Raw genomic sequence first — 121557 nt, 5'->3', positions numbered from 1 at the left:
GGGAACAGCGGGAACAGCGGGAACAGCGGGAATAACGGGGGCTGCCAGAAACACCGGGAACAGCAGGACATCAGGACTGCCGGTCCCGCGGAGCCGGGTAAGCGGGCGGAGGAAGCGGCGGAGCCCCGGGACCCGCAGGCACCGAGCGGCACCGGCTGGGGACCCTCGTGGGGGACGAACCGGCAGGGCCGTGCTGGAGGAGGGGGCCGGGCTGGGGTCGCCCAGCCCGGAGCGATGGGGAGCCCCGGGAGGAGCGGGGAGTCCCGGGGGTGGCCGAGCCGCTCCTCCCCCCCGGCCCGGCCGGGCTGCGAGGGGTCTCGGCAGCGGGACCGGGGCGGGACGTGATGGGGCACAGCGGGTACGGGGGTCCCAGCCCGGCTGGGGCTGGGGGTCCAGGGCACCCCAGAGACATCTCGCTGCCTCCTGTCCCTGCAGCCCCTTCCCGGGTCACCCAGGGGTGCCAGGCTGGGTGGCAGCGGTGGCACTGGGGCTGGCACGGTGGCGTTTGCTCCCCTCGGGGCTGGCAGCGGCGGGTGGAAGCTGAGCAGGCTCAGCCAAGACGTGAGATCCATCCACACCCTGGCTGCTCTGCCTGGTGCTCCCCGAGGCTTTGGCTCCATCGGGGAGGTGACCCGGGGCTGTGGCAGCCCAGGACATGCCCAGGACCTTCTCCCCTGCTGGCTTGGGAAGCACAGCCCCGCCGCCACCGGCTGCGGCTGGCTGGCAGAGCCGAGCCGTCCCCATTCCTCCGCCTCTCCCCAGCATCGGGGTCCCCGGCCCAGTTCGAGACGCAGCCCGGCACTGGGAGCACTGGTGAGGCTGGGAGCGGCCATGAGGGACGTGCTTGGCGCTGGATCCCTGCGGAGCCTTGTCCGGCTTGCCTGGCTGTGCCTGCTCTCCTCCGTGCCGGTGAGGGCCGGGCTGGGGCCGGGGGACAGCGGCGGTGGCACTGCCGGGCTCCGTGCTGGGCTGCGGCTGCAGCTCGAGGGGCAGTCAGGGCGCCGAGGCTGGAGGCTCTGAGCCAGCTCTGGGCTTGCAGCACGGCGGGGCCAAGGTGCTGGAGAAGACCTTCGAGGAGTGGCTGCGGTACCGTGACGAGTGCCTGAGGAGGATGGCGAGCGAGCCCTACCCAGCAGGTACCAGCTGTGCCCAGCTCGGGGGCACACAGAGCCAGGGCTGGGGTTTATCCCTCTCCAGCATCCTCTGCTCTGGTCACCCATGGAGAGTGAGCCAAGAGGCTGACAAAGACCTCCGCATCTCAGATGGGATACCCGGGGCTGGGATGCCCTGAGGGGCTGAGGCTGGTGTGGGGCACATGGGTCCATTTCAGGGTGGCACCAGCCCCTTCAGAGGTGCTGGGATAGCAGGGTTTAAATGTGTCTGTGCCACCAGCGTCTGAGCATTGGCTTTCCCTGTCCCCGGCCCTGGAAGGGCTGTTCTGTAACAGGACATTTGACATGTACGCCTGCTGGCCCGACGGGAGCCCCGGCACCGCCGTCAATGTCTCCTGCCCCTTCTACCTGCCCTGGTTTGAGAAAGGTGAGGATGCCCTCCTGCCATCCCGGAGCTGGCAGCCAGGGCTGAGCCGTTCTGGGGGTGGAGAGGCTCTCAGGGGTCCCCTCCCTTCCCCTGACAGGGGCAGAGGGACCCGTGAGCACCCCAGGGGTAAGGGGAGCCTGGGGCTCAGAGCAGAGCAGAGCCAGCCCGTGCCCTGCCCACGCCTGCCCTGGGCCGGGCACTGAGCAGGGTCAGATCCATCATCCCGGGAGAGGGGCTTGGGGGAGCCTGGGGGACCGTGCCGGTGCTTGGTGTCCGCAGTGAAGCACGGGCTGGTGAGCCGCAGGTGTGGCACCGACGGCCAGTGGGTGACAGTGAACGGCAGCCAGCCCTGGAGGGACTACTCCCAGTGCGAGGATGAGCTGGAGGTCACTGCTGAGGAGGTGCGACCCTGGCCGGGACCCAGGGACGGCCAGGGCAGCCTGGCCGGGGGTGGACGCGCACCCACCTGGGCTCCCTGCGCTGTGCTCACCTGCAGGAAGGCGCCCGCCGGCTCATGGTGAGCTTCAAGGTGCTCTACACCGTGGGCTACTCGCTGTCGCTGCTCACGCTCATCTCCGCCCTGCTCGTCCTCACCGCCTGCAGGTAGGACACGGCCCTGCCCCGCTCCCTCCCCGCCCTGCCGGCCCTGCCTGACGCGGCTCCCGCAGGAACCTGCGCTGCACCAGGAATTACATCCACGCCAACCTGTTCGCCTCCTTCGGGCTGCGGGCCACCTCGGTGATGGTGAAGGACGCGCTGCTGGAGCGGCGCTGGGGCGTGCAGCTGGTGCAGGTGGCTGACTGGGAGGCTCTGCTCAGCCACCAGGCAAGCGCTGGGCTGGTGGCAGCGTGGGGACCTTGCCCAGGCCGGGGCTGGGCGGGGGTTGATGCCCACCAGACACCCCGCTGGGCGAGCTCTGGGGGTGCCAGTGTCGCCCATGCACTTGATGGATGAGGTCTGCGTGTGGTCCCGGGGTGCCCATCCACCCGGTGGACGCACTTTTGGGGCGCCTGTGCTGCCCAGGAGCCGGTGGGTGAACTCTTGGGATACCTGTGCCCCTGCTGGGTGAGCTCTGGGTCTGCGTGGCACCTGAGGGATGAGCCCTTGGTGCCACCCATGCCTCTGATGGGTGAGGTCTGGGGGTGCAGCCTCTGGGCGAGCTCTCAGGGCACTGTGGTCCCACGGGGGAGCTCTCAGGGTTCTTGGGGCGCCTGTGCAGCACCGTACCCCCGGTGCACGAGCTCCTGGGGTGCCAGTGGGTGAGCTGTGGGGCACCCTGTGGGCACAGCCAGCCCCACGGCGGCTCTCCCGTGGCAGGCAGCGCTGGGGTGCCGCGCGGCGCAGGTGCTGATGCAGTACTGCATCCTGGCCAACCACTACTGGTTCCTGGTGGAAGCTGTCTACCTCTACAAGCTGCTCATTGGGGCCGTGTTCTCCGAGAAGAATTACTACAGGCTCTACCTCTACCTGGGCTGGGGTAGGAGCCAGCCGGGCGCGCCACAGGGATGGGGACAGTGCCCGGTGCCAGGGGCACCGCGGTCCCCACCATCCCTGGAGGGTGAGGGGTGGGGCTCTGCCACCCCGGGTGTCCCACCAGCACGGGGGTGGGTTCTCAGCTCAGGAGGGTGCTTGGTTTTACAGGGTTTGCTGTGTGACTTGCAGGGACCCCCGTGGTGTTCGTGGTGCCCTGGATGGCCGCCAAGTACCTGAAGGAGAACGTGGAGTGAGTGGGGATGGATGGAGGGAGGGGGGGATGGATGGATGGATGGATGGATGGATGGATGGATGGATGGATGGATGGATGGATGATGGATGGATGATGGATGGATGGATGGATGGATGATGGATGGATGATGGATGGATGATGGATGGATGGATGGATGATGGATGGATGGATGGATGGATGATGGATGGATGGATGATGGATGGATGAATGAATGGATGGATGAAGGGGGTCCTGCTGGGATGCTCAGAGGCTGCTGCAGGTCCCTGAGCCACCTGGCTGGGGCTGGAAAGCTCTTGGCTCCTGCTGCCCCCAGCCCAGGGTGACGGTGCTGTCTCGTGCCCCCGCGGCAGGTGCTGGGCGCTGAACGAGAACATGGCGTACTGGTGGATCATCCGCATCCCCATCCTGCTCGCCTCCCTGGTAGGGAACAGCTGCCAGCCCCAGGGCTGGCTGGACAGCAGCAGCTCAGCCCCTGGCTCCCAGCCCTGGGCGGGCTGTGATCCCCAGGGGAGCTGCCGGGAGAGGCCAGGAGGGACAGTTGGCCTGCAAAGACCAGCCAAATGCACAGGGGGTTCAGCAGTTTGCTGACCCCTGGTTCTGGGGGTTCATGAAGGAAGCTGGGGTGCTGAACCCCAGAGAAAGGGGCTGGGGGTGGCTCCTGCTGCTTTGTAGCTGGGATTTTGGGATGGCAGCAGAGGAGGAAGGGCAGCACGGGGGGTGCCATCTCCTGCTGGGTGGGTGTCACAGCCAGGGTGGGGGTGCTGGGCTCTGTGTGCCCCTGCCCTGTCTCCCCCTTCCAGATCAACCTGCTCATCTTCATGCGGATCCTCAAGGTGATCCTGGCCAAGCTCCGGGCCAACCAGAAGGGCTACGCCGACTACAAGCTGAGGTGGGCTGGGAGCAGGGCAGAGATGGGCTGGGCTAATGGGATAACACCACCTCCACACCCCCTCCCCACGCCTCTCCTCCACCTTTCACATCCTTAAATGACCGCCCTGGGATTAACTGGGAGTTTTACTGTCCCCCAGGCTGGCCAAAGCCACCCTGACCCTCATCCCCCTCTTTGGGATCCACGAGGTCGTTTTCATCTTCGCCACGGACGAGCAAACCACGGGCATCCTGCGCTACGTCAAGGTGTTCTTCACCCTCTTCCTCAACTCCTTCCAGGTGAGGTGGGAGTGAAACAAATCCTTGCTCTGAGCGCACCACGGAGCAGAGATCAGGGGGTGCCTCTCTGAGCTTGCTCTCCCTGTGCTGCTTCTGTGGGAAGGGCAGCACCGTCTCTGCCACCCTCTGCCCTTGGGAGCGTGCTGCCACCTCCTGTATCTCTGAGCAGAGGTGCCATGGGGACCCCAGCCCTAAAGGCACCCAGGAGTGGCCTGGGGGGAGCCTAAGCCCATCCCAGCCCCAGGAGAGGGATGGGGGTGGGCTCACTGCTGGCTCTCCCTGCAGGGCTTCCTGGTGGCTGTGCTGTACTGCTTTGCCAACAAGGAGGTAACGTCCCTGCCCTGTCCTTGTCCCTGCCATGGCACCTCCTGCCCGGCTTCCCCACCCCACCCTGTGCCTGCAGGGAGGGCACAGCCACGGATAAGCCCCTGCTCCTTCCCCTCCACGGCAGGTGAAGTCCGAGATGAAGAAGAAGTGGCAGCTCTGGAAGCTCGACCACCCGGTGCTCTGCTGTGCCCAGTGATGTGGTGACCAGCCAGGGCAGAGGGGCTGCTGGCCACAATGGCCACAAGGCCTGGCTGCAGGACAAGAGGCTGCAGGAAGCTGTGCTGGGCAGTGCCCACCCGGGATGGCCAGGCTGGGATGGGTGTCTGGCTGTGCCACACTGGAGCTGCTGGAAGGGACATCCCTACTGTGACCCGAGTGGGGCTGGCACCCCTGGCTCTTGCCAGGCACCGCTGTGTGGGCAGCCCTGCTGCTTCTCCCACTGCTGGAGCACCAGCAGAACCTGGCAGCCTCCCCCAGGACCCTTCCCACACAAGGAACCCCTGGGACACCACACCCACCTCTGGGATCTCAGCAGCAGCAACGCTGCCCACACCCTGCAGCCAGGGCTTCCCTGTCCTCCTGTGCCCCAGCTCAGGAGCATCTCACCAGCACCCCGAGAGCTCCCAGACATCCACAGCCACCGTGTAAAGCTCTGCACAGCGAGGGGCTGCTCCTCCTGCCACCCTCATCACCAACACAGAACAGCAGCTCCCATCCCCTCCTCACTGCTCTCCAGCTGCACAAAGCCCTGGTTCCCCCTGCCATGGGCAGAGCCAAGGATGGAGCCTCAAAAGTGCTTGGGAGTGAAGGATTTGAGCAGCAACTCACCGGGGCAGAGCCCAGCCTCCTCCAGGCCAGGTTCAGCATCCAGTCCAGCCTGCCCCTGCTTTCTGGAGGGAAAGCTGGATTTCCAGCCCGGCAGGAGCTCAGGAAACGTTTTGCTGGCCAAAGGCAAAAATCCTGCGAGTTTGCTTTCCAGTGGGGTGCCAAAGCATCATCCCCCCCACGTCAAGCAGCCTGTGGCTCCCAGGAAGCCCAGGAGCAAGGGAAGCAGTGGAGGTGGTCTGGTTTGAGCAGAGCTGCTCCTGTCCTGGTCCTGTGCTCTCCCAGAGGAGCCCAGAGCAGCTGGAGGCATCTCTGGTCCCAGCCCCTCACTCTGGCCCACAGGAGCAGCACGGACACGTGGCCAGAGCTTATTCCCACCACATTCCTTCCTTTGCAATGCTCGAGTCTTCTCCAGGCAGGAGGAAGCAGCTGGGACGCTCCAGGAGATGCCCATGGATGCAGGAGGTTTTCCAGGCCCTGCCCCTTCCCTGACAGGCTGGGGGAGCCTTTCCCAGGGCCTCAGGGAGGAGCTGCCTCCAACACACAAAGCAAAGAGGCTGCACCAGCCTGGAGTCACAGATCCTGGATCAATGGAAGCCCCACGAGACCAATTTACACATTAACTCTCTTTTCAGATGTAAATAAATATTTATTTTTCAACAAGCAGAGCCTGCTGCTTCTGTCTGCTCCAGGGGAGGGAAAGGGCTGGTGGGCACAGACAGCTGAATCTCAGACTGGACTGGGAGGGAAAAGAAACTTAAATCCCATTTCATCCCACCCCTGCCATATCCAGGGACACCTTCCACTGTCCCAGGCTGCTCCAAGCCCTGTCCAGCCTGGCCTTGGGCACTGCCAGGGATCCAGGGGCAGCCACAGCTGCTCTGGGCACCCTGTGCCAGGGCCTGCCCACCCTGCCAGGGAACAATTCCTTCCCAATATCCCATCCATCCCTGCCCTCTGGCAGTGGGAGCCATTCCCTGTGTCCTGTCCCTCCATCCCTTGTCCCCAGTCCCTCTCCAGCTCTCCTGGAGCCCCTTCAGGCCCTGGCAGGGCTCTGAGCTCTCCCTGAAGCCTTCTCCTCTGCAGGTGAACATAGGAGCCAGTTCTCTGAGCCTGGCTCCAGCAGCTCCCACTGCATTCCCACATCACCCCCCCAGGCAGTGCTGGGATCTCGGGGCTCAGGCAGTCCCAAGCCCCTGAGCCTGCAGCCTCCTGGCAGAGCGGGCTGAAAACCCTGTGTGCATTCCTGCAATAATAAATAGGGAACTTATTCACGAGGCCCCAGCTCCCTCCAGAGATACCCACACACCACACACAGGCTTCTCAGTTTTTATTCATTCATCCACATCAGCAAATGCTATTTTTCCTCAGACAGCTCACCTTAAAGTAGAACCAGACTCCTGCTCCCTGCACAGCCACCCTAGCTGCAAGGAATGCTGCTTCACATCCTGCACTAAAGGAATTACCTCCTCAGGGATACTCTGCTGTTGAAGATCCCCTCCCTGCTGGCCCCTTGGGTGCTCTCACACCCTTGAAGCCTTTACAGCTGCAGCACCCGTTTGGGGCCTTTTTCCTTCACACACACAGTGCCACCTCTCCCCCCTTTCCCCAGGCATCCTAATGTATTGGATAGATCCTGTTAATCCCCCAAGCCCCCTTGATTCCAGCCTCAGACTTAGCAAAGCAAGCCCCCAAATCCCTGTAATCACCTTCCAGTCACTGCTCTGCACAGCCCCCATTCTGAGGGCACTGCTCAGCCAGGGCTTTGCCCTTAGGAGTTTTTTGGGGGTTTGCCTTAACTTCAAGGGAAACACCACTAACAACCCCATATTACTGCAGCCAGAGGCACCAAGGCTAGGGAGAGACCTTGGGACTCCCCAGTGACAGGGAATGAGGGACAAAGCCCAAAACCCTCTGTGCCCCAGCACAGCCTCAGCCCTCTGAGGAGTTTCCAGGGGTGCTGCCCGAGGAGAATTCCCTCTGCCTCATCCAAACTCTTCAGGGTGAAGCTCCTGCAGCCTCACCCTGCAGCTGGCACTGGGTGCCCACATGCTCCATGGCATTGCTCAAGATGAAAAAACAGTGCCCTGTGCTGAGGGTGGGAGGTAAGCATGGGCAAGAAGCAGCACCCAGAGGGGGGGACACTGCCAGGCACAGCTGAGGGGGCCATACCTGCCTGGGGCAGGAAGCACAGACACTGCAGGAAGACCAGTTGTCACCCCTGCCTGAAGGGACTCAGAAGGGGTGACCAGCTGAAAAGATGGAGCTGGATGGGTTTTTATATTTGGGATGTGTGCCCAAAGTCCAAATACCAGAAGGAACACACAGTTCCATCCTCTTCCCAAAGGGACTTACCATGATTCATCAACATCATCACTCACTTCAAATTTTGAAAAATCACTTCAGATTTTGATTGTTGTGTTTTTCCCTCTTGCAGGATTCAGGAGTAAATGGGAACAGAGTCACTGGAAACCACTCTACACCAAGGTCCCTGGCACCCTCACCCACTCCCAGGGATAGGGCAGCCTCTTCCTGCACTGCCTGTCCTTGGCAATGCCCACCCACAAATGCCCTGGCAGAGCTCTTTCCCAGCACTAAAGCCTGCACATCCATCAAAGGCAGGCAGTAGTGAGGTAAAGCCACAGCTCCATCTGGGCTGTGGTTCCTTTGCCCATGTCCCATGGGGCACAGAGCTATCCCTCTTTCTGCTCTGCTGCCTTGGCACTCCCCTGCTTGCCAGAGGCATGGGAAGCTCAACAGTCCCAGCTCTTCCTTCTCTCTCTTCAGTCCTTCCAGGGGATCCCTGCCTTGCTGGGATCTTGGCCCTGGCAAACCAGGCCAGTGACCTCTGCCCTAGAGCACTGACCACAAAGCCAAGTTCTTGGGGATGGAGTAACAGTGATGTCCTGGTTCTGACCAGGGCAGGGTTCATTTCTGCAGGACCAGGACCTCTCCAGTACACAGCTGTTATTACTGTTGTCATTGTAGCTGTTCCTTATCTCACTGCTGTTTCCAGTAAAATGCTTTTATTTCTACCACTGATCTCCTTTTGTACCTCCAGTTCTCCTCTCCATCCCACCCCAGGGGAGAGGAGGTGAGGAGGGGGAGTGGGTGAGTTGGGAGTGTTTCAGTGAATGCCATTCCTAAGCCACCAACGTGATCACACCCAGCTCCTGAGGACAGCAAGAACCCAAAGTGAACCAGAGTGGGCTGGTTGGAGGAACAGGCTTTGAAGCACAGATCTGGGGTGGCAGTAGAGCAGACATTCCAATTAGGAACAGGGCTGCAGTTCGAGCTCCACTGCAGCTCAAAGAGCCAAACATCACAAACTCCACTCCTTTCAACCCTCCACAACAAACTACCTTTTTATGGCCTCAGATCCATTCTCTGGGCCAATCCCCATGGCACAGGAGGAGCCAGGAACACGTTTCAGAGGCCGTAGGGAACTTGGGATGCAGAAAAGGATAATGAATTGATTGCTGTGTGCAACTGTCACCTTTCTACCACCACTCAGACCTGAACAACAAGGGCTGCAGGAAGCTTAAGGCAGACAAAACTTCTAGGCTTGGAGCTTCTCCTCCAAACCTAAACCTTTCAAACAAAGATCCTGGGAGCCTTGACTCAGGCCCAAAGAGCAGCTGGTTGTTGTCCTCTGCTGTCCCTCATCCTCCCAGCTGTGTTCTCTGGTGGCCACGGCCTCCTCGGTGCCCTGCCAGCTGCAGTGGCCCTTGGCAGAGCCGTGGTGCTGCCGGCACGGCCCCGTGCTCCCTTTCCCAGGCACACTCAGCTTCCGGGTGGAACAGTCACCCGACGTCAGTATTCCTGCAGCCACCGGGAGAAAGGGGACAGTCACCCTCTGCTGGGACAAAGGGGCTACAGATTTCCCAAAGGAAGAACCAAGCAGAGGGCACACAGGGATGAGTGAGAGCCCAGCCCTGGTGTGTGGGCTCTGAGTGAGCTCTGGGCATGTGGCAGTGAGGATGGTGTCCCCTCAGTGCCACAGCCTGGGAGTGGCAGTGAGGGATGGTGTCCCCTCAGTGCCACAGCCTGGGAGTGGCAGTGAGGGATGGTGTCCCCTCAGTGCCACAGTCTGGGACTGGGCAGGGCGGTTGTTCCCACTCACCCTCCTGGCTTGGTTATGGCTTTGGCCAGCTCTGCCCGCTGTGCCCCAGGGCTTGGAGCTTTTGGAGGTTTTGAGTCACAGTCTGCAGAGTTTTTCCTGAGGACAAACCAAAGGGAAAAAGCAGCATTAGGAAGGGGCCAGGAAGCAGGAAAGAACAGGCTGCACTCAGCCACTGCTGTGCTGCCTTCCCTGCTCTGAGAACAGGGGTGTCTCTACTGTCTGCAAGGTGCTGGGACAATTTCCTGTCACCAGGATACAGATTAGGGAACCACTTCCCCAGCAGCTCTCATCACTGAGCAGGAGATGCAGGGACTACCCCCCACCTTTCAGCCTGGACCTGTCACCAGGGGATGATGCAGAGCCCAAGATCTGCAACAAGAACAGCACCGACTCCAGAGCCTGGAGACTTCCCTGAGTGAGCAGGGATTGTGGAGTCTCTCCCCAAAACCACTCCAAACCACCAAACCCCACCCAGCCAAGCCTCCCCCATCATAAGAGTCCTTCCACATGCCCAGAGTACTTCCCACCTTACCCATCTCTCCCACACACTCCTCCAGTACAGCTGACAGCTCAGGCAAGCTCAGGGACTTCAGGGAAGGTGGCCACCCTTCCAGAACTGCAAGGACAGGGACACAGTTAATCCATCAGCAGCTCTCTGGGACAGAGCACACAAGGCACTGGTGCTGCTGGGAAGCATCCCCAGCCAAAGGGATTCCAGTTAGGGCTTCTGAATCACACAGGAAGAGACCTGCCTGTGCCAAACGGAGGAGTTTTCTGGCAATTCTACCACTTCAGAACTACATTTTTAGAGACTGGCTGCATTGTTTATTAAGAGAATCTCAAAGGGATTAAGTGTAGTGGACAGAAATCAACAGGATCTCTGCTTGTCTCACTTCTAAGACACAAGCAGCAAAGAACAGGTCACTAGGAGCATATCACAGGTAGCAAGATCAGAGAGTCTCAGAATCATGGAATGGTTTAGGTTAGAAGGGACCTTAAAGCCCATCCCCTGCCATGGATAGGGACATCTTTCACTAGACCAGCTTGCTCCAAGTTCCCATCAATCTGGCCTTGAGCACTTCCAGGGATCATTTACCAACTCCTAGGGATAAGGAGCAGCTGGGTCAGGCCTGCTCAGCCACAGAGGTTTCTCCTATGGATCCAAGAGCAAAATCCCCAAACTGGGTTAGGGAAACAACCAACCCTCCTGCTTCAAGGCCTGCTCCAGGGTACAGGGTGGTAACAAACCCGAGTTGCAGGCACAGGTCCCTGAAGCAGAGCTGCCACTGGGGCCTGTGCTACAGCTCTGCATTTTTAGCCACAAATGCCTGCCAGACCCCAAAACTTAACTGAGAAACACTGCAAGTTCCACTCCAAATGCCCTAGCTTTAAATGCTTCTCCTGAGCAAGAATTCAACTCACTAAGAGTGTGGCTGCCCATCCATTCCCAAGTGTCTGACTTCCAGCAAGGGAAGCCAAGCAGGGGTTTGCCCAGGACTCTCCTGGTGCTCACCTGGGCGCTCCCCGGGCCGCCGGCTCTCCCCGGTGCCGCGCTGCTCCCGCGTGTCCGGCGCTCCATCGCCCGCCCGCTCCGGGGCCAGCCGGGATGACAGCTCTGCCTGGCAGCTCCTGCCAAACCACACCAAAGCCATCAGCAGGACCCAGGGACACGCTGGCAGTGACACTGCACACTCCTACAGCCTGCAGTACCTGCATGGGGTGCCCAGGCAGCGCCTCTAAGCCCTGGGGTACAACCTGCTCCTTGCTGCTTCCCGGGAGGAGGAAGTGGTGCCTCAGCCCAAGCCTGGGGTGCTGGCACTGCTCAGCTCCCAGCCACTGCTCCCCATCTGCAGCCACAGCCAGCTCTGCCCTGTGCACAGAGGAGCTGTGGGGGGACAAGATAAGGAAGGGCTGGGGTGAGCAGCAGGAAGCCCAAGCCAGGGGCTGTGTTGGTCTGTGGGAGAATCAGGCCCAATCCAAGGTTTCTAATGGGCAAAGGGAACGACCTCAGGACAGGCATGAGGGGCACCCAGGTTCTCGGACTGTCATCACCATCCCACCAACTCAAGCAGCGTACATTCAGAGCATGGCAGGGCCCTTTCTACAGCAGCCTCAGCTCCTCAGTCAGGGGGAAAAGCCAGGCTCTGGCCCTTGCAGTGGCAATATTGCTCTGCTAAGCTTCTGGAGCCAACTTCAGCTCTTCCTGGCTTGGCAGCTGGCAGACCCCACTCCCTTGGGCTAGGATCCGTAAGCAGCAGGATTTATGCCACTTTCAGGGCATAATGTATCACTGGACAGAACAAGGTCCATGACAGGAGTCCAACTGTGGCACAGAGAAAAGCACCACAAAGTCAGTAAAAGGAGTGTCAGGGGGTTATTCAGATTATTCTGCCAGCTGTTACAGAGTTGTAAGAAAAATATTCTTCACTTGCAAGTTACTGCACATCCTTTGGCAGGGTACGGGTTAAAAACTCCTTTTTCTATTCAAAAAGGTCCTGATCACCAAGTATTACCCTGGGTAGGCACAGCCTCAGCCTTTTTGTTACTTCTAGTTGAAACAGGAACACCCAGCACCCACAAAAAGGCCACTTCCAGCTCATGCATCTGACCGAAATTTCATGTGTGCTCCCATGGCTGTGGCTTTTCACTAGGGAAAGGCAGGCAGGATCCAGATGTGTTCATGTGCCAGGTGAGCTCTCCTGCCTTACCCTGAGCATCACCTGTAAGGCTGTCAATATAACCCCAAACCCCATTTCCCAGCAGTCTCAGTGTCACTTCCTGGGAATGACTTACTTGATCTGATCCAGCAGGACTCCAGCATCCTTGGTGATGGCCTGAGCCTCTCTGAGCTGGCAGTGGATGGCATTCCAGGTCTCATCCCGCTCCATCAAACAGCTCTCGGCCACTGCACGCAGCTTCTGCTCCTGGCACACCTGGCCCTTCATCACCTGCACCTCTTCACACCTCTGCAGCAGAGCACACTGGGGATCAGGCTGGGAGCACTGAACATCTCTCAAGTCCCTGCTATTTTAATGCCTTAAGCAGCCAGAATGTTCCTTTCCAGTGGAAAGGAAGCTGGATGAAGCTTGTACACTGAGTAAATATTCTCTCCAAAATAAACCCAACCCCACAGTTACAATTCCCTCTTGCTCTGTTTACAAAGTTACTTATGAGTCCAAATTTCCCAAAACAACACAAGTTTGTTCACTGATGGCTGCATCACTTCACCATAAACATGACACTGCTGGGAAGGAGTAGGGATTTGATCCCTGCTCCTGTTTCCTATAGCTCTCAGCTGGATGGGAAACAGACACAAAGGAGCACCAAGGATGAGGAGTGGCAAGTTGTACTTGTGCTGTTTGTACACCAAGTACATCCACTATAAGTTGTGGCTTTAGGTGAAGGAAAAACCATCAGAGGCACAACAAAAACACAGCACAGATCACTTCCTGCAGGGTGGAGGGCCCTGAGGAGCTGGCAGCAGCCTCACCTTGTGCAGCTGGATGGCCAATTCCTGCATCTCTGCCTCCAGTCGGTCGGCATAGGCCAACTCCAGCGCGTCGCTGGGCGGGCGGGCGCTGCTGTGCCAGCGTGCGATGGCCGAGGTCATCTTCCTCTTGGGGCCAAACAGCCTGGGGGGATGGAACCAACACGGGTCAAGCCCTGCACCACCCGGCCCTGAGCCCAACAGGATGCCACGAGGACCTCTGCAGTGTCCTGGTGTCTCCAAGGTACCTCTAGAAGCAGGAGCGTGTTACAGCCGAGGACATGGGGATATCCAATTGTGTGGGAGGCAGCCAGAAGAGAGCAGCACTCCCCAGCTAAACCTTCCTGACCAGGCTGGACATGGTTTGTAGGGGGAAGCTGGGATGGAAGGACAGACACTCACGTGATGCCTATTTCCTTCAGGTCACTCTCTGTCAGGGTCAGGAAGATCCGGAGGTCCACATCCTGCTCCTCAAATACCTGCAGGTACTTCAGGCACCCAATCTCCTCAAGGAATGTTGCCAGGTCCTGCAGCCCAGACAAAACAAACTTATTTACACCCTCTGAACAAAAGCATCACCAGTCCTCCTAATCATAAATATTTGCTTCCTCATGCTGTTGTAACACCTTTCTGGGTTCCAGCAGCAACCACAACCTCCCGTGGTGGCTCCCTGCCCTTCTCCAGTCACACACCAGGACTGGTCTCTGCTGCAGCCATGCCTCTTCTAACAAGTGCATAGCAGAATGACACAGAATCAGCTACCTCAGCCCACCCCACTGCCAGGTTTGATAGCCCACTCACAGGCCTGAAGGGTCTAGGAAACCCCTCCAAGCAACAGCAACATATCAGCAAACAGCTCCTCTACAAGGAATTACTGTTTCACAAGCATTTAAGTTTGGAATACAAGGTGTTTTGGTAACCTTGGAAAAGCCTCCCACACCTGGTACAGTGACAAACCTGCAGGACAAATCTGTGGTTACCTGGGGCCCTGTGTAGGCCGGGGGCTCAGGAAGGACCAGGTGCTGGCAGCAGCCCCCAGCCTTCCCCAGGCAGTGGCTCCACTGGCTGTCACTGTTGCTGTAGCGGGTCTTGCCCTTAAAGCTCTTGGCTTGTTTCCGACTCGGGGGGCTGTTGGCGTGGTCAGAGTCCTGGAAAAGAAAAAACCACCCACAGAATGGAAAGGATGATTGTGCAGAGATGTCAGATCAGGGGGCCTAACAAGTGCAGGCTCCTCTACGACCTAAAGGCCCTTTGTAGTGCAGCCCCAGAGCTGCCTTGACCCATGTGAACTGTGAGTAACCTCCAACCTCTTCCCCTTCCTTGGTCTTCCTGTCCCTGGAAGAACCTTTCCTCACCCAGCCTGGTCCTACAGGTTCCCATGGGAGTCAAGTCTCCCAAGGGTGAAAGCACTGTCCAAACTGAAGGCAGAAAAAAGAAAATCCACCTCATTGCTTTCCAAGGAGCCTTCACTGCTGACTCCTGGGATTCTAATTAGGCATTCACTGCTGCTGCTGCTGCTCCTGATGGTTCCCAAGCTGTTGCTGGACAAAGCACTATCCTCTGGAAAGGAATAGGAAAAAAATATTGAAGTACAACTTCATTACATTCTGGTTTTGTTACACCATTACCAGCAAAACCTCCTGGAGGTGTAAAGGAAGGCAAGATTCAGAGCAAGGCTTCATGTGCAGTACTCAGGATACAAGATGACCCTGAGGCAGATTTCACATCTGATCCCCAGCACTCATCTTTCCCAAGTCTGTTTACCACCAGAGACACTTCTGGAAACACCCATTTCTGCCTTGTTCCCACCCTCCTTCAGACTATTTGTACAAACTGATGAAATTACCACACTGGGCTGTATCTTCTATAGCTAAAGCTTCCCAGCCTTCCCTAAGGAAGCATCTTAGTGAGAAAGGAAGCCAAGGCCTGGACTCACACCCAGGTGTGCACTGCAGGCTGGACCATTTCTGAGGCAGTGACTTACCCCTGCTGCTGCTGCTGTCCACGTCCAGCTCGTTGATCGGGGAGGTGACGTCCCTGTTCCGGATGACACCTGACGCACAGCTGCCATCATTGCTGAAGGTGACATACCCCTGAGGGGGCACCTGCTCTGTGTGCAGCAGGAAGGGAGAACAGAGATTAGGATGCAAGTTAATCAGGGAGGCTCCTGCAGAAAATGTCAACACTTCTGGGTCTGAAAATAACCAAAATGAGAGACTCTGCTCGTAACTGACAAGTTTATTTCTAAAAAGCACAGAGAGCACCTGAGAAATGCAGGTTCCTGCAGTTCCCTCACATGACTCCACAGCACATCTACTTCATTTACATGCTTACACTGAAAATCAGAGAAAAATACTTTATAGCAGAGATGTACCTTAAACAGCAGCTTCCAGCACTCCCTCTCCTTATACTCAAATTATGAAAGGGGAGAAACAGCTTAGGAGAGTAGCGTGGCACACCCTGCAGAACCACCTCCCCCTGCAGCTGTGCTAAAACACCAGGAGAATTCCACTGGCATTTAAGAAGCTGACAGTATCATTCCAATACAGCCTGGGGGATAACACAGACTCGTGTTTAAGAGAATGAACTAAGCTTTGAACATGCTTTCGAGTCCATAATCTTGGGTTATTCCAGGCAACCAGTCTGAGAAATACCTATGACAGACAGTAAAACAAACCTCCTAGTGCTGCATCCAGGATGTCTAACTGGGATCATCTTTCTCTTGGCTTATTGCAAAGGTTTTGCAATTTCATTTTTAGAAGCATTTCAAGCATCAGGGAAGGCAAAACTCACAAGTTCACTCTTATGATCAATGATTTCTCAGCCGGTGTAAGCACCTCCCTGCCATCAGCTTTAGAAGGAATCTCAAACTTTTGAGCCTGCCTAAAAAGGGAAACTGAACTGTTCTCAAGAGTCACAAGAACAGTAGTTGAGGTCAGGATAGAAAAGTATCCCACTTATCAATATCCAGCCTTGAAAAAAAGAGTTCATGGGGTTTTTTCCTAACTCAGACACTGGATAGTGAACATCTTCATACAAAGTTATCTTTGTTCTGTACAAACCACACATGAATCCCAAGAAATTAATAACAGATAGCAGAAACAGCTGCAGTGCTGTTGAGGTCTCAGAGGACTGTCCCTCAGGCTCCCAACTCTCCTCACCATAGCAAGACTGCTTCCATCTCCCCATGCCAATTGCTGTGATCTTGGCCAAGGCCTGGGGCCCCTCATGGATGCTGGGACCCTTGGTCCTACGAGCAGGTCTCTGTCTCTGGGGAGCAGAATATGATTCATCTGAAGAACTCAGCTCCTCATAGTTGCCTGTAGTTCAAACACAGGTTGTTAGCAGCACAGGAAGTCATTTGCCTGTTTTACTTGTTACTGGTCCTGTAAGTGCAGTGGAAAGAAAAAGAGAAATGTTGAAGAGTAAGGGTGAAACAGCTAACCTAGGTCAGAAAGGGGCCAGCAGACAAGAGTTGTTGGATTCGTGCCTCTTCCATCCTCAGAAATACTGGAATTTCCAGGACAGACCAGGTAGCACTACCCCATCTACACAGTATAACATACTTTCAAACTATCAAACACCTCACTTCAGGTTCCATCTTAAAATGAAGCAGGTTGAACATCTGTTACCTGGACCTCTGCAGAAGACCTTGGGCACTGGGGCTGCATGCAAATCTATCAGCCCCACAATCTTGGTGTGGCCATACTTCATGGCCAGGGTCCGTGCCGTGGCTCCAGTGTTATCTCTGACATCTGCCTTCACTCCCTGCAGGAAAAATACCTGGTTAAGTGCACACATCAGAGAGCAGTGTAAAAAATATGTATGTATATTTAAAAAACCCCAGAAACGTCTTAGCTCCTCCATTAGCAATACAGGCTCATCTTTGACAGACAGTTCAAGCTGCACTAATACCCTGAATGCCTTTCTAGTTATCCCCAGTTTCTCCAATTCCTGAATGCCAAATAGCCCAGGGCTCTGCCACTGGGAACAGGTTTGTTTGATCTGAAGTGTTTTGCATTGCTGCCTCCTTCTGGCAGTAAGCTGGACCAGTCAAACGGGATTTAAACCAAACTGTGTAAGAGCCCTGCATACTCATGAGCTTTTGGATGCAGATGTCCAGTAGCCTGAGCATGCAAGCCTGTAAACACAATAGAAAAATTACAGCTTCGGTTGTTTTCTAATTCAGTCATATCTGGACAGTCAGACCTCACTTCTCTTCCTGCAAGGCCAGTGTAAAATCATGGTAACACCCTGCAGAAAGCAGATACTTTGAAAACAGTCCTGAAAGTCTGGGACTTCAGAGGTGACTGTCATCAAGGAGCAAACAACACTGCCAAAAAAAGCATGGTGTCAAATTTGTGCTAGTTCCTCTGAGGGCCGGAACCAGACTTTCAGCTACACAAACTGCCAGGACACTTACATGATTGAGAAGGTACTGAACAATTATCTCATGGCCAGAAGCAGCTGCTTCCATCAGAGGTGTGTATCCATACACTGGCTCCCTGGGGAGAGAACACACACGTGGACTGGTATAACCATAGCTGAAGTTTGGCCATTCCCTAACAGAGCATTTCCACCCCTCAACCTTTGCTGATCACAGACTATGATGTACAGGCTGTCCTGTTGTACAATTAATTCCCTGTAGAGATTCAGTGCTCCTAAACTGGCTGCACAGCAGCAGATTACTCTTCCAGCTGCAGATCTGCCTTTAAGAGCCCAAATCAGTTTTGCAGGAGCTAATAAAATAAGAACCTCTTGTTGCCCTCATGCAATTCCATGTGCATAAATGTGTGGTGGTCCTCAAGGCATGGGAATGCAGGGCACACTTCAAAAACCAACCTGAACTCTGAGTATATAAAAAAGTCAATAAAAAAGACCTATGAAGTGCACTTGAGTTCAGAAGGTGTCAGTGTTTAGCTGATAATTAAACAAGCAGTAAATCTAATTTCCCTTGATCTTAGCTTAATAAACAGTGACAGCATGGGCAGACTTCAACTCAGTTTGCAGGTCAACTGTCCCTGTATTAGCTGTGCCACACCCTGAAGTACAGGGGGAAGACAAAAGCAGCTGTTTGTTGGAGTGTGTTCATCTGCCACCTGTTGCCTTCATACTGAATGATAAATGACAACTAAAAGACAGTAAAATAACAGATTCTTCCTTACTTGCAGTTGGCATTTGCCCCATTCTCTAGTAAGAACTTGACCATCTGCTGGTGCCCGGCGCTGGTGCAGTGGAACAAGGCAGTCCAGCCATGGATGTCCTTCATCTCCAGCTCTGCCCCTTGCTGCAAGAGAACAGACAATATTCCTTACTGCATCTGCTCTGCTCAGGCTTTCAGCCACCGCCTCTTTATGCTGGGACACCGAGAGTTTAAATTAAATCCCACCACAAAGCAGACCTCACAACAGAACACAAAGTGGCAGCTTGTGGATTATCCCACCCTGAGCACTTAAACCACGTGCTGTGGCTTTACCTGTGTTTTATGGGCTACACACCTGTAGAAGGAAGTAAGCAACACTCTCATTGCCACAGCTGGAGGCCAGCATGAGGGGAGTCTGGCCTTCTGGGGTGGGGATGTTCACATTCACTCCTGCTTCCAGCAGCAGGTGCACAATGTTGTCGTGGCCGATGTAGGAAGCGTACATGAGTGGGGTCCAGCCCCCACAGTTCCTCTGGTTCAAATCCAGGTCTCCACTAAGAAACAGAAGAAAGAAGTCATTTGAACTACTGTGCTGGTGCTGTGGACCACAGCTGGCTTCTGCAGACTCTTGTTGTCATCTAGCACTGAAGCCTGCATGGGAATTTCTACCAGCTCCAGCACAACCTGCCCCAGATTGCAGAATCACAGAATGCTTTAGGAAAGAAGGAACCTTAGACCACCTCATTCCACCCCCCCCCCACCATGGCAGGGACATGCCTCCTACTAAAATACTAAAGAGCTCATCTTTATCAGCAGATTTGCCCCTGCAAGCTTTGTGCCAAGAACACTCTGGGAGTCCCAGTGACGTGTCCCTCTTGCCCCGACCAGTGTGGCACTGGTGACAGCCACACCTGCAGCAGGTGGCACCCAGCTGTGCCCCAGCCAGCCCCTCTCACCGCTGGATGCACTCCTGCACCACTTGGTACTGCCCGACAGAAGAGGCCGTGTGCAGGTCCAGGGGCACGTCCAGCTCCTCCCGGCACAGCACGGGCCCCACCCCGTGCCACATGGAGAGGCTGCGGCTCAGCAGCTCCGACTCGCTGGCCTCGTCACTCAGCTCCGACATCCTGCCCTGAGGAGCCAAAGCAGAGCACAGCACTCAGCTGCTGATCCCTGTTTTCCATACGATTACAGCTCCAAGCTGCCATTGGCTTGGAAGGTGAGGCCAGCTCAGATGTGTGGGGTTTCAAATTCTTACCTCAACTTTGATTGACTCCTCACCCCGAAAAACCAACTGCTGCTGAAAAGACTTTGCTGGAAGTTTTCTCTTGCTGTAGAGAACTCTGGGATTCCAATACACTGGAAAAATAAAAGTCAATAATGCTAAACCCCACATCTTTCAAATCTCATTTTAAGACTGCAGAAGCAGCAGCTTTATTTCCTCCCTGCCTAATCCAAATATGTCTAAGGCAGCTTTAAATAACCTCGGCAAGAGAAGACTAAACATCTATTTAAGAGCTGAAGGTAGGCTTAGTGTTTTACAAAAGGATGTAATTCTTGCTCTGCATGTTTTATAATGCAGGGAGAGAATTAAGAATTCATATGTCAGACATTGCTGGTCTTGTCCATCTGTCTTGCATTATAGGATGGTCCTGATTAAATTAAGACACAGTCATTAATAATGACAACTGCCCACTGCTCCCAAAACACTCTGTCACCTGAAGAGGGTGTACCCTCCACTGTCATCAGGTTGTAAGTAGATTGTTTCTACCACTTATTGTTTCAGCCCTTCAGAGGCAGCCCAGCCTCATCTCAGTGAATCCTGGAAAATGCTGAAACACTGGGGGCAGCAGTGCACCTACCCATGCATTATCCAAGCACACCCCCCCTCCTTAATTACACAGCTCCTCCAGCTCCAGGACTGCCTGAAAGGTTTATCCCAGTCCCAGCCTTGGGGAGCAACTGCAGACTGATCATTTGAACCTCCCACAGGAGTGTTCTTCTTCACTCCATGAAGAGCCCAGCACAGCTGTATCCAGCAGCTGAGGGCTTCAGCTGCAGCTCCAGGACACAGAATCCAGCCCCCAGCACAGAACCCCAGAGTGGTTCGGGTTGCAAGTGACCACTGGGTGTCACCTCACCCAACCTCCCTGCTCAAGCAGGGCCCTCTGAGCACCTGACACAGGGCTGTGTCCAGGTGGGCTCTGGATATATCCAGGGAAGGAGATCCACAGCCTCTCTGGGCAGCTTGTTCCAGGCAATCCCATGGGAATTGCTTTTCCCTCCCTGTAGTCTCACTGCCCACCATACAGCTCTCCTGGGGTTTGCCTGGTCCCTCTACATAAGGTAAGACAACATAAAGTCCTTCTTCTTCCTGGTAACTTCTCACCAATTTAACTCCTTGGATTCATGTTGGGGTCAGGCAAATGCCAAATGTGGCACTGGTGAGGAATAAAAGAGAGCAGGAACAGGTTTTTCAGCAGCAGCTGCTCCTCAGCTGTAACACTTCAAGACCATAGTCCTGTTTTCTGAGCAACTGGGAATATTTGCCTTGCAAGCACCATCCCCTTTTCTTATAAGAAAACACCTTTCATTCCTACCTCTTCACTCCCCACCTGGATCCTTTCTCTCCCACCTTCCTTTTCTTCCCCTCCTTCATTCTCAGCTTGTTAAGACTACAAAAGCACCATCTATTCTATTCCATCAGCTGGTAAGAAATTATTTCCCTTTAAAAATACCTGCAAAAGCACCTACTTTGCCTGACAGCAGGAATTTGTAGTGCACTGGGCAACCCAGAGGCCTCAGACAGGAATATGCAGAGCACAAGGGAAGGGCCTGACCACCTCACAATCAAAACACAAGGAGAGCTAAGTGGATTGAAGTGGATCATAAGGGGCAAAGTAGGAATTTCTCACTAAAGCAGATTAAAGCTGCCCCAGGGAGGCCAAAAGGCAGTGAAAGGAGGTGGAATCCAGGGCAGTTTGTAGAAGTACATTTAGGTGCAAGTCTAGCTCATTGTTCTCTACTCTCCATGTTAATTGGGTACATTAATTATAAACCACTCAAGTATCTGGTCTTTGTCAGAATCAGCCACTCTCAGGTACAAGTTACCAATGCAGCCTTGGTGAGGTGATCCACAGTCAGCAGGGCAATAAGGACAGGACAGAACATCCAGGACATTCAGCCTCCTACACCTCTCCTGTGCTCTGCCTACATATTTGCTTTTTATTTTTTTAAAGCTCCTCACACTGAACTTTAGCAAGTCGTCAGCTCTGCAATCACCTGAGGACAGCTGCTCACAATCTCCAGGACAACAACAGTGATCACAACTCTCAGAACTGAACTGAAAAGACCTGAATGAAACAAAATCAGAGTTATCTGGTGCAAAGAGGAGGAGCCTGGAGGGGACATGTGACACAAGCATAATAATGCATCATGTCACAGAATACCAGGATGGTTTGGGTTGGAAGGGACCTCAAAGCCCATCCTGTTCCACCACCTGCTATGGGTAGGGACACCTTCCAGTATTCCAGGTTACTCCAAGTCCTGTCCAACCTGGCCCTGGACACTTCCAGGGATGAGGCAGCCACAACAGAACCCAATATTAAGAATAAGTTTGACAAAGACCTCCAGAACATTCACAGGCTGTTCCCCTGCTCTGGGGCAGAAGTTCACATTTGTTAGAGGCCTCCCTCAGCTCTGCTGTCCTGCTTTCAGCTGGGATAGGGTTCATTGTCTTCCAGCAGCTGGCACAGGCTGCTTTTGGATTTAGGATGAGAAGAATGCTGATAACACACTGATGCTTTGGTTGCTGCTATCCAGTGCTTACCTTAAATCAAGGACTTTGCAGCTTCCCATGCTCTGCTAACAAGGAGGTGCTCAAGAAGCCAGGGGGGAGCTGACCCAAACTGGCCAGAGGGATATTCCATTCCACAGAGCATCACTCCCAGTATATGAACTGGGGAATGTGCCTGGGAGGGGCCAATCATAGCTTGGACATGGGATGGGAATCAGCAGGTGCTGAGCAATCCTTTTGCTTTTGAGTTTCGTATGGGTTTATTTTCTCGTGATAATTATCATTATAGTATTATTATTTTGCTTCAATAATTAAGTTGTTCTTACCTCAAGCCATGAGGTTTTTTACTTTCTTTTCTGATTCTCCTCCCCATCCCACTGGGATGGAGCAGGGAAAAGGAGCAGCCTGGTACCTGGTAACCAGCTGGGGTCAAGCCATGACACCTGTAAGGCTGCTGTTATTATTATATTAAATTTAATCCATCAGCACTCAGCTATTTCTCAGGGTTAGAGCTCTACAGTGCTGGGGCATAGAGCAGGCAACAAACCCCACTTCCCTGGATTTGGAGTTTGCTGTTTGAGCACACCAGAAGGCAGAAAAAAAATAAACATAGTATGAAAACTGACACAACAAGCACCTTAGAGCCACACTACAATAAATGGAAGGAGATTTGAGGAGCAACCAGCCCCCAACACAGAACAAATGCAACACTGGCTGTTAATCACCCTCAGCAGGCACTGCTCAGCTCAATTCACTCTGTCACACCCCCTCCCACAAGCACTGGTGACATCCACACGTGTCCTTCTGTCCCAAAATAGGGACACCTAAGGCAGCACAAGCGTGGAGACTGCTGGAGGTTCCAACTGAGCCAGCAAACTGACATGAGAGAGTCATGGAATATTTTGAGTGGGAAGGCACCCCCAGGGATCATCCAGGGCAGCTCCTGGCCTGCACAGACACCCCAGCAATCCCACCCTGGGCATCCCTGGCAGCGCTGTCCAAGCACTCCTGGAGCTCTGGCAGCCTTGGGGCTGTGCCCATTCCCTGGGGAGGCTGGGCAGTGCCCAGCACCTCTGGGGGAAGAACCTTTCCCAAAATCCAGCCTGACCCAGCTCCAGCCATTCCCTGATTGGAACTGCTGCCCCCCCCGCCCAGAGCTCTGCCCTCAGTCTCCTTCTCCAGCTGAACAATCCAAGTGCCCTCAGCTGCTCCTCAGACCCTTCCCCTTGCCCCTCCTTGGGGCACTCTCCAACAGTTTTAGATCCTTCTGATATTGTGGTTGCCCCCAGGACTCGAGGTGAGGCCCCACCAGGTCAGAGCAGAACAGAGCAGGAACACACTCCCCTTCTGCTCCTGACTTTGCTCTATTTCCACTAAACCAGCAACAACTTATCAGAGGGACTTAAAAAGGCCCCATTACTTCCCTTTTTAGGTGCAATTGTTACCAGCTCAGCCACAACAGGAACCAGAACATCTCATTTTTGCAGAGTATCATTCGCTGACTGACTCAGCTAGCACAATTCACAGCTGCAGGAACCACACCAGGTTCCTGAGGTGGGTGAGAGGAAACATTCCTGGATTCACAACACTCGAGTTCAATCCTACCCACATCTGTTGAAAATACACAAAACACACCAAGCTTTTCATCTTTTAATGCTTAGACTCAATCACCTTAAAGGCCCTTTCCAAGCTGAGCGATTCTACCACGAGCCTGTAACTCTCGGGCACATTAAAACACATCAAACAACCTCAGAAAAGCGAGGCAAGAGGCACGAAAGCACCGAGCAGCCACATCAGGGAGCACATTTCCCCTGCCGGGGGCTGTGCCCGCCCAGGCCGCCGGACACGGCCCCCGCAGGGCTCGGCCCGGCCACGCTCCGCTCACACAACCACGCACCTGAGGCGAGCCCAGCGGCTGCCAGAGCGGCCGCCACGCGGCTGTTACCGAACATCTCGCAGCAAACGGCTCCGGGGCCGTTAGCCCCGCACCTGCCTCCCTCGCGGCCCTGCTAGCAACGCGGCCTCAGCATCGCAGACTGCAGCGAGCGGGAAGGAAGCAGTGCGGCCACGGGCACAGTGGAGGGAGGCCGGGAGTGCCCGGGCCGGCCCCAGGGGTGAGCGCCGCCGCTCCTCGCCGCTGTCCCGCCCCAGCCCCGCCGCTCCCTCACCTGCGCCCGGTGAGCGCCGCCGCCGGAACCAGTCCCCAAGCGCAAGGCATGCCGGGAGCGCCCCCGCCCTCACGGGCAGCGAACTACAACACCCAAGAGCCCCCGCGGCGCCGGGCCAATGGGAGGAGCCCGTGTGAGGGGCGTGGCGCGGGGCAGCCAATGGCGTTGGGGCTGGTGGCGGGCGGTTGCACGGAGCGGCCCCGAGCAGCGCCCCGCGGCTGTCCCGGCCCTGCGCTCGTCCCGGTGCCGCCGCTTCGCTGTGCCCGCGGCCCGGCCCGCCCGGCGCTGAGCGGGGCTGTGGGCGCCGTGAGTGAGGGCAGGGGAGCGGGGCGGGGCCCGGGCCCGGGAGCCGCGTTGCCATGGGGACGGTGGGCGTGCGCCGCCATTGCGGGGCTGTGAGCGGGGCCCCTCAGGCGAGCCCCGTCCCTGGCCCGGGGCTCGGCCCGGGGCTGCGGGGCTCAGCGCCGGAGCCAAGCTCTGCCTCCCACCATTGCGGCTGTCCTCACCGCTTCTCCTAACCGGCAAACGTCAGTTCTGGGGACAAGGAGAAGCTCAGGGTTTCAAGTCTCAGAGTCACGGAGTCGTTAAGGCTGGAAAAGACCTCCAAGATCATCAAGTCCAACCTTCGCCCTACCGTGCACAAGTTCTACAGAAAATGACTGTTGTGCTACTGCTAAGTGTTTGTTTTGGACACAGAGCACTGTTTGCTCCTACAGAAGATGCTGCATTAGCTGACTGACAAGTCAGATCCAGTGTCCATCTATAACCTTGGGATGTTTATCTCAGAATTTGGCACAGGGAGCCACACTAGGCAGTTTGTTTTATCCCCATGGGGCTCCTCTGACCCTTGGCAAGTTCTGCTCAGTGTCAGAGCACAGTGCTCCAGCCAGGAGGATTTCCCTGTTTCTTATCTAAGTGAAATTCAGGCATTGTCTCACACCAACAAAACCACTATAGATGAGGCCTATGAAGTATCTACAGAAGCAATTTGAAAGTTATAAACTTCCCAGGGGGATAGTTGAGTTTAACTTCACTTTTTGAGGCGTGTTCGTGGCCAATGCAGATAACAGTGTCAGTTACTCACAGTCACCAACCTGCCATGGTCCTTGTGGGTCTCTTCCAACCCTGGATATTCTGTGACACCTCTGAACCAGAAATCATTTCCTCTCATGTTTGACTGCCCAGAACACCATGTGATTGTAGTATAAAATGTAAAGTTTTTCTGTGAGGGTGAATGATCTGACCTCTTAGTGCAGCTGCAGTTCCTACTGTGTTGTCTCAGCTTCTCATGGACATCAAGGAACAGGAGGAAAGAGTCCACTTTATAAACACTTTGAGTGGTCAAAATCCATGAATGTGCCTATTCTTTACTGTTTTTAAAAATAAAAGTCCAGTGAAAACAAAAGTAAACATGAATCACATGGAAGGTTCTCTGCCCATGGCAGGTGGGTAGAACAAGAGAGTCTTTAAGCTCCATTCCAATCCAAACCATTATGAGATTCCATGACTTTGTGATCATTTTATCTATCTTCTGAGTAGGGAGGAGGGGAATGTGAGGGAAATTGGGAAGAGGAGTCAATCCAGCTGAGAGCAGAGGTGTCAGCCTGCCTTTGTTGTGTTCCTGTCCCATCCCTGCAGGCAGAACACGGGAACAGGCTTGCAGAGGACACAGTTACAGCACTCTGGCTGAGAATCAAAACAAAATTCCTTATAAATGAGGGGTTAAACTGCCCCTGGGATGTTTGTAGTGAGTAGGGCAGAAAGCTCTTAGCCATTTCTGAACTCGGATGGAAAGGAATAGCTCCAGAAATGCAGATTTTAACATTTCCTGCTGGGAGTGCTGGGAATTCTCTGCTCTGGCCACACACACTCTCTGGCCACACACACCTTGTCCTTGTTTTGAACTGATGTTATCTCATGTTTGGAGAGCTGTCCTTAGGCTCATCTTTCCTTTGCTTGAAGGGAAGCTGTTCCAATGGCCTCAGAAGCACAAAGTGAGGATGCAGAACATGCAGCTGAGCCTCCTGCAGCTCCTGTGCAGGGGAACAGGACATTCCAGTGGGGAACCTTCCTTGCTGCAGTGAAAGACCAGCTCCCATCCCTGGACTCCGACTCCTCCACAGTAAGCATTGAAAATCCCTCTGGCTTGTGGGAAAAAACTCTCAAAAGCAAGAGCAGGTGACCTTATCAGGCATTTTGGGGTGGCTGGTGTGGTATCCTGGGTGGGCTGCCTGTCCTCACTACAGAACACTGTGTGTTAATCCACAGCCTTCTGGATTATCCTTAATTACCCAAGTGTAATTGCCACCTCCTCTCCCAGTATTCTTTGGATTCTGCCCCATCTGCAGAGCTGCCTCCAGCCCTGAGGCCCAGCACAGACTTGGAGCTGCTGGAGCAAATCCAGAGGAGGCTCCAGGATGAGCAGACGGATGGAACAGCTCTGCTGGGAGCCACGCTGGGACAACTGGGATTGTTCAGCCTGGAAAAGAGAAGCTTTGGGGTGATCTCATTGTGGCCTTCCAGTTCCTGAGGGGGCTCCAGGAGAGCTGGAGAGGGACTGGGCACAGGGGATGGAGGGACAGGACACAGGGAATGGCTCCCACTGCCAGAGGGCAGGGATGGATGGGATATTGGGAAGGAATTGTTCCCTGGCAGGGTGGGCAGGCCCTGGCACAGGGTGCCCAGAGCAGCTGTGGCTGCTCCTGGATCCCTGGCAGTGCCCAAGGCCAGGCTGGACAGGGCTTGGAGCAGCCTGGGACTGTGGAAGGTGTCCCTGGATATGGCAGGGGTGGATCTGAATGGGTTTTGCAGTCCCTCCCAACCCAAACCATCTTGGTATTCCATGATATCACAGATTATTATGTACTTGAGGCTGGTTCTCCACAAGACATGTTGCTTTTTTGTGCTTTTTACCTGCCAAAGAAGCATAATTGCAGAAACCTTTTCATATGAAGTGTGAGACTGAGAGGTGTTGTGCAGAGTTCTTAACTGGTACAGGTTTTTGCTTGCTGGGTCTGGGCCAGGCTGTTCTTGGCTGCTGAAATCTCTGTTCACAGGACAGCATTGCTCTGGTGCTCTTCTCTAGTCCAAAATGCTCTGGCATCGACTTTTCTGAGGGGATAATGTGTCTCAAGATTTGATTATTAGTGGCATTTTGTCCAAATCAGAACATCGTGTTAATTTTCAAACATGTATAAACTTGAAAAACATTTTGAACACACAAAGAATATATTTTATCCCAACTTAGTGTAGACATTAATGGTGCAGGGGAAGATTGTGAGATGTGAAAGAGCCAGAAATGCCTCCAGTGGGTATTTATTATTTACCAATGATCCAAAGCAGTGTGATCTGCTGGATAAAGTGTTGATGGGATTCCATGACTTGGATTCTGCACTTACATCTTTCACTGTCATGATGGACAAATCACATTCCCACACTGTTCTCAGTTCCCTCTACCTACACCGTTATAATTATTTAGAACAACCCTTGCCTTTTAACATGTGCCTCTGTAGTACAGATGAAAGCCCAACACTGAAATTATTTATAGGTTTACTTGTTGAGTAAATTACAACCAGGCTAAGCAGCTCCAAATTTTGGTGCCAAACACCATTGAAGAACCCCAAATCGTGCTGAACATTTTTTTCACTCTTTACAATCTCCAAATTCTCTGTTTCTATCCCACATGGAAAAGATTTCCTGCAGAAGGAACTGAGGCAATCTGTCTGGCACTTCATTTGTATTCAAAAGATCTGGTTGTGTAATCCCTGTCCTGCTGAGGCTGCAGTTCCAGGGCTGCACCTTTGTCCGAGGAATTTCCACGTGGGAAAGATTGCGAGCTGTCACCTGAACGTGCTCTGTTCCCACCTCCAAAAATGGCACTCACAAATGTGTTTTATGCCCTGAAGCCCTTTCATTACCCTGATATGCAATTTATTAAGAGGAAAGATGTTCTGATGCAGTTGGTTTTGTGTTAATGACACCAGAGTGGATTCTCTGCAGTGTGAATTCCAAAAATGCATACTTGCAAAACAAAGGGACAAGCAGGAAAGCTGTGTCCTGACTGCTGAGGAGCTGCTTAATCTCCTTTTGGTGTCCATGCATAAGGATTCATCTCCAATGCATATCTGATGTTTAAAAAAGGGATTGTCAGAGCTATCTAAATGCTGCCTGACCAAACACAGACGCTGTTTGCATTCTGAACAGGAATCAGGCTCTTGAGGGCAGTGAAAAGCCTTCATGGCCCTGCCTGGCCTCACCTGGGGCTCCAGCAGCTCTATTTAAGCTCAGCTCTGGCCCTTCACTCCTTCTCTGAGCTATGTTAGGGAAGTTTTGGTTTTCTAGTTATGATCCTGCCTGAGCCAGACTTTCACCTGTGAATTGACTTTCAGTTTTGATCTCTGACCAGCCTCATCACTCCAATATTGCCCAAGGATCTGGAGTTGTGCCTCAGCCTGGTAGATCCCCCTGCTCTGTTCTGCTTGTTCCTTTTGGGTTCTGTGGGACTGGGCTTTGCCTAGTGAGGCCTTGCCTTTCCAGTTCCTGAGAATCCCAGAATGATTTGGGATGGGGGGATCTTAAAGCTCATCGAGTTCCACCCCTGCCATAGGCAGGGACACCTTCCACCATCCCAGGCTCCTCCAAACCCCATCCAGCCTAGCCTTGGACACTGTCAGTAATCCAGGGGCAGCCACAGCTGCTCTGGGCACCCTGTGCCAGGGCCTGCCCACCCTCCCATGGAACAATTCCTTTCCAATATCCCATCCATCTCTGCCCTCTGGCAGTGGGAAGCCATTTCCCCTTGTCCTGGCACTCCAGGCCCTTGTAAATATTGAGCAGCTATGCTCTTGCCTCTCTGATGGTGAATGAGGTAGTGCAGAGAATCACTTGGGAGTTAGAGAACTTCCCACACTTTCCTTTGCTTTTCTCAGCAGGAGGTTTGTCATTAACCTCCATGGGAATTTGATGTTTTACATGTTTTTACATTTGTAACTTGCTGAAATGTGAGGTTGGTGACTCTTGGGCTACCAGACTGTCTAGTAAAGGTGCGACTGCAAGGAAACTTCTTGTCTCTGCACTTCAAGAGGTGCCAACATGGGAGCTGTCACTTCAAACCAGATATTCCAATATCAGTGAGTATTGCAGTCTCCTGTTTAATTTCTCTGTTTTATTCTGTTTGCAGTCTGATTGTGAGAGTGATGAGGAGCTTTTCATCTACCAGCGGGACCTGCCCAACTTAATTCCGGACCTGTCGGAAGAGCTGATGATGTTTTCCCTGGAAGACTCCCAGGAGCAGGTTGGGACTGTTGTGTGTGGGCTGTCCTGTCACCCCTCTCTTCTGGCTGTCCCCAGTGTGGACAGCTGCTGATGTCTGACCTATTTGTCTGAACAGGAAAAACTTAGTCCTCAGTATTTTCTCTCACTAGAAAATATAACTTTTTTTCTCTTTTTGCATTGGCCCTTTAAAGTTTTCTCTGTTCTTGAGATTTTGGATTTTTTTTGTCCCATCTCTTGGCAGCTTTTATTGTCCCTTTACTGTTTTTCTTTCCTGTGCATTAATTTTTCCTGTGCACTAATTCCTGTGCAATCATTTTATGTGTCCAGAAAATTAATTAGGACAGTGCAGGAAAGAGGAAAAGTATGAAGTTTACTCTTTGAACAGCTTTTCTGGGATAAAATCACATTGTTCCTTCAACAAAGATAAATCCATGAAATCACAGAATGGTTTGGGTTTGAATAATGAGCACATATAAGAAAAAGTAATTTAAAGGATGTTTAGCAGTTCCTGAAATCAAAGTTTCTGGAAAGTAAACAATCTCACTGTTTTCCATGAGGGACGTGGTGTGGGTTGTTTCCATATGGTGTCTGAGTTGGAGCTGTTGCCTTCCAATCACTCTGTTTTGGTTTTTTATACACTTCCAAAGCTCAGGGAGATTGACTTTCTCTATGTTTGTGCTTTCTCTACCTGTAGCAAATCCAGGAGACAGAAAGACTTCCATGGGAGATCTGGAACAGAGACCTGGAAAGTTTTGACTTTCAGGAAAGAACAGATGGTGCCCAAATCATGGCAAAAGAAGATGTACAAATGATTAAAGATGGGGCTCCTGAACCTGCCAGCCAGACTGAAGAAATGCCAAGCCAAAAGAGAGCTGTTCTTGAAGAGTCTCCCTCAGATTCCACAGATCACCTTGAGGAGAAAGAAATGGGCAGGACACAGGCCAAGGAAAAAGTGAACTCATGGCTTAACACAGCAGTGTCTGTGGGAGAGCTGTACAGTAAAGAGGAGAGAAAAAAGCTGATAGAGACAAAGATACTCACCAAGGTCCTCGTGGAGCCATCCCCAAAGCAGGATGTCAAGCCTCCCTCCCATAGCATCAACAACAGTCTAGGAAGATTTGCAAAGGACGCAACCTCCTCAGCTGAGTATCTTGGAGAAGTGACCCCTTTGTCATTGCAGGCAAGTGGCCCTAAAATAAAGCTTTGGGGGGTGCTGCAGGTGGGCTGGGGGCACAGTGCAGTGCCTGCATAACCCTAGTTTAGTGAGGAACTGGAGTCCCAGTTCTGACACTCCACAGGGCTGTGATACACAGGTACCAAAGGCTGTCCCAGAGCTGTCAGTGCAAGCCCAAACCATGGCAACAGCCACGGATCTGCAGCAAGGTCCATGAGCTGTTAGGGAAGCCAACCATAGCATCTGTCCCTAGGAAGGCAGGGAGTTTTTCAGGTCCCAGGCAGAATCGCATTAAAACAGGGAGCTTTCTGGCTTTTCAGTGGGGTGCTGGGGGGGAGGAGATGTTTAGGGTTGTTCCTGAAGTACTGAATCTCACCCACTGAAGGCAGGTGGGATGAGCAGCTCAGTGTTAACTGGAATGTGGCCCAGAGTCAGGGATGGTTGTCTTCAGCACTGAGTTACAGATCTGCCTGTATTGATTTTTAAGTTCATTAGAACTTAATCAGCACAGAACAGGTCCTGATCTTTCTATTCAAAGCCTTCCACAGGTCAGAGTACAGATGTTTCCCTTCCCCTTTCATGTATTCACAGAAATTAATTTTTTGATGTTAAAGCTGTTCAGTCCAGGCAAATCATGCAGCTGCTGGCCAGTGAGTTAAATTGTGCTGCATCATTGAAGGACATCTTTTTCAAGTGGGTCTGGATGTAATTCCCAGCTCACCTCACAGAATTCAGTCTCTGTTAATTCAGGAGGCACTACCTGTTTGATGTCAGTGACTTCAATGAGCTGAAGTCTGGTGCTTTGGGGTGAGTTCTGAGAGGCTCAGTGTGTTCTCACTTTCATTTGGAAGGGGATTGTTGCTCCCCAGCACAGCCAGGCACCTCAGTTTTTGTCAAGTTGCTAACCTAATATACAGTTTCTTCTTGATTCCTATCACTTCATTTGAAATGTTGTTTTTTTTTTTTTTTTTCCTGAAGTTCTTTTCTGTATTAGAAATGAAATTGTGCAAACCTTCACTTCATTTTCTTCTGAACCTTCTGGAACATCTATTCTGGAGAATAGATCTGATCAAGGTTCAGATATGTGTGAAGATTTATTGCTCAGGGAGGAGGGAGAACCTTCTCTTCAACAAGAGGGGCAGATGCTGGAGGTTTTACAAGGTGAAACTGCTGGGTTTGGAGGCTGCTGTTGTTTTTTTAAAGGCCATGAGTGGTTGTGTTAAATACATGTTTGTGGCAGTGGTGTCATTGTCACGACTCACAGCCCCCTTCCTTTCAATAAAACTCGTAAGCACTTCTAATTTCTGGTGATGGTATTTCACATGGGTGTGCATTCTTTTCATTAAAACTTCAATTTCAAATAATATTCAGAGGGGAAAGCAACGAGTGGTTTAAGTGCACGTGGACTTTGATGGCAGCCTCTTGCACCTGGGTCAGATGAGTGTGTCCTCAGTCAGGGATTCAGAGCAAGGAAATGGATGATCCTCTCTTCAGGGTGGGTGAGCAGCTGTGAGATATCATCTGATACTGACTGTACCCAGAGCAATGGGAATTTACCCTGCTCAGAAGTTGGAGGGGAAGGAAAGGACTAATCTCAAATAACTGGAGTGCCACAAGTCCTTCTCCTGTGGGTGGCAGTGAGAAGTTCTCACATTATTCAGGATCAGAATGCACATGCTTGGCCTTGTATCAGGCCACTTTTAAATCTGTTTCACTGTCTCCAGTGCTTTTTTGAAGTCTTATCAAAAGGGTTCATGATTCTCAGAGAAAGAGCCTCAGCAGAAGTAGCTGAAGCATCTGGAGTGATGCAGTGTTTGAGGGGATGTAATAAATGCATTCCTTTCCTTACAGCACTTCCTCTGGAACTGCTGAAAGCAAGCTGGCACTGAAATTAGGGGTGGTCTTTTGGGAGTCAACTTTCCATCACATTTCTCTTGTCTTCTTTCAGAATATTGAGAAATGGGATGTAGACAAGAATCTTGAGGAGCTGGAGCAGCAGGGAGATAAAACTCGTGCTTTCTTCCCAGCAGATTATGGTAATGTCACTAGTTGAAAGTGCACAAAAATAAATAAAACTCAGGTTCCTGTATTTAAGTTACTCCCTGCAGCATAATTTTGAATGCAGAAATCATAGTGGGCTTTTTAAATGCTTCTAAAACATGTTTAATTAGCTTCCCTCAAGATTTCATCTAGGTTTCTTAGCCTGAAGCCAGTGCTTCACAGCCTGCCATGGGCCAGACAAGCCAGTTACAATATTATCTTTATACTTCCCCTGCTGCCAGGCTGTAGGAACAGGAACAGTGTGAACATGGGGAATATATTGGGTGATTCCATGGCAGATTATCACAACTGATGATTATTTTGCTCTTCCACAGAGACCTTCAGGAGGAAGTATGAAGATGAGCTCATGGAAAAGCTGGGAGAGCTGTGTGCCAGGCAGTCCAGGGCAGTGTCCCCTCCCTGTGGGAGGCCATCAGCCAGGCTCTGCTCCTTCCAGGGACAGCAGGACAATAAGTGAGTCCTCTTCTGTCACATATCCCAGATAATCCTGGCTGCTAGAATGGATATTGGACAACCTCTGGTCTTCCATATGGGTTTTGCTCTGTAGCCTTGCAGAAAGCTGATATTAGAGTTGGAATACTCAGTGATTAATTTCCATTTGATAATAAATACCTTGGCATTCTCCATCAACCTTTGTCTAAACCTTACCAGGCACTTGGGATAAATGGGAAAGGCAGGAAAATGGGAATAGGCCAATTATCCTGCCCAGCCTTTTTTGACATCTAGGGTACCAATTTCTCTTACTGGTACCTCAATAGAGCAAAAATATACAGGATTATTTTCTGGGGGTATCAGTAGAGATGTCAGTGCTTCTTGGAGCTTTCTGTGTGAAGGAAGAGCATTTTCTGGCTGTTCAGAGGGAACAACATCAATGATGGCAGTAGAAGAAATAATGAGTGAAAGAGTGGAGGGGAAGGTGAAAAATACCCTCATTGCCAGAGCAGGGAGAGCCACTAGGATGATTTGCACTTTGTATGCCTGGGAAGATAAAATGGAATTGCCAGAAGAGGCAGAGAGGAAAGGGGAACTCGTTCTTACACTGAGATGTTAAAAGTTGTGATCTCTCTGGTTCCTGCCTTTGTTCTCCAGAACAATTTGGTGGTATCACAGTTTGAGACCCAAATATCCCTCTTCATTCTGCCTGTAATCTGTGTTCCTGGGGGAAGTTGAATCCTTGAATTGTGATAGCAGGCAGAAGCAGAGTTGGTAGCCAAGCACAAAGTTCCTTTCTCAGTGCAGTTTTGATCCTAAGCCACTCCCTGCAGGATTGCTTGGGTAGATAAGGCAGAGGAGATGCTGAAACGTCTTTTCTGTGTGTAGGGATGTTGCTTTGCTGTCATCCCCACCAAGTTCTCTGAGGATGGGCAGGATGAGTTTCCAGGGCCTGCCAAAACCTGCAACTGTTTACATAGATTTGAGAGATGCTGAGCCACAAAAGTCAGTGACAGTCCCTGAAGTGGAACAAAGGTAAATCCTAGTTTTATTGAGAGTCAGAAATAAGTAATAAAAAGTGAGAAACTTAAAACTTTCTGAATATCATGCTTGTGAAATGTAACTTTTAAAATGTTCTTCACACCTCTGTCATTAAGGAGAAACCTTGTAGTTAAAAAACAGCTACAAGGTAATAAACAGGTAAACTTTTTTGTTCTAATTGCTTGAATATTTGAATTTTTCTTTTTGCTAGAGTAATAATGTGAAGAACTCTCCCTAACACCTGGAGATCTTTCCTGGAAGTATCTCTTCCTTTTTTCCTCATTTTCTAAATTTGCATAGTAGAAATTGCTAAGAGCCAACATTCAGCTAACAGGGTTAATTAATATGGTCTGATTTTTTCACAGTGCAAGTGACAGCTCTTCCTCCTCTGAAGAAGAAACTGTGGCAATTAAGGATGAAGCAGAAAGGAGAATGTAAGATTCCTTACCAGGACTGAGTTCGAAGTGATAGGATGTTCATTTTTTCTGAAACTAAAACAATTGCCCTAACAATGATTAGAGTGAAAGTTTGTGTACTTGAATATGCCATTCCTGGTCTTCACAGCAAACAAAAATAAAAGCCCAGTAATGAAAGTGCTCCAGTGTGGCCCCAGGAGGTCACTCTTTTCCTGTTGCATGGTAAAGCTACCAAAGCTAGAGAGTCGTTGATCCTTGAGGCAATATTTGGACTTGTCCAGCTGCTTGGGACAGCTGAAAACAGAGCCAGAGATGCTCTGGGGGCTGGAAAATGTGAGGTTTTCTCCAGCCCTGTGTGAGTGACACCAGAACTGTGTTTGACAAGACTCAAAACCAAAATTTGGAAATGTTGTAGGGAGCTGACTCAGACAAACCTTTATTTTTAGAAATAATAAAATAGGCTAGAAGGGATTTAAAGAGAATATTGACTACATTGTATGGGCAGGGACCCTCCCAGTTCTCCTTAATTGGAGGGGAAAGGGGAAAAAGAATGATGAGTGGAATCCTAAAGTGTAAACTTCTCAACATGCACAGATGTCAGCCTTTCTTGCTAAACTCCTGGATTCATATCCATAGGTTATTAGACATTTGTTTAATGTGAAGCAGAGGTGTCAAATTTAACCATCCTCCTGCACTCAGGCTCTGGATTCCATTTGGAATTCTGCAGCCTGGAAGTTCAAAGCACAGCAGGGCAGGGGACAAGCAGAAATGTTTCTTCTTGTGCCAGCCACTTACACTTCTTTTAATGGTTTGGAAGGAGAGATGATTTGACAAGGAACCCAAACAATGAGCCCAACAATGAGCCAATCAAGAAGCCCAAACAATGTAATTTAGAGCATCTAACCCAAAACCAGTAAAAAGCAGGGACAAGGGGATGCTTGGGGAACTCTCTGTGCCACAGACATGAGTTCAGCAATTCCAGCAGTGTAAATCTGCAGTGATGGAGAGCAGAGCTTGGATTTTGATTCACCTTAATGTTGCTAAAGAGCATGCACAAATATAATGCCTGGCAAATGCTGCTCAGTTCTGGTTGTAAATAAGAAATCCTCTTGGTCTCATCAGGGCAGAATTCTGATCTCATTCACGAGGGGCCTGTCCAGTTTCATTTTTATTTGGAACAAATTATTAAACAGGAATTATTATTCTGTGCATGTAGATTATGTGATGACAGGACATTCCACTACCACAGTAATGTACTTGCTGACAGTTTAGCAGTTTCATTGAGGAAATTAAGCCAAACATTCAAAAATTGTAATAATTATTAGAAAAACTTTTCATCTGTGTGTATTTGAACCCCAACCCCTGTATCCAAAGGGGACAAACATCTATAGGCTCTGATTTACATGCCAACCATACATTTGTTCAGAGCTGTTCTGGTAGGTGTTTGTGTTGTGCCTGAATGCAGAAGAGGCCAATAAATTGTCAGGAAGATAGATTTTGTGTTCTGGCTCTTCCTGTGTCACCTCAACGCTGGTACTGCTGTCACCCACAGTTATTGTTCCTGTAGATACCCAGTCCTTGTTTTGAGCTCTCATCATATGAGAAGTTTCTCAGAGATTGAGTTTATTCCTATAATGCTTTATCTTGATGAAATCAGGTTTTTATTTCCTTTGCAGGAGGAATTGCTCAGGGAAGAGCCTGTTACTGCAACAACTCCGAGCAGCCCGTAAGGAGGCCTTGGAGCTTCTTCATAAAACGTCTGTTCCAGCTGAGAAACTGTGCCCAGAAAGGCTGGAAGACAGAGATTCCTCTAATAAAAGTCAAAACCAATCTTGTAAAGTGAGGCAAGAGACAAATGAGGTGGTTCCCAGGAAACTGATGAGATTGGAACCAGGCAAGGAAAGCCCCCCCTTTTCAAGCTGTGGGGGCAATGGAGCTGACACAGAGAAAGAGAACAAAATGGAAGCTGAGGAAATTCAAAATGCAGGAAATGCTCCAGAGTGTCCTCTAATTACAGCAGAACTGCCAAGGTATCCCACAGGAAAAGTAATCAGAGGGTTTGGATGTGGCTTCTCTGATTGTCCAGGATTAAAGACAATTGCTTACCTGGGCTGTGAGTTGGAGCAAGAGGGTGTCTGGATTTGTTACCTGGAAAGAACAACAGTCCTGGCAGCTACTGCTGGAAGATTTAGAGCAGCCTCAGTGGGTCTTGGCATTAGATGAGCTATGGCACTTCTGACATTGGAAATGGAGCCTTTTTCTTTAGCTTTTATTCTACAGAAGAGGAGGATAACACAGTATTGATCTCCTTTAGGAACAACAGCACTGAGATTTCCTAAGCACAGCTTCCTAGAAAATAGGTCTGGAAGGGTCAGTCTCCCTGTGCCAATAAAGAGTGAGGTAAAATCTAATATTTCCTGGCAGATCTTTATAGAACTTGGTCTTGAAATCCTCAATGGTGAGGAGCCCTTGACTCCCAGGTAGTACATGTTGCTGTTTAATTATCCTTAGAGTTGTTAAGCTTTTCATTAAGTCTAATTTAAATTATTCCCTCTCCAATTTAAGCTTATTTTTGTTGTGTTCCCAGCAGGAATGGAAAATGGTTAATTCTGTGTCTCAGTTTAAACACCCTTTACAAACTGGAAGATATATCAGTCTCCCCTTGTAGTTTTTTTTCTTCCAAACAAGGGAATTCTGACTCTGCCAGCAAGAAAAGTGCAAGTACACCCATGAGGAATGCCACAGGAACATCTTGGAAAGCTTTAAAAAAATAGAAATAAGAGTGATATCAATTGAGGAAATTGCAGAGTTATTTGGGCCTCTGCCTCCCTGGGCTTAGTTAAATGTAGTGTATTCTGCAGAAGGTCTAATTTCAAAGTGAAATCAGGTGGTTGCCTTGTGCACCTGCCCAACTGTTTGGGAGAGCTCCATTATGCTGCACTTTCAAAGGTTATATCCTGCTATTTTCAGAGTGAAATTTAACATTCTGACTTTGACATATGAGCCCTGGAAAGAATCAAGATCTGCCTGCTCTGGAGACTATTACTGTGTCAGTTAAACACTTGCTGCCCTGCCACTTAGACACCTCAGCTCCTGTGTACCTGATTTAAATGGCAGGTGGTTGGTTGCAGGGCTTTTTTCCTGCTGGAATTCCTGACATTAAACTCATTGCTTCCATCAGGAATATTAAACTCCATTTTGATTTACCTGTTAGCCTGAAATGGCAGCCCATGGTCAGGCAAGAATGTGGGTTATTTACTGTCTCTGAGTGATAATTCAGTGATTTTAACTGATTTTAGCTTTCTCTCTTGCTATTCTAATTATTGCTGGGGCACCTGTGGCTGGAAGAAATTAAGAAGAATTTGAACTTTGCCACAGAAATGGCAAATCAAATCTTTCTGTGGGCATCCAGGTGTAGAAAGATGGGAGGTCTTGGGATCAGGGGAACTTTTATCTCTGTTGTATCCTATAGCAGATAAGAAAGGAAATGGGTGTAGACTGGGAATCTTGGTGTGGAGATGGGGAGTGACACATCACAAACACATCTCTGCTCAAAAGGAGTTTGCATCTCCAGATAGATCATCACCACTTATCAGAAGTTTGATCTCTGCTCCTTTTCTTTGAGGTGTTTTTGTTCTTAGAGAGATGATGACAAGTTCTTGCGTCTCTCCACAAACACCAGAATTGCTTTCTAAACCTATTTTAGCCTTTCATGTCATGATTCCCCCTCAAGTGTGTGGCGTAAATACGGAGAAAAAAAAGAAGTGCAACCAGATGAACAAGTGGCTTTTTCCCCCAAGTGAAAAGCTTAATCTGTGTATTTTCCAGGAGAGAAGGACGTGAAAGAGAGTTATCCCAAAAGGAAGAGGAGATGAAGGAGAGGCAGAGGAGATGCAGATTGCAGGAGCAGCTGAAGCAGTGGCAGCCTCAGCGCTCGGTGTGTGGGAAGCAGCCCATGGCAGAGAACACCCCGCTCCTGTTCCACAGGGTCAGTGCTCAGGGTGGGCTGGGTGTCCTGCTTTGAACAGGCAGGTGTCTGCTGAGGAAGGCAGGAGCCTCCCCTGAAATGGAAAATGTAAAGCCCTTCCCTCTGAATTGTTATAATTTTGGAATTAAGGGGCTCTCAGGCAAAGATATGGGAGCAGGAATAACAGTGCTTTATTAGGAAAACTAAAAATACAAATGCAATTGTACAAACACAAAAAAAAACCCAAAACAACACTGCCAGAATCAGAACAAGCCCTGTCCCCTTTGGGTCAGGGAGGTGGCAGCAGTCCCATCCCAGGGTGGCTCAGCCCTCCTGCAGTGCCAGCTGTGCTTCTGCTGGAGCAGGATCCTGCACAAGGGGGGAGTTTTCCTCTGGAGCTCCAGGGCTGGGGGAGATGGGCCTGGGCTCCTCTGGGAATGCAGTGGGAAGAAAGCTGCTCCTCTGGGAATGCAGTGGGCAAAGGCTGCTGTGGTGTCCCAAAATCTCAGATTGGATCCAGGTAGGAATGCTTGGCTCCTGGGCAGAGCATCTCCCCATGGATGATGGAATTTTCTCAGCCATGCAGGGACACTCACTGGCCATGGACAGCAGAGATGTCCTGCAGGGAGGATGGGTTGTGGAAGAGATAAAGAAAAACTGCCCAATGAAGAGAACTGCCCCACCTCTGACAGATGTGAACAGAATACACACCCCCAGCCTAAGATACAGGTGCTCCCTGCCAAGCTGGGAGCAAAATGTCATTTTTATTGCATTGCTTCAAATCTGTTTGTTATGGAGCACCATTAGATGAGGAGAGGAGCAGCCCTACAGCTCTTCTCTCACACTAAGGAAGAAGAATTCCCCACTTTCCTGTGCAGGGAGAGCTCCCCAAACAGCTGCCCTCCATTTCTGACCTGTCAGGGCTGTCACCTACTTCACAGCAGCCAGAGTCTCCCACATGATCTTTCATAACTTTCCTAAAAAAGTGAAATATTTTTACTGTCTCTGCTGAGTCCTGTTGTCTGCCCCAGCAGCTTTATGGTTCACTTTTGTGGATTGGTTTTGAGGATTGTGGGCTTAATTATAGGTTTTACTTCTGATTAAGGGGTATGAAATGATCCTGATTTCAACCAAAGCCTAACTATGGCTTGGAGGACAGGGCTGTTGTTACTCCTCAATAGATTTATCTCTGTCCCTGCCCTCAGCAGAGGGGTTGGAATGAGATGAGCTTTAGGATCACTCCCAGCCCGTTCCATGATTCTATGACAAGCAGTCCTGCTTCATCCATGCACTGATTCTGCTGAGCACAAGACCAGATGAGAGGAGGTGAGAAACTGCAGAACCACCATGAATCCACCATAATGACTTCTCTGGGCTAATGCCAATAACAATTCTGTTTTGCCAGTACAAAAGTTGAAAGACTTCACAGACCTAGATTTGGGGCTGGACCATTCAAGTTTGTTTTGTAAATTGATTGCTGTGGTTGTGGAGATTTGAAAGCTCATTTTATTTAGCACTGGATTAGTAAGTGAGGAGGAGTAAAGGACTAAAAACTCCCAGCTGAGTTTCCCTCTGCCAGCCTGCTTTGACAAGGACAGCAGAGCACTCAGAGCTCTGCTTTGGAGTGTGAAGGTTGTGGATCCTTTGGATTTGCTCCTCTCTGGCTGTTGGCAGGTCCCACCCACTTCCAGTTAGCCCTTATTAAGATGCAGAGACTGACTTGCTCCTCAGAAATCCACGTGGGCCTTGCTCTCTCCTTCCTGACAATGCACCAGGCAATGCAGAATTACTGTGTTTGGTCATTTCCCATATGTGCTGTGCTGATGCCAATAACATGAGGATGGGCTTGGTGATGTGCTTTGTCTGGAGCAGAGCTTGGGGTGGATCTGTGCTGGAACTGGAGCTGTAAATATTCCCCTAAGGGATGGGATGATGTTCCAGTTGTGGCAGCAGGGACAGGAGCATTTGTCACCAGCCCAGGCTCCTGCTGCCTGTGCAAACTGCTCCAGTGCCCAAAAAGAGGGAGAGGGACTTGTTACAGACAAGAGAGGACAGAGGACAGGGTTAAGGTGGGATTTTGGGGAGAAATCCTTCCCTCTGAGGGTGGAGAAGCCCTGGCAGAGGGTGCCCAGAGCAGCTGTGGCTGCCCCTGGATCCCTGGCAGTGTCCAAGGCCAGGTTGGAGCAGCCTGGGAGAGTGGAAGGTGTCCCTGCCCATGGCAGGGGGTGGGATGAGATGATCTTTATGCTTCTTCCCACCCAACCCATTCCATGATCCCAAACTAAGTGCCAGCCTGCTCCAGGGGACCTGCCTGACCTCCCAAGGCACCAATGGTAAAAGCAAATCAGCACAACCCATAATAACCATGTTGTCTGGGCAACTCTGCTCTTATTTCTTATTCAGAAATATTAATTATTAAAACTAAGACTAAAAAATATATCAACATCATCTATCAAATACAACAGTCCTTTATAAGATTACTTGAAATCTGCTTTGATAGCAGCACTTTCCCCCTTTGAATTTGAACAGGGTTTTATTTTCTTTCTTTTTTTTATGAACACAGACAGAAAATTTTGACTGTTTTGACATTTAAAACTAAAAGCCCCTGTAATTTGGCAGCTATGTCTCAGTGAAAATATCTAATATCTATATATAAACACATATATTCAAAGAACAAGCCCCAGTGTTTGACAGAGTAGCACGCTTGCAAATTTGTTTTGTAAGTCCTTTGTTTTGGCAGTGATAGATGTTCAGATCTGGAACACTTGTCACAGTTTCCAGAATTCTTCTGACCATTTATAATGTACATAAATAATTGAATTGAATAATAATCAGAGGGAAAGTTTAGAAACTCTGCAATTACTGTAGCTGAGGTGCTGGGAAAGACTGGCAAAGGAAATTTAAAAAGCTGCATTAGGGTTACATTAGAGTTCTTGTCTAAAATGTAAAAGCAGACTTAATGTGCTGTCTCCTTTTTCTTAACCCAGTTCAGTCAAACTCTGTCCTCAGCTTCACTCTGAGAGTCAGGGTTGGGGAGAGGTAACTTGAGAGACTTAGAATTCACTTCCAGGGGTACTTCAGCTGAAAAAAGGACTGAGATCCAGTGGATTTTCAAGACATGCAGGTGCCAATTCCCTGGGAAATGAGTGGGTTCTTCCTAAGAATTCTGCCTGTCAGGTCCATATCAGGAGGTGTCTGAATACTTGGGCAATCTGGCTCACCTCTTGGTTTTAAAAATAATGCAGGGAAGAACCTGTTTTCTTTTTTAATGTTATGTTTTGGTTTTGTTTGTTTGTTTTTTTTTTTTTCCTTCTCTGCACCACCCAAACTTTTGGTGAAATTTAAGACTGCCATGAGTTGATCTCTTCTGAAATTGGGCCCCTTAACCACATGTTAACCTTTGAATCTGGTTCAGAACTGATGGAAGCACCTGGAGTTCTGTGAAAGCCAGCAGAGTGGTGGTGAGATCCTTGCTGCAGGGTCAGGATGAATTAGTAGTTTAGAGGAACAGCACAGGATTTGTTTCATTATTTGTGCAGTGTTATTGATGAGGGAGACAGAAGGAATGCTCACAGGATGTAAAGCAGTTAAATGGAGGATGTAAAATGAAATAGGTTTGATCTATCACTTCATTCATCTTGCTTATTGTGATAAGTAACTTGGTGCTGGTGCTGTTTTCTGTCACATTCCCATTAGGTGAGATCCAGATAGTGGTGGTGACTTTTGCCAGACTCAGAGCTGAGTTTTATGTCAGGAGCAGCACAAGCAGATTAGTCTAAGGATATCACAGGATCCCAGACTGGTCTGGGTGGGAAAGGACCTTAAATCCCATCCTGTCCCACCCCATGCCATGGCCAGGGACACCTTCCACTATCCCAGCCTGGCCTTGGACTCTTCCAGGGACCCAGGGGCATCCTGTGCCAGGTCAGGGCCTCCCCACCCTCTGAGGGAACAATTTCTCCCAGTATCCCATCTAACCCTGCCTTCCCTCTGGCAGTGGGAAGCCTTTGGGGAAGACCACGCAGGATCTGCAGCTGAGAGCAAGGCAGGCAGGGCAGTCCTTGCCAGCAGGGAGGGCAGTGCCACAGTCCCAAAGGAGCAGCAGAGCAGCTCCAGTGAGGGTGGCCAGTTGGCAAATGTGTGGGAATGAGGAAGGTCCAAGATGAAGGGCAGAAAGCCAAGGCAGGGGCAGCCCAGTGATCACCCCGGGGTCTGGAGTGATGGAACAGGGCTGAGCTGGAGCCACAAACCCAAAGCAGGGGCAGTGCAGGTGAGGGGGGTGAGGCCAGGTAGAGGTAGAGCTGCTCTGCAGCTTGTCCAGGACCAAGGGAAATGTCTCTGCTGAAAAGCAGCTTCACAGAGCTCCTTTTCCAGCAGCCCCATGTGAAGTGAAACACCTGAGCTTGTGTCAGACCTGGCCTTGAACACTGCAGCCAAACCCTGCATGGCCCATCCAGCCCTGGAATTCATTTAACACAGAACATCTAGAATTTAGCTTGTACTCCTCTCTTTCATTATTGGGACAAAGTAGGTGTTTTCAGCAGGGCTTCAGCTTGATTCTGCATTTATTGCTTTATCATGATATGGCAGAACAGGATAATGTTGTTGGAAAGCTATTAGGAGCCAACTTGTAACCAGCCCTTATAAACACAGTTTTATCTCCCTTACACAGCCAGAGTGGTTGGGAAATGAATGTGTTGACTCATACTGAGGCATCTCATTTTTCTTGGCATTCACAATCACTTGGACTAACCTTGTATTAGTAATTATATTACCATGATCCTCATCTTATTTCAGCTTAGCCTTACAGCTGCCTTACAAAACAAAAACATCCAGGCACAACAGAGTCATTCTACCTTAACAAATAGATGATGTGGGTACTTTCCATCTTGTAAACACAGGCTCATTCACCTTTTTGTCAAAATCAGCAGGTTCTTTATGTTAACACACCATTGACTCAGCTCACTGGTGTCAGGGAGAATTCTCAACCACAAGATGTTCTACCTGCATTGCCACAAAATTACTTCTTTAGAGAACTTGGTCTTGAAATCCTCAATGGTGAGGAGTCCTTGACTCCCAGGTAGTACATGTTGCTGTTTAATTATCCTTAGAGTTGTAAAGCTTTTCATTAAGTCTAATTTAAATTATTCCCTCTCCAATTTAAGCTTATTTTTGTTGTGTTCCCAGAAGGAATGGAAAATGGTTTATTCTGTATCTCAGTTTAAACATCTTTTACAAACTAGAAGATAAAATTACCAATACATTATGGTCAAATCCTTCCTCACCCTTTGATGGCCTCGTTCTCTCTTTGATCCTGTATTTCTTCAGGGGAAAATCCCTGACAAAACCCATATTTACCATCCAGAGTGGTGCTGAAGTGCTGTACATTCTGCTACTGGGACAGTTATCCTGCATCAGCCAGAAAGTCAGGATTGATTTCCAAAACTTGTACAAGTATTTTTAGTTCAGTTACTGGCCTCAGAAGTTATTTTTAAGTAGGAGGTGCCTTGATCTGGAAATTGTCAGTAAAATGCTTTTGATTCTTTACCTGTCTTCCTTAAATAGGTGCCTGTGATTGCCATTGCGGTTCCATGGGTGTTTTGATCTTTTTGAGGCAATGGTGACATCAGCATTGGAAATTGCCCTTTTCTTCCATCTCTGGGTTGTTCAAGGACTTTGTGGATCCTGGGATCCCAACCCAGCCTTTCACCTGCTGGGCCAGGGCACTTGGGCACCTCCCCAGCTCCACTGGAGCTGCTCACATGACTGCACTGAGATGATGGCCACAGCACTATTTAAAAATACACCACTTTTATTGCTGGGTGGAAAATGGATAAAGGAAAAGGACTGTAAGAAAGTCAAATTAATGTCTCCACTTAAAGAATGGACAAAGGCCCGATCAACCACTCATGAAGGAATAGGTTTTGTGCCACTTCCTTATAGAAATGCCAATTTATCCCCCAAAATGTGGTGCAGTACGTATATTTGGAGAAGGTGAGGAAACCTATAAAATCTTTTTATGATTATAACAATTTTGTTACACAGTAGTTGAATTTTTCTATATCTGTATTACTCCAAAGGTGATCCTGGTAATACAAATCACCTGTGATCAAATGCTTTCATTGATACTAGGCCAAAGCAACTTCATCTGTGTGAATGTGATTACAACAGGATTTAGCCCGCACTATTATTTTAATATTGCTTTTAAAATCCCCATTAATTGTAAAAATCACCAAATATTTCCTACAGTAATGTTTTTTAGACACCAGAGCTGAGTTAGGGTTTTGCCTGGCTCCAGGTGCTCTCCGTGTTGAGCTGATGCCAAGGTTGTGGCAAGCAGTGCCCAACAGCCACCAGATGGCCCCTGAATTCCTCCTTTTTTTTTTCCTGCCAGGCATTTAATGAGTTCCTGAAACGAGATTAAAATCTCTTGTGCTTAATGAATCCGCTGCCTCACTCAAGAAAGGCTTAAAAATAAACTAAGGCAATTAGAGATGGAGATAAACTTAGCACACAGAGACAGGAGGCCAAGATTCCTGTTTGTGCCACCAGCTCAGCACACAGCGTTTGGAATAGATGGAAGATCCCAAGGAAATGTTTTTCTAGCATGGGTGGCTGGCAGCTGGCACAGAGCCTGTGTTTCTGGCCTCCTCTTCATCTTCCCACATGGTACCAGGGAAAGCAAATGGGGGGATTTGCTGGCACAGCACTTTGGTGGAGTAGCTGCTTCCTGCTGTCCTTGGCTGTGGGCACAAATCCCAGGATGGCACGATCTGACCTGAGGATTTGCCTTAATAGGCAAGCAGAGAGTACAGGCCTTACCTGTCCGTGTTACAAACACTTCCCTCCACACAGGAGGAGTTTGCTCTCTGTGGATGTGTTTAAAAAAAGACTGGATGTGTTTTGATGGTTTAATTGATGTTTTGATGGTTTAATTGAGGTGTTAGGGCATGGGTTGGGCTCAATGATCTTTAAGGGCTCTTCCAACCTGGTCATTATGTGAATTCATTCTGTGAATTCTGTGTTCCCAGAGTCAGGAATGTTATGGAAGTGCCCAGGCACTCTTAGGGCAGGTTGTACTTCCCATCCTCATGGCTCCTCTCCCCAGTTCTGCTCACACCACCAGAGCAGGTCCAAGAGCCACACAGTAAAGCTGCTTTCATAACCTTTGGCTGCTTTAAGAGGTTTTCCAGCCAAATTGCTGTAGAAATGCTCAGAACTAGGAAATTCACCTGTACTGAATGCAACAGGGTCACCAAAAAGCCATGGAGAACCTTCCATGTAAACCTGGAGAGCCACTCTGATGGTTCCCATGGGCTCTCACATTTGTGCTTTTTCCAGCTGTGGAAGGAACTGAAGAACCAGGGCTTCATAAAACAATGAGGTCTTGCAGTGCTGTTTCTCTGACTGCAGTTTGGAAAGGCCCCAGGATAATGTGAGATATTTAATCCTTTATAGTCCTCGGCATATCTTGGAAGTGATTAAAATGAGTTTAGGCTTATTCCTCAATACACTCCTGCCTGAGTCTGACAGATGGGAACATTGGTTGCTGTTACTTAAGGGGAAGGTTAATACCAGGAAAAGGAGCAGAGTTTCCAGGATTCCATGCATGAGCTTGCTGCCAGTAGAGGTCCTGAATACTCCTCCATTCACATTAGCAGGATGTTCACATTAAACTTGAAGACAATAATGTGAAATGCCCATGAGCCAAATTCTATTTCTTAACCCAGAGAGGGCAGGAGGACACAAACCCATATCTGTACTTTTTGTTTCCTCAGGTCCTGCAGTGTGCCAGGCTCTGTGCTGGCAGCAGGAAGAGCTGCCCTGGGTTTGCAGTGGCTCTGAACAAGTGCCAGTCACGTTTAATTACACACAGAAACAAACCCTTGCTGCTGTGATTCTCTCTCTTGGAATCAAAATAGAATTCCCAACTCCTGGCCTTACCTCAGGGCTGTGATCACCGATGCTATTTGTAGATTAAAGGAGACTGAACCTGCCCCTCTGTTCTTCCAAGGGGATGTACAGGCTTGTCTGTTAAAGGAACTGCATGATTTAACCTGGTTTTCCTTATGCCTTCTTGTTCAGCACTGACTTAGGCTGGGCTTGTGTTCCAAATCTCAGCACACAGGGGGATAATCTTGGTCACAACTTGTAAACACATTATTCCACAAATACTCATTATGGGGCATTATTCTCAGTGGCAGGGAATGGAATTCAGGGCTTTATCTGAGATTATGGAGTGGAAGAATCATGCAGTTATTTTTATTTTGCAAACACAGAGCTCTACCCAGCTCTGTGCCAAGCACCTGGAGTTCCCACGAACTTCAGGAAGCACTGTAAGCACTTACAAGTTCTCAGGATCACAAAGCCCCAAATTCACAGGTCTGAAGGGTTGTCTGGAGGGTGTTTTATAGCTGGAGGGAAGAGCACAGAGCCCATGATAAACTGGATACAATCCATTTTAATTGGAAGCTGACAGTCTGTAGAGCAAGCCACTTTAGCTCTGCTAAAACTTCCTGATAAAGCAACTGAGCAGTTCCCTCCTCCAGACCCTTTATTATCCTTTATTTCTTTGGGGATTTCCATAGAGTATCAGGGGAAATGATAAATAAAAAAGATGAAGATAAATAGATTGGAAGAAAAAAAACAAGGCTTTCCCCAAGTTGATAAATACGTGGTGAATCATAGAACCAATCCCAAATGGTTTGGGCTGGAAGGGACCTTCAGAATTCTCTTGTTCCAACCCCTGGGAGTCTCCTGGAGTATCCAAGCAGAGCCATTTCCATAGGATTTAAACCCAGCTTGGAGCATGTGCCAAAGTCCAGCCTAGATTTCAGATGGCTGAGGACCAATTCCATGCTCTGTCCCAGCATTTCCAAATGAGCACGGGCAATTCCCTTCCCTTGGAGGGCCTGGAAGTGCTGACACATTTCATGTGTGAGGCAGGTTGGAATCCTTTGAAGAACAAGTGGAAGATGCAGATAAGATCACTCTGATGGGGCTGAGAGGCCACAGTCCTTTGAGGAGCAGGAAAGGGAACAGAGGTTAATTTTGAAAGTTTACTGATAATCTTACACTCTTCCTCTTCAGAGCACTTTACAGAGTCCTGATAATTAATCCAGCTAGACAGGGACTAGGATAAGGAAATATTATCCTCACTTTACAGTTCCACAGAGAAATACTTCATTCCAGAGCCAGGACTGAGGCAGAAGTTCCCCATTCCCAGTCTTGTGCTCACATGAAATGTGTAAGTAATTAAACTTCCTTTACTCATTTCAGCTGCTTCTCATTAACCAGGAGTATAAACTCATTAGAGGAGGAACTTTTTGTTACATGTGCTCAAAACACCAGCACAATGAGGCTGGGAATCCTTCTGAGCCTCTCCAAGTGTTACTGGAGTGTAAACACCAATCATTGAAAAGGCACTTCTCATTTTTAATGATTATGGCTTGGAAAGCAAACAAACTCAAATAAGACTCAGTGTTACTTTGGTTTCAATTTTAATGCACTTCTCAGGTCAGTGTTTACCTGAGCTGAGCCTTTGTCAGAAAATTTTCCCACTTCTCAAAAATAAATAAGAAATTATATGTAAAAAAAAAAAACCCAAACAAACCCTGTTTGTTATTGGAATGGTATTTTTTTTAACTTATTGAATTTGGACCAAAAATATTTTGATCCTGTGTGATCCACAGCATCTCTGTGCTAACACGTCCTAAAGATCAGATCCTTGCCCCTCATGGAAGAGGGTTTATCCATGTCTTTGATAGATGAGCCATTAACTCCAGTGAAGCCTCTGAGAATTCCCTTAGTGCAGTTATGAAATTTTATTCTTCATACCCAAGACTAAGAATAATTGTCCGGAGACAGAGCAAGAAAACTGTCAGCAAAGACATTTCGTTTATTATTATATTTTTAACTTAGATGCTCAAGATCTGGAGTGTTCTAAGTGAATTGAAAACTATGGAGATCAGAGCAAATAATGCTCCATTACACAGCTCCCTGAATCCCTGCAACCTCCCTTGGCAGAGTTATCTGCTTTGGAGTACCATAATTCCTCCATTTGAGCAATCTGAGCCTCATCCACATCAGAAATTTCAATGCCATCTTGCCCCCATCGTGTTTTTCAGATCCATAACCTCAGCATGATGCTCAGAAAGGCAGTGGTGCCACAGAGTGACTCTGGTACAGAAATGCACTTACAGAAAGACCATTCAGACCATTAGACATCACTTGTACTCTCCTTTTTGTCAGGAAAAGTCAACTTCCTAATTCCAGAGTGTTCTGCCAGTTGCATGCAGGAACTGCAGATCCTCTCCTCATTCTCACCCCTTGCTCCCACTTTGCAGTGATAATGCAGTTTTTTGAATGGTTTCAGGGTTTATTCCATGCTTTAATGTGGCGTTTCAAATCATCTAACAGATGGCATTGTCATCATTTTTCCTTCCCCACAGAATGAAAATGAACAAACACTTGACATTTCCAATATGTCTTCATCTAATGCAAGAATTTTTAGAAGCTGTGGAATAGTGATAATCTGCTTTGCCTTAGATGGCCAGAATTGTTAAATGTGTCCTAAAATTCCTACATTTCCCATGTGAGTGTGTGGAAAATGGGGATATAACCACACAATCATCATGGTTATGTCCTGTACCACGAGCTCTGTCCAGGGCAGAGCAGGAACATGGAGCAGCTGTGCAATGAGGGGGGAAGGTTCATTAGGGAGATGAGCTCGAGCTGCTCCAGCACTTAGAAATCAGCTCACATTTACAAACCCACAGCAGATGCATCGTTTGGCAAAAGAGTTCTGCAGTCAGTAATTTGCCATTCATCAGGGATTGCCTCTTAAATCTGGGATCCAAGCTAGGGTGCAGATGACATAGGAGGATAAATTTAGACAGGGCTGAAAACAATTATTTTGATTAAACCTCCAGCCAATGAGAGTGACAGTCTTCCTATTCCTCCCCTTCTCCCTCACTCACCCCTCTGTGGTGAAGGAGGAGATTGGGTGAGTTTAACCTCACTTCCTTTTCCAAGCAGGGGATGTTTGGATGGAGCTTTTGCTGCTGCAGACTCTCCAGTGGAGTAGGGAGGGTGTTTGGATGGAACATGCTGCCTTGCTTCCGTGTTAATGTTGGAAAAGGTTGTGTTGGAGGGAAATATTGAAGTTTTGTTTACCTTAAAAAGAGAGAGTGTATCTATTGAAGTAAATATTGGTTTTTCCTTGGCCTATCCTGCCACTGGGGCAACTCCTTGGACTGGATGAGTTGATTCTGCTGGGAAATCTTTGTGAAGTTGTTGCCTGGCTCCTAAACTTCGTCATTCCAGCCTCTCACAGCTTTGGCATTAATGTTTCCCAGTCTTTGAAACTCTTTGTCCAATCTAACATGGATGTGTAGGAAGAGTAATGCTAACTATTCTTTTAAAAAACATCAACAAAAGCATCATTTAACCACTCTGAGCTATTTTATTAGAAATAAAATGATCTTAATCTTGGCTGGCAATCTTGTGCCCACCAGGCCTTGGCTTGCTGTTATCATAAACAGCTCTGGTTTAAAATGATAAGAATAATATGGAGGTAAATTGCTGCTTTTTAAAATTAATTTTTAATGAATAGTAGCTTCCTTTGGGATTATCATGGCATCACAGAATGGTTTGGGTTGAAAGGAACCCAGATCCACCCCTGCAATGGGCAGGGACACCTTCCACTGTCCCAGGCTGCTCCAAGCCCTGTCCAACCTGGCCTTGGGCACTGCCAGGGATCCAGGGGCAGCCACAGCTGCTCTGGGCACCCTGTGCCAGGGCCTCCCACCCTGCCAGGGAACAATTCCTGCCCAATATTCCATCCATCCCTGCCCTTCCTCTGTGCAAGTTCAGTACCACTGTCACTGCAGGCTGGATTATGTGGCTCTCCTGAAGTTATCTTGCAAGTCTTTTTTCCTCATTTCCCTGTAGTATGGAATTGGGCAGAGGTCACTCCTTGGCTGCTTGCTGTGGTAGCGGCTCCTCCTTGCACTGTTGTTATGTGAGAGTGGAAGAAAAAAGGCCAGAACTGGGGATGGAGGGTGGTTGGGAAACTGAGCTGAAGGGCTGCAACTTGTAATGACATAAACTATAATTGCAAAATAAAATAGCAAGAATTTGGGAATAGGAAATTTTATCTTATTTACTCTTTGGTAATTGCTGGCACTTGACTGCAATCAGCTGCAAGCCTGTCTCTGAGTGACAGCACAATTCCAGCCAGAGCAACCAAAAATAGCCCAGCATTTGAGTAATTTTAGGCTTTTTATAACCTAATACTTCACAAATAAAAGCCAGTGTAATGTGGGCAGATTGAACTCTGCAGACTGGGGTAAACTGGGCAGTGCTGTGAGAAGTCATACCCAGAAAGCACCAGTTGTATCTTTCTTCAGCTATTCTTGCCCAGAATTAAACTGGATTAGCTCATTTTTTGTTCATTAGTCTTAATATTTCAGAAGTTATTCAAGCTCTACACTTAGTTTCTTGTTGGGGTGAGGAGGCTGGCAGAGGGAGGAGAGGGAAGGTCCAGCCTTCACCAAAAATTCAGTCAGAAAGAACCTTAATGAGTAAACTTCCCCGATTTTGGTCAGAAAACCTGCTGGGCCAAGGAAGATTGGAATAATTGGAGATTCCCTGCTGAATCATCACTTATAGATCCTGTTTATCTCACTAGCTCTTAAATTACCTCCTCTCATTGATCCCCATACCTTTGTTGAGGGAGGAGGGAAGAATCCTTTCTCCAACACAGGGTATAGGGGAAGGTCACTTTTCCCTCATGGTCCCAAGAGTTTCTCCTAAGTCTCTTCCTCAGGGGATTTCAGTGGAAGAGTCAAAGCCCTGAGGAATTCTGCTGGCACCCCAGGACTACAGCAGCATGAATTAATACAGATCTGCAGCATCACACACATTTGCATGGCTGTTTTGCCTTTATTACTAATTTACAGTTTTATTTGATACCAAAACACTGGGTGACACAGTAGAGCTGCTTTAGTTTTATTCCTTGTTAAACCATTTTAAGAAGTTGTCTGTTTTGAGGACCAGCACAAAAGTCAAGCTATATTAACTTGTCAAGTAGATTAGTTGTGAAACACACTTTTGGACATTTTAATTCAGAATTAAAGTGACTGTAATTGGATTTAGCTTACTTTGCTTTCAGAGTGAATTCAGGTAAATCAAATTAAGGTTCATTCAGTGTAGTGGTGTGGGCAGAAATCCTCATTATGGGCTACATGGAGCAACTGAAAACGTGAGGCCAGGTTGGATGGGGCTTAGAGCAGCCTGGTCCAGTGGACGTTGTCCCTGCCTGTGGGAGGGGGCAGAAGAAGATGAGTTTTAAGGCCCCTTCCAAGCCAAACCCTTCCATGATTCTGTGATGGTAACTATTGAGGAGCCAGTACTGGAGAATCTTTGGGATTTTAGGGACTTGCTGCTTAATTTACCAAAGAAATGTCAGGGGCATCAAGTTGAATATAGATAGGAAGAAGAAGACAGCCAATAATTACAGCTACAGCATCTGTGGAAGGACAAAAAACTGCAAGTCCACAGTTCAAACTTGAAGTTGTATTTTGAACAGTTCTCTTAAAGGAGAGGGAATTTGCATCCTAAGTAACCAGCTATCAATGCTGAAGTAAAGAAAGGAGGTAAGTTCCCTTAACTGTTACCTGATCTCTGAAATGAGGGATGTTAGGTGATGCAGAAAATAATGAGTTTTCACACTGTCAGGCTTGTTTGAAGGCTTTTCAGTGATTAAAAAAAAAAAACCCCAAACACTAATCTTGAATACAGAATAAATTCAATCACACTATTCCAGCTGTGACTGTGTAACCTTCCATTCACCAGGCAGTGTGTGACTAAATGAGTACCCAGGTGACAGCTGTCCAAGAAAACCTGCAGTGCTCAGGCAGGTGTCACTGATGGAACAACCTGGCTTTTATGGCTCATTCTCCCTCTTTGATAAATGCTCTCTGGGTGTTAAATGCCCCTCCTGTGATGGCAATGAATATAATTAATTCCTGATGATGAATATACTTCCAGTAATCCAAATGACTTTCGTTTTCATGCTGTCTTTTTTTGGACAGGAAGCCTCTTTTTTGCCAGCTATTGACACGTTGCCTGGATCCTACAGTGTGAAAAAGGAGGTGCTGCTGATGACCATTTGGCTGGCAAGTTGTGGCCAAGTGGCCATGGATCAGTGTGAGGAGCAGGTGCCTGACAAGGTGCTGGGAGCAGCCAACATCTACCTGGCCCTCGTGACCTGGCTGCTGTCCCTGGTGAGTGCAGTGACCTGGCACAAAAACCTCCAGTGAATACATAATCACTCTTGAAATCTCCTTTTTTCCCCCCAAGAGCTACAAAACAGTGGCTGAACAAAGTGGAAGTTATGTTCGAATTCACCTCGGGGTCTGTAAATGAAAGTTTCACTGGAGTCAGTGGAGCTCGGTTGTGTCTGGAGTTTATGAAGAAGTGAAAAGTTGTTGATCCAGATTTTCAGTTGTTGAAAGTGACTGCTGGGTGTTAGGCTTTGTCCTTGGCGATGGACACGGGTTCCTGGTTTTCACTGTTGTAGATAAGAACAGACCCTTCCTGATAGTCAAGAGTGCTATGAACAAGTGAGGAGCTGCCTTAATTGTCCTTTGGTTCACGTGTTTTTCTCCTCTAAAAAAAACACCCCATCCTCTCTCTTTTCCATCCATATTACCCTTTATTTCCAAGGGAAACCAGTGTATTTTTCCTCCCCAATGTATATTTTTCCTTCCCACCCTGCTCAGTGGCCTTATTCTTTTCCCTGGGAGAGACTGGGATACCAATACTGATCCACACAGTCAAGGTAGATTTCACCCTGAGCAGTCAGGCTTTTAAATCACTTAAACTCCACTTAAACACAATTAATTGTTAATGATGTTCGTGCTTGCATTAAAACATTGCTAACATTCTTTAGCGTTAGTTCAGTGCTAATGACAATTGCCACTGGAACAGCCCTGCATCCTGAATTTTCCATTCAGGCTCGTTGGCTTGTGACCAGCTGCAGTGTGAGCTCTCTTCCCTCGTGTTATTCCCACTAAGAAAACCCAAAACAAAACAAAACAACCCAAAAAAAACGCCAAAAACAAACCACAAAAACCAACTGAGCTCAGTTGCAGCAGTTCTCTCTGAGCCTGAAAGGATATCTCAGCTTCCAGGGCTGTCTCACTCTGCTGGGTGTAGGCTCAGATGTTTAGATGGATTCTGTGGCCAAGAAGAACTGGGGTAAAATCCACCAATTTATTCTACACAGACTCTGAAATTGCTGTTGGATAGCAATGAAGAAGTTTGCATTTCTTTCACTGAAAGAATTGGAAATGTTGAAGCATTTTTAGACCAAATTCTCATCTGGTAATCCATGTAATTCCATGGACTGGCTTGTGTAAATCAGCATATCCTTGCTGATTCCAATGGAGATGTGCTGGATGCAGCCAGCTGGGAGCAGTGGTCCCCTGGATGGTGCAGAATTCCCCATGGGAATCTAGTGCTCAAAGCAGTGGAGGACTTGGAGCTGGTGTTTGAGTGATCCAGTTGAGCTTTGCAGTAGTTTGAAAATCCATCTTGGCTCTGTGTTAAAAGCATGTTTTTAAAGGCCCTTAGCTGCCTGTAAATGCAGTAAATAGAGCTGATAATGCACCTAGAGACTGGTGGTGGTCTAAACCAGAACAGGACTTGGAGTTTCTGCATCCTGCAGAGGCCTGTGAGGGAATTGCAGTAGCTCAGACTTGCCTTTCTCTCCATCCAGAGCATGTTCTGGATCAGCACCTCTGCTTTTCCTTTCTCCTGGCTTTGCTGATTCCTTGTGTCTGGCTTTCCCAGAGTTTTCTGCCCCTTTTCACCAGCTGCCATGGGCATTTTGCAGCATCCCAGTGCCTTTCCAGACTGTTTCAAGTGTCTTTCCGCTCTCTTTTCTAATTTATGATCAAGATTTTAATGTATTCTGCATGTTAAAGTGGATTATGTTTTATCTGACTTTGAGCAACCTAAAGAGCCAGGACATAGTCTGTCCTACTGGAACCTTCTCCCTGGATTTAAACTGATATTCACAATAATAATTTATGTCTTGGGGTTGCAGAAGTCACTTTTTACCCTTTCTGCTTTAATTCAGATCTATAAACTGGAAAATAGAATGTTTGCCTCCCACACACATGTGCATTTAAAAAAATCCATGAAAAATCACCTCAGCCCAACTAAAAGGGGATTCACAGGATGGGGATTGAGGGGGTTTGGGCTATTAATTTGGGCTTTTTAGAGAAGCCTGCAGCAGCCCCTTGGCACGGCATCATCCCCTTGCATTGATTTGTTGCTGAGATTGGATTGATCTCAGTGTCACTGATAAAGGCACACACGGTGCTGCCGTCACAGGAACATTCTGGGCAGTCTTGGCAGGGGCTCAGTGCTGGACCAGGGAAATAATGGGAATTCCTGCTTCCACATAGTGAATCTGGTGGAAGTCAGAGCTTGCAAGTCCTCATTGTGAAAATAAATCCTATGGCTTATCAAAAGCAATGTGTTATTCCTATTTAATTTGGTCTTTATTGATTTTTCTACTGGCTAAACCGCAGCTAATCTACTAATCAAAGCAGAGTTCTCCCTGGGTTGTTGTGGAGCTCTACTCAAAAGCAACAGAGCAAGATAAAGAGATTTTTTTCCGTCCATCTAAAAATGGAATTATGTTCCAATGGATTTCCAGGTGCCTCCTGTGAAGAGGAAGGATGGCCCCAAAGCTCCATTTGAGGTGGTGGGGCTGCAGCAGGCCTGGAGAGAGGAAGGCTTGGCCCTCTACGCCTGCCTGGTGGCACCAGAGGAACCTTCAGCCCAGAGCTGCCCACAGGCCCAGGAGTCAGGAGTGAGTAGCAGCATTTACACGTGGTAGTTGTGCAAGCACTGCTTTGTACTGAGCACCAGGCCTGGATGTGCCAATTCCAGCTCAAATTCCAGCAGGGCAGGACAGAGCAGTGGGAGAGCTGCCCAAACTGGGATGGGGGGACAGCCCAGTGCTGTGGAACTGAAGGATTGCTTACAGCTGATTGCCAGCCCAAGCTGTCCTCAGTTATGCAGTTAGGTTATGGCATTTAGGCTTCTAATTGGGATAGCTTGAATTTTAACATCTGTATTGTCTCACCCTTCACATGAGACTGAAAACAGAATAAAAGTTTCTAAAACACTTCTCAGTTGCCCCATCACTGAGTCAGAAAAGGGCATAATCCAACAATGCTGCATTTATGTTATGTGCAGACCAGAAACCAGCTCTCTGTGGCATAATTTTTTGTCAATGGCTCATTAGCTGTAACCTCCCACTGCACAAATTTAGCTGGATTTGAAGGAGACACATCTTTTGGCACCTCTTCTGGTTTTTCCTCCTTTATTTTAACCATGTGAAGAGTGTGGCACAGGAGGAGGAATTATTTTTATTTGACTGCCAGGAGCTGAGGCCTGAAAGCAGAACATGAGCCTGTGCCCTCAGTTTTGGTGGGCCCCAGAGCCTGAGCTGTGCAATAAAACTAGAAGGTCTTGCATACAGGCTGGAAATTTAGCACATGCAGGTGGCACATGTGATGTAAGATAGGAACTCCTGTCCTGAACACAGAGCTCTGAAATTGCAGCTCTGGGCTCTGCTCTGTTGGCTCTGTCCTTCACAGAGATGATTTGATACAGGCTGAAGCCTATTTCTTACAGGCTATTTCTTTTTTGGAGACAGTTTTTTAGGTAGTATTGCCACTCTTGCCTGGTGTAAATACCTATTTCACCTGAGCAGTGTGGGTGATTCTTGCTGGGAAGTGTGGCCAGGTGGATGTGGGGAACAGCAATCCCTGTGTCCCCCAGATCTTCTGAGAGACACTTGCTTGAGTAACTGTCCTGTGGCTGAGGAACCTTTGAGGTGCTGCCCTGTGCTCTGCTGAGGCTGCTGAGTTCCTCTCAAGTGTCTCACAGAACTTCTATGGCTTCAGTGAGCTGGTAGTGGATTTTCTACTCTGGTTTTGCCTGCTTCATCCCCAGGTGTCTGTCCTATACCTGCTGGACACACCATGGGGAGCCTAAATGGATCAGGATGCGTGAACATGTTTTTAAGACACACTTCAGCATCCCCTTCACTTGCAGCTGCTGCCTGGAGCAGCAAAGATTGGATTTTCCATGTTGTATCACAAAACCTGGAGTTTCACAGCTGTGGCTCCACTGCTCCTGAAAATAAATAATGGAGGCTGGCACCAAAAGTCATGATTAAAACACTACCAAAAAAGCCCAGCCCAAAACAATGAGCAGCTTTTCCACTAGTGATTGAGCAGCCCTGGGCAGAGGCTGGTGAGACCAGGCTCTGCTGGACTGGACAAGGACTTGGTGCTGGCTCCTGCCCAAGGCAAATGAATTCAAGGTGTTTCCTCTGGAGAGCAAAGTGAATGGAGGAGCAGAGCCTGACCTGCTCTCTGCTGATTCCACCTGAGGTTTTGGCCAAAACACCAAAATTACTGAGCACTGATTATGCTCAAAATATTTCCTCGGGGTTAGAGAACTGAATGAACTTCTGGAGCTGTGGGCTCAGGCTGCCCTGAGTGTTTGGTTGGAGCTGGGAAGGGTTAAATCACAACCTGGTGGAACAAACTGCAGTTTCTCCAGTCTCTCTCATGGAATCACAGAATGGTTTGGATAGGAAGGGGCCATTCAAGGCCATCCAGTCCAAATCCCTGCAAGAAGCTGGGACACCTAATGTGAGAAATGAATTTGTAGAGAATTCTTAAAGTACATTTTATCTAAAGGATGTTAGGCACTGGGCTAAAACTCTTAAAAGGCATCTCTCAGTATACAACTTGCTTATTTATATTCACTGGTAATGTAATAGCTATTGTTGGTTTTGGTTGAATTACCATTGGAGCGTTGTAAGTAAGAGCTAAAATCATCAGCTCTTCATTACAATTTGCTGAGATGATAGTTGGAAAAACTGAAAGTCTAAGAATTCTATTACTGTCTTGTCTATAATTAGCAAGTCTTGTCCTTGTTGTAAAGTATTAGTTACTCTTGTGGGAATGCATTCATGGTAAAAGTCTTTCAGAAAATGTATTAATTTGGAAGCTGCCAGTTCACATTGTGAACTAGCCTAATCCAGCTGTCCTAGGCTGCTCCAAGCCCTGTCCAGCCTGGCTTTGGACACTGCCAGGGATCCAGGGGCAGCCACAGCTGCTCTGGGCACCCTGTGCCAGGGCCTGCCCATCCTGATCATGAAAAGCTTCTGAGCTCAGCTCCATTGCACAGCAGTGACATTTCAGGGGTTGGGGCAGCTCTTCCAAGCAGGACTTAGGTTTCCTGTCCCTCATTAGAGGCTCTTTGTGGTAGCACTGACTTGTGTCAATCTTTTCCTGAGGCATTTGTAGAGCTGCTGCAGAGATCAGAGCTGGGAGGAACAACAAAAGTTGGGATGTCAGCCCCAGCAGAGACAAAGAAAATGACAGCAAGTCTCTCCCTGATCCTGCCCTTGGGCAGCTTCAGCTGCTGTGGAGAGAAATGTGGACTTTATTCTTCACACTGCAGCCCTCACTCTCTCACTGTCCTGTCAATGTGCAAGTTTTCAGTGGCTGAATTGAAAAAAAAAAATCCTCTTGGGGCACTTACTGGTTCTCGTTCCAGTTGTCTCCCGTGGGCACAAAAGGACACTTTTCAGGGCTTGCCTTTAAAATATGATTTGGTTTCCAGGTGCTTTTGTTGCATCTGTTTGCTATAAGAATTTAGGGAGACCTTAAGTTACTTTTTTTTTGGATTATGCAAAAAAGACCAAGTATCTGTAAATGTTAACCATGATGACAAATGATATTTTAATACTAATGTGTAGAGCCCAGAGTCCATTTCCAGCCCCAGAAGGGGGCTCTGAGCCATAAATTTTTTAATTACTGCCCACTTCACTGTCATGTGTGTATCTTTTATTATTTATCATGTTCTGGTTCTCTGCCCCAAGGTCTAATAGTTATAAATAGAATTATAATAGTGGCTTCTCCAGGCAAAAGCTCCTGTTCTTTGCACATCAAGAAGTCTTTTGCTTATTCAACTGGGATGGCATCTATTCTTATATCCAGTGGTTCTGCTATGTTTCCTCTAATTTTTATCAGACTTTTTGGGGGGTAGTTTAAGGTGATTTTATTTCTATCCTCCTCTAAACAGCTGCTAGAAATGAGGCAGATTTCAACATCCCTGCCTGGTCTTGGTTTCTTGTTGTCAGAAGAAATGCCAAAACAGCTCCTGTAATCCCCGTGTGCTGATAGACAGGCTGCAGTTCCATTCTGATGGGAATTAGATTTGTACATGGGAATTAGATTTGTAAATGGGAATTAGATTTGTACAGCCTCTGCTGTGTAGGAATCTGCCAGGCATTCCCAGTTATCCCAGTGGCACTGTGTGCAGCTCTGAGGCTCCTCTCTGTGCCCCTACATCACTTCATTCTCTGGAGGCTCAGAGGAGCTCCCAGTCTTTGTCCTTTGATTTGGGCTTCTCCTCCTTGAGCTTCACTTTTCAGCTGCAGTAATCATAGAGTGATGGAATATCCTGAGTGGGGAGGGACCCCCAGGGATTATCCAGGGCAGCTCCTGGTCCTGCACAGACACCCCAGCAATCCCACCCTGGGCATCCCTGAGATCATTGTCCAAACTCTCCTGGAGCTCTGGCAGCCTTGGGGCTGTGCCCGTTCCCTGGGGAGCCTGGGCAGTGCCCAGCACCTCTGGGGGAAGAACCTTTCCCAAAATCCAGCCTGATTCTGCCCTGGCACAGCTCCAGCCATTCCCCATCCCAGAGATTGGAGCTGCCCCTCAGGAGGAACTGCAGCCCCCCCTGAGCTCTGCCCTCAGTCTCCTTCTCCAGCTGAACAATCCAGGTGCCCTCAGCTGCTCCTCAGACCCTTCCCCATGCCCACGTCCCTCTTTTGGGCACTCTCCAACAGCTTTGGATCCTTCTGGTATTGTGGCACCCACAACTGCCCCAGATCTGAGATAAGGCTGCAACAGTTCCTTCACTTCCCTTTGAGTAACTGGTGGAGAGAAGATGTTCTGCACAGTTGTTGAGTCTGTTAATTTCTAATTAGGTCTCCTTGAGGTCACTGGTTTTATTCTCTGAAAGTTCTGCTAATTAAGAATCAACCTGAAGAACAATGAGGCTTAGAGGGGAGGTTAAATGATGGAAAACTGTTGTTTAGCAGTGCAGAATTCAATATTAATGTATCAGTATTAATATTAGCCTCAGTCTTAAAAAAAAAAAAAAACAGAATGGTTTGGGTTGGAAGGGACCTTAAAGGTCATCTAATTTCAACCCTCTGCCACGGGCAGGGACAGCTTGCACTAGACCAGATTGCTCAGTGCTCTCTGCACCCTGGCATTGAACACTTCCAGGAATGGGGCACTAACAACTGTTTTCATTTATATCCCTAAGAAAGTCTTTGGAAGTTAATGTTTCATTGTATTGCGCTGGTTTATGGTCCTGTTTCTGGGCTTTTTCTCCCTTTCTGAGTATGGTGGGATCTGCTTTGGAGCAGGGTTTGTGAGCTGATGGATGGCATGAGATGGGATGAAGGGTGAAGTGGTTTGGGAGGTGCAGGGGGTCACACCAGGGGTTGGTTTGGAGAATCTGAGGGCAGCTGTGTGGAGCTGGGGTCTGGGATGGGTGGACAGAGGAGGAGCTGCTGCAGGTGCAAGGTACAGACAGAGTTTCTGAAACCATCACCAAAGGTTTTTAACACTGGCTCTTTGCAGACTGCAGAACATCTCCAGGGAACATCCAGCTTTTACCAGAAGATTTCTGCTTTTCTGACCTCTACACGACTTCCAGATCTTATCTGGTGGAGAGATGAACTGGCCAGTCACTTCCAAAGCCAGCTGTGCCCACTTTGTCCTGCAATTCCCTCTGTCCTGCTCAGTAACATCACTGCTGTTAATCCTGACCCTCAGGTACTGTACACAAATGCTTGGACTTCTGGTAATTTTTCGGTCAGGTCCAGTAAAAGTTGTTTTTCCAGTATTAACAGATAGTCTCATTTGCTTTAGCAAAGGATTTAAACAAAATTTGAAAACAAATGCCTCTACAATTAGAATATTCTGTGATTCAGTTCTGTGATTTTAGTATCTGTGGATTTTCAGGAAGTGTGTGAGCTACAAGGACACAGCACCTCTTCAAATCAAGTGCTTCCAATCTCTTGCCTGCCTGGAAATGTCTGCAGGAGCACTCACTGCAGTCTAGAAGCAGAATAATAATTAACCTTTCACTTCTGTCAGATTAGCAAGTGCTCCATAACAAATATTCCATCAAATGAAATGTTACAAGAATTCCTTATACTAATTGGGAGAATTTATTCCTTGAAGGCATTCAGTGTTGCTTTTAGGCCTTTACCAGCCCTTCCTACCTTGGTGTAAATACTTAGAGTAGGTTTTCAAACTGATTTCTATACCTTTTGAGGGAATGTTTTGTTTATTTCTTTCCCACAGCAGCACCAGCCTTTGGACAATTGTGGTCTTTTCCCAATATTTTTAGTTGAACAAAACCCTTGAGACACAATTCCAGGGAATGTCAAAGCCTGCAATTCTTGTTCACAATGAAGTTTTAATTTTGAAAATGATACAGCATGAGAACTTTTCTGTCATTTCAACCAGATTTGGGGATTACTATGACTCTGTGAGAATCAATGCCATGAAAGCTTAGGGGTTTAGCAGTGCACTTAGCAATTTGCCTAAAGGTTTATCCCACTTGTGTGCAGGAAAAGGAGGCTTAGTGTTGTTGATTTGCAGTCACTGTGGCTTTCAAGCAGAAGCAAGAGCCATAAAGAGTCTGACGTACTCGTAAAAGATAAATCTGCTCTATGCTTTTAAGGCATAAAATAAGGCATCATTTAAAACAGCCAGGGCTTTTATGCAAATCCCTTATTAGAGGAATTATAAATCATTAGGAATTGAACAGCAAGATAGCAGGCGCTTTCTGGGGGTGGATCTTTGCCCTGATGCCATGGAAAACATGATGTCAATTTAAAAACCACTTCTCTTCCCAAGTTCAAGTGCTCTGTGCCCCCCAGGCCTGAGACCACTGTGTGTTTTGGCTTTTTCACAGAGTTATGGAATCACAGCATGGTTTGGGTTGGAGGGACCTTAAAGCCCATCCTGTTCCACCTCTGCCATGGCAGGGACACCTCCCACTGTCCCAGGCTGCTCCAAGCCCCATCCAGCCTGCTCTTGGACACTTCCAGGGTGGAACAGCCACATTTTCATAGCTGGTTTGGCAGCAAGGCTGATTTCCAAAGCAGAGCTCAATGAGGTACTCTCAGGAGGCAGCAGCTCACCCTGATGTCTGCCCTGGAGCTTTGCAAAGTGCTACCAACTGAGAATGTTCCCAAGTGTCATTAAAATACAGCCAAAAAGTGCTGCATGGAAAACTCAGTATCATCTTCTTTTAACTTCTTTGGTCTGAAGGTTTGGTACAAGGCCAGTGATCCATGCTTTGCTTTTTGTACATTTGTATTTGTTTTGAGGCAGTGTGTACAAAACTAAGCAGTCCAAAGAAACTGTGCCCACGTGTTGGAAGAGCATGCAGTGAATCCCTGCTTTTGCTCCAGGTGGATCAGCATCTGAGAGAGAAATCCTGGCAGGATGGTGGAAAAAAGAAAGGGTGGAAATGGAGGGAGAGGGAAGCTGTTGTGTACTGAGCAGCTCTGTGTGTGATCTGGGGAGCAATTGCCAGCAGTAATTGTAATAACCTTTATGCTTTTTGTCTGTTAGTGCATGAGCCAACGTCTTGTTTTCAGTCAATTTGTCTCCTGGATTTTCTGCCTGTTCTGGACCTCAAACAGATTGCTTTGCTTGTGCTGGTTTTTGGAGGCATTTTTATGAGTGCTGTGCAATGAGCCTATTAACCTGCAAGCAATTCACTCCTGATAGGAGCAGCAGCTCACAATGCAGTCATTAAAGCCCAGCTTGGGTTGGGAGTGACAGGATCCCTGTGGAAGCTGTTAACTGTAAGGTCCCCTGTCAGCAGAAAGAGGATTTCTTCATTTTAGCATAAAATAAAAGTACTTCTGCTGCTAAGCCTCAGGATGCAAACATTTCCCTTTGGGATACAGACAACACACACAGAGCAAGCGTTGATCCTGCTTTTCCTCAGCCTGTTTGGTCCATGCTGGAATTCTTTTCCCCTCCCTCAGTTTTTCTGGACATTGGGACATTTGCCCAAAAGGTGCAGCCTTTGATGGTCACCTTCCAGAGCATCTCTTTGAACTTCCAAAGTGTGCAGATACCTACCAGGACAGAGAAGTCAGGGCATATCTGCATTTCCAGGGAACTTTTAAGGAAGAAGGGAAACCTCCATCCCTCCTCCTCTGTCCACTGACATCCCTAAGTCAAGGTGAAGGAGATTTTTTTACTTTAAGTTCCAGAAAATTCACTTTGTTGCACCTCCTGATGATCAGTTCCCCTCGCACTGCTCCTTTAGTAGCTTCCCTGCTCTGACACAAAATTTGTGATGATTTTTCAAATAGCAGTGACTAAGGGCAGGTCTACACAAAGTTTTCTCCTTACTTTTTGCTTAAGCATTTTTAATTCTTTTTTCTGGTTAATTGTAGATAAGATTCCCAGAACTGGGTCCAGGGAACTGAATTTGCCCCAGTATTGTAACCCAGGCCTGCTGAAAATGCCCAGCAGCACAGACTGACCTAACAGCAAGGCTGATGTGTGGCAGGGGGCTGGCAGAAAGTAGAGCAGTTCTTTCATGTAGAATTTTAGATTTTTGGGCTTTCCCTGCTGGAGTTGATGTTAGCTGTGTTGCCATAGGAGCTCTCACACACAGAAGCTTTGAAAATTGCATACTTTATTTCAAATTCTGAAATAACCATGTTGGCTACATGAAGAGCTTGACATTGCTGCTGAAATTTGAAATCCCTGTGGCAAGCAGCCCCAGATGCAGCGCTTGTTGCTCTGTGCACTTGAGGCACAGATTTAGAGCTGAGATTCCCAAAGCTCTGTGTGCAGCCTCTGAAGAGGGGGTGGGAGGCACTTGCAGAGGATCTTTCAGGTCTGTGAGTCTGTGTCAGATGAGCTCAATGAGAACACTGAGCTCTCTGAGTGCTGTGACATTATTTCATTGACAAGCACCGTGGCCTTGGCCCTGCTGAGTTGCCTTCAGCAACTTCCACTGTCTTTTGCTGTAACTTCGTTTAATTTCAGTGCTGATGGAGGCATGCTCCGGGAACTGCTTCTCATTGCCACATCAGCCTTTCACCCAACTCTGCAGGCCTGTGGCTGTGTGGGCTCTGCCTTTCACACATCCCAAACTACAGAAACTGGGCTTTGCTGTGGTTTAGTGCCTGTGCTGGGGGCAGATATGGTTTGATTTGGGGTTATTGCCCCATGTGTTCTTTCTCATTTCATGCTGTGTAAGCAGCACCCAAGCTGGGCCATGTTTTGGGATGGGGATGCTGCCTGAGCCCCGTGGAGAGCAGCACAATTTGCTCAGCTGCCAGACCTCAGCCCCACATTGCTGTGAGCTCCCAGCTTCAGTTCAGGGCTGTGCTTTCCTCCTTCAAAGCTTGAAAGATCCGATTGTTGTGCAGCTGAACTGGGCATTAGGAAGGGATAAAACACCCAGGACAGCTCCTCCACATGGGCTCAACCAAAGCAGATGTGGCAGGATGAGTCCTGCAGCATTGGCAGTGCCAGCCATGGAGCCCAGCACTCAGCTCTGGGACATCCAGGCTGAAGTTGTAAAGCAGGAGCTTCAAAAGGACAGATTCATTCTGCCCTTTGCTTTCAAATCTTGCCTGTGGTTTGTCTTTATCTGAATTAGTGAAAAGACTCAGGTCTTGCCTGGCTGGCAGCCTGAGTGTGTTGTGCAGCCAGCTCACGTTGTACCAGCAGCTGGGGTGAGAGCACATCTGGCTGGAGATTCCACATGGATAAGGCTTGTCTGGGGGAGAAATGTTTGTCCTGGGACTTCATCTATTTATATTTATGGAAAATAATCCATAGCTGCAGCCCAGAATAGCTGCATGGCCATCCATATCTTCAGGAGACAGAAGGTGACATCTTGGCCCTGGCTGAGTCCTGCTGGAGTCTGGCATTTATTTTCATGGAGCCAGGAGTTCAAGCAGCCACTGGCATTTGTAAATAAAAACGCCTAACCTTTAGAAGGAGGAAGGACTACACTGATGTCTACCAAAGCTGGCACAAAGATGAAGGCACAGCTTGGAGAGGAATAAAACATTAGAGGTTTTCATTCTTCCTAAAATTTGACAGCTCACATTTAGATTGTGTCCATCATTCATTATTCCTGAAAAGAGCAGCTTTAAAGAGCTCTTGAGCTACTGTGCTTTGCCGTTGGTGCTGGTGGGCACAAAGGCTGGGAGCTACTCTCTCATTCTGACTTCTGTGGTTTAAGATCTCCCTTTCCCAGTCCAGAAGGGGAACAAGGGGATGTGAGATCCATTTCAAACTGCCTGAAATAGTCACCAGAACTGCATGTCTTCCTTGATGAGTCCTCTCTATCTCAGGCTTTTTGCTGCCTGGGCTCTTCCTGTGGTGCCTCCGCTTTCCTGTACTAAATTCTGTAACCATCTGAAGGGAACATGCACAGTGGGGAGGGAAGATGTGCAGAAAACACACTCAGCATTGTGTTCATCTGGATTCTACCAGGAAAACTGTGCTCCTGCACAGGGCAGTGGAGAGAGGAGAGAGTTTGAGAGTGGTGCTGCCTCATTCAGGGGCAGGATTTGGTGAATCCCATCAGACACGAGCCTTGCTGAGTGAGAGAAGTGAGAAGTGCTTTCTCTGCTGCCCCTGATGTGCTTGGCAGGGAGAGGTTACCTCAGCACAGAATTCCCACCTGGCTCTGCAGGGACTGCAAGTGCAGCATCCTTCTCCAAGGGGTTTGGTGTTGTCTTAGAGATAATGGCTGAGCAGATATTTGCCTTGTGTGTGTGAGATGAGATTGTGGAGTACATGGGGATGCTTCCTGCAGTTTCTGTTTTCCTGCTGGGACGGAGAACAGCCTGGAAGACTCCTTGCAACTTAGAAGACTCTCTCAGATCAGCTGACAGCAAAAACTCTTCCTTTGTTGTCAGAGATGGGAGCAGAAAATACTGTAAACATAAAGAGGTGATCACGGGCTTGGTCATATTTCTGTGTGACAGTTAAATATTCATGGTTTTGCTGCAGCTCCAGTCTCCTCTGAAATGTGCTTATTCTTCATTCTGCCGAGGATTTTACAGCACGTTTTTGTTCTCCTGTGAGTTTCCTTCCCAGAACTGTCTGCCTTCATCTGGGCAATATTATCTGAAACAAAGCAGGAGCTTGGGGTTTCTTTTAAATGCTTTTGGAAAAACTGGTGTGTGTTCAATCCCAGCTGTGGCACAGAGTGGTCTTTTCCAGTGTCTTAAGGTGACCGAAGCTGGAATTTGTCATCCAAACCAAACAAGGATAAATTGGCAAAAAGCAATGACTAAAGCCAGGAGTTTATGGATGTGCCCTCCCTCCCTGCTCATCCTGATCATGTCAGTGTGGATGGAGAGGATGTCAGTGCTGTAAGGAGCCCTGGAGACACACATGGGGATGGTTATGGTTCATGAGCCTGGGCTTTGAAACCTGTCACAGCAGAAGTCAGAGCATCCCTGGGGCTGTGCAGCTGCTGCTGGCTGAGTGCAGGGAACCTTCCTCCCTGGGAGAAGGCTTTTCCCAGGAGATGGGAGGTTGGTACAGGGCTCAGAGCCTCACTGGAGAGGGGTTCTCAGGTAGGGATCAAAGGCTGGGCTGCTTCTTCACCATTCTGAGGGCTTGGGGAATCTCCTCTCCTCCCACCAGGAGCAGGTCAGCACTCAGACCTGAAGCTTCCACAGGCTTGGGAAAGGATTTACAGCTGCTGTGATGTTGGAGGAGTGACAGGAACCAGGCCTGAGGTGAAATTCTCACACCCACCCTCTTGTGAAACATTAAAAGTAGCACTAAAGTATCATAAACAGAAGTAGTGTCCAAGTTCTTTCAGTAGGAGAAGGCTCCTGCAGCTGCCTCCAGAGGGTCCCTCTCTCTTTTTGTGTCCAAAAGGACTCAGCTCAGTACTAGAACAACTGGCTCCATGAAATTCTCTCCTACATCACAGGGAAAGTGACTTTCTGCCTGTTCTTTCCTGCTGATGGCACAGGAAGGCTGTGTCAGGAGCTCTCCACTGGGACATTATAGCCAGGCTGGACAAAGCAGGGTGCTCATCCTGCAGCCACCTCTCTATTTTCTAATTCACAAGGAGAAGGATTTTCTGGGAGAAATAAGACTTTTCTGTTTTCTGTTGGTTTGTGAGCTCCCATTGAGGCTGGCTGTTGGAAAACAGATGTGACAGATGACAGGAACAATTCCCACAGGCCTTGCTTCCCAGGTGTGGCCACAGCCTTGCTATGCCCTTGGAGCAGCATCCTGGGATCCTCATGGATCCACAGCTTACACCAGGGTGCTCCCCTTGGATTTTCCAGCCTGGATTTCCACCCTAGAATCCCCTTGTATTTTCTCCTTGGATTTTCCCTGTGTCCTGAGCTGGATGATTATCCTGAAGGTTTCTATGGAAATAGAGGCTGGTGGTGATTTGAGCACATTTGTCCCTTCTTTTCCTTCTGGAAGATTCACAAACAGGAGGTTTGTTCAAGGAACAGCTGGAAGAAATAGGAAACTGGGATTTTGCTGCATTCCCACTTTGTAGGGCTTGTCTGGGCTCATTGCACTGTGCCACTGTTGCAGGTAGGAGCTGGCATCATGCACTGGGAATGGGGAAGATCCCTTTCCTTAAATCTACTTTTCCTCTGATGGTATTTTCCACAGCAACCAAGTGTAATATCAGCAGTGGAGGCTGGGGATTGATGGATTGCAGGACAGAATGGACAGATCCACTGGGAGATGCCAAAGCCCTTGGTTTGGTGCAGTTGATTTGACTGAAACAGGGTGAAAAGTGAAATCCCCAGTTCTGATTTCAGGCAAATATATTATGAAACACAGGAAATACAGGAAGGAGGCAACACAAAAGGTTACTGAAGTGGAAAGGCAGTTGTCAGAGGGGCTTTATTATTCAAATTAATTTCATTTTCTGGTTGTTACTTTGAAACATTTGTGGAATGCTCTGAAGTGCCTATCATTTGCCAAGCAGCACACCCAAAATCTCTCAGGTGATTACACAATTAAACAGCATTATATGGTGCTCATAATGCAGAGTGGCTGCATTAACCCTGCTTCTCCATGCTGGGTTTGCCCCTTTTCTTTCCATCATAAAAGTCCTGATGAGACCATGTTGAAAATTAATTTCTTTTTCTGTTTTTGTAAAGGTCAGTCCACATAAGCCGAGGAAAAATTAACACCTGCTGTAAATCAAAGTAGAGCCTTTAAAAGTAGTGAAGCCTCTTTGAGCTACATCTGGACCTGTGTTTTAAAAGTGACTATTTTTTTTTCTTCATCCTTGGAATGATTCCTGCCCACTGTGGACTCTGCCTAAGTGCATCTGTATTTCTGGAATGTTCAAACCAGAAGCTGACAAATGTGACTTTCAAGGGTTGCCTTTGTCCCTGGACTGTGGCCTTGCTTACAGAGCGTGCAGTCACAGCACATTCTCCTTTCCTGAGTGACACATCCTTACCCTTGCACTTGTACAAGTTGCTTGCTTGGCTGCTCAGAAAATGGATGAGAAACAAAATAAGGTGCTGAGCCTGGGAAATGCTGTGCTTGTGTGGAGCTGTGGCCTAAATGCCAGTATTTTGCCTGTCCATGAGGATGTGGCACAATGAGACTAACAGATATGTGTCACTTGTGGTGACATGAGCACAGGAGAAATGTGCTATTTTGGCTACAGGCATGTAGTTCATGCAATCCCTTCCCTGCCCTTCCATTTGATTGATTAATTAGAGCATTGCTTTCACAAAGGCCTTTTCTGCTGAGTGCTCAGCACAGTCGTGGGGAATTGAGGTCTCAGCTGATGATGCAGCTCCTGGTGATGTCTGTGAGTGCTCTGCATGTTGGGGAGTCACTGGGTTGGACCCTGGGAATGCTCAGGCTCCTGGGAAGCAGTTGCAGATTCATATTCTTGGGATGTCACTTAAATGGAAGTACTGGAATAATTGCAAGAAAGCAAATTACATAAATTAACAACACTGGACTGAGTTTAATCCACCAGCTGCATCCTTGTGTGCTCTGTGGCCATAAGATCCTGATTTTGCTGCTTTATTTTAAGGGACCAAGATAAGGTGGAAGTGAGAGCTGTCCTTTGTGCATTTCAGGCTGTGGAGAAGGCATTTGCAGTGCCAAAGGGATTTTACTGGCAGACAGTTGAGAGTGATGACAAACACTTCCCTGACAGCAGTGCCATGGAAGCTTGCAGAGACACAGACACTGAGGTAAAGAACAACAAACACCCCCCTCCTTCCTCACCTGGGGGCTCAGGGGGACACTGTGACACAATTAAATGCCCTGGAATATTTCAATCTAGAGCTTTGATATAACTACTGATCTTGAAGTATTTTTCACTCAGACCTAAATATATCAGCTGGGTATTTTATGTCATCAGTATTGATGTGCTGATTGCTCTGAGCAACAGAAGATTAAACTTTGAAATGTGTAGGTTGGAGAAATTGCTACCAACCAGGTGCAAATCTGTAAGAGTAGACAAAATTTTGATAACCTGAAACCACTTGACTGTAAGTCAGTAAACAGCACAACTTTGATTAAACTTGGGCTCGGAAACATTCCAAGAAATTTCTGAAGGTTCTGGTACTGCCTGATCTTGAGTAACTGTGTGTAGTATGAACAAGTAGGGAGCATTTCTACTGATTCTACCCCAGGAGAAGAGAAGTTTAAAGTGATTTCAATTAGCTCTTGGTTAGGAGTGCAGCACAAAATGTTCAGGATCTCACCATGTGAGATGAGTTATTATTGAGAAGAGCAGAGCAGGGCCAGCAGCAGTAATGGGGATCAGCCCAGGGTCACAGAGCCACGGACTGCTTTGGGTTGGAGGGACCTCAAAGCCACCAGTGCCACCCCTGCCATGGGCAAGGACACCTCCCACTGTCCCAGGCTGCTCCAAGCCCCATCCAGCCTGCTCTTGGACACTTCCAGGGTGGAACAGCCACATTTTCATAGCTGGTTTGGCAGCAAGGCTGATTTCCAAAGCAGGGCTCAATGAGGCACTCTCAGGAGGCAGCAGCTCACCCTGATGTCTGCCCTGGAACTTTGCAAAGTCCAGGGACACCTCCCACTGTCCCAGGCTGCTCCAAGCCCCATCCAACCTGGCTTTGGGCACTGCCAGGGATCCAGGGGCAGCCACAGCTGCTCTGGGCACCCTGTGCCAGGGCCTGCCCACCCTCCCAGGGAACAATTCCTTCCCAATATCCCATCCATCCCTGCCCTCTGGCAGTGGGAGCCATTCCCTGTGTCCTGTCCCTCCATCCCTTGTCCCCAGTCCCTCTCCAGCTCTCCTGGAGCCCCTTTAGGCCCTGGCAGGGGCTCTGAGCTCTCCCTGGAGCTTCTCCTCTCCAGCTGAGCACCCCCAGCTCTCCCAGCCTGGCTCCAGCCCTCAGAGCACTTCCATGGGTTCCTCTGGACTTGCTCCAACAGGCCAACATCTCTCCTGTGTTGGTAGCCCCAGAACTGGCACAGCCCTGCAGGTGGGAGCCCCCAGTGACCAGGCCAAGGCAGAAAGCCCAGGGTGCAGACAGTGGCCAGAACTGGTGATGTGTGAGACCAGGCCAGGCACAACTCAACCAAGCTGCAATGGAGAGCAAGGCCAAGTGCCAGGCTCCTGAGGAAAGGGGACACTGGCCCTTCCTGAGGCTTCCCTGTGCTGGATGGCTCCGTTATCACAGCTGGCCCAAGCCCAGGCAGCCCCAGGGACTCAGAGCAGCTACAGGAAAATTCCTCCTTACTGGCTGCTGTGAGTACTGGGTTAATAGCAGGAGAGCTTCAGCTAGACAAACATAAAGAAATAGAGCTTTTATTCCTAATTAGACCACTTTTATATGATTTGAGTAAATTTCTATTTTCATTTATCATGGTGGTAAAGCCTCATAATGTCTTTATGTGGCAGTAGCATTTAATTTCAAGTGTCCAGTAGTGATGGATTCATTTGGCATTTGCTGCAGCCATAAACCTTGAGCTGGGGAAATCCTTGAGCTGCTCAACATCCAGGAGAACCATGCCCAAATGTGGGGCCAGAAAATCATCTTGTCTGATCCCCAGCTAGACAATTTATTATCCACAGGACCACACAACTCCCTGTCGTAAAGTGCTTGCTTTATAAAACAGTTTGTTTCTCTGATGGGGAAAATAATAATAATTTGCTTCCCTTTTGGGTATAAACATTCAGAATGTATTGGTGTGAGTCTTCCCTCATGCCAGGATGGGCTGAAATGGATTAGGCTGGTTAAGAAGACTCTGAAGTGTAAATCTGGGACAGTACCAGTGATGTGATTGCCTTTTGATGTTTTTTTAGTGTTGATTTTGGTGCTGTTAAAGGTATAGAGACACAACCAGTTGGTTTATTATTATTTAATTATCCAAAGATGGACAAATGGTGCTGCACAAAGTGAACAGCAGAAGGGGTGCACTGTGGGCTCTGCCCTAGAGGCCTTGCAGTTTTTCACTAGTAGGTTTATGTGACAAAAGACAAAGCTTTATCAGCAGAAATAGATTAAATTATAATTATTGATGTGATTTAGCCCAAAGCCAAGAGCCTTGTGTGTAAACTGCACATAAACAGAAACCAAACCCAAGCCTCTCTGTTGCTCTGGCAGTGCAGATCCATCCTGGGCACTACAGGTGAGCAGCAGGGCTGCAGCTGTGAGGTTCTGCTGGGCTTGGGAGCGTTTCCCTGATTTTTCCATGTTTTTCTCTGGCTGTCCAGGTTGCCATGGTGCTGCTGTTTGAGGCTCTCTTCCGAAGCCCCCTGGAGACCCATCACACTCTGCAGCTGCTGCTGGGCTCTGGGCTGGATGTCTGCGGCCTCCGCCTGCTCTACCCCGGCCAGGACCTGCTGCTCTCCAGCTCAGGTGGGCTCTGCTTCTCCTCCACAGCTTCCATCGTGCTGAGGAAGGCCCAGATCTGTAAATGCACTGAGGTGAAGGGTGATCAGAGTCAGATTTGCATGAGGGCTGCTTTATCAGTTCCTGTATCTTTCCCAAAAGAAATTAGAGAATAGCTTTGACTGTTTCTTTCTTTCTGTTCCCACTGTAGAATATCCATGAGCTGAATTTTTAACTCTTCATACATTTTTGGGTCTCAAACTTTAGCTGTTGTTCCTTTGCAGTGAGCTTTCACACATTTCAGTGCCCTGAGCCACCAGGGACAGGCTCATGTGAGTTAAATATAAACATTTAGTTCCTCACTGCTAGTTCCAAGGTTTTAGCTGTAGAAAATCCAGCCTCCCTTTTCCACAATTCCCCCATCTCATTGCCTATGGGGCTTCAGGAGTACTGATTTATCTGGCCTGTAATTGCATTGGCTGATAAACCATCACCAAAATGCCAGATTATGTCACAGAATCCTATCTGAGGTGTGAGGCTGCAGGATAAGGTAAATAAACACAATCTGAGGCTCTCAAATCACAAAGTCTTGAACATCAGACTTTGTATCAAATACTGGCATGTACCACTCAAGTCTCTATTTTCTCCCATTAGAAACAGAGATGATGAAGCCTGCCTTAAAGCATTATGGAATATTATTGGTTGCTGCTGCAGCACAACTCCAGAGCAACAGGTGTGCTCCTAGCTTCAGAGTTTAGAGATTGCTTGTGGCTTGTGCTTCTTTTTAAGTCACAAAGTTTTTCTGGAAGGTTCAGGTGTGCCACAGACAATCCATTTCTCTTGGGAAAGGCACAGGCAGGCTGAGAGGCAGAGAAATAGGCTTCCTTCTCCTCTGGCAGAAGGGGAATGAAGAGCAGCTTAAGCAGAGAAAATTCCCCAGTCTCCTCACTCCCTTTTTGCATTTGAAAGCAGTAGGAGCAGACTGCCTTAGGAATGGGATTGCAGTTGCAGCTGGCTGGGTGCTGTGCACAGAACACATTTCTGGTGAGGGCTGGAGAAATGGAGGAGGGCTCCAGAAATTAATAAGAAAACCATAAAACCTGCAGTCATTAGGAGCTGACAAGCAGCAGATCTGCTTCAATGCTCTGTACTATTCACCATTATTTAAGAACATTTCTTATGAAGAGACAATTCATTTGAGCTGAGAACTGCTGTGCAAGTTTGTAAATTAGATTTTTACCCTTAGCTTGATAACTCTAAAATTATTATTTTAAATATTTACAGCCAGTTGCTCCATTATCTACCTGCTCTGGAGATTTGTGTTCTGCCTCCTGATTCTTATGCAAGAAATGCTACATTTGAATATTTTTTTAAACCTAAGGAAAGAAAATCACACACCTTGCTGCATTTTCTGACATCTGCAGTAAGAATTGGAAAGGAGACAAATTTGCTTTTTCTGGGGTTACTTTCTGGGCCCCAATTGTGCTGGAGAAAGTTTTGCCAGAGTCATAGGGAAGAGTTGTTGAAAGAAGTAAGGGAAGTCAGGGTTCAAATCCTGGCAGAAAATTAAAGGTGGTAAATCAAATATTTGCTTGGACCTTACAGCATTGTACAAATCTGTATTTAATCCAGAAGGAAATAATGTAAAAAAGAAGTCCCCAGATTTCCAGTTTGTGATGCCCTTCAAAACCATCCCTTTCCTCAGGCTCCTGTACTTCAATCCCCCAGCCTTGCTTGTGGTAATGAACAAGAGGAACTTGAAATGCTGACTTAGAATCACAGTTTGGGCTTAAAAGACCCCAAAGACCACCAAGTTCCAAACCCTGCCACAGGCAGGGACACTTCCAGTGCATCACCTGCTCTGTAATAACTTTTCACAGCAAACATGAGGCAACCAATTCCTCTTGCTTCAACTGACTGCCTTGAATAACCTCAGGTTTGCTATTGGGTAAACACATGCAGGTGCTGCCAGCATCTCTCCCCCAGGGCAGGTAACCAGGTGGTTCCCAGGGCAGGTAACCAGGTGATGGATTCCCAGGGCAGGTAACCAGGTGGTTCCTCTGTTGAAGTCAGGCTCTGACAGATCTGAAAAGAGCTCCTGAGTGGAGTGAATGACTTTGGGGTGGGTTGTTCCATGTTTTACTCACACATGTGTTTGTTTCCACAGAAAAGCTGCCTTCCTCCTACACTTCAGAGCCTGGCAAGGTGTCCCCAGTGCTGGCATTAGGTGTGAGAGGACCCAAAGCCCACGGCATCCTGCAGGACATCACCCGAGGCTCTGGCAGGGACCGGAGCCAGGCGGAGCCTGTCGTGTCCCTGCCCCTGCCCAGCCGGGTGCACAGGGAGCTGTGCCTCTGGTTTGGAGGGAGAGCTGCTGGAATCCTGTCCCCACCTTCCAGGTGATGGCCCCGGATGGTCTGGAGCTGTTGTTGCACAGGCAGTGAGCCCTGGAGGCAGGCAGGCACTCAGAGATCTGTGTCAGCCTTCCAAGGGTCCTGCAGCATGGGAGTGCAGGGGGAGCAGTCTGCAGAAATCCTTCTCTCTTCTGCAGCAGATCATAGAATCATGGAATATCCTGAATGGGAAGAGTCTCACAGGGATCATCCAGGGCAGCTCCTGGTCCTGCACAGACACTCCAACAATCTCACCCTGGGCATCCCTGAGATCATTGTCCAAGCACTCCTGGAGCTCTGGCAGCCTCAGGGCCGTGCCCATTCCCTGGGGAGCCTGGGCAGTGCCCAGCACCCTCTGGGGGAAGAACCTTTTCCTAATATCCAACCTAAACCTGCCCTGCCACAGCTCCAGCTCCTTTTCTCTCAGTTCCTAGATGTGTCAGGCCTGGAACAGTTGCAGTTGCTTCCCATTCCCTGTTCCCTGGTATCCAGGCCTCTAATTTATATTCTTGCTGCAAGATTTGGAAACCTGGTGCTGGAGAAGAGCTGCAAGGCTGTGTGCCAGTGAGTGACCCTCTCCTAGGAAACCTCTGGCTTTGCCCTATAGATCAACTGATAAAGAGATTCAGTAGGAAAAGGTTCTTTGGAGGATAATGAGAGAAGTGTGTGAAAATGAAGGGTGGCTTATAAACCTTGAACTGCATGAGAAACTCAGCTGCAGAAAGCTCAGACCTGCAGGTTCTGAAGAGGTTTTTAGGGATCCTGTCTGATCCTGGGGGCAGGGTGGCACAGTCAGAGGCAGCAGGCTGGAGGTGAGATCCATCCTCTGCACTGCTGTCAGTGCTTTCTGTGAGTGGCAAAGCTCAGCCATGTGGAATTAACCTGTGGATTGTTGCGAAGGATTATGCATCAGAGTTCAGCTCTGCTCTCAGCCATGACCAACGACTCTCACCATTTTTATGTTTAAGATGTCAAAAAAATTCAATTTGGTCAAGTTTCATTCTCTTTATTTGTTTATTTTCCTCAGGGATGTCTTTTGCCTCTTACAAAGATGATGAATTCTGCTCCTCTGGTATAACTCAGTCCAGAGCAGTGCTACCTCCTAAATAATGCACTTGTCTTTCTCCTAATGCTGGTAATTTGGTCTGTTGGGAGACAGGAATACAAACTGCAGCTCAGATTGCCCTTTTCAGATTAGACTTGCAAATGCTACAAGCTCCTGGGAGTGAGCAAGCAGGATGTGTTCCAGCCAGCTCCGTGGTGGTGGCAAGGGATGAGGCAGGTTTGCCTGAGCAGCCTGAGCTCACAGTCCCAGCCAAAACTGTTCCCAGACAGTCCCTGGCTTTCAACCACACCTTCTGTTCACCCTGCCCTGATTGGGTCCTTTTGGATGTGCAGGAATGTTGTGGAAGTTTCGCTGGCAGGAACATCCCTGCCAGACTGGATTGTGCTTGTTGCCTAACACGAACCCTTCAAACTGGTTAAACTCAGCCTAAAGAACCCAAAGTGAATAGCAACTATGATGTGTCTGTGGGTGGGAGAAGCTCTGCTAGTGCAGCCTGACATATTTCTTGATTCCCAGATTTCTTTGCCAAGCTGACTACTTTGCATTAGCTACTTTTAATTGAACACAGAGAGCCTCAGGGGGAGTAATATGAAAAGATGTTCAGTCAGAGAGACCTTGATGCAGCTCATGTCACGGACAAGGGATTGAAATGGCTTTTCCAGTAAAGCAGTTTTACCAGAGAAGCTTCTGTGGCCTTGGATTTGTCACAGAAAGTAGGTTTGAATCAGAACCTTTTAATATTTTTCATTTAATATTTATCATTTTTCTGCAGCTCTCAGAGACCTTCACCAGCTGGGGCAGGAGCAGATGAAGAAAAAGTTGACCTCCAGGGCTTGATGCGGCCTCGACCTCCAGCCATGCTTGTCTCAACTACCAAAGGTCAGTCTTAGGAAATGAAATTGGAGGGTTTACAGTTCTCCTTCACTGATAACATCACTTTATTCCAGCCCACCTAAGGCAATTCTGCCTCTCTGCATTGCTCAGGGCTGTGACTTGACCAGTTCTGGAGGCAGGAATGAACTTCTTCTAAAACACTGTTGCCTGAAATGAAGCAGCAGAGAAGTGGCACCACCTCATCCCCCTCATGGGAGCAGCTGCTGGAGTCCTGGGGGCTGCTTGGATGTCATTGAAGGGGAAAAAAGAAACAAAAAACACTTCACAGGAAATCTCTGCACAGAGGGGCCTGTTCATCAAAGACACAGTCACATGAAGACCTAACAAAAGTCCTTAAACTGCTGGTTTATTGATCAGAGATCACTTACCTCTCCTGCTGAAGACTGAATATTATAATCAGGGGAATTAAATGGTTAAGGCTTCGTTTAGGGCAGGACTGACCACAGTCAGAAAGGAGAGCATTTTATGGGATTAATATCAATGAGTTATCACCTGGTTCCACTCACATCCCCATTTTCCCCTTGTAGGACCAGTGTTCAGCCCCTGAATTTGTACCTAACCAGCAGCAAACTGTGTCCAGGGGACACCTGCCAAGGCCCTGCCTGGCTAAAAGGTGTTGGGGTCCTGCTGTAAAGGCCAAAATCCCCTGGAGTGGGCCTGGCATAGCACATCTGGGGTGCAGGGGGTTTTTGGACAATGCTTTTGGCTGGTTCCTGCTGGCCCAGTTGCAGGTGGGAATTTCATTCACAGGAATGAAGCCTGAGGGGAGCAGAAGTTCAGCAGCTGTCAGGGAGGAGATGGCAGAAGGAAAGCAGGATTGGAGTGACAGAGAAAGAAGGCATGGGGAATTACATTGCCAAAGGAAAGAATCCATGAGAAAAGGATGAAAGCATAAGGCAAAAAAGATAAAAAATTAGTGGAAGGGAAGGAAAATGGAGAAGGGAGAAATGAAAAACTGTCTCAAAATTGGTTTTTTTTCCTCTTTTGGTTCATGTTAACTCAGGTAGTTTGGCAGGCAGCCCTTGGCTCTGTTATTTGGGATTGGGATTGATGGCAGCTGGTGGCTACTGATGGAATGAGTCACATTTGCTGCCTCCCCTTCCTTTTATGGCCGCTAATGATTCACATTTGCTGTGGGCTGCTGAGTTCCACCACACCACGTTCCATCTGCATGGAGCCTCAGAAGTCACTGTCAAGCTTTGCTCCTCAGATAACTTTGCTCTGGCAAGAGCAGCTGAAACTCTGCTCTGGGAGCAGACACCCTTGGGGTTTTCAGGAAAAGAAAAATTCACTGACTCCCTCTGGTCTCCAGCAGCTCCTCTTGGAGACAGGAATATTTACCCATGCAGAGCAGAGGTACTGCAGCTAGGTAGACCTGCCCATTCCCAGTAATCAAGTTTTGGTGGCCCAAGCAGATATTTTAGTTGATTTGGGATATGTGTGTGCAAAACATACATTTTTTAAAACACTTTTTAAAAAGTGTTATCAACTGGAGTGGAACCAAAATCTTCCCGCCAGCAATCTTAGATTTTGACAGATCCCATATCATGAATATGGCTAAAATCCAGTGTTAAAGCCATAAGCCAAAGAGAGATTTTAGGCAAAGAACCATCCTGCCTCTCCCATCCTTAGTGATAAATACAACAAGGTTTCCTTTGTTTTGGTGCTATTGCTTTGAACTACCAGACAGCTTTAGCAGGACAGATATCCATATCACAAAGTCTAGAATAAAAATAAATATTCACTGTCCTACCCTCAGAATCAATTGGGATCCAACAAAAAAACCCTCCAGCCTCATTGAATCAATTGGTTAAAGCTATAAGAAATTATGAGGTAGCATAGGGAAAACCCATGTAGAAGTGGTACTGAGGATTTATCTTCAGAGCTCACTCTTGGCAGCTTATGAAGATCTGGATATACATTGTGAGGGATAAAAAAGTTGTGTTAGAACTGAGAAAGTGTAATAATGGAGGTCATGGTAAAAACAGGGAGCTCAGGCAGATCAGAGGCTTCAGGGAAAAGTCTTGAGCTTGTCTCACAGTGCTTAAGATGTGGGGGCTGCTCAGAAGGCCTTGGAGGCTCTTTCTCCTAAGCTTGCTCAAGGTTGCCAGGGACCCTGGCATTCAACTTGGAAAACAGGAGTCTTAAAACCCAATTCTAACCTGAGGTAATGTGTCTACAATTGCATGTACTGGGGTGAGGGACTCAAGGGGAGCTCGAGCAGCCAGAGCTGCTGGGAGAGGATCAGGTGGGACAGGGCAGACTGATACCATTGTCATGATGTCCAAGGAACCTGTGAGGTCCAGAGGGTACCAAACCAAAGGTGAGATCACAGGTAGTCCAGAGCTTCAGGAACTTGTGCCACAATACAGGTCTGGGATGAAGATTAAAGGCAGGAACACAGGAGGGACGACAGGAAGCAGAATGGGGTGCTGAGCAGGATTGCTGAGACCACCAATAACAGCAGAGAGGAATGAGAGCAGAGAGGAGTGGCCACAGCTGCTTCATGCTCTTTGGAGTGGACAAATTGATCAAGAACAAGTAGTTCTTGTTGCCCTGTTTGGTCACTCAGAGCATGGTCAGGCCTACAAGGCTCAGTCCTGCCCTGAGTGCTGGGGACTGCACGGGGACAGCTCCCACAGCCCGGCCAGCACCGACACACTGCCTGTGAGCAGCTCCCAGGCCTGGGGAGACAGGCTGGCTCGTCTCATCTGATGATTCATAAAGATATTACTGGTGATGCCATAAGCTTTCCCACTCTGGGCTGGCCTTGGATTGCAGTCATGATGAGGTGGATGCAGCAAACAAACCATAAAACACAGGGTCACTGCTTGGGATGCAGCTGTTTGCTTCAAGGTAGAGGCAGCTGCTGTGAGAGCTGCCTTGCGTTGATACCACAGCTCCTGTGACAATAATATGCTGCTTTTCTTGCTCTTTCTTTGATCTAGGGGACATCATTCTGCTGGTGTCACCTGTGGTACCTCCCTGTGCCTATGGGGCTGTGCTTTCGACCTGTGCCCGCCGGGGCTTTGTGCTGCAAGGACTGCGGCAGCTGCAGCTCTCAGCACAGCAAGGCCTCGTGCTGGGCATGGCAGCAGGGCAGGTACTGTGCCCTCTGTGCCCTGGCTGACCCCTTGCCCTGCAGCTAATGGTGCCAGCACTCCTGCAGTGAGTGCTCAAGGACACCCATTCTGTCTTTCCCAGCTCTCCGTGTGAGTGGTGCTCTGGCTGCATTCAGTGCTGGCTTTTTCTCTAGTAGGAAAATCCCCACAAAGCCTTGCCTCTCATGGAGGACAGGAGTGTAAATTCACCATCCTGCTCCTACTAAAACAAATGTGAATTTTGCCACTGATGTCAGAATAGCCAAGGGCTGGCAGCTCCATGAACCAAAATGCTCATCTGCAAAGGTGGTTCAGGAGAAGAGTCTTCACTAACAGACTGATATTTGGTGATGTACTTCACAGTCCCTCTGGGCCCTTCAGCATGAAGTTCCCTACTTCAGTGCATTCCAGATGGGTTTCAAAAGGAGCTTTCAAAAATAACTTTTTTCTTTCTTTGAAGCTCTGCCTAACATGGTGATAGGTTTGAGGTAAAGTGCACTTGGCATTTTGAGAAGTCAGCCTAAGGAAACAGTAAGAATCACAAATACAAGGTTGCAGTCAAACTTAACATATGCAAGAAGTCCAGTGCTGCACTTCTTATATTATAAATCCCACAGGAATCATATGACACCTTCTCTCACGAAGGAGTGGACCCCACACTTCAAATCATCATGCTGAAGGTTCTTTGCTATGTCAGTCAGGACATGCATAATTTTGCAAATCAAACTCTACAAATCCCCTCTTTTCTGCTTGTTCTGTGATCAAGCCTAAGGAATAACAATGTTCCTGCCTATAACATTTTGTAGAATAAATATAACCTATTTATGGAATACTACAGCCCATAAATAGACAGATGTTTGGAGCATGTTGCTAAGTGACCATTAAGGAGTTAACAGCAGTAACCATTTCTCCAATCTGCTGTTGGGTACTAAAATTTCTGAAAATCATCCCTTCATTTGAAACTCCAGATAATCTTAGAGCGACTTACGGTACATCCACTTATGGTGGATGGTACCACCTATCAGCTGAGTTACAACTGCTGTGGTTTTAGCCCAGCCCAGCTGCAGGGCAGAATGATTTTGTGTTAAGCCTCTTCCTTGAGTTTAAATTAAGTTTCTCTGTCTCAGGAAAAGATGACGCAAAACATGCAGATATTGGAGTTCCTATGGCCCTGTGATGAGCTGTATCTTGTTATGCCATTGTAATTGATCTATTTGCTTGAGCTCTATAGTAATTACATCTGGATTTAGCAGTCTAATCTGCCCTTCATTATTTCAGATTGCTGTCTTTTGCCCTGGCAAGAGTTCAAGCCCACCTGCTGGTCCTGCAGGAGGAGAAGTCCCTGGTGGGCCCCGCAGGCACTGCCTGGTGCTGCTGCTGAGGAAGGAGAACGCCACACATCACATCCCTGCCTTGCTGACAGGTAATGCTGCCCTGCCCAGCAGCCTGGGAGGGAGGGTTTGCATTTCAGTGTGTGTGAGTTCCACATCAGCAGTCCAACCACACCTCTACAGTGCAGGGAATATTTATTGGGAATATCAAGGCCTGCTCATGCTGCTGCAGGAATCTCCAGGCCAACATGTGAATCAGTCACTACTACACATCCAACAGAGCTGCCTGACCTCTGCCAGTTGTTTGATCTTTATCTCTGGAGTCCTTTTGAACTTAGAATCACCGAGTAGTTCCTTGTGGAAGGGGCCTCAGAAGGCCTAAAATCCAACATCCTGCTCAGCAGAGCATCAGCAGTGACTTCCCTCTGTCCTGGTTTGAACAGACAGGTGTCTGCTCAGGAAGGCAGGAGCCTCCCCTGAACTGGAAAACGTAAACCCCCTCCCTCTGAATTGTTATAATTTTGAAATTAAGGGGCTCTCAGGCAAAGATATAAGAGCAGGAATAATAGTTCTTTATTAGGGAAGAAAATAAAAAAGTAAAATAAACAATGTAGTAATACAAAACAACACTGACAGTCAGAACATGCCCTGGCAGCCTGTGGGTCAGGGAGGTGGCAGCAGTCCCATCCCAGGGTGGCTCAGCCCTCCTGCAGTGCCAGCTGTGCTTCTGCTGGAGCAGGGATCCTGGACAAGGGTGTTATCTTCCTCTGAAGATCCAGTGGAAAAGGCGACTGTCCCTCTGGGGATCCAGTGGAAAGGCTGTTCTGGTGTCCCAAAATCTCAGATTGGACCCAGGTAGGAATGCTTGGCCCCTCTTCCTGGGCAGAGCATCTCCCCATGGATGATGGAATTTTCTCAGCCATGCAGGGACACTCACTGGCCATGGACAGCAGAGATCTCCTGCAGGGAGGATGGGTTGTGGAAGAGATAAAAAAACTACCCAATGAACAGAAGAGAACTACCCCACCTCTGACAGATGGCAAATAGAATACACATTGCCTTGCAATCTAGGACACCCTCAGGAAGCTCAGGGCTTTTCTTCTGTCAGGTGTGGAAAATCTACAAAGACAGAGATTCTCATGTCTCCCTGGGCCTTTGTCCCATTGTTATGTTTTTCCTTTATGTGAAGTTGTAACCTCCTGTTTGGATTTGTGAGCCTCGTCCCTGGACACTTCAAAGCTGGGCCTGACTTTGGCATCTCACACCCAATGCATGGAGGTGTTGTTGGGGCTATCCTGTTGAGGGACAGCAGTTGGATTTCAAAGATCCTTGTGGGTCCCTTCTAGCTCAGGACTTTGCTGGGATTTTATGGCCTCAATCACCTCCTCTCAGAAACTCTTTTTGCCCAGAGAAGTAGGGTAGCCAAAATCAGCTGTGCCACTGAGCCTGAGGGCAGCATCTGATCCTATCAACCTCAGCTTTGAGTTCTGCATCCTTGTGACTTCCAAGCACCCCAAAGGTAACTCATTTTCTATGGAGGGACTGCCAAAACCCAGCCAAGTTGCTGCCTTAAATTTTCTTACTTGAGTTTCTATTTTCTTAAGGATCATTTCACATTGACCTCAAGTGGGGAAGATCAGAGGTGACAGCAGTGGTGAGGAGGGACCAGAAATCCTGCCCTGCTCCTTCCCAAGAATGGGTCACTGTGGGTGACCCTTCCATTAACACCATCCCACACAGCCCATGATGGAGACATTCATCCCCAGCCCAATTGCTTCCTTTAATTTATCCACAATAGGAAAGAACATTTAGAGGTTTGGAAGGGGCGGGGGGGGGGGGGGGGGGGGGGAACAATGACAATTCAAATAGTCCTGGGCTTTTTCTCCTGAGACTATCACAGAATGTTCTGAAAACATGTGCAGACACAGAGGATTAATCATGGCACAGTAATTACAGCCCCGTGTCACCTGCTGCCTCTGCACCCAGGGAAAGTTGCTCATTAAAAAGTGCAGTTTCTGCAGCTTCCCTCAGTGCCACAGATGATATTTTGTGTTCATGTTTTGCACAGGGAAATTTCCACTAGAAATACATGGGGGGGCTGGAACGAAGGGTAGTCTGGAAAGCTAAAATATTTTCCCTCATGCTAGAGAACTCAGGGTTTTTCCCTTTGTTTGTGACAGATTTTGCAAATGCCTCTTTCCATGTATTCTGTCCTATTTTCATCAGTCCTGTACTGCAGAGAGACACCTTAGTCCATATTCCAGAGCGCTGGAGTGGGGAAGCTGATATGCTTTCCCCACAAGCTTTGGATTGGCCTCTGAGAAGTGCAGAATAGCTCTAAGATTGGAGTAGGGTAAATACCTCGCTAAGAAGTTTTGCATTTGTAATCAATATGAAAAGCAGTTGTCCCTTCAAGGTCTTGAACGCTGTTCAATTTTCAAAGCAAGTTAAAATTTGACAAATACCCCTGAAACAGAGCAGATAAATAAGTGGGTAAGGATCTCTGTCCTAAGGTTCAAACACCATACATTTTTGTCCAAGCTTTACTTTCTGCCATGCCCTGAGTTTGAATACACAACAGGCAATACTGCTGGGACAGTGATGGCCCATTTTTGGTGCCTCAGGCCTTTTGAATTTTGAGGAGCAGGTGATTGTCAGTGGGACATTTGACATCCAAGCTTTGCCATCAGCCTCTAACACCAATAATCCATTTCCCATGCTCCACTACAGTGAATTTTTGACAGGCTTGTATTGTAGTAAGCAGTCAAATGTGTACAAAGTAATTTGAAAAATAACAAGCCTTTAAAACTGTGGCCTGAAACATTATTACAGAAGGCTGAACTAATTGTTGTGGAAATATACTGTATGCAACACCTTAATGCACTGCCTGTGCACAGCCCAGCTCTTTAGAGGGAGAATGGGAGCTGAGAGATTGTGGCTTTAAGCACTTAGTGTCTGTAAAAGTGGCGTGGAATGGGATATTTTCCAGGCTGGAAATCACAGGAGCAGAACATGATGTCTCTGTTCAGGTCTGTCACCCCAGCAATACCTCCCTGCCCACGAGGGCCCTGTGGGATGCAGGACTTTGGCCTCATGCCTGGAAGTGTGAGACACCTTGAGTGCCTCCATGTGAGCACTGGGCTCAGATCTGGGACTCTTCCTAGTGGACACCACCTTACTTAAGATACTTAATCAAATTCAGGAGCTATGAGGGAATCTGTGCACTTGATCCACATTTCAGTTCCCAGCAGGAGTTAGAAGGGGATAGAAACAACTGGGTGCTGTTGAAAAAGCCAGAGAAAGCTGTAGACCAGCCTCAGTTTTCAAGAGCTTGCCCCTAAAAAGGGGCAAGCTCTTGAAAACTGAGGCTGGTCCACAGTGATTTTGGGGAAAGGGGATGGTTCAGCTGCGTGTGGTGTCTCAGGTAAGCTCAGTGTGTAGGGGAGCTGCGGCCAGCAGAGTGTTTTTGACAGCAGAGTGTTTTCATGTCAGGCCGAGCAGAGCTCAGCATTGCTCACGTTTGCTGCTGTTCTGAGCACAGGGCTGATGGAGGAGCTGGCAGAGGCAGGCCTTGGCAGCAGGTTCAGCATCCCCCCTGCAGCTGCTGGAGAGGAGCCGTCGCTCTGCTTCCACGGGGCTCCGTACGGCGCGGCCGCGCTGCACAGCCTGGGTAGGTCAGGGGGCTCTGCCCTGCTCTGGCTTCTCCAGCATCACACACCAGGGAGTGCTCTGGGCTGGGGGCACCTCAAACCTCATCTCATTACACCTGCCACTAGCCCAGGCTGCTCCAAGCCCTGTACAACCTGGCCTTGGACACTTGCAGGGATGGAGCAGCCACACTAACGAGAGATTTTCCTGAATAAAACCATTAGGTATATGCTTTTTGTCTGTAGTATCTCATTTACTGTTCTGCTGCAGTCAGTAACTGCAGCAGAACAGTAAATGAGTAATCACAGTAGCTCTCATGGAAGAATCAATGGAAATTAAAATGAAAATACCTTTAAAAAGTAAATTAAAAGATATATGCAAAAAGAAGTTATTGAAATGTGACACGGTAACATCCAATTAAACCTTAATTATGGTAATTAGAACATTAATAGCCAATCAATACGTATTTATTGACATAGTTTCAAGAGAAGTCAAAATATTAAAATGAGATAAATTGGTGGTTGTGTGTAGAAATGGAATGTGCTGAAGTGATAAATGCTGGCAGCTATAGTTCTGTAGGTGCAGAAAAGGCACTTTCCAATTTCATTTTACTCAGATATTCTAAATTTCAGCTTGTACAATTGTATGCACTTTGGTAACTCATTCATTCAAGCCGTGAGATTGATAGGATTTCAAACAGCAAGGAAATGGGTTTTCTGTTCTTAATCTATGACTCACAAGGGTGAGTCTTAAACCTCCTAGTTCTGTACACTTGGAATAAAAAAAATCCCATGTTTATTTCAGTAACTACATGTTGGGATTTTTTATGTGTTCAGCAACTTAGATTAATTTAATTTAATTACTTGAAAATTTGGATGCTAAGACTTTGAGTTAAAATATAACCAAACTGATTCTAAATCCTAAGGAAAAATGAAAATTAAATGCATGTCATTCACAATTCTCTAGCATTAGGAAATGTTATGGTGTAGAAATAAGTAAGTAAATAAATGTTTATTGATACAATTGCTTACATAATCATAGAGTGAATTAGTGTGGAACAAAAAGGGATTTCTGATGGGCCAGGGATTCTCCAGGCTGTGCTGTTCCCAACAGGACTGTGGATAGAAGCAAAGTGTTACAGCAGTCCCCAAATTAGCTCCCAATTGTGTGCAATGTCCTAGAAAGCAAAATGAGGTATTGATTTAACGTGAAGTCAGTCATTAGTTATCAACCCAAAACTGGTGCCTTAAATCATTTTGGTACAGATCTATCAACTCTGCCTAATGGTGTGAATAAGGACATCAAAATTACAAGGAATATATTTGCTTTACACGGCAAAATGTAATTCCAGGCAAGGACTGGGACTAATCAGAGGGGTTTTGCTGTGTTAATATTCCTCATTTAGCAGGGTTTTCCTGAGCTGCAGTGTGAGGAGACAGCGAAATGCTGGTTGGGATTTATGCAATTCCTTCACAGCAAAAAGCCCGAGATGTGTTTTTGTGGGGTAACAGATTTGTTTTGATGCTCTGCCCGGGCAGGAGGAAACCTGAGCGCGGTGCCAGAGCCCCATCACATCCCTCTGGATTTTCTGTGCCACCGAGCCTACGCTGCCGAGCCCGGCATGGAGCAAGTGGTGATGCTGACAGTGGTGGGGATGCAGGCAATGAAGAGTGCTGGAGAGCTCCTCCAGCAGATCCTGCTGCCCAGCCTCAGAGATCAGTCTTGGAGTGCAGGTGACCCCAGCTCTGGGGCAGGGCTGGAGACCTTGGGCAGGGAAGTTTATCCTGGGTAGCTCTTTTAGCATAGCAGGAACATCATGGAGAATGTGGTGAAGGGGCCTCAGGAAGAACAGGTTTCTCTGTTACCCACCTAGAGAGCTGAAGAATTTATCTTGGTTTGTTATGGGCAATCACAGACAGCTCAAGTGGGCATAATTTGCTTCAGAGAGCATCAACTGAGTTCCAAGAAGTGCTTGGGCTTGCAGAGCTTTTATGTAACACAGAGCATTGTGTCCCTCCCTGAGCACTGGGAGGTAAGGCTGGGCTGGAAGTGGGACAGGAATTTGGGAGTCAAGGCTCTGTTCTGTCCAGTGACAGCTTTGGTGAGCAGAACCAAGGCCCTTCATGGCCTCACGCTCTGGTTCCCCCGCGGGAGGAGCAGTGAGGCTGTCCCCACGCTGGGTGCTCACATGTGCATGAAAAGGGCTGTCAAGCCCCAGGCAGGACAGGGAGTTTATGTAATTTCATGTGCAGGTTGCACTGAAGTGTGATAACACAGGAGCTGTAGGCACAAAGGGCTCAAGTCTGCCTGTCTTACACTGTGTTGTATCTGACTCTCCCAAAACCATGTTGAAATACTACTTAAAATCCTGAGAAGTTCTGTATCCGAGATCTGAGGTGACAGAAACTTCCAGCACTCATGGATTGAGCCCTAAATACCTTCCTACATAGTCAGAAGACAACTTTACAACCCTGACAACACTGAAACTACTTTAGAGACAAGTCAGCATTCTGCTGTAGTTTGTTACTCTGCTGAACATTGCTTAAAGTGTTATGAGGGGTGCTAAGAATCCATAATTATGGATTATGCTGTGCCAAGCCACATTGTTATCAGTGTACTCAGTGATTCCCTTTCAACTCTCTCCATTAGCTGTGCTCTCTAATCAAATCATGGCACTTGCTCCCTGTTGATTTCCCAGATAGCCCTTTTTTTGTTCTTCACTGTAATGGCATTTCTTAGAATTTGCATCTTGTGGGTTTTCCCAGTATATTCCTGTATTTGCATTACAGTCCATTCTGGATGAAACAAGTCAGAACAGCATTGGAACTTGTGCAGGGAGAAAACTCCATGTGAAATAAAATGTTTGTGTCCAAAAGAAAGCACAGCTTCTATGAAACACAAGCCGCTGCCTGGTGCTAAAAACATTTTCTTGACTTGCAGCAGAGCCTGATTCAGGCCTGGAGCTCCTGGGCCTGAAGTGGCTGCCCCATCTCACTGGGTGCCAGGCCAGGGAAATGACCCCTTTTGAGGCTGGAGACACCCCCTGGCAGAGGAGCCTGGGCACACTGATGTCCAGCCCCGTGCTGGTGTGCGCGCTCCGCGGCATCGACGCCTTCCAGGCCCTGGGAGCTGCCCTGAAGGGATGGACACAGGGCAGGGACGAGCTCAGCACGGGTGACAGCCTCCCACAGGCACTCATGGCCTTGACCCCAGAGGTGACCTTCAGACAAGCCATCCTCTTCTTCACAGAGGCAGATTTGGTAGCTGGTAAGGCACGTTTTTACTGTTTGTGTTATCCTCAGCTATAGAGTGTGTGGGAATTGATGGAATTTGGACAAAGGAATCCAGTGCTGGGGATTTTCTCAGGCACAGGAAAATGTAACAATGTGGAGGTAAATTCTGTGCTTGGCTGAATTAAGATGAGGCAATGAACCCAGCAGGAGCCAGCTGAGGTCACCTACAAGGTGGCTTATTTAATTAATGTGGCTGTGCTTGGCCTGGTGCCCTTTCTGATGATCTTGAGGTTCTCCATAAGTACTAATTAGATATCAGAGCAATTGGCAGGATCAGTAAATAATATCATGCATTTTAAACCCTCTCTATAAGAACAGAGCCCAAGAGCTCTTACACCTAAATGTGGGCCCCTAATTGTGGTGCCAGACTTTCAGCTTGACGCCTCAGCCTTGCCCTGTGCTCAAGGAGATGAAAGTGTGACCAGTCTGTAAGAAAACAGATTTCTTGAGAATTTCTTTTTATCCTGGAGGAGAACGAAGAGAGGAATGGAGACCTTTGCTGTCAAAAGCTTCTCAGAGTTCAGTGATGTGTGCCAGCATCGATCTTTCAGCACAGTAAATTTGCTAGTTTCCTCCTGTAGCAGGAAATGTATAGCCATGCCTCTTAAAACTAAATCACTGTGCAGACTGTGGGGTTATTGATACTGGATGGTTTAGAGCAGCAGACTACAAGCTCCCACTGTTTTCTTTTGATGTGAAATATTCAGAGAAGTACTGGGGCTGCCTGATTTCTCACACTCAGAGAGAACAGTTCTGAGCCCTGACAGTTTCTGGCAGGGAGTTGGAACAAGATGGTCCCTTCCAACCCAAGCCATTGTGGGATTTTATGATTACTCAGAAGCAGAGGGAAATCAAAGATTGTGGTAACACCATCTATCAGCTGAGGGGGAGTGATGCAGTCTCATAAGTGCATTTGTGCTTTGAATTTACAACCCTTCCTTTACCTTTCCTTGGGGGAGAAAAGTCCTTTGTCATCAACACAAACTTAGCCACTTGTGTCAAACCCACTGTGCCTGTGTAGTGTGCAGTAACAAATTGGCTTTGCTGAATACCATGAAGAAAGATTTGTCTGGGAAAAGATCCTGGGTTTAGGCTCACAGCAAGTTCAGTTTTTCAGTGAACTATGGGAGTGTTCTCTGTGAGACTGCTGAGCCTTCAGAAGAGAAGGCATCAGACATACCAAAGTGGTGTCTAAAACACTAAAGAGTTCATGCACTGCAGCCCTTAATTAAAGTTACCTTGAGATGGAAGGGCAGGATAAGAGGAAAGCAGAGCTGTGAGCTGAGTTTATTGAGGGAGGTTGTAATGGCAGTGCCAGCCTTCTGCACCAAAGCCACTGTGAGGAGCAAAGGAGCACAGCTGAGGCCATACTTCAGCATCCTGCACTATCTCTTTTATAAGGTAATTCCATTTTTTCCTTATGTTTTTATTGTTGTGGGAGAAATGGAGAGACCTCCATGCTCAATAACAGCTTTTGTAGCACGTTGAACATCTGCCCTGCTAAATAAAATCACCTTTCTCACCCTCCTGCCCCAGACAGTGAAGGTTTCCAATCTTGAATCCATAAAAATACCTGTCCTTCCTTTTCCAGATGCAGAACACCGCCCTGCTCTGAAATTCCTGCCACCACCTGGCAGCAGCTCCAGGACTGGAGAGAAGACTACAGGTAAGCACCAGTTACCTCTTAAAAAAAAAAAAAAAAAAAAAAGAAAAAAGTTATTTTAGACTCTTAAATAGATTGAAGAAAACTGTGTGTCCTCTGTCAGAGCCATTGAAATGGGATTACTAAACATTCCAGGCAGTTGGGAAGGAAAGGCCAGCTGGGTCCCCCCAGTGCTGGAGGAAGGTGTGAGTATTGTCACATCATTTCCTCTCAGTCCTGAGAACCACCTGCTGAGGGATGGTGTGCAAAGTCAGCTGGAAAAGTAATTAATGTCAGCTCTTTAGTAGCTTTTTTCAGGTGTAGATCCCAGAAATTATGATTTTCATTATGTTTTAGAGAGGTGACATCAGAGCAGAAGGTGCATTTCCTATGTCTCTGTCATTTACATCCCAGTGCTGCCCATGTCACTGGAGGATTCACAGATCCTGAAAGTCCTGTCAGGTAACCCCAGCATGAAGGAAAAAAGCTGGTGCTGGGAGGATGAACTAAAACCTTCTGAGACAAGGACCTTAGGGCTGGTTCCACCTGTTATTTGTGGTCTTATTATTGCAACAAACGTGGAAAGAGAAAGAGGGCTCATTAGGGGAAAAAAACCCAACTCTTTGGCTAAATACCTTCCAGACACATAATTATGAAAAGTAGATAGACCTGGATTTTGGACAGTAATACCAAAAAGAAAAAAAAAAGTAATTCTGTTTTGGCAAACAGATTTTAGCTTTTTCTTATCTACCTTGCATGTCACAGTGGCTAAACTTGCCAGTCACTGGAAGAGGAAGTCTTTTATCAATGTGATGCAGGATTTCCCTCACTGTGCCCTAGATCTTGATAACTTCTCAATTCCCATGTGCCTGAAGTGCTTTGATTTTCGTCATCTCCAGGTCACTGCAGGTTTTACATTAGACTGAAGGGAACATTTTTCTGTTGGCTTTTGTCCTAAGTACTGATTCCCCAGACTCCTTTCATCCTGCTCTGCCCTCTTGAAGAACCACTGGAGCAGCCACTCCTGGCTGGTTGAGGAATTGGAAGGGAGGTTTTATCAGCAGCACCCAGGATCCACAGCACTTCTTTGTTTCTGAGAGAACATCAAACAAAAAACAGGGCAGCATCTGACCTGACTGTGGAATATTAGGAGCACAGATAGGTTTAAAACCACTGTTAACCACTCCCTGAAATCCCAGAAAAGGTAACCAAGATCCAAGATGATTTAGGGCTTGCAGTCCTGTTCAGCCTGTGCTCCAAAAAGTAGGGAGAAGTGTGAAACCTCCCAGGGTGTCCCAGGACATCTGAAACCATTCCATCCATGTCCCAGTGTAACACCCTAAAATATCAGTGTGTCACTGTAATATTGGTTGCTTTATGTAGAGATGATAGCACAATTCTCAGATTGCCTCAGAACACACAAAACTCACTCAAATCTGCTTCTCTCCTGTAGTGGGTGAGAGCTGGAGGTGCCGAGCAGAATCCCTGTTTTCCTTCCTGCAAGCAGGTGAGAGAAGAGCAAATGGAAAAATGTCCTTTGACAAGGACTTGGTGGAACTAAATCATCTGGATGTACCAGCCCAAAATAAGAAAAAGGATTATACCAACATTTTCCTTAGGCTGGAATTCAGGCACTGATGCACTATGAGCATGCCAGGAGATCTGGTATCTGCTCGTCTTGAGTTCCCACTTATTTGAAGTCACACCTATCTGAACTATTATCTAGAAATAGCATATAAACTAAACTCTATTTTCACAGTTAGGCGATGAAATCAAAACCTATGTAATAATCTTTTGGGGAGGCAAAATGGAAAAGATGATGAGGAATGGATCTAAAAATATTACAAAGTAGAGAATTGTAATAAAGACCAGGAAAGGCCCTGAGCAGCCAGAACTGGAAATCAGGCAGATTTGAACATTGCCAAACAGGTTCCTCTGCTACTTCATGATCAGCAGAGATTGTTTCATAGGTAATTAGAGGTATTTTCTCTAGTTCTCGTTACTTGTAATTGCTGAGGAGAGAAAGCCAGCTCTGGGAGACAAGGTGTCTGACCAAACCAAGCTGGCAATCCTCCTGAAGTGTCTAAAGTCCCTAAATATGCAGCAGGTAGTGACTCACACAGCAGAAGAATGAGAATATCTGCCCAAAAATGTAGCAGATGGTGAGGAAAACATCTGGAGGCCACCGAGTGCTTACATAACACACACGGGTGAGGTTGCTGAGGTGGAGCCCAGCAGATTCCTGCACTTCCAGGCTGTTGCTATGGAACCTTTCTGTTCAGGAATGATGTGAGGAAAACAGCACATCTGTAACAGGAGGGCTCCCTGCAGCATAAGGGTTAAGTTTCCACATCAAGTGGGGAGGAAATAATCTTGGTTTTTATTTTTGATCCTGTGTTTCTGTGCCATGTCCTGCTTGTCACCTGGAAATAACAGCATTAAGTTTGAGGTAGCCTTGTTGATGCTTTGCTGCATTGACATCTGTGTAATTAGTACTGGGGTGTACAGGAAACAGAAAATGACATGTTTTGTACCCAAACAGATCAGCTTGGATCAGTTTTAGCAGCCTTTAGGATGTTCCCTTGTGCTCGTGCTGATTGATGTGGTTCAGCACCAGCAGTTCCTGGGCCTCACAGACTGGTTCTGACACTGCACTTGCCAATAAATCTCCAAAAGATGCTATAAGGATAAAATATTAACTATACTCTTGGTAGCAAGTACTTTAGCAAGTCTAAAAATTTGAAAATGCTGTCATTTAAAAACGGAATTTATGTATTTTCTGCCTTTAAATCCATTTCCATCAGACAGCAAATCTTTCTTGGTCTGGTTTGTTTTCTGCTCCTTATAGTGCTGCACCTTCCTGGCAGCACTGCTGAGAGAGATATGTCAGAAGCAGAAAGTTTTCTCTGTAATGTCAATTTTGGTAAAGACAATTCAATTAATTATTGGTTTATGACATTAATTAGGACCTGTCAGGGTTGTCAGTGCCACTCTGAAACACAGCTCTAAAATATACAGAACACCAGAGTAAGAATGTAATAGCTGCTCGAGAATCACATCAAATAATCACCACGGTTCACATGAAAAATGCAAAAGGGAATATTTTATCTCTCTTAAAACATTAATCTGTAATATAAAGGTTTGAGTCTTATCCGACAGAGCTGCCACAAAAACTTTTTGGGCCTGGGGCAGAATTCCTTGACAGAGAAACCTCCAAGCTTAGACTGTTTCAGATACATTTTTAATCTGAGAACCCAACAAAGCGAACCCAAATCAATAAATGATCCCATATGCCCAGGGTTTTTCTGGACTCGTTCTGCTGGTATTTTTGTGAACTTCCTGCCAGGTTTCCCCGTGCCCAGGGTAGTAAACAAAGCCCGCTGTGTTTGTTGCAGGGGCACAGGTTCTCTGCACGGTGCTGCTGATCAAACCCGGCGTCTGGAGCCGCGGGCTGCCGAGCATCCTGCGGGATGTGCACCGCCAGAGATTCAGCGTGGTCGGAATGAAGCACCTGCAGCTGGCGGCGCCCGCTGCCACCGCCCTCCTGCCCCGCCAGGAGCAGCAGGTCCGTGACGGGGGGAAAGGATGAGCTGGGGATAATCCACTCCTGAAAACCTCAGCAATTCCCACCCGGGATTTCGGAGCTGTTGCTGGGAGCGAGCTATACGGAACAAGCAGCTCTGCCCCTCATCAGCACGAAGAGAGATGAGGGCTGCTTTTATCACATGCCATAAAGACAGCCCTGGTTTCTCCTAAACGAAACTTTGGGGAGGATATGGGCAATACAGGTTCTGCTCAACAGGTATCCTCTGTTCCTTCCCCCAGGTCATTCCAGGTAGGGCACATCCCGGGAGCACGTGTGGCCTGCGTTTATTCCATGTGGTTAAAGCTGGAAAGCCTCCTGCCTGTCAGGGAATGCACATCTCTGGGGTGCTGTTACCTGAGATTGCATTGCAGACACAGCTGAACCCTGGGAGCCAGTATGTAAAAATCCCCTGCAAGGAGAGGAAATTATCCTTGCTCATGTCTAATAGGCAATAAAGAGGGTTCTTAAATCTTAGGGCAATCTTAGGGGTTGATTAGCTAAAAATAGATGTTTGTTTCTGCTCTTTCATGGCATTAGAAACATTTTCTTTCCTCAATCTGACGTACCCTGAGTGTAAGGATACTGTGAAAGCCAGGGAACTGAACTCTGGGCATTTGAGAGGAGTTGGATTATTATTTTTTTTCTTCCCTTAGGGAAAAACAATCTGTATTATGTGATTGCTTTCCTGCAGACGTTTAACCACTTGACTTTATAAAAAACAAACGTTTATAATTGATATTGCGAGTTTGGAAAGTTTATAACATTGTCTCTATCATTGTCTCATTTCTAACCATAGAAATTCTTGGTAGAGACTTCCAGAAGAAAACAGGCACATGCCAAGGTAGTGCTCTGGAACAATTAATACCTTCTGCATGGTAGCAGTGAGCACAGGCATCTGAGTTTTATATATTTACACTGGCAAGAGAGATATAGTGGCCATTAGGGTTGATGGGGATGTGCTTCTCAATGTTATTTAATCACAGAGCTAAATACAAAATGCCTTTTTTTAATTTAATTTTTTAAATTTTTAATTTAATCACAGAGATAAATACAAAATCTGAAACAGAAAACATCTTAAAAACCCCAGATATCCTCAGGAAGCAATGCAGATGCATGTGGGGTAAATCTGAGGAGAGATTGTTTCCTGAAAATTTCCTCCCTGTTTTTGGAGTTCTCCAACACACCAGAGCAGCTGGTTGAGCATTGATTCAGTTGCCTTGAAGAGCTGGTGACTAATGAGGATAAAAATTACAGAGTGTTCATGAGGAAAAATAAAGCAGGGTTTGAAAGTGAGGAAGCAAAGAGAACAGTCTGCTGAAGGGGAGCAGTCAGTGGGAAAAGCTTTCTGCTGTCCAGGGGCCCCTGCTCCCTTTCAGAGCAGCAGGAATGCCTCTCACTGGGGAGGCTGGGAAAGGCTGAGCTCCCAGGATAAGTAGGGAGATTTGGAAAAAGCCTCAGCAGGCTCCAGGGACTGGGTTATTTGCAAAATCCGGTGGGTAAGTGGCTCAGTGGCAGCCATGGGGGCAGGGCTGTTTTTTCCCAGCTAAATTCCAGGTTCAGCTTTTGCATCAGAGAAATGTTCCTGGATCTGCTCTTCAGCCTGTGGCACAAAGGGGTGCAATGGTGGGCTTCAAATCAGGATCCTAAAATGGGGGCAAATTGCTGACATTTAGCAGGTCACAGAATCCCAGCTGGGATAATCCCAGCTGGGTTTGGAAGTGACCTCTGGAGATCATCCAGACCCACCCCCCTGGCAGTGCAGGGTCATCTGGGGCAGGTGACACGGGGATACATCCAGGTGGGTTTGAAATGGCTCCAGAGATGGAGACTACAAGCCCTCCCTGGGTGGCTGTTCCACAGCTCTGCCACCCTCTGTGGAAGGAAGTTCTTCCTCAGGTGGAGGTGGAATTTCTTGTGGTTTAGTTTCTGGCCATAACTGCTCATCCTGTCTCTGGGCACTGCTGGGAAGTGCCTGGCACTGTCCCCTAACACCCTTGGAGATATTTACATGGATTGATGAGATCCATGATGAAATGTCCTGCTGAAGAAGATGGAGGCAGTGTGTCTGTCCCTTCTAGAAGTTCTGTCCAGGGCTTGTTCTCACTTAATCTGGGGCATGCTCCAAAATCCATGTCTAGAGAACCCCCAAGCACTCCCAAGTGCTGGTTTGTTGTGTTTTGAGAGAAAAATCTGGGTTTATTCACTGCAAGCAAGACAACCTCACATCTCCTTTTCCTTTCTAATGTATTATTTACATACACTTGACAAATATCCTTGGCAGCACCAGCTCAACTCTGTGGTTGCTTTTCCAACTGAAATAGTCCCCCTGAGCTCAGAGAGGCATGTGGCCTTTGGAGCACGAGAAAAAACACCTGTTCTGCTCTTTGCTGAGGTTATCGAGTCACAGGAGCCGCAGCAAGATGTTTTATCTGCACTTTAATAATGAGTGTAGAAAATAAAGGTCATGTAAACAGAGCTGACACGTCTCCCCAGCTTTCAGCATGACCTGGTGGTGTTCAGCCAGCGAGGAGTGCCCGTTCCCAGGGGATTCTGCTGATCTCCCTTCAGGGCTCATCCAGCAGATCCAGCCCTCTGTAGATTGGCAGTTTGGGATTTATTTTTCCAGTGGGGCCTGATCTTGCTCTGGGGGATTGTCACTGTTGTATTGAGGACAGGTGAATAAAGTGACATATAGACTCTAAGGTCTCAGAAGGCAAATGCCAAGTTTATTATACACCACATTCTTTTTACAGACAGTTACGATACAGCTGGACCTGACTGGTCCCCACCAACACCTCTCACATCATTGGCTAATTAGGAACAAAACCCTTCTTGTAAACATCTCACAAGAAACAACACGTTCAAAACACCAGCTGCAAAGATTAAGGATTATTTTAATTCTTTCTCTGAACTGTCTCAAGCTCCCCCAAAGACAAGTGCTGGGAGAGTGTATCTGACTTTCTCTCTCTGACTAGACTTCCAGCAGCCGCAGGGGATTACCTGATGTGGCTGCCTGCGGTATCAGGTCACTGGGCTCCGTAACTCCAGGGCTCCCTCCAGCCCCATCCTGGTAAAGGCAGCCGGGTAATTCCACTGCTCTTTAATCCCCTCAGTCCTGCCGAGCCAGGGCACAGCTGGAACTTCCTCCTCTCAGCGAAGCTGCTCCCTGAATTCCAGGCAGCTGCACAGGGATGTGGAGGCAGGATGGGAATGGAGGGAGTGACGGCAGCGCTGGGCTGGCAGAGCCTGAGGTGCTGTGAGCGGTGAGAGGAGCTGCCAGAAGCTCCCTGGCACCATTAGAAACATCATCTTCAACCCCAAGCCCGTGGATTTGCTGGGGAACAACCAAAAAACAGAAGGGTTTTGTTATTTAAATCTAAAATCACTGGTTAGAAGCTCTGGAACAAAATACTTTCATTTATTCTGGTCTGTTTGACAGAAACGGAATGTTTTCTTTGCAGCTGTTTCCAACCTGGATGAATATTGATATGTTTGATCAGTCCTTTTGAAAGTTGTCACGAAAAAATATCACTGGTTTTTCATTGCCCAAAGAGAAAACCCATAGAAAAGTGGATTAAATCCATTTTTTAACTAACAAAAATTTTCCAGCAGGAAGGGATTATTTTGTATTATACAGAACTGAATGAATGTCACCATTTCTCAGTGCACTGTGACAAGCTGAAATTCTTCATCCTCCTGCAAGCAGAGCTGTTGTCACCAGAGAGCCCCTGAGTGACACGCTGTGACCTTGTGCCCACAGGGAAGAGCACTGGCAAACACCACACCCAGCCCCTAAACACATCACCAGTTTAAGCACAGAGGGATTTTCTCATGAAATATTTTGCCTTTGGAAATAGAGGGAGAAAAATCAGGCTTGAGCTAGTAGTTGTCAGTTCATAACCTACTTCTCAGAGATGCAATTTAGGAAGCAGGAGGGTGCAGGAAGATTTGGGTCAAAGGCAGTGAATGGTTTCACGTGATAGAAAAGCAGAGAGGCCTTGAAGTGTTTTATCTCCATATTTTAAAATGAAATGATAGGATTTGCTTTTGGAAATGTTTTATCTAAAGAATTGCTATCCTCTGCTGCTTTTAGAAGATTAAAAAATAGAGGAATTAAAACCTCTGTGAATGACGTGATTCAGCTGAATCAAATGGTGTTTTTCCCCCCCCTCTTGTTTTTATTTCCTCAAAAACTGGGGGAAAAAGTAAATAGCCATGGGTTGATAAAGCAGGGAGCTGGAAATGCCCTTGTTTTCTAAACTGGAGAGAACATCCAGCCCTGGCTGCTGCACTGTGGGGTGCAGGGAGGCACAGCTGGATGTTCCTGACACCTTGTTCAGATGGAGGGGCAGGAGGAGGCACAGCTGGATGTTCCTGCCACATTATTCAGTTGGAAGGGCAGGAAGAGGCAGAACTGGATGCTCCTGCCCTGTTATTCAGCTGGAAGGGCAGGAAGAGGCAGAACTGGATGCTCCTGCCCTGTTATTCAGCTGGAAGGGCAGGAGGAGGCAGAACTGGATGCTCCTGCCCTGTTATTCAGCTGGAAGGGCAGGAGGAGGCAGAACTGGATGCTCCTGCTCTGTTATTCAGCTGGAAGGGCAGGAAGAGGCAGAACTGGATGCTCCTGCTCTGTTATTCAGCTGGAGAAGCAGGAGGAGGCAGAGCTGCAGCTGCTGTGGGCACCCTGACCTTGTACCCAGGCCAGGTATCTGCAGCAGGCCTGGCTTCCCAAGGTTTTCCTTGATTAAAGCAGGCAGCAAGGCCAGAGAGCTCTGCCACCCACCTGCTGCCTGTCCCAAGGTCCCAGAGCTGTCAGTCTGTCTGTCCCCAGCCCTCAGAGCAGCCTCTCCTCAGCAGTGCAGTGGTTGCTTCTTGTCATTTCCTCTCATCCCTCCTCAATGTTCCATCCCAGGGTGTTGTGAGCCCCAGAGCTCTGCTCAGGGGTGGCCATGGGCTGAACTGACCGTGCTTGGGAAAGAAGCAAAGGTGGAGAAGTGGGCTGTGGAGCAAAGAGAATCAGACAGCCAGGAGAACAAACTGATTTCTTGCAGCCCCTGGTCTGACCCTCCTACTTTTAAGTTCTGTAATCCTGATCCCAACTAGTGTTCACTCTTCAGGAGAAGCTGGTGTGTGGGGGGGTCCTGCCATTTGTGAATTCAAAAAGCAAAGCTCTGGTATTTGTGATCCATCATTTTACATCAGCTGAAGAATTAAAATGTGGCTTCTCATCCCAGGGTATTTATCACCTTGGTGTTCTTGCCTGTGCCTGTGCTTCTTCCTGATCCAGATGTCCCCCTGAAGGAGCAGCCCTCCTGTGACCTGCTGGATGTCACAGGAAGAGCTGCTGGTTAGCAAAATAAATGTACTTAGTATCAATAATGTAGGTCCCAAATACTCTGGCAACTCTGAGCGACCAAGGAAAGCAGAATTAGCACCAGGCACTGCTGATGGAAGTACATTTTTCTGTTCACCTCTCATCTAGAAAGGTAAATCGAGCCTGGAACAGGCAGAGAAATGCCATGAGGATGACTGGGGAAATGGAGAATCATCTGAAGAGTTAAACCAGACCTTGGCTTGTTTGACCCAACACGACCCAAAGCTGAGAAACAAATCTGATTTCTGATAAACACTTCAGGGTAGGAAAGGTCAGAGGTGTAAAAAGAGCTACTTAAAATAAAGTCCAGATAATGGCACAGGAACAAACGGGCACAAAGTGAGCACAAAGTGGGCACTGCTTGGTGTCTGAACTCTAGATTTTGGAATCTTTAGCACACCAGTAGTCTATTAAAGAGGAGAGAATACAAGGAGCAACAGCAGATTTGCTTACTCACAGCTTTCCTTCCTAGCCAAAGGAAAGCTGGGATGTTCCCAGTGCTCACCAGCTCCTCATAACCTGCTCATCTCTGATTTCTTCCCAGGATCCAGCTGCTGTAAAAGCTCACTGTACCTACCTCACCTCGGGCACTGCCCTCGTGCTGTGCCTGCAGAGGCCCAATGCTGTGAAGAAGCTGATGGATCTCCTGGGACCAGAGGATCCTCAGCTGGCCCAGGCCCTGGATCCATGCCTCTGGAGAGCTCAGTATGGCACCAGCACAATCCAGAATGGATTTTATGGTAGGTTTTTGTAAAAGAAAAGTCCAAAGGCTCAGCTGTACAAATAGACAATATGTTATGTTTGTTCCCTCCTGCACTGTCACTACAGATCCAGCCTTGGCAGGCACTGCAGGCCATTTTTCCCCAGAAAACTTTGCCTGTATTCTTGGTGGCTGAGCTGAGTGTGTCTCAAGCAATGAAATGTTCTCCCAGAAGATCTATTCCAAAAGGGTTCCTCCCAGAGCAGCCCCAGCTCTGGCTTTATCAAAACAGATTTCCTTTGATCTCTTCTTGCTTGGTCATTTTGTACTTTTAGCTTGGTTATTTTGGAATTATTCCCAAGAACCCATCTGTCTTCCCTGCTTGTGTGTCCCCTCCTGATGTCTCCATTACCCATTGGCCAACTCCAAGATTTCACAGAGACTCCAGGACCCTGAGTTCCTGTAACATCTCACAATGCTGATGGCTGGCAGGAGAAAGATTATCCAAACCTGCTGGGACAAGCAGGGAAACTCAGCTGCTTCCCATCTGGAAAGGCTCTTTCCAGCTGGCACATGAGCAGAGGCACAGGACAAGTCAGCATCCTTGGGATGCTGACCCATCCCAGCTCCTCTGCCACACTGGGATGTGTGGATGGGGGGTAACGGATGGGAAAATGGGGAGTATCCCTGGAGAGAGCAGCCTGTGGGGAGCCCAACATTATTGCCACAAGGAGGGAAGAATGTCATTCCAAAATCCACATGGAAATTAAGCATGGTTAGCTCCCTGCCTGTGTTTCTCCTCAGTGTTGCACTGATTTTGCTCTAATACTTAAAGGAATATAAAAATAATAAAGTAATAATTTCCGTAAACTCAGGTGAGCCCTCAAGTCCCAGAGGAACTTTCCTGACAAGATCCATTGGATTATTTGTCTCTTCCCATTGTGTCTGGGCTGTGAAGTCACTCCCTCTCTCCATCCATGTCAAGTGGGCTGCTGAGGACTGGCAGGGAGTGAAGGACCCACAGCTTGGGAGAGACAACCAAGCCCTTGCTTCAGAACCTGAGGACTCAGCCAGGAGAGATCACACAGGATTTGTGGGAGTGACTGAAGATCAGGATCTACTTATACAAAAAAAAAAAGTGGTCAGGGCTCTCCAGCCAATCCTTTTCCATTGTCAGCCCCTGCTTCTCTTGCCCTTGAGATGAACGAATGGATTGTGTATCCAAATTGCTCTGAAACTCCTCAGGCATGGCTAAGAATGGGTAATATACATCCCAAATTTCAGATGTTTGCTACAGCTGGAGCATCCCCAGCATAACTGTGAAAACGAGCAAGGGGAGCTGAGTCTCATCCCAGTTTTGTTGGGAGTTACAGGGAGCCCCCTGTGGGAGAGAGGTCCTTGGATGTTCTGGCTCCCTTCAGAGCCCTTGGCTGGGATCTGAAGTTGCTCTTGAGATGTGAGCCCAGGGCTGGTCCTGCCCTCTGTGCCCAGTGCAGGACCCAGCTGTAGGGCTGGCCCACAACGCCCTCCCTGCAACATTCCAGGAACAGGGATGCAGCTGGAGCTCACTCTGGTGGGTCTGGCCCAGCTGCTCTGCCCTGGAGCCATCTATCCATAAGGAAAGGAGTGCTCCTAACCCCCTGCACCTCCCAGAGCTTTTCCTCCAACACAGTTAAGCTGGAAGAACCTTTAGTGAATAACAGGGGGACTGTGCAAACCCACCCTCCTTTCCTATGAGGGAATTCTAGGCTTTCCTCCTAATTTTGCTCCAGCTGAGGAAGAACTTCAGTTAATGCCTGAAGCAGAGCAAACTCCTACTATTTCCTCCCAAAGTGACAAAGGAAATGCAATTTAGATGAAGATGGGGTTCCAGGGGGACTGGTGAACCAAGAAACACAGCTTTAATCTTGTAGGGCTCAGCTGCAGAAGTGAACCTGCACCCTCCCATCTCCTCTGGGCTTGGGAAGCCATTGGGCTGTGCTTTTTCTTGCATCCAAAGAGCTCTTACATGTACACCCTACACTGTCTTGTACCTTGAGCAAAGTGAGAGTAAGAGGCTCATTTGGGAGCATTTGTGTTCTCTGTAATGCCACCAGTGATGGAAGCACAGGAGGTTTGGTGTGGAGGTATGGAAAGGATCCAGCCCAGCTCATACACTGGGACTTACACAACCTCAGGATTGTAAACTGCTGCCTTAAGGGCTCTGGCTATACAAAACCTGGAATTATGGTGCTCCAACAGGGCTGAGTGCTCTCAGGTGGGATCTTTTGAATGGGCAGCCTCAAAGGTGGTCATATTTCAGAGGGTATTTATATCCCAGGAGCATGGATCTGTGCCAGCACATTGACATTCTATCTAAACTCCAATAGAAATAGCTTTTCCCTCTCTACTATTTTCCATCCACAAATCTCCAAACATTCTGAGTAATGCTTTATAACACTGTTGCTTTATAGGGAAATATTCAGCTGCTAAGCCTGGAGGGACCTCTCGAGTCACTGAGTTCAGTTAATTCCCTCACAGACAGCCAGCCCCATCATGTTTTCCCTTCCATAAGCACCCACCCCAACTGGATGGATGTCACAGGGCTTCGAGAGCTAAAAATCTTCTTACATTTTCAAACTTAAATATAGCCGCATATACTTCGTGCCCGTTTGTTCCTGTGCCATTATCTGGACTTTATTTTAAGTAGCTCTTTTTACACCTCTGACCTTTCCTACCCTGAAGTGTTTATCAGAAATCAGATTTGTTTCTCAGCTTTGGGTCGTGTTAGGTCAAACAAGCCCAGGTCTGGTTTAACTCTTCAGATGATTCTCCATTTCCCCAGTCATCCTCATGGCATTTCTCTGCCTGTTCCAGGCTCAATTTACCTTTCTAGATGAGAGGTGAACAGAAAAATGTACTTCCATCAGCAGTGGCTGGTGCTAATTCTGCTTTCCTTGGTCGGTCAGAGTTGCCAGAGTATTTGGGACCTACATTATTGATACTAAGTACATTTGTTTTACTAACCAGCAGCTCTTCCCCTTCAGTAAGGGCAGCCTGGTGTGATCCAGAAGCAAGGGAACAACAGGATTTAGAGCTGGAATTGAAAGGTTTCACAGTCTCCTTAACATTATTCCCTCAGCTCCACTGTTAGGAAATAGGATTCTTGTTTACACGAGGAAGCTGCTGAGTGGTAGTAGGACAGAATCAAAATACCAAGGAGGCAATGGAAGTATTCTAAATATAATGGTTTAAAATGTTTGCTATTACTGTACAGAACAGCTGGCCTTTAAAGCAATTACTGCAGTGAGTTGCACATCATCAATCTCTCCAAAAGATGAGTGTGAGTCTAGAGAATGTTTAATTCATGGCCTGAGAGAATCTTCTCATTGTATTTCTCTCTCAGGCTCCAGATCCTATGCAATGGCAGTCCGGGATGTGAAGCTGTTTTTCCCAGAAGGGCTGTGCTGTGCCCAGTGTCAGCCAGAGCAGCAGCAAGAGGTAGGAATCAGCCCCTTCCTGAGCTTATCACAGCAGCTTTGGCCCTGCTGTGCCGTGCCTTCTCTGCTATGATGCTGTAGATAATGCAGCTCTGGGTGTGTTTCCTGGTCCTGGGGATGTTCCTCCCTCTGCACTGACCCCAGCAGCCTCGGTGGGGAAGAGCTGCTGCCGAACTGTTTGTTCAGCAAGCTCTGCTGTGAATTTGGGAGGGCTCAGGGCTTGTGCCCCCAAATGAGCAGCACTGCTTTGGAAGCAGGGACAGCAGCCTCACCCTGACTGCTGAGCACACTTGACCCAGGAGCTGGTTTTAACCAGCTTTTTATCATTCAGGGATGGGATGGCTGATGATGTGAAAATGATTGGGATGTGCTCAAGCAAGGGATGGAAATGTTTGAGCTTTGCTGTGGCTCAGAGGCGATCCAGCTGAGATGGCTCTCCCAGGAGATTAGCTCTGGCCACATCTGTAAGAGGCTCCACTCGTGGGGGTGTGCAGCTCAGTGCAGGGCATCCTGACTGTGCCAGTTCACTCAGGGACAGAGGGAGCTGCTGCACCCCAGAGTGGCACTGGTAAAGCTGTCAGACTGTCACAGGCTTTGTTTGAGCTCCTGGCCTTGAAAAGCTGGGAGTGGAGCCTTTAGAATGATGGCTGGATATGGGACCTTGAAAAGGATGATGAGATACTGCACTGAATTAAGCCTCCATTAAAAAGAAGAATGCATGCAAAATGTTCTTGTATTTCCAGACAAGCAGGTGTTTACTAGGCTGGCAATTACAGAAGTACACCACAACAACAAAAGCTTCACAGCTTGCCTGAATCAATACTTGAAGAGTGTTATGCCTCCTCATTAGGTAATGTGCTCACATTACTTGCTTCTCCTTCCCTCCCTGCCTCCCTTCTGCAGATCCATAACCTGAAACACGACCCCATCCTCAGCCTGGGAATCGGGAAGCAGCACAAGGCCCCAAGCCATGCCCCAGGAAGACATCCCAGTGTGCTGGGCTCTGAGCAGCCAGGCAGTCCTGGTAAGGAAATGTAACTCCTGTTATAGATTGGGACTGCTATTGATTAATTGGACAGCAAGGCAAACCATCTGGTGGCAGCAAGATTGGTTATTGATGTCCTTTCAGAAGGGAGAGACAGCTCTGAGCTGCAGAGAACAGCTCCAGGGGGGGTCCAGCCTTTAACTGTTCACCTGCCAGCACCTCAGGGGTTTACAGACAGAGCTGTCCACAAGGGCTGACCTTAACAGCAGCAGCAGAACGAGCACTGACAACACAGCTGGTGGCAGAGCAGCACATGTTCCTCTCTGAACCCTTCCCAGGTGTCTCAGCACAGCCCTGGTGCTTGGTGTCCATTCAGAGCCTCCCCTGGAGAGGCAGCAGAGCTGGGCAGCGTGAGCTGCTCTGTGCTGTGAGTAGATAAATATCAGCTGGTGCAGGGAGTGCTGCTGGCAGCGTGGCCAGAGGCCTCTCCTGAGCTGAGCTGAGAGCTCATTCAGCTCCCACTGCTGCTGAGCAGCTGCCAGCTCCAAATGACTCCCAGCTATGGCCAGGCTGACACTTCCTGGGATGCAGCAGCTTCTCAGGGCCTTTTCTGCTGATTTGACTTGACAGACAAGTGTAAACACAGCTGTGCTGCAGGGGCAGGAGATGGCACTGACACGAGGGGATGCTCCCACCTTGGGATGTTGTGGATTGATCCCAAGCCTTTATAAACAAGCAGGGACCAGGTGAAGCATCCTGTGGTAGTCCCTGGGGAACAGAATTGTTTAGAACAATTATTCCCATTCCTGTTGCTTCAGTTCTGATGTAGGCAGCTCAAAAAAATGTTCCTGTGCTACACCTGATCACTGCAGTCCTTAATCCCATCAATGGAGCCTCGGGATTGCTGTGGATGGGAGAGGAGCAGGATACAAAAGTGACAGAAACACAGCCCAGCCCTGCCTGACACAGGACTTTGGGGGGGCATTGGTCACATACCAGCAGGTGCAGAAGTGCAAGGAGGGGGTGGTAAATCAAGTCCTCTGCCCCTGGGGTGAACACCAAGTCACTTTTGTGCAAGGAGTCTCTGAAGGAGGATTTGTCCCAAGGTATATGGGAAGGGTGTTTTCCCTATCATCTTAGTGCATAATGGGAAAGGGGCAGGTTTGCTGTGACCAAATCACTTAATTTGTAGAAGAGATTTTGTAATATAAAATAAAATAATAAAGCAGGTTATGGAGAGAGCACAGATATTCTGCAGGCTTTGCACAGCTCTGTGTCGGGAGCTAATCTCAAAATACATGCCCCTAATTTCCTGCTACACCAGGATAGCTTAGCTTTGAAGATGCCTAAGCAGAGTAAAAAGGAAAGCAGTGTACAGCCCTGATGTGTTTGTGTCTCAGAAAATGTATTTCAAAGAGTTACTGCCCTGGAAAAGCAAGTCCACGTGATTGCTGAACTGTCAGGCACAATCTCATAAGTGCCTCCAGCAAAGCAGACACATCACTCACGTTCTGGGCTCATCTTGGACACTAGAGGAAGCTCTTGCACACAAGGAAAGTTCCTTCCAGCAAATAATTATCACCAAGCTGCTGCCTAATGGACAGACAGATTTATCATGAGGAAAATATGAAATACATTAAGCCTCACGTATGCTGAGCAGAATTACATTTGGGATTATAAAAGCAGCTGGATTAGCAGCTTTCTCTGCTTGGAAAAAATGAAAATGGAGTAGTAGCTCCTGTAGCAAACCAGCAGTTGTCCTTGTCTGACTCCTGAAATGGGGTCACTCCTGCTGTCTTGTGATCTCCAGACAGGGACACAAAGGCAGCAGCTCGGGATGGGCATCCCAGGGCTCATCCCTGGGCTCATCCCTGGGCACCTTCCAGGGCTCTGCTCTGTGCACATCCCTGGGCACCTCCCAGGGCTCATCCCTGGGCTCATCCCTGGGCACCTGCCAGGGCTCATCCTTGGGCTCTGCTCTGTGCGCATCCCAGGGCTCATCCCTGGGCACCTGCCAGGGCTCTGCTCTGTGCACATCCCAGGGCTCATCCCTGGGCACCTCCCAGGGCACATCCCTGGGCACCTCCCAGGGCTCTGCTCTGTGCGCATCCCAGGGCTCATCCCTGGGCACATCCCTGGGATCATCCCAGGGCACATCCCTGGGCACGTTCCCAGCCATCCCAACACCGTGGTGCCTCCAACTGCCATAGGTGCATCTGTGCCAGGGCAGGGGCACTGAGAGGGCTCAGAGGTGCTGGGGGGAGACACCAAACACGTGTTCTGCTGTTTTCCCATCAGGTCAGGCACTGCTGGAGCAGCTCTGGCAGAGCACCTGCCTGGTGCTGCCCGGGATAATCCTGCAGGGCTCGGAGCCCCCCCCGTACGTGGCGCTGCTGGAGGAGCTCGTGGGCAGAGGCTTTGTGCTGGCTGGGGCTCGCCTGGCTGTGCTGGACTCACCTCAGGCTCTCTGCATCTCCCAGATGCTCAGCAGGGCCAAGGGCAGTGTTGCAGCAAAGGTATGGAACAGATGGAGCTGGGCTTTGCTTCCTTGGCACAAAAGAAGAGCCTTGTAATGCCTTGCTCTGATGTGCTGCCCCGAGGCTTTGGTGGCACTATTGCAACGCTGCCTCTGAGCCCTGGCACCTTTGGTGAGTAATGTGGGCACTGGGCACACTTCCTGATGGTCCTGCATCCCTGGGAGCCCTCATGGGAAGGGCCCATCCACCAGTCATTTATTGAATGTTTCATTCCAGTCAGCCATCACTCTGTTCTGTGTGTTCTGCTGGTGTCTCTTCTCTTGTTTCTCCACATAAATACAGTTTCTATTTCCCTCTCTGTAATCACACTCCGTTAATCCTCCCTCTACAATGTTAAAAATCCTTTCTTCTTCTTGGACTGTGCCCTGGAGCCTGACCCAGAGGTTTTCCCACCTGGAGTGTTGCCTCCAGCTCTGGGGCTCCCTGCACAGAAAGGACCTGGAGCTGCTGGAGCCAGTGCAGAGGAGGAACCAGGATGATCAGAGGGATGGAGCAGCTCTGCTGGGAGGAAAGGCTGAGGGAATTGGCACTGTTCACCTGGAGAAGAAAAGGCTTTGGGGTGACCTAACTGTGGCCTTCCAGTGTGTGAAGGAACTACAAGAAAAATGGAGAGACCATTTCCAAGGGCCTGGAGGGACAGGACACAGGGAATGGCTCCCACTGCCTGAGGGCAGGGATGGATGGGATATTGGGAATTAGGAATTGTTCCCTGGGAGGGTGGGCAGGCCCTGGCACAGGGTGCCCAGAGCAGCTGTGGCTGCCCCTGGATCCCTGGCAGTGCCCAAGGCCAGGCTGGATGAGGAACCTGTGATAGAGGAAGGTGTCCACCCCATGGCAGGGGTGGGACAAGATGGGCTTTGAGGACCCTTCCAACCCAGGCCATTCTGTGGCTCTCGGTAGGTCCAGCCCAGCCTGGGGTTTTGCACAGGATGTGCTGCTGGGCTGAGCTGACATTGCTCCACAGCAACAGAAAACCAGGCCCAGCTGTTTTCCTCTTGGTGTAGGAGAAGCCCAGCAGGTTCCCAGTCAGGAACCTTGCCTGGGCAAGCTGGAAGGTGGAATGTGCAGGAAAGTGCTGTCAGCAGCAGAGAGTAAACAAGGGGGGAATTAATTCCAGTGGCAATAGCAAACCAGCAATCACCCAAGGGCTCTCAGACCACAGCAGACCCTCCAAAAAACACATTTGGGCTTCCAGCTCTCAGTTCTAAGTCTTGGGTATTATCTGTAATAAGAGTGTGTAAGATCTTTTCAGGTTGTGCTTTTTAAAACTGACAGCATCCCTTTGAAGTACATCTGTGTGGAACAGCAATTACATCTAGCAGCCAATTAGTGTAAGCACTGCTTGCCTGTGCCCCGAGTCCCCCGAGGATCCATCCCTCTGCACAGGGAATGTGCACAGCTCTCTAGGAAGGACAGAGCAGCACAGGGGGAGCAGAGCCATCCCTCCTTCCTCCTGTCAGAGATAAATGGCTCTGGGCAGAGCTGGTGTGTTTCCAGAAGGATCTGTCACTGCTGAGCCAAAGGTGAATGTCAGCCTTTGCCCATCTCTCTCTAGGAGAGAGATGGGCTGCTTCATGTAATTAATGTTTCTGCTACAATATCTCAATATTTACCTGTCTTGGTGTTCCTGCTTCCAGCAGAGGTAGGCACTGAATAACACACCCAGGCACTCTGCTGGTTTTCACTCAGAGAGGGCAGCAGGAATGCTGGAGGGCTGTGGGGATCACAGACAGCTCAGACATGGCACTGGCTCTGCCTGGAAGGATCTGCTGCTCTGTGGCTCCTGTTCCTCACCCATCAGCCAGACTTAGAGACTTGTTCAGATGCAGAACAGCATCAAAGCTCTGTTCCTCCCTCTCTTGCAGTGCTCCCTGCTGAAGGATGGGCTGTGCCTGGTGCTGGCAGCACAGTGGGACAGCACTGTCACCTCCCTGGGCTCCCTGCTGGACAGGTAAGGAGGAGCTGCTGCCCCGAGGGAGGGCACCTCTCTTCTGTGCTTCCCACCCAAGGGCAGCCTGCTCTGCACACTCACCCTGTTCATGTAACTGTTAAGGTTGGGAAAGATCAAGTCCAGCCAGGAACCAGCACATTCACCATTAAACCAGGCCCTCAAGTGCCACATCCACACATTTTTAACTCTTCTAGGGGTGGTGACCCCATCACTGCCCTGGGCAGCTGTGCCAGTGCCTGACCACCCCTTCCATGAAAGAATTTTCCCAATGTCCAACCTAAACCTCCCCTGGCACAGTTGGGGCTGTTTCCACTTGTCCTGTCTCTGTTCCCAGGGACCCTCCTGGCTGTCCCCTCCTGTCAGGAGTTGTGCAGAGCCACACGGTCCCCCTGAGCCTCCTCTTCTCCAGGCTGAGCCCCTTCCCAGCTCCCTCAGCCCCTTCTGGTGCTCCTGACCCTCCCCAGCTCTGTTCCCTTCCCTGGACATGCTCCAGCCCCCCCAGTGTCTCTTGTCATGAGTGGCCCAATACCTGAGAGTGTCCCCCAGTTTCCAAGTCATGTGTCCTCTACTCAGGACCTTTAAAAACCCAGCCACCTTTGTTAAGCACTTGCAGTGTCTATAAGGCTCAGCAGCATGGTTCCATGAATACAGGGAATTCTCTGAAATTAGGACTCACAATTGGGAATAGACCTGCTGCATCAATAAAATTCCTAGGAGAAATATCTTAGCAGATTTTATGTTTGCTGTGAAGGAAAAGAAAAAAAAAAAAAAAAAAACAGAAAACCAAACCTTAAAATAAATGCCAGAAAGCAAAAATCAAAAATTAGCCTCTTAAATAAATCACCAGAAATGCTGGGTAGAGGATGTATAAGCCTGGAAAAACAAACAGAACCCCTCTGCAGGGACTGATTAGTGAAACAGAGTGATTAGCAGGGCAATTAACCCTGTGTTCCCCAGAGGGAAGGGCTCCTGCACGGGGCTGGTATTTGGCACTGGCATGTGCAGCTCTCACACATGGTTCCTCTGGCACAGGAACCACGAGTCAGGGCTGTGCCATATCCCATGTGGAGCAGCCCAGCAGCCAAAAACCCCATCCTGACACTGGCTGTGCCCTCTGGAGGGCTTCCAGAAAGTGCTGTCCATGGATTCAGGGATGCTGGAGCTTGCAGGCTCCAAGGGATCAAAGCTGAACATCCACACAGCTGCACCTCAGAGTTCTCATTCTTTGCAGAAATGTTCCCAGGGCCACACCTGTGAGGAATGGTTGGAACAGATCTCATTGGTAACTTTTCAAAAGTGTTTTTAAGCTACTGACAGCATTTTGAATTTGCTTCCATTCATTAAAAATCACACCCTTGGGTGCCACATCCCAAACCTTCTGCTCTGCAAGGGCAGACAAACAGCAAGTTAGCCAAGACCTTTGTGGTGAGATTTCTCCCAGCTTTCTCTGGTTTACAAAGAAAAAAAAGTGAACTTTTGGGAACCCTGGAGGTCACTGCTGAAGGTAGTTCTGGGACAGTCACTCAAGATCCCCATATCTCTATTTTCCCCAGCACCACAGTCATGGGGTGCTGCAGTACTCCCCTCTCCTTCAGGCTGGCTGTGATTCCAGGGGCTGGTCCCAAGGCAGCCCCACCAAGGACACCTCCTGTGGCTTCTCCAGGCTTCCAGAGCCCCGAGGGGCTGAGCAGGAATCGGTGCCAATCCCTGCACCTTCACCCCCCTCCTGCTCTGTACAAAGGATGAACTTCTGTGCTGAACTCCAAAATACCCCTGGGTAACTTATGGGGGTCAGGAGGCACTTCCAAAGGGCAGCATCAGCCCCAAACAGCAGGATCCACTGTCAAATGAATGGATCCACCCTCAAACAGCAGGATCCACTCTCAAATGAATGGATCCACCCTCAAACAGCAGGATCTACCCCCAGACAGCAGGGTCCACTCTGCCTCTCCCCACCTTGCCAGAACCAGTGATCACAGAGCCTTTTCAAACCAGCTCTACAAAAAAAAAAAAAAAAAATTAAACCTCAAACCACCAAACCAATGGAACTACAGAAAAATTAAAACCATTTTTGCCTGCATGATGGAAAATGCCTGTGGAAGGGAGGGGCAGCAAGGCGTGCCCGAGGGTGGGAGGAGGGAGGGCTCTGATCCTCAGGGAGATCAGGAGCTCACACCCTTTTTGTCTCTCAAGCTGTCGAACTTTTTTAAAATGAGCCTGACTTCACTGGTGCCTCCCAAGGACACTTCATGCCAAGACATCATTCAGTTTGAATAACACCCGAGGTTAATTACTCTTACAGCTCCATCAGCCCCTTCTGTCCCGGATAAATCACTGGATATTTATCTCCCTGTCTCTGCCAGGGCTCAGGATTCCAGTACCTGCCCAGGTCCCTGCACTTCAGCTGCACTGCTGAAGCCTCGGCGTGGTGATGGGATTATTTCCCAGCCCTCGAATCCCAGCTGAGCCACATTTCTCTGGCTTTGTGCCACGGGGAGGGACGTTCCCATCTCTATGGAACCCGGCTGTGATGTCAGAGATGGGCTGGGATAAAAGGAATCAGGTGTTGAGTGGAACAATGGGGGCTCTGCTCCTAGTCCTGAGCTTGTTAAAGCTTTCCTAAACCAGCTCTGTCAAGGACAGGCATTCAGATCCTGGGGATTTGGAGCCAGCCCCAGATTTCCCTTGCTGTGGTTGTTCAGCAGCAGGGCCCACTCTGGCTGCTCTCTGGACATCCAGGGCAATATTTCTGCACCAAAAACCACTGAGCACAGGAAAAGGGACATTGCAGGTGTGGGCACAAAAGCAGCCTGGCAGTTTGGTTGCCTGCCAAAGTGCAGCCAGAGCAGGAATCTGGGAGTGTGCCAAGGGAGGTCACAGGGCAGAGGGGGTGTTTGGAAGGGGTGAGGGAGCAGTGGGGACCCCACAGAGGGAAGTGACCCCATCCTGTCCACAGACAAGGGAAATCCATGTGGGATTTACCTTTCTTCTTCTGTCAGCATCTGGCTGCCTGGATGGCTCAGGGTAAAGCATCTGAATTTTCCCTGTCATAACTTGTTTTCACAGCCACATTTCCTGGCTGCAGGGTGGCAGAGGCAAGAATTTACAGCAGTAGATTCAAAGCAACTCCTGCAAGGGAGGCACGCTCTGCTTTTTATGCATGACAAACCAGATTTAGCTGCCTTAAGAGGTGATGCTGGTTCCACAGTGATTACTCCTCTATGGTTTAAGCATTTAAAAAACACTTTAAGATTGTCAGGATCTGTGTTGTGCACAGACTTAGCAGCTCACCTCAGTAGGCAGGGTTTGACTAAAGCACCCCTAAAACCGAGCTGAAGCAAGAAAAAATGAGAGTTTAGGCCAGGCTTTGTGCCTTCCTGCCTTGAAATGAGGCACTGCAATCAGAGCAGAAGCCAAGAGCTGAGGAACTTAGCGGGATGTTTTTCTCTCTGGTGAAACATTCTTACCAAGTGCTAATTGCAGCTAGCAGGGAGCGATGTTATCCCTATAGGAAGCTCATCCTGGGGAGCTTTGGAGGGGAAGGAGGTGTAGAAATTAAGGAAAAAAAAAAAAGAGAGAGAGAGAAAAAAAAAAAAATGAACACATGGGGTGTAAAATCTCGGAGCTGTTGAAAACCAGTGAAGGGAAAACTGTTGCCAAGTACAATACCTGGCTATGGGGGCAGGGAGCAGGGAGTGCTTTCCAAAGCCTCAGGAGAGTTCTCAAGCCCGAGGCTCCCAGTGTGCACAGAGTCCCTTAAAAAGGCACTTCTGAACTTGGTACCTTGCCTTTCCATTTCTCTGGAATGCATTTTGAGGTCAGGTCATGTGTGGCTTGAGGAGGACCAGAGCAAAGCCAGGACTGGTGAGGTGGTGAGGCAGTGCCTGCTGCTGCAGGCTCTATATATCTATATATATCTATATGTATCTATATATATCTATATATATCTATATATAGATATATAGATATATATATATCTATATATATATATATCTCCAGGCAATACAGCAAATCCTGGGACTGGGGGAAAACACCCAGATTATCTCAGTGGAGAAAAAGCCCCTTGTCCAGAGCCAAGTACCCACATTTATGTGCATTTCCCACTGCCCCAGCACCACCCTTAGGCAACTGGACATGGCTTGTCCAGTTTGTATTTAAAGTTTGTTTGAAGGTTTGTATTTAAATAGTGCAAAGCCATTTACACAAAGCTTTGTAAAACCCAGGATTTAGCTGTGTAAAGAGGAGCAGCAGCAGATGCTGCTGGCACAGAGCTCAGACCTCCCCAGGGCTGGGTTATCTCCCTCCCTCCCAGCTGACATGGCAAACTAACCCTGATGCCCTTTCTCTTTGCCCCCAGTGCCTGCTGGCAGAACCAGTCAGTCCTGGACACTGCAGAGCATCTCCTTTACCCCCAAAATGAGAACCAGGCAAGTAGAGAAGTTTGTGGTATGGATATGTGTTCTTTGTGCTCCTGTGATGTAGGAAACCTGGTAATAATGGTTGAAATTCCAAAGAAATTGAGAACTTTTGTGAGTCAGAGGTGGTGACATCCCCAAGCCTTGCTTAGGCTGAGAGCCCAGAACATGGGAAGGTGGGACCAAAATCCTGTCAAACTGTCTCCCACATCACAGTGGTGACACAGTTCTGCATCAAAATATTTGGAGATATTGATAACGGTTCTGTATTTTCCATAGAGATTCTGTTACTTTTTAGTGAAAAATCAACACTGAGAAAAATATCACAGAATTGTGGAATGGTTTGGGTTGGAAAGGACCTTAAAGCCCATCCAGTGCCACCCCTGCCATGGCCAGGGACACTTTCCACTGTCCCAGGCTGCTCCAAGCCCTGTCCAGCCTGGCCTTGGGCACTGCCAGGGATCCAGGGGCAGCCACAGCTGCTCTGGGCACCCTGTGCCAGGGAAGAATTTCAAGTGTCTGTGATATTTGTCAAAAATAGTGACAAGAAATGTTCATTCAGCCTATGGCCAAGCTGGCACAGGTTCTGTGTTCTGAAAGTTGCATTTCAGAAGCTCAAATCCAAGTGGAAGAGGAGGAGTGAAGCTATTAGCCATTCCAGGGATGGTCTAGCTGAATATTTTCTCAGTAATTCAGCCCAAGAAAGGAAACACTGAGCTCCAGACATGTGGGCAGCTAATGGGAATAAACTGCATAAATGCATTCAAAATTCGGGCTGTAATCATCAAAGTTTAGTTCAAAACAAACGAGAGGTTTGGAGAGAGGAGGCAGAGCCTGAGGAGCTGGGATCAGGAGATGTGAAGTCCTGGTGGAGGTGCCCCTGCCCGTGCCAGGGGGGTGGAGTGGCATGAGCTTTCAGTTCCCTTCCAGCCCAAACCATTCTGTGGTTCTGCGATAAAAGACTTGTGGAGAGTGAGAAACGATAGCAAGTGGACAAACCTCTCCTCTGGATCCCCTTTTTTTCCCCAATAAAAGCCCAGCAGGAAAGTGAGATGCGTTTGTAACCTCATCTAACACATCAGAGCTGCTGCCTTCAAGCACCAGTGCTCTAAGGATTGAGCCTTAAAAGACACCGAGCCCTCTTTGAAGTGTGCATCCCTGCTTTTCCCGCACACAGAAGCAGCCCAGCTTCCCCGGAGTGCCCGAGCTGATCCAGCCTTTCCCGAGGGCACAGCGGGCAGTGCCCGGCTGCCCGCGCGGCTCCGCGGAGCTCTCGCAGCCCAGCCCCGGCTCCTGCCAGGGTGCCAGGCTGCTGCCAAGGGATGTGACAGGCCAGCAAGTCCAGGCTGTCTCCTGATTTGCTTTGAAAGGACATCACATCTCCGTGCCTGACAGAAAATCCCTTCTCCTTGCCGGCGCTGGGGGAACGAGCCTATCAGCGAGAGGCTTAGAGGGCTTTTTGTGCTTGAGAGGAGAAAAAGCAAATATGCCCAGCCCTTCTCCCTGCTCCTGGCAGCCTGGGATGTGCAGTCGAACCCCTCTGGAAGCAGAGAGCTCGGAGCTTCCTGCAGGAATGCGGTCCTGGGACAGCAGCACATCTCCCTGGGGGTACAAAGTGCACAGCAGCAGCTCCTGCTGCTTTTCCAATGGGCCCTTCCCTCCCAAGCTCAGGGTAGGCTCAGGAATCGCAGTGAGATCTGAGGAGCAAAAGGCACCGGGGAATCTGTTCCTCAAAGGATGGCCCCAGGAATGATGTTCGAGCCTCTGATCTCCTGCTAATGAGTTTGTGAAATGTCAGCCAGGCTTTGCAGGGCAAAGCTAATGAGCAACAACACAGATATCAGGCAAAGTTCAGGAGGGTTAAATGAACATGGATTTCAAATCCTCATGGTCTGAGCACAGCTGCAGCCTTTCCTGGTGGAGTCAAGCCGTGGAAGTGAATGGAACATCATCCTCACTCCCAGTGTGATTTGGGATTAGCAACAGGATGAGAAATCGGCTTTCCAAATGTGCAGTGCTGACATCTGTGCCTGCTTCTGCTGCATTCCTGGAGCACCTTCACCTGCCCTGGGTGAAACACCTGCCTGAGGAGCAGACAAATCCAGCCTTTGGGAGTTCCCTGTTCCCCCCAGTGCCCTGCAGGTGCACACCCAGCACAGCTGACATTTGGAAGTGACAGGGCCATGGTTTGGTGGTGCCACCATTACGGGCTGGTGACCTTCCACAGGGGTGTCCCAGATGTTCCTGCAGCTGGTCCATGCCCAAACTGGGATGTCTCCAGTGCTAAGGGAGTGGTCAGGGAGTGCTGTGCTCAGCTGGGCACTGGGATGTCCTGGGGCTGGACACTCCCCCTCAGCTGCAGCAGTGGCTGTGGCTGGCCTGGCGCTGTGGGGACAGAGTGGCTGTCCCTCGGTGACATCACCGACCTGCCACCATCAGAGCAGTGCGGTGACACAGCTCTGTCCCTCAGTGAGAGCCCACGGGGAGCAGCCCAGCCTCCCCTGGCAGCACTGATCTCTCCCTCAGCCTGGAACTGGAGCAGCACAGGGAAAACACCTCCCAGATCCCGTCCCTCAGCAGCAGGCAGAGGGCTGCAGGCCCATGAAGGAGACTAAAAAGCTGTCAGGAGAGGCAGGGCTGGCAGGAGGGCCCGAGGGCTGTGTGGGAGGGGTGGCAGCACAGCATCCCCAGTGCTCTGGGGCCGGGTGCCCATGAGCACAGCCAGGACTGCAGCCCCTGGCACCACCTTGGCCTCTCCAGCTCACTAACAGCCATGCCAGGGGCTGGGTTTGGGAAGGACAGGCAGAGCAGCCAGGGAGGGAGGGGATTTCCCACTCAGCACCTTGCTTTTCTTCAGCTCCTTGCACACATAACTCCTGAGCATCACAAGGAGCAGGGCTTCCCTGCTGTGGGACACTCACAGCCACTTCTGTGCTGGGATTAATCCAGCCCAGAAACAGCCTCTGCACGAGAAACCCTAACCCTGCCTCTGGAAAAAAGTTTCTTTGCCACACACAGAACTCACAGCTCTCCTCCAAACCTTTCCTTGGTTTCTCCCCAGGCCCAGGAGCTGCTCTGCTGCTTTTTTGACTCCCTGACATCGGAGAGCACCCACCGAATTGAATGCCAGGATTGCTAGCAGAGATGGGCGAGGCCCCCAGGCAGCCTTGGATGCCTCTGTGGAGATGGACACACGGGCACAATGAGCTCTAACAGCACTGTTTGTTTGGAATTAAAACACAGAGTCTGAGATGTGGCATTAGCATGGGTCAGAGAAATGAGAGTGGTGGAGGAAGGCTCAGTACCCCAAAACAAACCCCTGTGAACTGTGGCCGTGCTTCCCATCCAGAGACAATCTGCTTGTGGGCATGGAGCAAGGCTGGGAGCTCTCCTCTGGCTGGGAAAACCTCAGGGAGCAAACACAGGGGCAAGGAAGGTGTTCACTGCTGTGTCTCTCAGGTGCCTCCACCTCCCCCAGGCCTCAGAGACTCCATGGAGAGACTCTGCTTGCTGCTGCTCCTGTGAGCCAAAGACAAACCCCCAGAGATGAAATGGAAATAGTCAGAGGGGAAGCTGCATCCCTGGAGGTTCAGTACAGCAGGCTGAGCTGGACAGTTCAATGCTCACCTGCCCCTGCTCCAGCAGCCCTGTGCCAGCCCACATCCTGCTCCCTGCCATGGGCACACGGGCCTGCTCCTCTTCCTCCTCCTGCAGCAGCTGCTGCTCCTGTCATCCCTTCCAGCTGCCCAGAGGAAAGGAAGCTGCTGCAGAGTGTCCTCAGCCTTCCTGGGACACTCTGGGGTCTTTTTCCTTTAGGAAAGGAAGCCTCCTGTTCCCACCTGCCCTGCTAAGGCAAAGATTTATACTCTGCCCTGGTGTGGCCTCACCTCAGATCTGGGGCAGTTGTGGGTGCCACAATACCAGAAGGATCCCAAGCTGTTGGAGAGTGCCCAAAGGAGGGACGTGGGCATGGGGAAGGGTCTGAGGAGCAGCTGAGGGCACCTGGATTGTTCAGCTGGGGAAGGAGACTGAGGGCAGAGCTCAGGGGGGGCTGCAGCTCCTCCTGAGGGGCAGCTCCAATCTCTGGGACAGGGACAGGAATGGCTGGAGCTGGGCCAGGGCAGGGTCAGGCTGGATTTTAGGAAAAGGTTCTTCCCCCAGAGGGTGCTGGGCATTGCCCAGGCTCCCCAGGGAATGGGCACAGCCCCGAGGCTGCCAGAGCTCCAGGAGTGTTTGGACAACGCTCAGGCACAGGGTGGGATTGTTGGGGTGTCTGTGCAGGGCCAGGGGCTGGATCCACGATCCCTTTGGGTGCCTTCCAGCTCAGGACATTCTGTCATTCTGTGCCTGCTGCTAGTTCCAGCCATGGCAGAGGTGGCAGGGACAGCCCCTGTGAGTGTCCCAGAGGTGAGGGCAGAGCAGCGTGGCCAGCCCAGCTCTGGCTGCTGTGGGCACATGAGCCTGGGGTGAGCTCTCCTCCTCCCAGCTCCCACTAACTGTGGCAAGGTGACACCTCTGACATCTGTCCCTTTGCAGATGAGACAAAAGTGCCCAGGAAGTCCCAGAGCTGTCAGAGGTGTGGCCCTGCAAGCTCTGCTTCCTGAGCAGGTACCAGTCCCAACACAGCCCTGCCCTCCTCTAACCCTGGACCAGCCAGAAGGGATTGTCACAGCCAGCCAGGTGTGAGGGGGACACAGGGACCTGGCCTGACCTCACACGGCATTTCAGTGTCACAAGCACAGAAACCCAGCCTGGTTTGTGTTGGAAGAAACCTTCAAACCCATCCAGTCCCACGCCCTGCTGTGGGCAGGGACACCTTCCACTATCCCAGGCTGCTCCCAAGCCCTGTCCAACCCTGGAAATTTCTCCCAATCTTTGCTCCCCAGCACCGTTCTGCCTGCACGGGCTCTTTGGGCTTTGTGGTAGGACAAAACATCTCCAGAAAGGAGCTGGAGAGGGAAGGAGGCAGCTGCCCTGGTCCCTGGGGAGGATGAGGTCCTTGGAGTCACCGTGCTGGAGGAGCCTGCTCTGCTCCTGCAGCTAAGTAGGCCATTTCCTGCACTCCAGGCACATTTCTGTCATGCTTGTAAGCCCTGTACCGCTTTGAAACAAATGGAAATTAAAAGGATCCACCCCCAGCACTCGGGGAATTTATCTGGAAAAGGAATGGAATAAAGGCAGCAGCTGAGGGAGCAGCCCTGTGGAGCTGCACGTGAGGAAGGGGCACACGGGGCCAGCAGCAGCCCTGACCCCAGCCTGGTGCCACAAGGGCCACAGAGCCCTGTCCCCTCACCTGGGCCTCAGACCTGGGGGACTGCAGCTGGGCATGATGAGGGGATGCTCTGGGGAGTGCCAGCAGTCAGCCTGGGGAGGTGACATCCCTGTGGGACACCCCCAGCCCATCTGGGCTCGGCAGGATCACTCCCAGGAGCTGAGACCAATTAATTCATTAATTCATAGAATTAATTAATAAAATCAGAGAATTATGAATGGTTTGGGTGTGAAGGGACGTTAAAGTCCATCCCATCCTCCACCAGCCATGGCAGGGACACCTCCCACTGTCCCAGGCTGCTCCAGCCTGGCCTTGGGCACTGCCAGGGATCCAGGGGCTGTGCCAGGGCCTGCCCGCCCTCTGAGTAAAGATAATTTCAGAGTGGAACAAACCAGGGCCTGGCACAAAGCAGGTCCCATTTCCCATGCCCTTCCAGACATCCCTGCTGAGGCTTGAGCTCTGTGAGCCTCCATCCACCCGTAAGCACACCCTGTGCCTCAGTTTCCCACCTGAGAAATGGAGGTGGCAGCTCTGCCACATTCCCCAGGCACAGCAACAACGACCCAAAAATGGGGCAGCACCCAGATAGCTCCGAGCAAAGAACTGCTGCAGTGCTTTGGATTCCTATTTTAAAGCCCAGCTAATTAATCTCAGCGTAACAAACTCACAGATCAGGGGAAAGCATCATCCTCTGGTATTTCCAAAATGCCAGCATGCCAGAAATAACCCTGCCAGCCTTTTCTCCTAGAGAATACCCCACTTGTCTCTGGGGAAGTGACAACCAGGAGCTCCACGAGGACCAGGAATCAATCCCTCCATCAATGGGAGCTGCAGCTCTTGCACCGTTTTTCCCTGGAAACTGCCACAAGGCAGCCAGGATTAGCTAATCAGAGCTGAGGAGCAAATTAATGATTGAAAGAACTAGGAGAAAGGCAGATTTGATCCGAGATTGCCAGCTTTGCAGCTGGCTCCTACTTGCAAACAATTCATTTAGATTATGAAAGCAAGAAATGGAGTACAAAACCCCCTAGATTGTTTGCTTCCTGGAGAAAGAAAAGAAAAGAAATGGAATTTAGATTAAAAATTATGCAGAATAGTATTAAATCCCCACCCTCTTGTGCCTCCCCTCTTGCTGGAAAACCAGAGCTAATCAGAATTTTGCATTGTTCTGCTGCCAGTGTCAGAGCTGCCTCAATGGAGGAGAGATAAAATACAGGAGGTGGCATTTGCTGTTAACTCCTTAGGGTCCTGCTGTGACAAAAATAGGAACACAGTGCCTGGTGCTGAAATCCCACTCTCCCAGCTCCCTTTAGGGCAGGTGCTGGGGGCAGAGCAGCTCCTGCTGTGCCCTGGGCTGGGGACATGGTGTTCACTGACTCGCTGGGAGCTCTCAGGTGGGCCCTTTGTCCCTCCTCGGGAAGGATTGGTGTCCCAGGGATGTGCAGCTGCTGGATGCTCTCCCCAGAGTCACAGGCAGAGCCTCACTCCTCTGCAGCTTCGTAGCTCCTCTGTGCTGAGGCCAGATCAGCACCCTGGCAACTCCTGCCTGGCTGTCCCCAGCAGCAGGGGGACACTGACACCCCAAGAGGTGATCCAGGGCACAGGATCACTGCCCTCGGCAGCCTGAGCAGGGCAGGGCTGAGCTGGCACGAGCTGCAGGAGCAGCTCAGCCCCACGGGCACTGCCCGGCCGTGCCCATCTCTGGGGGGCTGTGACCAGCGCCCAGCCACTGCTGGGGGAGCTGGGTGCCAGCTCTGCTCACCCTCTGCAGCCACATCGACTGCTCAGCCCGCTCAGCCTGGCCAAACTGACTCTTGCACCCCAAAAATGTTCCTGCTTCAGCCCCGTGCACATCAGCCCTGCTGAGCCCTGGCAATGTCCCATGGCACCTCCCAGAGCCACCAAGCTGGGAATTACTGCACAGCCAGCAGGATTTGCTGCCCTCCCAGCAAACTTGAGAATGGGCACTTGGGTTTCATCTCCTGAGGTCCCTGGCTCAGGAAGCAGGAGGAGCTGATGGACCTGCTGGAGCTGTCCTTGGATCATCCAGACTCAATAATCCTGTGCCACACTCCTCCCATGCCCACAAATTCTGCCCTGCTCTGGCTGACAGAGCCAAAAGCACCTCTCTTGGCCACGAGACACTGCTGATCTCCAGGGAGAGCTCAGAGCCCTGCCAGGGCCCAAAGGGGCTCCAGGAGAGCTGCAGAGGGGCTGGGGACAAGGGATGGAGGGACAGGACACAGGGAATGGCTCCCACTGCCAGAGGGCAGGGATGGATGGGATATTGGGAAGGAATTGTTCCCTGGGAGGGTGGGCAGCCCCGGCACAGGGTGCCCAGAGCAGCTGTGGCTGCCCCTGGATCCCTGGCAGTGCCCAAGGCCAGGCTGGATGGGCTTGGAGCAGCCTGGGACAGTGGAAGGTGTCCGTGCCCATGGCAGAGGGTTTGGCTGATGTTTATGGTCCTTTCACGCACAACCCATGCCTCATCCCATGGCCGTGACCTCCCAGGGGTGGTGGCTGGTCCTTGCCTCACCCCTGTCTCCCTGGGCTGGGGTCAGGACCGGGGCTCCAGTCCCAGTTCTGTCCCGTGGGAAGGCAGTGGCCCTTCTCCAATCCTCTCCAGGCCCGTGGCAGCAGGAGCTGGGCGTCGCTGGTGCTTGGCACTGCCCTGGCAGGGCTGGAGGAGCACAAAGGGCGCTTGGTGTGCTGATAGCGGGCTGAGGCAGCGGGAGCTGAGGGAAGCTCAGCCACAGCAGGCACAGGAGCTCGCTGCGGGCTCCGGCTGGGCCACGCAGGACACCTGGGCTGGCACTGCCTTGTCTGGGCCCTCCTGGCACGCCCATGGCCATGGCCCGGCAGCAACACCACTGCTTGTCCCCAAAAGTGACCCCTTTGATCCAGTAAACCAAGGTAGAAGCTCTGCCAGGAGAGTTTCACACAGTGTGTGGTCAACTGGGCCTACAAAAACTCCTGGGGAGCTCAGCTGAGGGGCTGTAGGGTCCATCCATCCATCCATCATCCATCCATCCATCCATCCATCCATCCCTCATCCATCCATCCATCCATCCATCATCCATCCATCCATCCATCCATCCATCCATCCATCCATCCCTCATCCATCCATCCATCCATCCATCATCCATCCATCCATCCATCCATCACCGATCCATCCATCATCCATCCATCCACCATGCATCCATCATCCATCATCCATCCATCCATCCACCATGCATCCATCATCCATCCATCATCCATCATCCATCCATCCATCCATCCATCATCCATCCATCAATCCCTCATCCATCCATCCATCCATCCATCCATCCATCCATCCATCCATCATCCATCCATCCATCCATCCATCCATCCATCCATCCATCCACCCACCCCTGTGGGGATATTTAAGCCTCAGCTGGGGCTCTGCTGAGCCCTGTCCTGAGACTGTGCTTGGCTGCTCTGCCAGGTGAACCTGAATCTGACCCCTGGAGTCTCTTCCCTGCACACCTGTGGGATGTTGGCCCTTTTCTGGCCATCAGGAGCCTCCTGACATCTTTGTGAGCTTTCAGAGATGATTTTGAAGATGAAAGCGTGTGTCCAGCAAGGTGACCGAGATGCTGCAGGTGCTGAGGAACCCCAGGTGTCTCCAATGGGTCTGTTTGGGATGGGTTTGCCCAAGAAAGTGGTGAGGAGCCTGGAGCATCTCCCTGTGAGGAAAGGCTGAGGGAGCTGGGGCTGCTCAGCTGGAGAGGAGCCCCAGCTGAGAGGGGCCCCCAGCCCTGGTGTCCCTGGCTGTCCCTGTGTGCAGGGAGGGGCCGGGCAGAGCCAGGCTCTGCTCCAGGGCCCAGCAATGGGCAGGAACTGATCCCAGGAGTTCTGTTTGGACATGGAATCATTAGGGATGGAAAAGACCTCCAAGATCAGTGAGGCCAAGCTCTGACCATTCCCACTAAAGGTTCCCACTAAACCATCAACACGAAGAAGAACTTCCAGTGACCCAGCACTGGCCCAGGCTGCCCAGAGGGACTCTTGAGGCTCCTTCCCTGGAGATATTCAAGAGCCATTTGTCCACAATCCTGAGCAACACGCTCTGGGGGACCCTGCTGGAGCAGGGTGGAACCAGATGAGCTCCAGTGGTCTCTTCCAAGCAGAACTATTCTGTGATCTGCCTGCTGTGATGTCCCAGCTAACCTGCCTGGCAC

At 49.0% G+C, this 121557-nt stretch overlaps 3 protein-coding genes across 3 annotated transcripts; 2 read left to right on the top strand and 1 right to left on the bottom strand.

Annotated features, from left to right (window-relative positions):
* The first annotated feature begins 467 nt into the window (after positions 1 to 467).
* LOC110476092 (glucagon receptor) lies at positions 468 to 6247 on the top strand. The gene is made up of 13 exons (XM_077786798.1): positions 468 to 909; positions 1040 to 1136; positions 1432 to 1539; positions 1819 to 1940; positions 2036 to 2142; positions 2208 to 2364; positions 2857 to 3016; positions 3202 to 3262; positions 3616 to 3685; positions 4066 to 4154; positions 4294 to 4432; positions 4718 to 4759; positions 4884 to 6247. Exons 1-13 carry the CDS (start codon positions 832 to 834, stop codon positions 4953 to 4955), a joined length of 1302 nt encoding a protein of 433 aa, XP_077642924.1. The 5' UTR covers positions 468 to 831; the 3' UTR covers positions 4956 to 6247.
* Positions 6248 to 6899: 652 nt separating this feature from the next.
* ANKS3 (ankyrin repeat and sterile alpha motif domain containing 3) lies at positions 6900 to 24339 on the bottom strand. Its single transcript, XM_021540787.3, has 18 exons — positions 24302 to 24339; positions 19596 to 19696; positions 19294 to 19469; positions 18693 to 18891; positions 18360 to 18481; positions 17618 to 17699; positions 16827 to 16962; positions 16356 to 16514; positions 15179 to 15304; positions 14639 to 14754; positions 14175 to 14342; positions 13597 to 13721; positions 13198 to 13339; positions 12501 to 12673; positions 11221 to 11336; positions 10240 to 10323; positions 9708 to 9803; positions 6900 to 9406 (listed from the first exon to the last, which is right to left on the bottom strand). Exons 3-17 carry the CDS (start codon positions 19461 to 19463, stop codon positions 9721 to 9723), a joined length of 2001 nt encoding a protein of 666 aa, XP_021396462.2. The 5' UTR covers positions 19464 to 19469; positions 19596 to 19696; positions 24302 to 24339; the 3' UTR covers positions 6900 to 9406; positions 9708 to 9720.
* A 176-nt stretch (positions 24340 to 24515) lies between these two features.
* DNAAF8 (dynein axonemal assembly factor 8) lies at positions 24516 to 115333 on the top strand. Its single transcript, XM_077786797.1, has 32 exons — positions 24516 to 24607; positions 26264 to 26423; positions 29481 to 29594; positions 30279 to 30755; positions 32698 to 32785; positions 33125 to 33263; positions 34131 to 34277; positions 34649 to 34717; positions 36376 to 36729; positions 38528 to 38687; positions 52763 to 52954; positions 55399 to 55554; positions 60431 to 60625; positions 68953 to 69069; positions 71571 to 71715; positions 73856 to 74087; positions 75920 to 76026; positions 78990 to 79144; positions 80421 to 80565; positions 84015 to 84143; positions 85660 to 85854; positions 87062 to 87388; positions 89006 to 89080; positions 90510 to 90563; positions 92452 to 92621; positions 98561 to 98756; positions 102102 to 102196; positions 103099 to 103219; positions 105479 to 105696; positions 107583 to 107668; positions 112026 to 112095; positions 115145 to 115333. The coding sequence occupies exons 2-32, from the start codon at positions 26277 to 26279 to the stop codon at positions 115220 to 115222; spliced, it is 4953 nt and encodes a 1650-aa protein (XP_077642923.1). The 5' UTR covers positions 24516 to 24607; positions 26264 to 26276; the 3' UTR covers positions 115223 to 115333.
* The last annotated feature ends 6224 nt before the right edge of the window (positions 115334 to 121557 follow it).

This window comes from Lonchura striata, chromosome 16, assembly GCF_046129695.1.
Source record: "Lonchura striata isolate bLonStr1 chromosome 16, bLonStr1.mat, whole genome shotgun sequence".
NCBI classification, from domain to species: Eukaryota; Metazoa; Chordata; class Aves; order Passeriformes; family Estrildidae; genus Lonchura; species Lonchura striata.
This window is presented reverse-complemented; position numbering and strand designations above follow the sequence as displayed.

Bases quoted from the DNA above. Each gene is read 5' to 3' on its own strand.
- LOC110476092 (XM_077786798.1), top strand. From the start codon at position 832: ATGAGGGACGTGCTTGGCGCTGGATCCCTGCGGAGCCTTGTCCGGCTT. The intron at 1,540-1,818 runs GTGAGGATGCCC...TGGTGTCCGCAG, and splicing joins CCTGCCCTGGTTTGAGAAAG to TGAAGCACGGGCTGGTGAGC. The intron at 3,017-3,201 runs GTAGGAGCCAGC...TGTGACTTGCAG, and splicing joins CTACCTCTACCTGGGCTGGG to GGACCCCCGTGGTGTTCGTG.
- ANKS3 (XM_021540787.3), bottom strand. From the start codon at position 19,463: ATGTCGGAGCTGAGTGACGAGGCCAGCGAGTCGGAGCTGCTGAGCCGC. The intron at 14,343-14,638 runs GTGGATTTTCTT...TTTCTTTTCCAG, and splicing joins GCTCCTTGGAAAGCAATGAG to GACTCTGACCACGCCAACAG. The intron at 9,804-10,239 runs GTAAGGTGGGAA...GTTTGTCCTCAG, and splicing joins GGAGTGTGTGGGAGAGATGG to GAAAAACTCTGCAGACTGTG.
- DNAAF8 (XM_077786797.1), top strand. From the start codon at position 26,277: ATGGCCTCAGAAGCACAAAGTGAGGATGCAGAACATGCAGCTGAGCCT. The intron at 26,424-29,480 runs GTAAGCATTGAA...TTCTGTTTGCAG, and splicing joins TGGACTCCGACTCCTCCACA to TCTGATTGTGAGAGTGATGA. The intron at 107,669-112,025 runs GTAAGGAGGAGC...CTTTGCCCCCAG, and splicing joins CTGGGCTCCCTGCTGGACAG to TGCCTGCTGGCAGAACCAGT.